Here is a 143,095-nt window from a genome sequence, read left to right on the forward strand (position 1 = left end):
TGTCTCTGCAGTGTGTGTTTGAACAGTTTTTGGAGAATTCCATCTGTTGGTTATGTCATCAATTTCTCCAGAGCTGAGAGAAGCTGTTGGGAGTCTGTTTGATGAGAAGAGCACACCTCTGTTTTGCAGTGGCTTTGTGCATGTCTTCATTGCGGTTTTATAGTGTCTGTATCACTATAGACAAAAACAATTCCAATTTTTCACATGGGTTGGCTAACATAGGATTAAGAAATTTCCAAAAAATGATGCTGTGATGCTTTATACTGCAAAAATGATTTTGTGTTTAAAAATACATTAGTTAACCATTGTCTTGTTACTTTTTGAAGCTGAAATCACATTAGAATTACTTTAAAATGTGAAAGTAATAAAATCAACTGGCTTCAATGTTGATAATGAATCATACTTTGAAGTTGCTAATTTCATCTTAATTTGGGAAATGTTCTGTCTTTAATAAAAAAAGATATTGTTTTCTGCCGGATAATTCCACAACTGATTTCAGAGTTATGCTCTAAATGAATCACAATCAAATCCTGATGACTATATAACAAAAGTTTTAAAACACTTTTTCCCACCTGCCAAAAAAGCTTCAGAATTACAGTAGATGATTCATTTTGTCAGTCTTGATTACATGACATGCCTCTTCAAGCCAGTCATTCCTATAAGCTGCAATTGAAGTGATTTTAAAATGCTTTCCAGTTATTTTGTACATTAGGTCAGGATTTCTCAGTCTCAAATTCTGTAAGGACAATCATGACAGAAAGGATGGAGAGAGATTTCCAGTAATTGAAGAGTACTGGTTTCTTTTGCAAATCAGTTATAAAATTACAGTAATACTATCTTGTACCTGCTGAAGCTTATATTGAATTCACTGGAGAAAAATAAGGAATTGGTCACCAGTTATTTGTCTTAAATGTACCTAAACCACATCACAGCAAAAACCAGTCAGTGACTGCATTCAGTGATACATTTTGATTCTCCAATACCTCGCTTCATTTTTGATTCTAGTCATCAAAATTAATTCTAATTGTATTCAGATGCTTTCTCAGATAAAAATGGGACTTTTTCAGAAAATTTCAACTATTGTCACACACAGTGAATTTTGTTCTGCCAGCCTCACACCTGCTGTAGAACTCACTGGATACCTGAGGGCTGTATTTTGGCTGGAAGGCAGCTGGGCAGGCACCTCTGATGGACCAGCAGGGACATATTAACTGGTCCATATGAAACCTGAACAGGGGTTTTAGCCAGGTGGGGCTCAGGCTCTTCTCCCAGGCAACAGGACAGGAGGACATAGTCCTAAACTGCCAGGGGAGGGTGAGGTTGGACATCAGGAGGAATTTCTTCACAGAAGGGGTAATTAGACAATGGAGTGGACTGCCAAGGTGTTGTTGCAAAATGTGGAATAGATAAAATCTGCTCAAGAAAGGATGTTCTTTGATGTTTGACTTGTATATGTTCAAGCTTAATCAAGAAGCAGGAGATTTAATCTGTGAAACAGCAGCTAGCAAGCAAGCTCTAAGTGATGCCCAGCTGTCAGAAAAACAACTTTAGAAAAACAATTGGCGGAATTGCCTTGTTAAGGTTTAGGGCTTGACACGCTGTGATGATCTGAGATGTAGAGGGAGGTTAACAAAACTTGGGGAGAAGGATGTCCATTGATAGTGGGCACAAAGAATTCAGAACTTACAGGCCACAAGGACATCTGGCAGAACTCCTAACACGAAGAAGAAACTAATAAAGCTAACTCAGCAATTGTGCTGAGTCAGCTCCAGCTGGGTAAGAGGAAATTCTGGCAGGGGGAGATTGGGACCACTGACTCACTGCCCACTGACCCAGCAAGGCCACTGTACCAGAGGAGAGGTCTAATTAGAATCATTAACCAATAGAAGAACACTGATTAATAAGAGAGCTATGTAACTTGTAGCCAATGACCACTAATTCTTTTGTTCACTAAAGTGTATAATTAGTAAAAAGTTTTGATAGTTTATGTGCTTGATTCATAGAATACCACAGAGCACACAAGCTTGCCCAATCCTGAAACAAAATAATATCTCTCTCTCTAATATTATTATTGGCTTTTCACAAAGCAGGTCATGAATCCGAGTTTTGTGGACAACACGGTGATGGAGTCACCGTCCTTGGAGGCGTTTAAGACTGGATGTGCCGCTCAGCGCCATGGTAGGGCTGACATGGTGGTGGTCAGGCACAGGCTGGACTCGATGGTCCCAGGGGTCTTCTCCAACCTGACTGGGCAGTGGCTGTGACTCCAAGGGCCATTTGGACTGAGGGCACTGTCACTCCAAGGGCCATTTGGACTGAGGGCAGTGACTGTGACTTCGAGGGCCGTTTCGGTGAGGGCAGTGACTGTCACTCCAAGGACGATTCGGACTGAGGGCACTGTCACTCCAAGGGCCATTTGGACTGAGGACACTGACTGTCACACCGAGGCCGGCCTGACCCACCCGCCGCTCCCCACACGAGCCCCGCTCCGCTCCCGCTCCCCTCACGCGCCCTCCCCGCCCCGCCCCGTCCCCCGCGCGCCGACGTGCGCGTGCGCGGAGCGGGCTCGGCGCTCGCCCCTCCCGCCGGGCCGGGCCGGGCCGCGGAGCGCGACGGGCAGCGCGGAGCGGCCGCGCCCGGGCAGGAGCCGCCGCCGGCGGGAGCGCAGCGGAGCTGGGCGGGCCGCGCCATGCGGCTGTGCGGGGCGCTGCTCAAGAACCCCATCCCCAAGCAGATCGAGTACTACTCGCGCTTCTCCCCCTCGCCCCTCTCCATCAAGCAGTTCCTCGACTTCGGTGAGTGCCGGGGCCGCGGGGTGGGGGTGTGGGGGTCGCTCCCGGGCAGCGTTGGCCGGCGCGCAGGGCCCGCTCCGCGGCCGCGGCTCCTCGGCCCGCATCGGGAGCGCGGCCGGGGCCCGGCCCCGCAGGCCCCGCGCTGCCAGCCCCGGGCCCGGGCGCGGTGGCGGCTGCCGGTGGCCGGCAAACAGCCGCTGCTCGCCTCGCCTAGGGCCGGGAGAGCCGGGCTTGCCCCTCCGCCTGCGTTATCCCTGACACCGCTGCCATTGGGATGGGGATCAAAATAAGGGCTCCTGGCCTGACGTTTTGTGAGCTTAGTGAGTGAAGGGGAGAGTAAGTTAATGGTCTTAGCGTGAAAATTGGAATCTGCCGTGCTGAGATCGGCTTAATTAAAGCTCGGGCATGAGCTCTTATCCGCACTTGTATGGGAGACCTGTTTGTGTAACATTCAGGAGCACTTCAGGAGATGTTGCTGTTCATAAATAGCATTTTTCTTTTCAGAAGCCCTGGAATGAAATCCAGGAGTGGTTTGTGTTGTTGTTAAAAAACATGCTTCCATCTAGATAACGATAAACCCGTATCTGTGTCGGAGGTTATTTGACTCTTGCTCTCTGACACGAAAGTTGTTGAGATTTTATTATCCTATAAATATTGCTGGCAGAGTCAATGTAAAGGCCGTGTGTAACATCGTGAAGCTTAACAGAGTGTTTCTTCATTCCACTCTTACAGTAAGGGTACAAAAGGACAAAAATAAGCTAGTGTTAGCCAGAAAGTGATTAAAAGTGAGTACAATTGCACAATTATGGTAATGGTATTAGTGAAAGAATGCTGTAAGTACAGGAAGCCAGTAATATATCGTCTCAGTGAAACAGGATTTTGTACCACTAAAAAAAAACCAACAAAACCCCTTGTCTCCACTTAAAGGAGAACCTGACTAGAAGCTGTGCTTTCTCACCTGAGTTTGTTCCCTCTTCCCCACCCCTTCCTGTGCTGCTGGGCTTCTTCTCTAGCATTGCTGCTTCTTATGCTGTGTTTTTCTGTACTGGCAAGAACAATCGCCTAAAGCTCTGAACATCTTTATTTCAGTCCTGGCACTAAATACGTTGTGTCACCTTAGCCTGTTTGAAAGTTGGGTTTGTGAATTTTTGCTGGAGAAGTATTGGGGGTTGTGAGCCTTTTCAGTTGTGACTACAGAGGTGTAAAGATTTCAGGATTTGCTTTTATGCCTTGAATGTTCGGACTAAACTTTGCTTTTTGGTAAGGATTTCTACAGTTTTATGTTGCCCTTTGTTATTGTTTTTGGACATCTCTTCTGTGGCAGCCTTTTCATAATATTGCATTTGTTTTGACATTGTAGTTCCTGTATTACTTTATGGTCTCGTGATTCTTTAGAAGTATTTTCATTTTACAATTTTAAGCCTGGCTTCTGTTACTGGAAGTGAGCAGAATGAGAACAGGACGTTACAGCCTGGCCAGCCTTGGTCTTTAGACGTGCTCCAGTTGTCACTGGATGTGGCATTGGCATCTTCTGTGTGTGTGGCTATGTATTTAAGGGTCTTCATGTCTTAAGACTGATGGGAAACTATCTAGTCACTGATATTTAAAACCTCTGAAGAAAAAAAAGTCCATAGTTTAGTCTTGAAAGGTCACCAGGAGTTTCTAAAATTAGTAGGCTTATGTTGTATCAACCTTGCTAAACCTATCACCTTGATCTTAATAAGTTTTATGGGCCACTTAACATCTCCGCTTACTCCTTAGTTCCTATATTTATTTGGGAAAACTCAACTAGGAAAATTACAGCAGTTTAAGCAAATAAATGGAACCCAGTGTAGTTACTTAACTTACGTGATCCTAAGTGTTTGCAGCTTTGGGTAATTTCAAGTTCAGCTGGGGTCTTCATAGGCCTGGGGGAAAAACTGACATCAAAATGTAAGTGATAGTGCAGGAGTTTTCCCACTTGAGGTGTGGAAGGCCTGGACAGCATGTACCATGTCAGGGAACTGTGTTACTTATATCTGAGTTAGCCAAAAAAGAATTTACTGGTGTTGCAGGACATGAGTATTCAAGAGAGAAAATATGCCAAGCATAAGGAGCAGAGTACTCAAGGTGCAGTTCAGTTGTGTTTGGTCATTTGTAAAGATGTTTGGTGTGAAGGAGACACTGTTTTGTGGTCAGCTTATGGAGGCTGTTTAGTGTTTCACTTCATGAGAAATGGTCTTTTTAATTGAGCTACATGAATGTAGTGCTAGTTTTACAAAAACGTGGCTGAATTTTCAACAAATGTTGAAGAAGAGTAAGGCCAAAGGAAATGTGTGAATAATCCTCTCCTGTCTTCTGATTTTGTTGTCTGATGCACATTTCTCATATGGAATTTACACTTACTCTGATTTGGATTTTTGTGAAGAAAGTTTTTTGACTTAATTTCTGACAATAGTGAAACCACAATGTGCTCTTTATGTCTTTTTTATATCGGTTGTATTGGTTTAGACTAAGTTGACTTAGAAATTTGTAAAATTCTGGTGAGCTGGGGAAGAGAAACTTTGTATTTCTTGTGAGCTGCAGAGTCTGTTCAAAGATAATTGGTGTCAATGTATATTGAGGTACAGCTTGGGCTTTTCTAAGTTACTGGCTGGCAGTGGGGGTTGTATGGAACACAGTTGTGTGCATAGTGAGGCTGTACAGTCTCTTTTTCTTTCCAGTGATATAAACGAATGACATTTATTTTAAAACTTTCTCTGCTTTATTCAGCTATTTAAACCACTCTAAGAGACAGTTTGTTTAAAGTAGCTTGCCAGTACTGAAAGCCTGTGAAGCAAGCCAGAAGGCAGCAGTTCAATCAGTGCCACTTGCTTGGTTTTTGTAGCTGAGTCCTGCTGGTGCCCATGTTCTGGTGAGCCTGCAGCTGTCTCTGTGAGTGTGTCAGAGGTTACTGTGCCGTGGGCTTGGGACCTCTGTGGCACAAAGTCTGAGTGTTCACTCTGTGCAGCATTTTCCTTTCTTTCTCTGTGTACGCTGTCTGTTTGCACACTCCTGAATTCTGCTCAGGCAGTTTGTTTTATTACAAAGTGCATTTCCCAAGGTTCTTGTACAATTTCATTCCTTTTCAAAAGAATGACCTTCTGTAAATGTGTTTCAATATAAACTAATTTTGACCTTGTTTAAAACTAGCATGTCACTCCAGATTTATCCAGGCCTCCATAATTATTCTGCTCTGGAAAAAAGTACAAAATCTACCAATTGAATTCAGCTATACTTCCAGGCTTCTGTAGTTCCTCTGGAAGTTGTTTTTTGGTAGATTTCCAAGTGCAGGCATACCTTAATGACCCAGACTAAATTAATTACTAAAATATCTTTTCTGAAATGAACTTGTAAATGGAGATTTCATCTAACATTCAGGTCCAGGATCTTTGTACATTTTGAGGGCTAGACTGTTTGAGGAAAAAAAATGCCCATTCTGGAGATTCATACTGATGGAGCATCTCAATTTAGCCTTGCTTCAGCATGTAAGGTGGGCCTTAGACAGTGACAGGTTAATCCAAAATACCCAATGCTCAATCAGCAGCCACACACATGGGTGACCAATTGGTCAATCCCTTGCCTGGGGAACTAATAACCTGTCTGAGGAAAGCAGAGTTGCTTTTCTAGGAGTGTCTTAGCATTTGGAAAACCACCCAGAGACTGAGCTGCTGCCGCCTGCCCTGCAGCCTGTCCTTGGCATGGGCCAGCCTGGGAGAGCTGCAGGGTGCTGAACCCTGCCCCAGCTGGCAGCCAGCACACAGCTGCTCCTTCTCGTGGGGTGCTGGGCTGGCAGTGAAGTCGCTGACAAGTGCTCTGTCAAGTGAATGGTTGTGCTGCAGAGGTTACGTCTAATTAGGCACAAACGAAGAGATGAGTGAGGTATAAATGGTGTAATCCTTGGATCATGCATGAAAGAGGCATTTGGAGCTGTGTTAGGGCTGTGTTGGGAGTGTGTGCCAGGATGCTGAACTCGTGTAATGCTCTCATTGCTGCTGCTCAGCTGACCGAGTGTCTGAGGCCTGAGGTGTGTTTTGTCAGAAATATCAACCAGCTGCTTTGGGGGCTTGTTTACTACTGAGCTCTCTTGGCCGGCTGTACCTAGCTATATTCTGTCCTTTTTGTTTCATGTTTCAAACAAATGCACTGGGTGATTTGTGCACCTAAGGGGTTAAACTTGGTGTTTTGTTAGCTCTTTGAACATGCCATATATTAGTGCTCACATACCACTAATGAGTTTGGATAAAAAAGCTGTGCTTGTGCTGAAGACAGAGGATAGTGAATCACAGTGAATTCTTGTGGTGGAATGTGACTTGGGAGATCCTGATTTTGCGGGTTATAATCAAAATATTTGTGGTGGCTGCTGCAGTTAGTGGCACTGAAAAATATCACAAAGGCTGTAATTTAGTAATTTTACTGTACTGAGAACAGCTGAGCAGGCAGCAGATAATCACAATGAGTGCATGGAACTGTTGTGCCCTGGGGCATATCTGGAGGAAAACATGATCAATAGATCCTTCTCATTTTTCAAATACAATTTTTGGTGTGGAATTGTTTTGTTTATGTCATAATTATTAAACTTACAGTCTTGGGGAAACATGTAGGCCTCTTCCAAAATGACATAAAGAGCAAACCAGGTATCAGCATTGCTGTTGGTTGCTGCCATTTGTAGGAGCAATATTAAATGAGGGTTTTGCAAGAGTGTTTATGCCTCATGTTGCCTTCTTGGTAGAGGCTTGGATCTGAGCTGAAAGCCTGGAAAGGTAACTTTCAGGTACAATTTGAACAACAGTGTAGAGGTAGGAAAGTAGAGATCCAAACCTGCCTCATGTCTCCAAATATGATTGCTAATCTTCTTACAGAATATGGCTGTTGGAAGATTTTTCTACACAAAAATGTATTGGAAGATTTCTATTGGTTTTTTGGAGTTTTATTTAATAGAACATTAGTGGAGAGATTGTGCATTTATAGCACTTGAAAAGTTTAGGGCTACAAGATATTAAATACCTGCTATGTATTGGTTGTGGCTGTGCTTTTTCTGCTGCTCTCTGTGCATTGTTCTTAAAACCTTACACTTGATTTAAATGCATCTTCAAGACAAAAATGTCCTCTTAGCACAAATGTTAACTGGTATGCTGGCCATTGTGTGGGATCAGGAAGATGAATGCTAGCCAGACATTACTGTCTTTATTTTCATCTCACTGGCTTCAGCTTCCATCCAGCAGTTCCATTAGAGCTTTTCTTGGTAGATGGGGATCTTTTGATGCCTGGAATATTTGTACTGTGTGGTATATGGACATTGTGATGGAGTTATCTTTCTTGATTTCATAAAGATAAATACATTAAATGAACTATTGCAGCCTTACAAAAATACCATGGAATTAACTTTTGTGGCTTTTCCAGAATTTTCAGTATTGTTCTTCAAATATGTCTTTTAGAACTTAAAATAGAATCCCTTTAGGAGTTTTGGAAAACACTGGGATAAAACTGTTTTACTGCTGTTTAGTTTTTACCTTGAAAGGCTACCAGTGACAGCTGATGTGCAAGCTGGATTGTCTGCCTGCTTTTGTTCTTGAATTCTTTTGCAGTTACCACTTTTCCATGTGAAGTCCTTCATTCCCTAGATTTGGGCATGGATGAAGTTCACATTTCAGAACATTAAAAAGGGTTTCCTGTGAATGGGCTGTAGCACAGCAAGTAAGCTGGAAGCTTTTTGATGCAACTGTTATTTATAACCTGCTCCTATTTACAACTGCCAGTTGCTGGCAGGCAGTGGTGTTCCAATACTATATATAATATTGAGGGGTTTTATAGGGCCTGCTATTGATTGTTGGAAGGTCTGGAAGAGTCATTGTGGTTAGGTAACTTTGTTCAGCAGCCACTATTGAACTGTGGTGTGATAGACATATCTGTGTGGGAGTGCTAATAATAGTGGAATACCAGATTGCAATGCATTTCATTTACAGAATTCTCTCTATCAGTCACTTTTACAGGCTGTTTATTCAGTAAAGGAGTACTTAATTTCTGTGAGTTATTGACACTTCATATATTCTGAATTCAGTATTTTAGTATGGTTACAGTACAAATTCAATAAATTGCTGTAGATGATCAAACTGGATCACCAAGGTAATTGTTTTTCCTTCCTCACAGAGCCTAAGCATTGAAAATTCTGCTTTCAGTACCTGGTTTGGCTGGCCACTCTTGCCTGTAAGACTAGTAGTGAGCAAGTGAGCATCCTTCAGCTGATGGAATTGCTTGATGTTTGTTTCCCATAGCAGCAGAACATTTCTCAGTCTGGGTTCTGTTTGTTTCTGTTTGTCCACTGATCAGAGGAGCTGTGCAATCCTCTGCCTTGGGATGCTGAGAAGGGAATGATCTTTCCCTGCACATGGATGTGTCTGCATGCTTGAGCTTTTTTGTATTCCCTGAAGATGCTGTGGTGTGTGAGCACACAGCTGAATGCCTTGGGTGAAAGAGAGAGGACAAGAACTCCCCATCTGCATGAAGCAATGAACAATGCCTGTGGGTTTGTTTATTTCTTTTTAGCAAGTAGCAGAAGCAGTGGAGAATGCTGCTTGGCAGAAATTAAGAGCTTGGGAAGCTTCTTTCTAGAGGGGCAAAAAATAGGATTTGTAGCTCCTGAAGATCTAAGAATGTTTGGGATATGTTTTTCTTCTAGCAACTCATAGAAATTGTTGAAATGCCTTCTTTAGAGTAGATGTAAACTATTAAGGAGGCACTGAAAATCTGAAATTAAATTTTGGTTGAAATGAACGTGAATTTGGTAGCATTCCTTCTCTGGAATGGAGGAACTGACAGCCAGTGTTTTAAAAATAGCATACCTTCTCCAAGCCAAGAAAACAGGCTGATGGGGTCTCTCCTAAGACAGAAGGAGGAGGATAAGATGATCTGTCAGTTTGAGAAAGAGCAATTCTGATGCAGACAAAAGATAGAAAGCAGCAGAGCAATGTTGATTAAAAAAACCCATGAAAGCTGGAAGCAAGGACATCCTGTCTTGGGTTGCAGTACAAATAACAGCCAAGGTGAAAAGTCATGGGATAGAAAAGCAGATAAAGAGATGTTGAGATAATTTAGAGTAATTGGGGAGAATGCTGAAGTGAAACATTTACTTGATGAAAGTAAGTACATAATGATAAAGACTGTTGAATTAATCTTTGCTTTGGTCTTCAGAAAAAGAAGAATTGTATCCAGAAACATAAAGGAAATCACAGCTCTCCCCTGACCCAAATTTTAGATAAGCTGAAATGTGTTTGTATCCTCCTGGCTCAGTGGGTTCCAGTGGATGTAAATCAGTTCTGTGTGTTGAGAGCAGCTGAACACTTTCTGCTGCACATGAGTGTGGCCTGGTGCAGCACAGCTCCTGCTTGTGGGCTCCCTGGAAATAATGAATGGGGATGGCCCCAGGGCTTTGGAAGTGGGAAAATACACTGCTTGTCTTTCTGAGAAAAGGAAGAGGAAATTGGAGTTAAATCAGGTTGTCTGAAGTAGCTGAAAAAGAGATGGAGCTAATAATGAGGTAATACATAGATAAGCACCAAGAAATAGTGAGGTAGTAAAGAGACAATAGATTGTGTTGACCTGGTCTAATTTCCATGTTAATTTGGTGTATGCTAAGGCAGTAGCAATAGTGCTGTACCTGGCTTTTTGTGAAGTTTGGCACAACCTTGTGTGATGTTCTTAATTAAAAACAAACAAACAAAGCTCAATGTACAAAACAATGGAATAACTACAAGGTGAGGTTGTTGTATCAGATGTTGTGTTATGGTGGGCTGACCCCATCCAGCAGCTGAGCACCCACCAGGTGCTTGCTCCCCTCCTTCCATCCCCACTGGCATGGGGAGAGAAAAGGGGGGACAAAAATGAGAGAACTTACGGGTTGAGAACAAAACAGTTTAAATAAAGCAGAGAGGAAGAGGAACAAGTGATGCACAGGCAGTCACTCAGCAGCCCCAGGAGAGCTGTGCCCAGCCAGTCACTGTGTGATGGACATCCTGGGGGACAAAGCCAAGCAGTTTGTTATTGCTGGGATGGCATCATGTCACATAGAACATCCCTTTGTCCCCATCCAGCCTGGTACCCACCCCCAGCCCTGCTTGCTGGGGTAGGGACTGAGTGCAGGAGAGACAGAAACCCCTCAGAGCTGAGCGGGTCCTGCAGGTCCCGTTCAGCCATACACACACAGCCCCTCCTGGGCACGGAGAGCACATCTGGCCCCAGCAGCTCGCACAGTGATGGTGAGAACACTGCACAAATACTCTGCATTGTGCTGGCAGTCACTGATCTTCACTGCACTGTGAAGAGGGAAAGGTATGTCTCCAGTCCCCTTAACTCAAATCAGCATAATCCATCATAAAATTAGGCATAGATTTAGCAATTGTTTTATCTAATTCCACAGTTATGATATTAGAAGTGCTTTACTTGCATTTTACTTGTTGCCAAGTATAGCATTATATATAAGCATTATATTATAAGCATTATATATATATAAGCATTATATTATGCTTAATATAATGGCCTTTTAGAAAAAACCCTTTTTCTCAAAACTGCTGAAATATTTTACAGGCTGCTACTTATCCTTTTAAAAATGTTTGGGTTTTTGTGTTTTTCTGGAGTCAGTTAAATGTAATTTTTCTTTTTGGCAATATTAGGTTAAAAGGATGAATTAGAGTGCTGAACTATGACTCTTGAGGTATAGTTCTCCTTTTTCTGATGCTTTGTGTGTTACAACAGGCTATTTTATTGGCTCTTGTTTCCTTTTAAATCTTTCTATGTACATGTGACATTCTCCCATGTTTCTTTGTTCTGTTTAAATTTTCTGTTAGTTTGTAGTCAATGTAAAATGTGACACAGTATTATAAATATTTTCACTGACCTAATTCATGAAAATAGTAAGCTTGTGCAAATAATTGGTGTTTTTCAGAATTAGGTTTAAACTGAATAGAGAGAAAGGCAAAATTTTTTTTGCTAAAAATAATTTACATTTCAACTGCTACTTGTTTGATTTAGTCCTTGTTTTGCTTTTCTGAAGGATTTTTATAGATTGCAAAAATATTTTCAAACTGATAATTAGCAATGACATAGAAGAATCCTCTAACCTTTTTTATAATGTGGTTTCTTAATGATCAAAAGTGTTTTGAAACAAGATGTTTAACAGTCTAATACATTTCACCTCAGTGAGACTGAAGGGAAACTGGAGCATGTGGGATTGGCAGTATTTTTATGTAATTGGTTTTAACTGTGTGAGTCTTTGCTCATAAGCATTAATTTTATTTATGCCAAGGATTTGGAATTGCTTTTTCTTTGGCAGGTTGTCAGGAACTAGAGGATAAAGCAGGGATTTGTATTTTTCCGGAATGGTTAGAGAGAATTATGGAAGTTTTTCATAAAGGTTAGGAAGGAAGGTGTCAAAGTTGTGAGAGCTTAGGGAGAGTGTTAAAGATTTGGAACATCTAATTATAATCTTCAATGTGATATACATTTTAACCTCTTATGGGGGAAAAAGGTGATTATAAGACCCAAGAAGCACAACCCAGTCTTTTGTGGTCAGTTTGTTGTAAGAGAAGCTCATCGGAGCATCAAAAGGGGAATAAGGTTTCTTTGGCTTGGTGCTTTAAGCCTCATTCTACATCTAAAAAAAAAAAAGTTATAAATTTTTTTTAAATTTTGCATCTCACCAGAGCAAAACAGAAGATGTGTTTCATCTGGGGTGTCCTGTTTGAAAGCCCAGAGCCCTTGGCAGGGGAGGCCAGGGCTGTGTTCCCCTCTTGGGGCTCTGGGACACCTGTGTGTCCCTGCTCAGGTCTCAGCAGGGCTGCTGCAGAGGAGATGATCCAGCCTGCAGGGCCTCGGTGTTTTGTCCTGTTTGTCTGCTTGAGAAGCCCCTTGTGCCTTGCTAGGGAAGGAGGCTGGGTTGCACAGGTTGTTCTGACATCCACAACCTGATCAGGGCCATGCTTTCTCCTGAGAACATTTTGGCTCCTTGCCTGTCGTTATTGGTGGGGAGTGCCTGTGAGGGTGGTGAGGCAGAGCCTGGCTGCTGGAATGATTCACCTGACTTGGAGCCTGCTCCCAAATTGCTCAGAGGAAATACAGCCTTGGGTCTGTGTGTCTAAAAATAGTACTGGTAACTGGTTGAGTGCCTCTGCATTAAACTTTATAGATGCTTTTGATTATTGTGTGGTCTCTTGGCAAATGCATTAAAATACTCAAAAAGTGATTTTGTTAGAACAGAGTGGTAAGCACCTAAAAATTAGTTTTAGATCAGGGAAGCCTATTTTAAAAACTCACACTTTTATTTTACTTTGGGTTGTTCTATTTGACAGTACCCAGTGTTGGTTTACAGCTTTGACAAGTGATTATCTGATGATCCATTCCTCTTGAGAGGGACAGATGTGGCTTCACTTGGGTCTTTTCTGTGACAGGAAGGCTGTGGCTGTTGGAGTTAAAATGAATGATTTTAGAGTATTGTGCACTGTTAATTCCTCCTGTTGGTCTGTTTCAGATCGGCAGTAAGTTAAGCTGCTTTCCAGCACAGTCAGTTTCATACACAGCACCATTTACTTGAAACAGGCTTACTGGAGTTGACAAGTTATATATTGTTGTTATTATTATTTATTATTAAATTAGCGTGTAGCTAATATGATAGTAAATGTAATGATTCACTCTGTGTTGAGCTGTCCTGCTGTGCTAAGGCCAGCTAGCTGGCATTTTTTCTTTACCTGTGTTTATATGAAAACATGAACTTTTTCTCAATGCCAGTGGTATTCCTTAACATGGGCATAGTAATAATACACATGAGACACAAACCAGCTCACTCTTAGGGGTTTGGAAATAAGTGGAGATAAGTATTTTTTTTCTGTATACAAATTCAAGAATAGTTGTATTTAATTTTTAACTTCTTAAATTGAAAATTCTAGACCTTGATTATGAATGGGATTTGGTCATTCAGACAACAGGATATAGGCTAATGAATTCTCCTGAGTGAATGCTGTACTGAAATTTTCCTTTGGAGCAGAAAGTGAGCATTGCAGTGGCCATGCCAGTCAAAGAGTTCTTCAATATGGTATTTGAATTGCATTAATTGGAAATGGTTTATTAAGCTCAACTGTTTCAGTACTTCAGCCCTTGTTTTATCCATATGCTGTGTCACGTGAGTGCTGGAAAATTGAACTGGAAAGCTGAATAACATGTGAGACTCCTAGCTGGGATTGCATTAGCAGTGAAATGGCTCAGAGTGCAGATCCCTGGCCATCCAGTGGTAATAACTGAGTTCTCAGCTGGGAACACAAACCAGGTAGGTTGAGCAGACTCAAGCACCCCTGTTGGTGTGCTTTCCCCTAGGCTGAAAGGGCCCCACTAGTCATGGGAGTTGGGCTGAGGAAGAGAAAAAAGCATTTGGGAAAGATTATATGCAGACTTCAGTTCCTCTGGCTTTAGGCTGGTTTTCTGGCACTAGTTGTTTGACAGAACTTAACTGACTTCACAAAATTAATATGTTTATTATAGTTTGGTTAGATATAAAAATATTTTTTGTTTCTAATTCTTCAAGTTTCATTTTTGAAACTTTGGAATTTCTCTGATTTCTGTACTGACGTAGAACCAATCTCCTAATGTGCCGGGTGAAAGCTTGCCCTTAAAACAGGACACTTGCATGAAACAATTGCAGGGCTTGGTGGAAGTAGCCTTAGAGAGCAGTAATGGAACTTGGGCTAAAGCTTAATGCTGAGGTATCTAAAAAGAGTCTGAATAGCTGAGGTAGTGAAGTTTGGATCCTTAAATTTCAGACCCTCTGTCTGCAGGCTGCCTGAGGGGGAACAGCTGTGCAGGCTGTGGTTGCTATTCTGTAGCACAGCATGGTAGGTCCAGTTTCAAAACACAGATCTCTTAGATGCAGTCTGTGGTAGGGAGTGAGGGTCAGCAGGAGTCAACATCTGCTGTTATATTCTCTGTGTTCCTTTTGCTTCATCATCTTCATTGGGTTTTACAAAGCCCTGTCTGGTAGCAAGCAAACAAACCCTCTATACTTTTTGTATTTTTAGTGCTTGGTGAGATAAATATCTAGAGACTATGCTGAAAATACAGTAATTTCAATTGGGGCATAGGAATGATTTTAAACTCAAACTTGTTTTGCTGAGTTTTGCTTTGTAGCCACATTTATTGGGACTGTGCAAGCATAGCTTGTTTATCTTTTAATAAATAGCCCATGTTCTTGAAATGGTGTGTAATCTTTGAAATTCAACTATTCTTGTAAAATTCTGTTTTCCTAGCTTCAGCAGCAAGTTATTAGTTTTAGCTTTTGCTCAGTCTCCTCTGATGCACTCATCTTTCTGCATATTCTTTTGAGGATTTATTCATCCTTCTGCTTCACTTGATTTTGTTTGCCTATACAGGAGTTTTGAAATATTCTGGAAGCTCAAGAGAAGAGAGTAGATATGGCTGATCACTCCTGCTTTGCTGTCTTCTTCCTTTATTTTGCCCTATCTAAAAGCAACTGTAGTAGTTTCTGATCTTGTTTTTATAGATTCTGATGGAGTCCCTTGTCTCTGGTATACAACAGGTGGGACTTTGCTTTTGAGTTTTAAAGTAGCACAGTGTCTGTCTCTGCTGTTAGTACATAATTAATGGAGAGAACCAGACCTCTGCCTGCAGTGCAAAGACTGTTTCTTCTTTTTCTTCTCGTTTCTTCTTTTCCTGCCTCTTCTGACACATGAGTTAATATTCAGAAACTACTGATGCTTTTATGATGTCACCTTGGCAGTCCAGTGGCAGCCTGGGGACGTGGCAATTGTATCAGGTGTTTGAACTAGGTGACTTTGACCATTGCTGTGAAGGACTGTGGAGTCTGCTCTCAAATGGGTATTCATGAATGTGGGAATCTGGCAGCTGAGCTGGGAGCTTTGGAACCAGGGCTCATGGTCTTGTTCTACATTTCTGCCCTCTTCTGCAGCAGAATGGAAATTTATGTAAGGCCTTCTGTATGGAACTAATCCTTTTGTGGTGTGCATCTTGGACAGTGCAGTATTGCTCTGGCAGTTGTAGAATTTGCCAGAATTGGATCAGGGCGTGCTGCATGTGTGTGAAAAGCCTCTGCATTGTTCGTGATTCTTGTTGCAGGAACCAGAACAAAAGTTTTGTCTAAGTGGAGCTTTGCAAGAGTTGTCAAATTTGTTTTCCATATCTCAGCGCTGTGGAGTAAAAGTGAGAAACAGAGGAGAGGAGTAAATGTTAGAGAAGAGTTGAATCCAGAGAGAAGAAAAGAGTTACAGAGAAAGCTGAGAGTACAGCTCAGTTTCCTGAGTTTCCTTTGAATGGAAGGTCCACCAGTGATAATATTGATGTGTAACCCCAAAACATTCTACTTTCAATCTTTTCCCTTCTGCTGGTATTACGTTCAGAAACTCTAATATATTCAGGAAGAATATATAACCAGGAAGAATAGGATGGGATTGCTTTGTTGCCTGCAGTAGAGCAGACCTGTAACAAAGAAGTTGCATCCTGTCTGGTTTATTTGTTCTTTTTGTAATGTGATTCTTGTTGAAAGAAACTTGTTTCAATGCCTGACTTTGGTCTGCACAATTATTCCACTTGAAGCCACAAAACTGAATTGTTGTTCAACTGCAATCAAGTACTGCTGTTTTAGAGACAGTGAGAAATGGTGATGGTGTTTGCAAAATTCTGAACCCTATATATCATGAGATGCCTTGCTTGACTTTCTTCTTGGTTTTGTGGATAGGAAGTGTTTCAATTTGAGTCTTCTAGTATTTCCATTTTCAGTTTCTTAAAAGCATACTTATAAAGAGTTTAATTTTTTTGAAATAAAGCTAAATACAGCCCTTGATGCCTAGTGCAGTGTAGTTTCCACTAGGGCATAGGATGACTTTTTTTTTTTCCATTTGAATTCACACAAAGGTAAGCAGGTCATTGTTTCATATATTTATGCTCTTAAATAACTTATTGAGGTGTAAATCAAGGAGGGATTATTCACAAACTTAACTTGCGCTTTAACCCTGAGAGAGTGATTTCAAATTCCTTTGAAACTGATAGATTCAGACTGGCTTTAGCCTGTGCTGTTTCAGACAAAAGCCTGATGCTGGCAATGTGTATTGACCCAGCTCGAGTCAGAACAAAATCAAGAAAGATTGCAGTATATGTTGAAAAATAGATGGAATGACTAGATCAAAATCAAAGGTAGACTTTGAAAAAAAAATTAAACTGACCATGGCTAAACATGCAGAAGTTTCATTGCAGCTTATTAGAATGCTGTTGCTGGAAATATCTATAGAACTTAGACTGACTTCATCATATATGCAATTACAATATAATTTATAATAAATTATAAATATAATTTATAATATAATTATATAATATAATTATAATATAATTATTATAATAATTATAATAAATTATAAATATCATTTATAATAAATTACCTTAAGAAAATACCTGACATACAGACTAAGGGATTTTCTTAGTGTGATGTCCCTTCTTTGATGGAAGTGGTTGCAGGAACAGCAGCCCGGGAGCAGTGCTAGGACACAGTTTGCTTTTGCTTTGGAAGCTGGAGGATCTCTGATTACTGCTGCTCCCAGCCATTCTCTCTGGCCATGCATGACCTGGTGCTCAGTGCTGAAGCAGCTCTGTGGAGGCTCTCAGGTAACCTGAGGGCACCTAAGGAGCTGGTACAAGGACATGTGCCCCAAACCAAGCGGAAGAACTGAACTCAGGCTGAAGTAAGCTTGTAAGCAGGGAAGTCTTAAAACCCAGAGCCTCTTTTCCTCTTCCTGCACTGAACATGCAAAGGGACCCCAAAGGGCTCTCAATGTAGGTACCTAAAAGGTCACTGTACAACAGGGCAAGGCAGCTCCTTACAAAGAGATGGCTTAGAGCTGCTGGGGTGAATAGGTTGAACAGAGATGTGCCCTTGCATGTGGGAGGAGAGGATGTGGGTCTCTTCAGCCAGCTGTGCTTGCCTGTAGCAGCTTTTGTTTGCATTGCACAAACCCATGAGCTGCGGGTTCTTGTTCATAATTTTCTAATTTTCTGCATGGGCTGTCTTTCATTAATTTTGATTTTTATCACCTAGAGAATCACTGCTCTCAGTCACTCTTGGGAAGAAGCAGTTGTTGTCTTTGTTCTGAGGGATTTTCCTGCTCAGGCTGAGCTGAGTCAGAGTTTTTCCTGCTGCCCAGCCTCCATCTTTGAAGACCTGCTGTATACAGTGACTTGTGAACAAACAAGTGTCTGTCCTCTCTTGTAGGTGTATTGGTATCTAGTTTACTTGAAAGATTGAGCTCTGAAGTCACTACTGTGCTTCACAGAAAACAATGTAATATCTTGTTTCCTTTGGCTAATTTTGACAGGGTGTGTGTATTTGTAATTGAGATGTGAAAATGGGAGCAAGTAAAATAGCTCCAAATGTTTACTGGAAGAGCTGTAAGGGAATTGGTAGCACTATCAGAATTCAATGAGCCCCAGATTGATGGTACCTATGTGAGCAAGAAAAAAAGGGAAATCCTACTCCTTCCTGCATATTCCCCAAGCTAATGTTAGGGTTTGGGAACCAATCCATCAATGCATGTTACCTATGCAAAGAAGGTGCAAACTCTGTGATTATAATGGGACTGTCTTAAAAAGTATATCTGTGATTGTGCTGGTTGCATTGTACTTGAATCTTGCAAATTGTAAATCTCAGTGATTATGTGCCTAGCAGTGCTTTAACACTTTCTGGTTTGCTTGAACATAATTTCTAGCTCTCACATTATGCCTTCACTCAGAAATTTTGCAGATGGTTGAACTGGTTATCATCACAAAAGACCTTTGCTCTCTTTCTAGATGAAAGCAGAATCCTGGCTGTTCATTACAAGTAAAGCACAGACTTTAAAAAAAAAAAAAATTACCTGGAATCTTTAGAGATTAGTTATGGTAGGACTTTCTCCACTTGTCAAAGGATGCAAAACACAAAAATCTGTGTTGAGTAAAGTCTGATTTTCCATCTTGGGCAAATGACTTAATATCTTGCTTTTAACTGTTTGCAGTATCCTTTAATCTTAAGCTAACTACTGTAGCTTAAGATTGCTCTTAGTCATATCAGTCTTTCAATTTGTATGGGATGGCTTCAGAGAATGAGTGCTGTTACCACTAGGTCTGCAGGAAGGTATTGTTATTTTGCTGGATCCATTTATTTGCTTTCTGACTGTATGGTTGGGATTTTTGTGTATGTTCTATTTTCAAAATATTAGCCTTGATAAAAATGTGTTTTAAAAGTGAAAGTTAAAGATAATCTTAGCTGAGGCCTTTCCAAATGAGAGTGCTGTGATAAGCTCTGGACTTTCCTTCCAGGTCTCTAGTGAGAATCTTACAGGGCAGTCCTAGGAGGGATGATGGCCTATGCTGGTCTCACCAGGTGCTGCTCAAATGTTAAAGTACTAAAGGCTGAAGAATTTGTGGCATGAAACATCAGCAAACTGTTGTAATTTTGTTTTGTCCTTTTGTTTGCACTCCTTACCCTCTCTTAGGTGTGCAGCATTTACTTTTTAAAGGCTCGCTTACATACTAAAGTTGTATTGATAAAAGCTAGTGTTTTGGGGTCTTATTTCCAGGTAATATCAAGTATTTGATATTTGATGAATTTTATTTATATGATGAGAGATTTTTGTTTATGGGAGAGAAAATGGGATGATGTGAATGGTGGAAGAATGTCAGACAAAAAGGGTTAAACTCTAGGAAGGTGAAAGTTTAGAATAGGTCTCATGAGTGAGAAGAAAGTGAGTACTGAAATTGCTTTAAAACTTCTTATTTTCACAAGTGGTTTTTTTTTAAAGCTCCTAACATTAGGAAGTCTAACATTTGATGTGCTACAATGTTTTTCCTTGCCTCTGCCAGGCCGTGACAATGCCTGCGAGAAGACCTCGTACATGTTCCTGCGGAAGGAGCTTCCTGTGCGACTGGCGAACACCATGAGGGAAGTCAATTTGCTGCCTGACAATTTACTCAACAGGCCTTCAGTTGGGCTGGTACAGAGCTGGTAAGTGTAAAAAACATTGGATTGGAAAGTTATTGTAAAACTAACACTGTTTGTATTGTTCTGCTTGCAACAGAGGGTCATTGAATTCTGAATCGGTCAGTTTTCTGCCTTGAATTGTTTATAGTGTGTCTTGTCAAATGAAGTTTCATTTTCTTCTAATGTTGAGTATATACCCTAATGTGGATCCTAGCTAAGGATTTGTAAGTTGGTAAAAACGTGCTGTTGTCTCCCAGGTAATTAAAATGAGTCCATAAGAGCAAGCTTTTTAAACATTCCGTACTGTATTGCACTCATGGCTTCTTGAAACAGCTGCTTTTTCTCCTTATTCTTCCTTTGCAAAAACACTGAGAGAAAGTTAAGACCTCATCTGTTTTTCTCACTGCTAAATCTTTAAAAACAACCTGGTGTTCGGTGGAAGTTATGGAATGGGTCAAAATCTGGTGTCATTCAGTAAACAACATTCTCCATTGTAATAATTAGCATGGATGTAAAGTGATTTCAAGCCCTGCCATCTTTTCCACAGTAATTAATTTCTAGCCTAATTGCATGTTTGGTGAGATTTAGAGACTGCTACCTTGGATGTATAAGCAAAAAAAAAAATCATTGTTCATGGGTTATTTATTGTTCATTTACCTGTTAATCTTTTCCAAACACTTTTTGTAAAAATATTTTTGCAGTATACAACAGAAGTCGCTTTGTGAGTAACAGCTTATTTAACAGTAAAAGCAGCTAATGTTGTAGGCTTGTGTTAAATTCAGTCATAGCCCTTGAGCCAAGAGCTTCTGTGCTGACTGTATGTTGACTGCTGGCTTGGGTCTCTTATTTATCAAGCTTCAGACTTAGAAAATATAAATTAGGATGTATGGAATTGAGTTTGTCTTTGCAAGGTAACAGTGGATGTCTTGATGACCACTTCAAGTACAGTGATGGAGTGCTTCAAGTGAGTGTAATGGTGAATGAAGGTGAATGAAGAAAAGGAAATAATTTTTCTGTAGTTACTGCAGCATAATATTTCTATTCCAAATGTCTGTGCTGCGCCTTGTCCTTCTGCCCTTCTGCCCTGCCTCTACAGAGCTAAGCAACATCTGGATCCTTCTGGCAAAGGAACTGAGTGGGTGTTCAGAGGGGAGGCCCCTTCAGAATTTTTGCTGAAGAGATTTGAGGACTTGTGATGATTTCTATGGCCACAATAGATAATTACTGATAAAAAAAAAAAGGAAAAAAAGCCCAAAACTCCAAATGAGAAAAAGCAGAATCATGTGTTATATGACAATGTGATTTGCACCATCACAGCTGCTGACCAGTATTTGTGTGTTGGACAGGCTAAAACACCAGACTGTGATGTGCTGAAGAAGTTGCAATGGACATCAAGCCCAGAGATGGAAGTTTGAAATCAAAGTGTTTTCAGTAATTTTCTTCTGATTGTGATCTATAGTTAACCAAGAGGTTTTGTGGGAAGGAGTGTCTTCATTGAGATTATGTGAGAATATTTTTATCATCTTATGTCAAAAATAATGAAAGTAATTGTAGCATTTTTCCCCTTGATTCTAGGTGTGGACTTCAAAGAGCTTAGTTCATATTTTTCTGTTCAGAGGTTTTAAATTGCTTAATTAAACATTTACCTGTAGTTTGTAAGTCCTGGTGATAACCCTTGGGAAAAATTTACTTTTAAATTTATCTTTTAAAAAGACCAAACCAAAGGTTTTATTAACTTCAGTGTGAATGACCTTGAGTGTTATGTAGCTCTGTTGATAACAGGTTTTGAAACACATTTATAGGTTCTTAACCTAAAGTTTAGAGATACTATCAGAGTGAGATTCCTGGATTTTATGTAGTAGAAGAAATAAATATAAATTTAGTTGTTCAGCTGTTTTATGAGCTTGTAAAATGAAAAAAAACTCTCTTCTTAATGCAGTTCAGAACTACTTCAAGAAAATCTTTTTTGAGGGTCAGATTTCATGATCCTTTGTTTTTGCTCTGCCATAGGTTCAGAAAGCTTGTCAGTTCATTAATAGGCAATCAAAAATCTATTGTACATTTGCCACAAGTTAGAAAAACATTTAATTCCTTACTCAATATATTTGATAATATTCAGTAATTTATCTAGTCACAAGCATGTTTGTTTCATTTTTGCTATGATTTTACACTAGAAAACCTATGTTTTTGTGTGCTTTTGGCGAGACTCCAAATTAGCTGGAGCTTTAACATTTGAGTTCCCAATCTATTCATTAATGCCAGCATGCCAAAAATTAATACAAAACGGTCCTAATCTTTAAGATGGGTTTTATTAGATTTTTAATTTAAAGTGGCGGCTCTGTAAATAGAGGAATAAGAAATCAGGCCTGCCTGCAGTGCAGCATGGATCCTTTCCCATCAATCCTCTCTGCTTCCAGCCATCAAACGTTCTGGGTTGCTCAGTTGTCTCACCCGTGAGGTTCCCTTGGGAGGCAGCCTGGTTTGCTGCTCCCTGCTGCAGGCAAGGCCTGTTCTCTCCCTCTCCCATCCATCTCCATGGCCATGCTGGAGGCACTTTGCTTCCTGTGCTTGGCTGCCAATCTGATTTTACAACTGATGGCTTGATTGCTCTTGGGAGAGGGGCTCTGTTGGTTTTTTCTCCTTCCTTTCTGGGCTCCTCAGCCTGATGTGTGCAGCACTGAGCAAGACCCCTCTCCTTCCTTTGTACTGCTCAGCTACTCTTTCCTGAATAAAGCTGGAATTACCCAGAGAGTGAACTCTGAACAAACCAAAAATAATAATTTTGCATTTCAGTAAAGGCAGAGCATCAGCTCTGTCCCAGTTTGAGGTCATAGCTTAATTTGTGTGTATCTTTTGCAAGGAGTAGGGAAGGAATAAAGTGACTCTAGACTGAAACACAGTTAATATGTTTTGGCTGTGCACTGCAGTGATTCCAAACAGCAGGCAGATCAACAATCAGCACCTTGTTTTCAGCTTCTAAAATCAATGGGCAGCTTGCTTGACCCAAAGAAGTGGGCTTGTTTTTGGCCAGCTTTGAGAGGGAACAATAGCTAAAGTGCAGGTAGGATATTGAATATAGAGCAGAATTGTTTAATTCTGGGTACGGTTACTAATGTGATGAGGGAAAATAGTTACAATAAAACCTTACAATGGATAAGGTTAGAGATTATAAAATATCAAAAGTAAGCATGAGGTTTGCAGACTATGATACTCAGTTATATGTAAAATTCTCTCCTTTTTTTAGCCCTGGACAAATTTCTCTTATTTTTTTCTAGTGCTTTTCCTTAGAAAATGCTATAAATTTCCATTCCTCTCTTGGGAAAGACCCATTAGAGAAATATATGCAGTTTAGGGATTAATAATTGGATTTTTTTCTATTTTCTACACTGAGACTATGTTAGCAAGATTGTGTTACCATGGAGATTTGTTTTATCGTTTCAGTGCTTTGGTATTAAAATGATTGTAAAGGAAAATCTTAGTGAAATACGCATCAGGAAAAAAGCAGAAGTATCTTGCATGATTTTTTTAAGAAAGGAAAACCCAGAGCTGACATTATGGGCCTTTGTAGTGCTTTCATGTATGAAATGTGCCATTCTAAAATTATTGCATTTGGCAGACTAACAAGAATTCAATCTACATAGCAGTAATTAACAGAATAACAAGGCAAAGGGGTGCTTGAAACCAAAGAGCTTGCCCAATGAATTGTAGTGGATTGTGATAAAAAATTAAACACCAGAAAGACAATATGTTTGAAGGGCATGGACTTTGATTTCTGCTTTTGATGACTCACCAAATATAGCAAAATAAACTGACATTCTCTTTTTCTCATATATGCTGAATTTTTTTTTTTAAGTTTGTATTCTCAATACTTGTATTGATATATTAATGATACAGTAATTCATGCATTATTCTGGTACTTTTTTGTTCTTTCTGGCTGGTAGTTGTATGTGAACTATGCTTAAACATCACAAGATCTTGCTTTGTTTTTTTGCTTTACAAATCCTGTAGTTACTGTCTTCATTTATCCCTCTCTGCACCTACAATTCAAATTCAAACAAAATGCAAGGAAGTAGATGGATTATATGAAAAGGGAATGACATTTTCACACACACTTTTACAGGAATGGACTGTATTGCTGGCTGCTCACCTTCCTCAGAATGTAATGGTGGTAGCGGTCATTAAGACCAGAGTTATGAATTTCCTTTTAAACATATTTTTTCTTAATTTCTAATTTTGAGCTTTTTGGGAGAGGGAGTGGGGGACTGAATTTTGTGTACAAACTGGAAGTCACACCTGTATAAAAGAAAAAGCTGTACAGCATTTGCACCTCTGAGTTTTTATTCAGAGACATAGGACATAAGGTATTACACACCCCAGACTGGGTGATGTACAGTGTGGCACTGAGCAGTGGGTTAGGGTTATTTGACAATAAATGACACTTTTCTAGCTTGGTTTAATCACGGGCTTGGAAGAAATTTGAGTGACTTGGGTTTGAAGTTCATCTTTTCTTTGAGCTAACTTGCTGGGTTCTGTGCTTTTGCTAATGAACTTGACTTCTAGAGTAGCATTTCCTTTACTTTAGAATCAGAAGGAGAGAACTATAAAGGAAAAGCATTGCCTGTTTCCCTAATTTCTCCAGTAATGGCAGGCAACCAGTCAAATCCACACAGTACAAAAATCAGGTGTCAGCTGCCTTCAGTACCAGCAGCCTTCATTGCTGTTTTATCCTTGTGTCTGCACAGGATTGCTGTGGTTTGACATTTATGGTAGGAGGTCTGTATTAAAAACAATCTTTGTGTTGCTTCCCAAGTGTGGTGAAGTTTCAGAACCAGGACTTTGATAGTATTGTACAATGACAGGTGGGGGTTGAAGAATGTGTACCTCTATGAGTGAGCATGATCATGATTTCATTGTTGCATGTGAATCAGCCAAATTCAGAGTGTGATGGTTGTGAACTGGTGACATTTCTTAGCAGCATAAAATAACATCTTTTAAAATAAGCATTACTAAAGGTGTGAGCTTCGTGCCCTTCTTGTGACAAATATTTGAGGGGTTTCTGTAATGGTTCCTGGTATTTGCAGGAGGGCACAGATGCACCGAGGGACAGGAGCTGCTGTTCCTGTGCTGACCATGGGGAAAATGTCAGTGTCCCTGAGGAATGTCACACTGACCTATGGCTGAAGCTTGAAATGGGGGTGGACCAAGTGGCATGTGGTTCTGGAGGGAGTCAGACAACAGTGCTGGCCCAAGCTTCACTGTAGCTTGAAGATGCAGGATGAAGTTTCACAGCCTTCTTAAGCTGGTCTTAACATAGAACTGCTACCAAAAGAGCTTATGCATAGGTCATTTTGTTGAGCTGACCTAATCTAGTGGGTAGCTGCTACTGAGAAGGGAAAGGCTTGGTTGTGTGTTTTGCTTTTCCCTTGTGTAGGCTCTGTGGTTACTTTTTCTCTCTTGTGTTAGCTTCAGCTGTTTAAACCTTTCAATTAGTTTTCATGTGCAAGAAAGGTTTGTTTGGTTTTTCTTCTGTCTATTTCACCTCTCCTGGGAGTTGGAGCTGTTGACACACACGTGATTACCATCTGATTAGTGTTGATGCTGTAGGTGGAGTGGCAGTGTTTACCTGTGACGGTGTTCACAGGGGTCTAGGGATGAGGGAAGAGATGACAATGTTGACTCCATGTTTCAGAAGGCTTGATTTATTATTTTATGATATATATTATATTAAAACTATATTAAAATAATAGAAGAAAGGATTTCATCAGAAGGCTAGCTAAGAACAGAATAGGAATGAATAAAAAAGGCTTGTGACAGAGACAGTCCAGACAGCTGGACTGTGATTGCCCATTAATTAGAAACAACCACATGAGACCAATCACAGATGCACCAGTTGCATTCCATAGCAGCAGATAATCAATGTTTACATTTTGTTCCTGAGGCCTCTCAGCTTCTCAGGAGAAAAAAATTCCTAAAGAAAGGATTTTTCACAAAATATGTCTGTGACACTTAACCAGGAGTGAAGGGAGGGTAATGTACAAACCCTGCCTTTTATGTGTGTGATTGATTCCTTGTGTGGTTTACTCAGGAAACAGGTCCTGGTTCTGTGGTCCCTAAAGCTCCATGTGAGCTGAATGTGTCTGAATGTGCTCCAGGGGCGGTGGCTGGTGCTGAGCACAGAGCTGTGTGTGAGTGGCACATTTGTACTGGTGGTGCCCGTGTCCTACAGAGCAGGCTGGCCACGTTCATCTTGAGGCCTTCTGCTTTGGGTCCTGTGTGGTACCTGCGGGGCTCTGAGCCTCAGTTAATCTCCTGTGAACCCAAGGTCTGAGCAGGAGAGAGCTGTGTTGGGTAAGAGGGGTTTTTGTGAAACCAAGGATTGTGTCACACAGAGGAGCAGTGGGAGTGTGTGAAGGGTGTGCTCCCCTGGAGAGCCCTGGTAAGACCAGCTTGGTGCAGTCCTGTTATTGTGCCTTTTGGGGAGTGTTCCTCTGAGCTTGCTTTTGAAAGAAAACTTGGATTGCTCTCTGAGGAATATGGGAGAAAACTAACATCAGTATAGAGTAGATGAGTGGAAAAATCAAAATACAGGGGCAAACTACCTGAAATTACACATGTACCTGTGGAGAGATTTTGCTCCTGTTAACTCCAGTTTCATTTACATAGCAATTTTCCTGAATTGCAAACTGTAAGGTCATAAGTAATACTTTTTCACTTAATATATTGTAGTTGCTTTCTTTCCCTTTGTTGCAGCATCCCACTTACTTTTAATCTTTAAAGAGAACTGTGTACTGTGCATCTGTTACTTTTACGTGACCCTGTAGTCTTAGAACTAAAGAAATTCAAAAGTATTTGATGTTTAATTATCTTTTTTATGTATTTTATGTATTTTTATGAAATTAAAAAGTATTTTATGTTTATTTCTCTTTTTATAATTTTTGCTTATTTCAGGTACATGCAGAGTATTTTATGTTTAAGTATTTTAATTCTCTTTCTATAATTTTCACTTATTTCAGGTACATGCAGAGTTTCCTTGAGCTTTTAGAATATGAAAATAAAAGTCCTGAGGATCCTCATGTTCTGGATGAGTGAGTAACTTATTTTTCCTAACAGTTCATTTTCAGATAATCTGTCTGAAATACCAAGTGGTTTTGTACTCTAGGAAAACAGTTACCTTAATTGTAAGTTAGAATGTGTATTGCAAAAGCTAAAATTGTAATCTAGAGTAGAATGTAGGTATCTTAAGTGCTTTTGAACAGTATATTTTGTAGTTATGCAGATTGGTAGTTTAAGAAATGGCATGAAATGCTTCCTTCAAGACTGTATTGAGAAAACAACATGGATAGGAGACTATACTTTCATATCAGATACTTAAGAGTAAAATGTCATTTTAGTATACATTGAGCTTAGTGCTCTATTGTAAATAAAGTATGTTAATACATGAATGGTTTGAGATTCTTTTCAGTTTGAAAGCATTCTGATGTGTCAGTCATTGTTTTTATCTAAAAGCTTTTTCAATGGACTTCAATTAGTGTTGTTCACCTACCTCACTGAGTAACATTACTTGAAAAGAAAGGAAAACTTAGCCAATTTTCTTTATCAACAAAATAACATTGAAATTGCCATTAGAATGTTTCCTTGAAGTGTGTATGCATAAAACAGAGAAGAACCCCTCATATGAGAACAGCAGGTGAAACATGCATCAGAGACTTGAAAACAAAACAACTAAAACACAAATACACACACACTCATACAGACACTTGTCCATTACTAGGGTCTGTAGTTACCCTGTACCTATAGCAGTCAGCTTTGTTTCAGGATATTACTTCTTGCAGGGGTTTTGTTCCATTAATTAACTTTCTTAGGGTAGTTTGTCTTCTGGATTTCTTTTTAAGCTCTGAAATCCTTCATGATCAAGCAGTGCTTTAAAGAGAGTTTCATCAAATGCCTTGCTCTGTTTGTGCACCATGCAGCCTGTGTTGTGCAAAAATGGTGTTTTACCTTCAGCAAACTTCATATACATACATTGTGTTGTTACACTAGGTTAAATAAGGGCTTTGGGAGGTGCTGCATTTCAAATGTTGTGCACTTTTGGTTGTGAGCATGTTACCTGAGATCTTGACACTTCAGCTTTTGTGTTTCAACCAGTACATGTAGAAGAAGCTCAGGTGCAGGAATACAAAGTTCCCTGCATGGCAGAGCTGTAGAAGGAGCTGTATGGATTAAAGACTGGCTGAATTGTAGTGCTATTGAACAAGGGGAAAGTAACCATTTACTCAGAGTGAGTACCATTTACTCATTCTGGATACTGCCTCTTAAGAAATTAAAACACTCATGGGCAGTACTGATGTGAAAGGCACAAGATTTAGAGACTTGGATAGTTCCACCTCTGAATGATGCTGAAGGCATTTGTCTAGGCTGGCAAAAACAGATACTGGAGACGCTGGAAGTCTGCATGTGCCAAGAAGTAAGGTCACTGTAATAAGGAATAATGGGTTGCTCTAAGTGAAGAACTGGAGAATTAAAAAAATGTCTGGTTTTTATTAAAGTTGAGAATGTGTGCAGGGCAAAAAGTAAAGATTGTAATATTAATGAGAACAGATTGAAGGCTGTAGAGCATCCATTTTAAAAGCTTTTATAAATAGATTAGATAGATTTAGTGACATTCTAGGTGTGCTTATTCTGTAGAGGATAAATCAAATCAGTTTTTCAACCACCTCTAGCTGTCACATTTTGTGATTCTGTATTTACATCATCAGCATGTTTGCTGATGACACAGGAATTTCTGTTTGTGACTAGTTTATCAGCAGGCTTTCCTTTATGGGGTTAAGTTACCAAAACTTAGGTGTCTGTTGCCCTTTGAGATGGCATAAGCTGTCCTAAACACCTGAGTGAGCTTGGCAAATGTAACACAGGTCCTTTTAATCCTGTCATGTCCAGGATGTGTGGGCTGAGGTTGTGGTTTTGTAACTTCTGAAACCATCTTTCAGTATTTAGGTAGCTGAATTTCAGCTTTTTATGAACTTCAGAGGTTCAAGGTAGATCACAGTATAATAAATAAAGGCTGATGAGTAGTTCTCTTGGAGATCTAGTTGAGAGTCTCATAATTAACACATCAATTATCTGATTCTACCATATGGATATGGCAGTCCTGATACTGTTTCATGGCAACTGCAAATATTGTTTGCAATGCTCTAAATGAGTATGAGAACAAATATCTCATAATGAAGCAAATATCAATATCATTCAGGATAATTCTTATAATAATCATTCAGGATTAGCTGTTTGTTAAAAGCTTTGAAATCTTGCACTTATTGTATGCTGTGTAATTAAGTACATAAAATAATATGCATGGAATTTATTGCTACCTGTTGAGGTGAAGTTCAGCTAGGGTCTTTGACAGTAAGACCTGTCTTCTGTACCACATCTGACCTTTGAAAAGACATTAAAACTGTATTATCTGATTAAAAAGCAGATTTGTTCTTTTTGGCAGTATTGGATAGACTAAGATTAGACAGTCAGATTTACTTTCCTGCTCTGGGATGTCATTTATTCCTAAGTTACTGAAGCCTATGCCATTTAATTGCATATTGAGCTGTAATTAGACTTTTAAAATATTCTTTACAAACTGTGTCTTTCAAAAATACTCTTAACTATGTCCATATTTATCTTATGATTATACAGATAAATCTAACAAATTTCTCAACTCCTGTGTCAGTATTCCATGTTGCTGCTACCTAGCCATATCCTAATTTCATGTCTTGTGGTCAGAAGCCCATCAGTATGGTCAGAAAGTATCAGGAATGCTGCTTTTCACTGGGGAAAATCCCCACATTTCTGAGTTAATTTAAGTTTGCATAGAAGTTTTCTGTTCTCTTCTGATTGCATATATCATTACATATGGAATTGGAGCCTTTATCTAGGACATTTAAGTCCTAGAAGACACTTTAAGTGTCTTTAGGGATGCATAAATAGGAATAGTTCTTTTCTTTAACCAGATTGATTGGCTTAAAGAAAAACCTGGCAGATGATAAGGTATGTCTGGTCCTTTGGACCAAAGCCCCTTTTGCAGGCAGTAGCTGTGGGGAATCTGAGTACCAAGAGCAGCCTGTGAGGGCTTGGAGCAGCTCCATCTCTTGGCTCCTTTCCACTGTCCTGTTCCTGTGTGGAACAGGCTCTAGAACAGCACATTTTACATGTTAATGTTACAGGGTATATGGCCTATAGTACAGAAGACCCAGCCTTGCATCCTTTGGTCACTGAATGCCCATCCTTGTCCAAGGATATCAGGTGATTTAGGCATTTCATGATGGCCCCCATCCCTTCTCCCTTAACTGGTGTCACAGGATGATGAGAATCTTGCCTGGGTGGAAGTGCCTTTGTTCCAGTGCCATCCCAGCAGCTTCTGTTTGGAGCTGAACATCATCCATGCCTGTCCACCTCAGACACTCAAAAACATGAAGAATAACAGGGCAGTTGATTTTTAGAAATTTAAGAGTGCCTTGTTGGACTTTCTGTCAGCTGAGGTGAACATTTCTCTTCTGGCTAATCAGGGTAACAGTAGCAGAGGAGAGAAGGGGAGCTAAACTGATCATTCAAGGAGGTTGGATATCCACAGATGTGCTCTATCAATGTTGGCAGTAGTTCTTCAATTACTGCTTTCTAAAATGGTGCAATGCTTTTATCAGTTGAACAGAAAACTGTCCCCTGATTATTTGTGGTTTTATCACTGCTTGTCTGGATAGCCTGCTGTGGTGTTCTGAGTTTGGGCTCTCTTTCTGGGGAAACCATTTTCTGTATTAATGTTGTGGTACTATAGATGTCATCCATGTACTGGCACAGCTGTGTGTGAGGCCACACAGTGAGTGAACTGGGAAATGGATGTAGTGGAAGAGTAGCCCACTGAGCTCTGTGCTCCCTAAAATGTTGGTGTGGCCAGCAAAGGCAGCAGTGCCCCTGCAGTGGAGAGGGTGAGAGGTTATAGGAGTTGGTGCAGAGACTAAACTAAAGCTGATTGTCAGAGCGGCCCAACTCCTCTCTGCTCCTAGTGTATGAATTGGGATGTAGATGGATGTGCATGAGTTTTATCTTTTTGTGAATGCTGGACAAAATCCTTTGAAGAGATTTTTTTCCATTAGCATTGTTCTAATGAAGCATTTCACAAGTGTTTCAGTTTCTCTGTTGCCTTCTGTTGGTTAGCAAACCTTATGAAGCCCCAGTGCAGCATTGCCACATTGCTGTCACTGTCAGTAGTATGGGCATTTGTAAAATGGTAGGTTACTTTTACCTTTTTGATAACACAGATATCTTTTTTAGCTGTAGAAGGGTCAGGTGGAAGTTTTTCTGCAGTCCTGCCAAACAGTGTGATAACAGGAGCCCTAAGATAAGGTGTCCACGCTTGGTGAAGAGTGCAGGCCAGCAGAAGTGTTGGGAATTTCCCAAGATGTCACTGTCCAGTAAACACACAGGTTTAAGCTGTGTTTCAAAAATTGAAGGGTTTGTAAAACACACTGTTCACATGTGCTCTCAAAGGACATTAAGTGCAGCCTCTACACCCCCGAGTTTGCTGGTTTTTCTCTTTGTGGCCCTCTCAGGGGAGGGTGTGTGGGGAGTGTCCTGGAGCTGGCAGCCACTGCGGCCCTCAGCTGCCAGCGTGTCTGAGATAACGTGCACAAGGAACTTGGTAAACAAGAACCTTCCTCTCTGCAGAGTTGCAGTTAAAATAGTGGCTCTGTAAGCAGTTTGAGCTAAGTAAATATTGGAGTACATCTGATTAAGGAGGTGCCGTTTTGTTACTTTTAGGTAAAGTGAAATGCTGCTTTAATTAGTTTTGAACTTTGGAAGTAAATAGACTTTCTAGTAGAGAAATCTTTCAGAGTGTGAACTTTTACCTCTTTCTTGTCATACTCAGCTGCCAGTTAGCACTGATTCAAAAAAGAGCAGCCACTGAGAAAAACCTCAGACCATTGCATTTGTTGCATTTAAAAGGATTTTTACTCTACTCATCACTTTTGTGTTTTTCATGTTTCAGGTAATATTATCCATAAAACACTAAAAAAATCCCTTTATTTTCATATTGACTTTCTTATGCTTGTTTTCTTGTACTGTAGTGATGGATCAAAACAGTATAATATATATAGGTTATTAGGAAGTTAATTAATGAATGCCACAACAGAAGCTATTTCTTGTATTTGCAGAATTTTTTAGCCTTCATTTAACACCTGTGGTAATGCTTTAAGTATTCTTTTGTTAAGGCAGAAACCACTGAAGCTCACTGAACTAAAGTAGCTTCTGATTAATAATTTCTCATTTGTTGAACCAACTGCATTATTTATTCTTTGTGGTTTTGAAAATACACAGATTTGTGGTCAGAAAATGTAATTGGTAAAAAAATTTCAGAGCTGTTCTGGAGTATTCCTAATTAATCCCATAAACAGTTTAAAATTCCTTGATACAGTGTCCCACAGTTTGAGTACAGTAAAAGCTTTGTGGCCTTTGGGAGTGTAGCAGGTAGAGGGACTGTAAGGAATGAGTGTTAAGGTTAAGGAGGTGTATTCTGATTTCTGCTCTGCCACTTTGAGATTTGCCTGTATTCCTCTTGTGTTTGTTCCTTTAAAAACATCTGCTTAGTAGAAACATGAGTGAACTCATTTATCTTGGAAGATGGACCAGGAACTCTCATATCAGTGCAATAATCAGGCATTCCTTTTTTATATATTTTGTTTTATGCTGACTAAGCTTCAGCTATGATTTTGCTGGTCTGCAGCAGATAAACCTAAGCCCTTTGCCCTTTGGCATGCTCTGTGCATTGAAGCACTTTTGTAGTGGGATATCAGCGAACAATTTGCCCTCTTGGCATCAGGTATATATTTTGGATAGTGGAGGTATTTAAAAACAAATAGCAGAGCAAACAACAGTCAGGAGAGAGTGTTGTCAGTTGTGTTTCAGATGTGACTGTAAACATTGCTTCCAGCTCTGCTCTTTGCTAGGGCCTTGTTGCTCAGAAACAGAGCAGCAGCACAAGTACAGCAGGCACCAGGCTCTGACATCCCCTCTCAGAGGTAACACATCCCACAGAGCCAGGACTCAATAAACACATAAAGTCTATAAACCTTTTAAGCATTCAATGTTCTAAACTGCCCAGTCAGCAAGACTGGTAAGTAAGAGAACAGTCATTCTGTACTGTGATAGTATTTGGAATGGAGATTTAGGCAGATAAAACTTCCTCTTTTTTATGCAACAGAGTAGTGTTGAAAGAGTGCTGAACTGTTTGTTAACACACAGGCAAAAATTGCTTGCTAGACTTAGGATCAGGAAAAAACTAGTAAAAAGGGATCCTACATTCCTTTGCAGGTGGCAGTGTAGGGTGGGAGAAATTATTTTAAAAGTGTATCACTTGTTAAAAATGGTATAAAAAATTACTGTCTTGACTAAGTGGTGCTGAAAAGGAAGAAAAGATCTTACATGTGGTGACCAATAACTGGTCCTTTTTACTTTTTGTGGTCTTTGTTCTTTCCCTTGCTCATTTGCAGGGGGATTGGACTAGATGACCTTTCAATGATTTCTGTTATTCTTTCATTAGCAGGTGTATAGTCTACTTTTGATAAAAATAAAATACATTTATTTTCAGTATTTGTTATAAATCTACAAAGAATGTTCTATTGATTTTTTTTTTTTTTTTTGAAAGCTGTACTCTCTGTAGAGTTGCAGATGCAGGCATAGTTTAAGAAGCGTTCCAGCTCTGCTTTCTTTGGAAAGCTGCATTTCACCGTTTGTACTTTCTATAACAGCATTATATAAACACTGTGGTGTTAACATTAATTTAGTATTGGAGAATGCAGCAGAATTAAGTAGTACTGCTTTTCCATGTTTCCTCTTTAGAAAGCTCTTAATAACTGATATTTCCTGTATGTATGGGTTTGCATGTGGGGGCAAAAAGGATGAGCACATTGAAGATCACAGGTGTTGAGCAGCCTTGGCAGGAGAAGCAGAAATCCTGCGAGCTGTTTCAAAGGAGATGCTTGTTAAAAGCAATGGGAGTGTTCTCTAAAAGCTGCCGGGCTCCGGACGAGAGCTCCGTTGTATTCGCTCTGCCATCCAGTGGTGGCAGAGGAAACTGAACAGGACTCACACAATTACCTGTCCTGAGATTCTAACTTAGCCCAGGAGATGCCAGGTGAAGGAAATGCATTCAGAATTCACTGCATGGGTTGAGGCGTTGGGAAGAAAACACACATTTTTCTAAGGAAATAATAAAGGGTGGTCAGGTTTTTTTTTTCCCTGAGTTTCCTTTCCAGTCTCTCAGCTACTGTTAGGAGTTGCAGGGCATGAGAGTTATGGTAGTGCATATGATTGTGATGAAGGAGAATCTTTTGCTATCCATCAATGTTGAAGAGAGATTAAATTAATTTCAATGAATATTTGTGGGAGAAATAACTTATTTGGGGCTCTAAATGCTTCACAGTCTTGTGAGTGAGAGGGTGAGCAAATACTTCTTTTTAAATAGGCTTGTTTAGGTACTATATTTTTGTATTTTCCCTCTCATATTTGTTACTAACTGGGAGGCATAGTAAACAGATAATATGGTTATGCTGTTGTTGAGTTTAATTATATTTCTAACAATCTATTTCTAATTTTGTTTCCTCCAGCTTTTTAGATGTTTTAATTAAAGTCAGGAACAGACACAATGACGTGGTTCCAACCATGGCACAAGGGGTGATTGAGTACAAGGAAAAGTATGGCTTTGATCCATTTGTTAGCAGTAACATCCAGTATTTCCTAGATAGATTCTACACCAACCGCATCTCTTTCCGTATGCTTATTAACCAGCACAGTAAGTAATTGCTTTTCTCTTCCTTGGAAACTCAGTTATTGCTTGTAAACCTGAAGATGAAGCTTTGTTTTGTATTTTTTTTTTCCTTACTCATGACTATTTTGTGCTAATTGTGGCAAAAGAGATACTGGCAGCTGGTTACTGGCAGTTTGGTACTTTGCAATGATCAGAAATGAATCCAAAACACCAGTGTGCTTTCTTTTAGAGCTGTCAGTCTTTGTTAGTGTGGCTGTTGCTTTTTAGTCTCACTGGCTGAGATGGCTTGTGAAGTGATCCATAAAGTATTTTTAGGGAGTAGTAGAGTAGCTGTATCTTCCTGCTCACAAAGCTTTCAACATAGTTTGTAGAGCTCATTTATTTCATAATAAAATGCAAAGATGCCATACATTTTTAATAGGTTAAGTACTATACATCCTGTTTTTTCCAGCAAGTTATCTAGACTTTCTTGCCTTCTAAAGAGGGTTGAGTATTTCTAACTGAAGTGTTAAATTATATCTTGTCTTCCCTTACTTCCTATTTCTTATTTATGGATAAATACTGGAATTAGCCATCCTTTGTCAACAGATTCTGTTTCATTTGTTGTTACTAATAAACTCACTTTTTTTATATTCATATTACAGAGTGAAGGGAGTTACTTGCACAGCTCCTATTAACCAGCATGTGCAACCATGCAGAAAGTGATCTGTGTAAAGTTAAGGACAGTCTTCTGATCTGCTTTAGTGTGTCTTGTGCCTTTTAGCTCTAGAGCTTCATTCTCTGCTCAGTGTTTTGCTTTTCTGAGCTCTTAGAAATTGTTGTATGCTGCAGACAATGCAGATGCTGGAGTATGAGGTGTTTTACTATAAGTTGTGTGTCTTTCCAGTAACCTTTCATGTGACTAACAAATGCCTTGCTGTGTGTGTAGAGATAACTTGGATGTGGCAAAGCATAGAAAATGAGATAAATGTACAGCTTTTTCTTTGCTTGCACCTGGGCAGAGGAGTGACAGACATAAAACCAAGTAAAAAGGTTTTCAAAGAAGAATCCTAGCAATAGAGTACAAACATTGTCTTAATATAATTCTTGGTCTGAGTGCTACTGTATTTTGCAGTAATCCCAAAATATTAAATTTGATTCATTGAACTGAACTAGCTTTTCCTACGGATCCTCCTCTTTAACTGGTTGGAGCTTAAAACTGCTTGTAGATGCTTGAAGTTTAGTTAACCTTGTATAATGTCTGTGTGTTAGCAGTGTTAGTGCTCTGTCTGTGATGGCAAATACTCATCTTGAAGCACTGAAGAAAAAGATAATTGGAAAGCAGAATGCAAATCCAGGTTTTTGCATGGTTTGCATTTCTGTTCCCAAATTCCTGGCAGACTGTTTGTTTCCTGCAGAACTGTTCTGCAGGACACAGAGCCTGGGTGTGAGCTTGCTGTGCCCAGGGTAGAAAAGCTTTCAGAGCTAGACTTCTGCTCACCTCATGCTGCACCTGCTTCACGTCAGACCTCACCAACTTGCTAAAATGGCAGAACATCACTCCTGAAATAAAGTACAAAACCTTTCTACTTCTTTGGGAGTTGTCTTTAAACTCTTGGTGAAGGGTCTGGTGAGTAGCAGACCCTTGTACAGAGAGGGAGTGGGGATCATACTGCCGAGATCCAGGGAGTGGAGTGAGGGAGACCTCTGTGCCAGCTGTGAGCTTGCAGCTTAGGTGGGTGTAAAAGGCTTCTGATTGATGCCTTACAGTTCCACAGCCCTTTGTACTGTAATGTTTTCATTGTTGTGAGTGCTTCTGTTCTGACATACCAGTATGGATGGAGTGTTTTACATTTTAATTTTATCTAATTTTTTATAATCTGCTTTGAAATGCAGGTTTTCACCTTAACCCTCCCACATCATGAATTCTGTTTTAACTAGTCTTGACTGTAAAAACTGAAAATAAAAAAAAAGGGAGGGAAGATGAGAAATTAGACCAGTTGTCTTCTTAAGCGAGGATTCTGGCAATTTGCTGGAGTATCTTTTTACAAAATGATGCAATATCCAGTAAATCTCAGATGCCATCAGATTCCAACTTTCTGGCCTGCATCAAGGGTAATAAATAATTTACTACCATTTCTTTTTTGTTTTAGCACTTCTGTTTGGTGGAGATATTAATCCTGCTCATCCCAAGCATATTGGAAGTATTGATCCTAATTGTGATGTGGCAGAGGTGGTTAAAGGTAAGATGAAGTTAAGATTAATTAGATTAAAAAAGATGAAGATAATCCCCTAATTTAAAATATTCAGAAATATTTTGTTGAGATAAAAGAAACTGAAGGTGATTTAAATCCATTTCTTCTTTTCTTATTTTATTAAATGAAAGTTCTCCTCCCAATAAACCTCTGGGCTTATTGAGACTTTCTAATGTCTTCGTTATTGAGAGGAGAGAAGCTTTTGGTTTATTAACAGAACTAAGAACACTATTTGATTTTTAATAGCTTTAATCTGTGCTTTGAAATATCAGATGAAGTGTCTAAATGTTTTGTTAAACTTTAGATGTTTTCTTCCTGAAATACTTTGAAGCAGGTTCCCAGGTACTGCTCTTGTATCACGTTCTGGTATTACAGAAAGCTAAGAGTAAGTGAAATTTCAATTTTGCTTAGTTAGGCCTTTTAGTAAAATGTCCTCAGGTGTGCAGATATCCCAGTGAAACTCCACATTGCTCTGTCACCTGGTCACACAGAGCCTGTTCTGTCTCCTGCAGAGGACATGGATGTGATGGCTGTACCTGACTGAGCTGGCACAGTCACACTGCAGCTCCTGTTTGCTCTGGGTTGTGAATGTTTACCTGCTCTCAGAATGTTAGCAGGGAGGCATGAGGCAATGCCTCCTGCTTCAGGAACATCTCCATGGAGGGTTCACACTCTGGGTGTGTCTGTTTGCAAATGCAGGTCCTGCTGTAGGAGAGAATTCCAGGGTCTGTCCTTTGCTGCTGTTTGTGCAGCTGCAAAGGGGGGCAGAATGTGTTTTTCCTCTTCACTTTCTCTCAGCCTTTGGTGAAGTGAGAGGGAAACCTTTCTTATCTCAAAGTCTGACCTGCATGATAGTTCACTTTGTAATGCTTTTTACAGCTCTTACAGCTTTTTTCTACCCCTTCTTAGCTCCTAAGATGGCCTTTTTCATCAGTTTTTTTCTTTTGATTGACCTTATTGTACTTTGGCCTCAGCACTTTATATGTTACAGCCATGTTGTTTATTTAGCTTTGCCTTCTAATAGCAATATTTGAATCAATTTTGATCATCAGATTCACAGTTGCTGCCTTTGACAGGGGAGTGCACAGTGTCAGAAGGTGCTAAGTCCAGTTTTCAAACAAGTAGCTGAAATAGATCATCCACAACACTGACCAGTGTCCAGTGTTGCCTTTCAGAGAAACCAAATGGCCTTAAAGACAGGGGCTGTATAGTCCTGTCAAGGTGATTGAGGCCTTTTCTGTGTAGAATTGGTGGAAGGATTAATTTATGCTCTGTATGCTGTGCTAGTTCCCAAATGTCCTGGTTCACAGGCAGCATTCTGAGCAGTATATCAGTTAAAATGTTGCTTTTGGTACTGTGTGTTGCAGTTACAAGCCCTGTATGCCTTTCACACAATGTAGAAATGATTTAAACAGTCACATCTTGCTTCAAGCAGCTGCACCAAGTGCTGTGTCTGTGCTGCCTGAGGTGGCTCTGTCTTGCTGACTGTCCTGCAGTGAGACTTTTGAGCTGACAGTGAATTTAGAGCTTTTTCTGGAGCCACTCACAGGAATTTAGATTTAGATCTCTCACTGCTATTGCTACTTAATCTCCACCCACATCATGAAGCATGCTTTGAACTTCACAGTCTCTTCAGTCATAGGACTCTGCCAGAGAGCTGGCTTTTAGAGGAAGATGAAATGTTAGACTGCACTTAAGTGTTTGACCCAGATTTGCTAAGAAAAGAATGAGAAATCTTTAAAATACAGAATTACAGAATGGGTCAGGTTGGAAGGGAGCACAGCAAATCCTGTGGTCCAACCTCCCTCCCTGCTCAAGCAGGGCCATCCCAGAGCACAAGGCACAGGATTGTACCCAGGTGGTTCTTGAACATCTCCAGTGAAGGAGATTCCAAACTCTCTCTGGGCAATCTGTGCCAGTGCTTGTTCCCTGCAGAAGGAGGAAATTCTTCCTCATGTTCAGGTGGAACTTCCTGTGCATCAATTTCTGCCTCTGGTCCTATTGCTCAGCATCACAGAAAAGAGCCTCCAAAAGGCTCCATCCTCTTGGCAGCTCCCCTGCAGATACTTTTAAACAGTGATGGGCTTCCCTCAGTTGTCTCTTCTCAAGGCTGAGCAGGCCCAGCTCCCTCAGACTTTCCTCATAAAAGAGATGTTCCAGTCTCTTCATCCTTGTTTCCCTTCACTGGACCTGCTCCAGAAATCTCTGTCTTGTGCTGAGGAGCCCAGAGCTGGACCCAGCCCTGCAGACAGGCCTCACTGGGCTGGGTGGAGGGGCAGGATCACCTCCCTGCCCTGCTGTCCCTAATGCACCCCAGGATCCCCTTGGCCCTCTCGGCCCCAGGGCACTGCTGGCTCATGGACAGCTCATTGTCCATGGGACCCCAGGCCCTTCTCTGCAGAGCTGCTTTCCAGCAGGGCACCCCCAGCCTGTGCTGCTGCCTGGGCTGGTCCTTCCCCAGTGCAGGGCCCTGCATTTGCCTTGTCTGAATCCCAGACCATTCCTCTGCCTCTCTCTCCAGCCTGTCAGGCCCTTCTGAAGGGCTGCCCAGCTCTGGGGGTATTGGCCACTCCTGCCAGCTCTGGGTCTGCAGGGAGCTCACTGAGGAGGCCTCTGCCCCTTCCTGCAAGACACTGATGGATAAGTTAAACAATATTGCCTGCTATTGAACCTTAGGGGGCACCTCTAGTGACAAAGGGTAATTTACACTTTCTGCCTGTGTTTCAACAATACATAAAGCCTGACTTGGCTTTGGGGGTGTCATTTTTGGTTCAGTGGGAAGAAATGAAGAATCTTCTCCAACTTTTCTCCAAGAGACCTTGAAAATTAAGTACTGTAAATAGTATTTTGTTTGGAGAATCTGAATTTGTGGCTGTAATGTCATCCTTTTTTATTTTAGATGGAAAGAACAAGTATTAAACTGTGATTAGGAAATAAAAAATAAGTAGATTTTATGGTCAGCCTAAGATTGCATCCTTCTGGTTTTAAAGCCCTGAACAAAGAAGAAAAATGGCTTCTCTCCAGTACTGTGCTTTTCTTTGTAGAGCTTTAGATAGAGTTTTCCCTTTCCTGACAACTGGGCTATGAGTGTAGAGAGAAAAAGGGATTAGATTTCAGCTTCATCCTTGCAAACTGGTGCTCAAAGTGAGTGTTCTGTTTGTGGTCCTTCACAGGGAGGGTGGACACTGCTGGTCACTAGATTTTGATAAATCAGTGTTTGTTCTGTTGTTTTGTAGATGCTTATGAAACAGCTAAGATGTTATGTGAACAGTACTATACAGTGGCACCTGATCTGGAAGTTGAAGAATTCAATGGTAATTATGAAATTAATTTAACTGATGTGTGTAAGAAAATGCATTTCTGGTATCTGTGATTCTTAGTTTTGTTATTTAATTGTAAGTTATAATTTGAGCTATGCAGTTACTTTTGTTCTAATGTGTCTATGTGGGCACCTGTACTGTAGTTTATCATCATGATGTGCACTTCTTTGTGCTGAAAGCAGAGCTTTATCTGCTAAATTCACTACCACTTTAAAGAAAATAAACCAAGACTCCTCATAACTGAGAAGTAAACATGCCTGCCTTCTCATCTTCTAGCAGAGCTGAAACTTGTTTTATTCTGAAATGTGCTTATAAACCCATGAATTCCACTGGCACTCTCAACACAGTAGTGAGCCTTTCTGTGTAAGATGGCAAAATTGGGAATTTTATTAGGTAGTCTGTGCTTCAAATCCTATCATAAACCTCTCACATGGAAATCTGTTTCAAGTTGATTGCAGAAATGATAATTGGATGACACCAAACTGATGAGACAGGCTGGGTCAGCATATTGGCTGCTTTTTGTTCATTATTTTATTGACAAAAGGTTTTTTTTTTTTATTTAAAAAAATTTCCTGACTGATCCTCTCCCAGATTTTGGACAGCAGCCAAACATAAGACTGAGATGGTTCCAAACTTCAGCAGAAGAATTACAAAAGTCTCAGAAATAGGTAACACTCAGTGGGAGAGTGTGATACTTGGAATGTGTGTTGCTCACAGTACCACTGAGCAGTGTAGAAATATTTCCCTACACAGTGTCAGCAGTGATGCATTGCCACCCATCTCTCCCAAAAACAAAGGACCCAACCTTCCCCTTTTAAACTGAGTGATTCTACAGATAAAAGTACTGAGTGTTGCAGCAGAGGAATCAATCAATGCAAAATTCATCTGAAGGCATAAGTAAAAAGATCCAGCAGTAGAGAAAGCAAGCTGCTGGAGCTAAAAAAAAAAAAAGTGAATAAAGAATTACGTGTTTCCTTTAAATCAGCTTCTTATCAATATGAGGAAAGCAGCTTTGCAAATTACCTTGCAAGAGCAACAATGACTCATTTTCTATCTCTGTGCCTCAGACAAGTGTGAGTCAGTTTGCCTTGGTTTCAGTGAAGCATAAGGGAATGGGAGTATGGACAGACAAAAATAACAATAAAATATCAAGTTGCCTTGCAGAGTATTGTTTTGGTCTTCTCCTTTTCCTAGGAGTTTTCATTACCATGTTTCTTAAAATAATGGCTGGGATTGTTACCAGCCCTCAGTGCCAAAAGGAATGAAGTTGACTCCAGTCATGTTCTTTGTGCATATTTAAATCTTCCTGGAATTTATGAAGCAGACAGTTTGAGACTTCCCTTCAGTCTGAACTGCTGCTCAGTCTGACTCTCTGTAACTGCATAATTTAATGCCAGTAGATACTTGAATGTTCAGGGATGACTTCATCTTCAGCCCCAAAAGTGGAATGTATTAAATGCAGCTGTATTATTTCTTGCCCAGTCAATCAATGAGCACTCTGGCATTCAGACCTGTGCCAAGCCATACCCCTCTGTTGGAACACTCACAGTGGGACAGCAGTGGACAGACAGTTCAGGGATGGTTTGGAATATGGAAACTGAGATATTGTTTGAAGTATAATTGAAAATTTTTGTGAATACTTTTATTTTGTGTGTTTTAATGAAGGGAAAACATGTAGTTGATTTTAAAATATTCAAACAGTGGGTTTTTCTTTACGAATCTTTCTGTGCAGCAAATATTGTGCTTAAATAGTATGTGAGCATGTGAAAGTTTCCTACTTAAGTAGGAATGTTTTCTTGGTTAGTGTACATTGTTGTAGGAAACCAACTATTGCTTAGTGAAGTTTTGTATATAAACAAGGTCTGCTGACTGGATGGATTTGAAGATCATAATAATAATGTGTTCTTTCAGGTGATAGCAGTGACTAAAATTTATGGTTTTACTTCATGGAACTAATTTTGCCCTGGGAAAAGTAGAACATGCTTACATACTTGTCTGTGCCTACATGTTTGTGTTATTCTGGTAAACAGCAATGCTACAAAATACTGTTCTGAAGAAACATTATTTGATGTTTTTATTTCTCTTTTTTTTTAGCTAAAGCTCCAAACAAGCCTATTCAAGTAGTCTATGTACCTTCTCATTTGTTTCATATGTTATTTGAATTATTCAAGGTAGGTTGCACTTGCTAATATTTGGGGGGGGGGGGTTGTGACCCTGTTACTGTTGAAATTGTGATTCCTTTCAGTTACAGCTCTTAAGTATTATTTCAGTTTTCCTTTTTTAAACTTATTCTTAAGTTTCAAACACTGTTCAGTTGTTTAAAAGCCAGACTTAAACCTCTCTCTTATGACCCTGTGTACTTAAAAACTGCCTGGTTTCCCACTTCTCCTGTTGTGCTTTTGTAGCTTTTTTGATTAACTTAGAACACTCATGACAGTCTGGGTTTGCAGTGATGGAATATTCATAACATTGCAATTTTTATGAGCTTGCTTCTTTATTGCATATTTGAGGACTAGGATCAGTGATCCCAACCTATTTGAGGTTAGGATCACTGTCTTTATTGTGAAAACAGGCCCTGTATCTTTATATAGTGTAGGTGACATGCTTTGTTCTGGTTTTATGTTTTCTGAATAATTGGAACAAGAGTGCAAATGGAACATGTGAGAGCTGCTATATCATTTGAAAGAAGAGAGGAGGTCTCTAGGTGGTGCAGCTGAGCACCAGAAATCGAGAGGAAAACTTGTATTTGGCCAGAAACTTCTTCCAAGTACTGTTTTTTGGGGTTTGATTTCTGAAATTTGTAAACTCTGTTCATTGAAGTCTTCTCCCATTTTGTCATTTGTAACATTAGTTTTGGAGCACAACAGATGAGAATTTGTACAGTACACGTGAGTATGTTTTTGGTCCAAGTTGTGAAACAGGCTGAAGCCAGTAAGTTGTAGCTGTAAGAACTGAGACTGGCACTGGAAACTCTTAACATGAAGTCAGATTGACAGATGGTAATTTGCACATGACCCAGGCTGAGAAAATCAAAACTAGCCTTCTGTGGTGAATGTCACTGTTGGTGTGGTGATGATGGAGGTGAGGATGTTCTCATCCTGTGGATATATTTACTTGATTTCACACAGGACCAAAAAAAAAAAAAAAGTCTTGCTTTCTTTTTTCTGACTTTATCAAATAAATAAAAGGTATGTATAATAAGTTGTAATGTAAAAATTTAACTGGGCAATTCATTGAATTTGTGTTAAATACAGGCTTTTCTATCTTCTACACAACTGTAGGACAGAGTAGATGCTACTAAATAAGTTCAAGTTCTAACCTGTCAGAAAAACCTTATATGTTAAAGTTGGAATCAAAGAGACTGTGTTTTCTTTTATCTTCAGAATTCAATGAGAGCCACAGTGGAATTGCATGAAGGTAAGAAAGAAGCCTATCCATCGATCAAAACCTTAGTCACTTTGGGGAAAGAAGATCTGTCTATTAAGGTAAATGCCTATAAACAATACACATTGCAAACCTGCTAGGTTTAGAGTAGAATGACTTTTAATTTGAAAAAGCAAATTCATTATTGTATCATCTGCTTCATATTCATGAGAACAGAATGTTTTCAGTTGGGAGGGACCTACAAGGAGCATCTTGTCCAACTGCCTGACCACTTCAGGGCTCACCAGTAGCCAAAGCACATTTCTTAGGGGCAGTGTCAAGTGCATCGTGGTCACTGACAGACCTGGGCCATTGGCCATCTCTCCAGGAAATCTGTTCTGCTTTTTCACTGCCTTTCCCAAACAGAAATGCTTCCTGATGTCCACTCTAAACCGCCCCTGATTGCAGCTTTGAACTGTTCCCACATGTCCCATCACTGGATCCAGGGAGATGGGATCAGCACCTCCCTGCCAGTTCCCCTCCTCAGGAAGCTGTAGACAATGGCAAGGTCACTCCCAGCCTGCTTTTCTCCAAACCAGACAGCCCCAAAGTTCCTAACTGCTCCTCTAGTTAATTTCTAAAGTAATTTAGATAATGCTTTCTTGATGTTTTGTGGATTTTTTTCAGAACCTAATGTTTAAAACTCTTCAATTTTCATTCCTCAGATAAGTGACAAAGGTGGAGGTGTACCTCTAAGAAAAATAGACAGATTGTTTAACTACATGTACTCAACAGCACCCAGGCCCAGTCTGGAGCCCTCGAGGGCTGTGCCTTTGGTAAGCAATTGCAATATGTATTTAAATGTCCCTTTGCAATACTCTGATTTTACAGTACAGCAATATGTATTTAAATGTCCCTTTACAATACTCTGATTGGCCTTTGCTGCAGTCTGCTGGATCAGGTTTTCCATTGAGGAAGGAAATGCTTTATCATTAGCAAATCTTTCCAGGTAGAACAGGAGAAAATGAATTCTGTTATCATCACTTAGTCTATGGAATAGAAAATTACTTTGCTTTGTCTTGATATTACATTCTTGGAAACAAGCATTAAAAATCTGCACAAGCACAGTGTTTTCACAGGTTAATGGGCAGGATCATTAGTGCTATATTACTGAGCAGGTGAATGACCTAATGACTTCCTCTTTGATGTATAAATTACTCTTAATCTAAGTTCCCTATCATAAATTGATTAAAAAGCTGGGCCACACTGCTCAGCACTTGAGAAGCACCTTCTGGCAATGCACAAGCTTATACTGAAGCTTGAAGATCATTTTTGTTGAAGTTATGGACTTAAACACATAAAAAAAATTCCAAATCCTGCATATGGTATATGAACATATTTGGTATATTCCTATTTAATTGGAAATATCTTCTGTGATACTCCTTTCTCATATGCACCAAGGCCATATTTCAAATGTAAAAATACTTCCCCATAGTTTCTTTTAGGCAGGGAAATGATTTCAGTGGTGAGTGTGTAGATCCTTCTAGCAAGCATGATTTAAAAAATATTAAAATACTATTTCTAAATTGTTTTATTAAATTGCATGTTGGCTCATTGTGATAAAAATTGTAAAGCTGCTGTTCCACTTGACTGGTTTCAGTAAGTGGATTAATAGAGGTACTGTATTTTGCCTCTTCTCATGTCTGTGGCTGCTGATGCAATCCTTTCTCTCCAAGCCTGTTGAGGAGTTGATTCTCTAAGAAATTTCCTTTCCTTGCTTAGGAGCATTCTCATCTAGCATGTTCCTAATTAGTTGGGTTTTTTCTCCCCTGCTGATTTTTCTGTGCTTCAAGTGCCTTCAGATGGATAATGGGGCAGGGTATGGAATCATTAAGAATGATTATTAAGATCATTAAGAATGGAAGTGACCTCTCAGGATCGAGTCCAACCTTTGACCAGGCACCACCATGTGAATTTAGCCACAGCACCAAGTGCCATGTCCAGTTGTTTCCTAATACTTCCAGGGATGGTGACTGACTCCAGTACCTCCCTTGCCAGCCAGTTTCAATTCTTGACAATCCCTTCAGTGAAGAAATTCTTCCTGATGTCCAACCTGAACATCCCTGGCACAGCTTGGGGCTGTTCCCTCTTGTCCACGGGACTATTTTGGACATAAAATATTTAACAGTAAACTGAGGGCAAAATCAGTTCAGAGTGACTCAGAGGTAATAAAGTTCCTCTGAGCTTATGAGCAGAAGGTGTTTATGGTGCTGCCTTGGCCACAGTGGGTACCCATTGTGGCATGGCAGTGCACTGCACTGGGTTTGCCCCTTTGCACTGTGGGAGGTGTGAAACCCAGTCCTGTGTCTGCACTGACTTGGTACTGATCCTTCACAGCTCCTACCTCTGCAGCACATCTCAGTCTCAGGTTTCAAACTTCTGCTTTTTCATAGAAAATCTTCTTAAATGTGGTGAGAGGCAACAGGCCTTAATTCAAATATTAGCTTTTTTCTTTGTCACAAATGGTAGAATCTCTCTTGATGCATAATCTGCCTTTGTTCTGTCTCACTTTTGATCAGCAATTTACCCTATCAGTCTGCAAGGATTTCCTGAAACTCATTCTCAGGATAAACTTACACCTTGATTACCAGTTGTATTCACTATTAAATTGTCTCTTCCTTTGTAGCTCTGATTGTAAAATGTGTTCATCTTATACCTGACACAATTCTTTTTTCTTTTTTTCAGTGCATCTTTAGCAATGCATTGCTATATTTACTTCCTCATCTTCAAAACTGCTTACTTTGATTCTGTGGCATTTATCTTTGGTATTCTTCTGTATCCCATTTTCAGGTTTTATTTTCCTTTCCCAGTCTGTGCCACTGTAGTCAAACCTACAGAGGATCCCCCTCTCTTGTGAGTCTGGCAGCTTTTGCCTGTGAGTCTGACCAATGCCTGCACAAGACTGAGAGTTGAGAAAAGCTGTTCAGCTCTGTTATTTATATGTATGTGCAGAAAGAAACATGTCATAAACTCTGGGTCTGTGCCAATTCTTGCCACTGACAGGAACAAGGACTTAGCAGTGAAGTTTGACATGTTATGTGTTATTGCCCAGATCCAGTTATAAAAACAACTATGCAGTGCTTTGTATGTCAGTCTGGAAATAAAAATCCTTCCGCAGAAAGGTTCCACATAAATCCTCTTTGATGTCCATGCAGAAGGAGTCTCTTTAGTGACAAAGACCAAACCACTAAAGAATTATAGTGCTGCAGAAGGCTGGAAATGTGTCATCTTTGACTTAGGTAATACTCTAAGCTAAGCTGGGGTGAAGTGTAAGCAGACATATTTTTCTGTTCTAACATTTCTCCTGTTATATGATCCCCTGTCTAGTTTATGAAACATTCATGGAATTGGGCAGTGGAAGAGAGGTATCCTTCTTTTGATTGGGGAAAATTTTTTGCTCCCTGTCATTGCAAATGTTGTTTAAATCCTGCTGAGAAACGTTGTTACCATGGCAGCCTTCAGATTCTAGCGGGTTTGAGGTTCATCTGCACTGCACAGAGTACAGATTAAACACATGGTCATGTTTAATGATAGTGAGTTTTCTTAGGGAATTTAATGGTTCTCTCTCTGACAGCATTTGTTTATAGTAGGAGAAATGTGGCTTAAATTAGTTTTAATTAAAATCTGTCAATGCTAGTAACACAGAAATGTAATAACTTGCTTTTTGTTTAATGCATACCATAACATTTAATGATAAATTTGCTCTAAGGAGTTTTCCTTTCCCAAGGCAGGTGTGCCTTCACAGACTGTTCTGTCCCCTAGGTCAAGCACAGATCTATGTAGTAAACGCCTCTTGTTAATTCTCTTGCAAAGTAGACCCTTGGCAAGGCCAGGATTTAACAAGGTACCCATCTGGGGTCTCTTATCTCAAATTCTTGAAGTTACCTGGTTTGGACAGCACCCTGAAGGCAGTGCACAGAGAGCTGACAGGAAATGTTTGAGAGGGCTGTGTGAAATAGTGATGTGGGCTAGCACAGGGCATAAAGGAACAGGAGACAAACAGAATGGGCTTTTAAGGAGGGGAAGTTCTGGAGTGAGGCAAGTATAAAATGTTTTCAGTATTGTTTGATGCTGCCCTTTACTTGAGCTGATCTTTGGGGTATGGACTGTCCACAAGTTGCCTTTTGGCTGCTGTGCTTTATAATTTCTGTAATATATTTATTGTCCAGTCTCCAGAGGACGAATCAGCTTTTATTTTTTTTAGTTCTTTCTAAGGCAGCCAAATAAATTTTTTAGAGGTTAAGAAAGAAATCTCTGAAATTTCAAGGCCAGCTGTTTGAAAGTGATGCATGTGTCTCTAGTGGGAGATGAAATTTCTCTTTGGGAAACTTAAAACATGGTGTTGGGAAAAGTGCAGCTAAACAACTGTTTCAACTGTGTTAAGGGACACTAATAGCTATGACAGGCAGTGGGAAAAGGGCATATTTGGCATTTCAGTGTCTCATTTTGTCCAGAAGAATTAAGTGAGCAACTGTAAACCAATTTAATATTAAATTTAGAATTCTGTAAAAACAAGGGGAAAATGACCTAAAGATATTGTAGTAGATGACAGCAAGAGAATTTGTGATGGACACTGTAGTACAAGTTCTTTAATGTTCACTTTTCCCTCAAGGGATTTCCTATAAAGTGATACACATATTAGCTGTACATAATGCTTGCAAATCCTTCTCCTTAGCATTCTCTTTTTGGTATAATTTTAGGCCTTTGTTTATAAAATTCAGAGCATGTTTGTCACTTTCTATCAGGTTGCTTTTGTAGAAATATTATTGTGGAATGAATTTTCTGGTTTTCTGAAAGCTTCAAGTATTTATTTTTTCTCATAGTCCACCCATACTACCTTGCCTTTTATATGTTGGGGGATTTTTTCCCAAATGCTTGGAATAGTTTCTTTATTGCACTGGATAGTCCTGAAAAATTCGGATGAGATTTGGGTGCATAACCAGCCACTGTGGTTCTCAGCACACAGCAAAATCTTACTCCCTGGCTCCAGTGAGAGAGACTTGGAGGGTTTTCTTAGAGCTTTTCTGACAAGGGAGGGTTGGAAGAGGTGCCATGTGATTGATCTTGTTGCAGGCATGGTTATGAATATTGGTTTTGTCAATTTAAAATCTAAACTTTTGACCCATCAAGTCCATTATGCTTTGAAAATTGTGTGGACTGTACTGCATCTCAGTCCTGAGGAGACCACTCAGTGCTGTGGAATCCTGATCTTTGTTAAACAGAGAGGATAATTTGCCTTCTGTCAGTCTGTGTGTTCCTCTGCAGGACTCTGCTGATCTCTGGGGCATCAGCAGTCACTTAATAGTGTGACAACAGGAGTTGTCTCTGGCTTTCTTGTGTGTTCTCCTAAGTCTGGAGACATTTGAGAGAACAATTGCAGGCTTGGGGGAGAAAAAAATCTATGTCAGAACTCTGATTTTTTTCCAAAGGAAGAATACAATACTACAGCAGTGGTCCTCACAGTGAGGAAGCTGTGCAGAGCATTGGCTTGCTTTGCTGGTTGCTGGCAGCATGTCTGGTACCTGCCTGCCTCTGAGAAAGTGCAAATGGACAAGGGGCTTCTAGCAAAGGACTCAGCCCTTTTTGCACCAAAAATTAATGCACAGGAGAGAGAGTTTGCTCAAAAGGCTGAATATGGACTTAAAATATGAGCTGAGAAATAAAGGAAAGCTTCAAAAAGAGTTTGATACAAATCTAATATTTAGATATCCTCTCTTTTGTAAATTATTGCAGAGATATTTTGCATTTTTTTGAACTTTTCATCATGTTTTGAATTTGTTCTCTTGTTTTTGCAGGCTGGGTTTGGCTATGGATTGCCAATTTCCCGTCTGTATGCGAGGTACTTTCAAGGTGACCTTAAACTCTACTCAATGGAGGGCGTGGGTACAGATGCTGTTATTTATTTGAAGGTATGAATTTCACCGTTTTTTAAACTAGTAATGCAGTGCAGATTGTTTGTAGCAGGTTCTCTTCACTCTTCAGCTTGTTTTCAAATTTCTTTTTGCTATCTTTGACACTTTTACCTGAGTCAGTTACATAAAATCCTAAACCCCAAGATTATATATAGAAACCTGGCACTAACACTAGATAGTTTGCTTTTTTTCAGTCCCTGTGTTGGATTGTTGCATTTTGTTAATCTGTCATAAGTAGTGAATCTTCCAAGAACTTTGATAAGAGATCATTTTAGTTAATGCTTTTTGATCCTAAGTTTTGTCACAATAGAAATGACAAGGCTATTGGCCAGCTCCTGAGTAGTAAATATGTTCTTTTCCATGCAGTTCTTGATGCAATAGACTGTATTGATCCTGTTGGCATTTTTTGAGACAGCCCAGGCTGCTCAGGGACTAAAGGTTGACACTGCTTGAATTCCATCAGGGAGTTTAAAAGAACAGAGTGTATAGGTGTGTAGGTTGTTGGCTTTGCACTGTCACTGTGCCCTGCTGAATATAGCAAGTGAGTTGTGGACTCCTCTGCTTCTGATGGGTTTGATCCTCTGCATGTGTGTGTGTAGGAAAACTGTCTGGCCTTTCTCAGAGGAAAAAGGTGGCCCAGGGCACTGAGCAGGTCAGTGTGCTGGCAGAGGGGAAGTGTTGGAGTGGCTCTCTGCTTTATGGCAGTGACAAATCTCACTAAAATGTTTCTGACCAAAAATCTATTTCTTGCCATCTCTGTAGACGCCACTCCCTGGAAAGAAGGGAAGTATTTTTCAATGCTATTATTTTCTTTTAACTTTGACTGGGACTTTGAGTATAGCTAGAGCTGATAGTCACAGCTCAAGTATTTTCCAAGTCATGCTGTGACGTGTAACACTGTGACACTTGCTGGGTGCAGAAGTTGTAACTGTAGAACTCCCAGAGTACCACCTTGCTGTGTATCTCCAGGGATGCCTAACCTTGCTTTTGTTTTTCCACAGGCCCTTTCAAGTGAATCATTTGAAAGACTTCCTGTTTTTAATAAGTCAGCATGGCGGCACTACAAGACCACCCCTGAAGCAGATGACTGGAGCAATCCCAGCAGTGAACCAAGGGATGCTTCTAAATACAAAGCCAATCGATAATTTGCCACCTTTTGTCTCTGTTGGAGATGACCTCTGCATTCAGTATAAAGTCTCTGCTTTGTTCCAAAATCCTTCAAACCACAGTAGCTAATTACTTCCAAACAAAGACCTGATCAGGGCATTGAAAAATACTAAGAACAAAGTGATGGTTGGGACTTGCAGGAAGGCACTGAGCACGTTTGGTATGTGAATCCTGTGTACTTCACCAGAATATGCTTGGTTGCTTCAGTCGTGCATTGACAAAAGGGATTGCACTGTGATTGCACTTAGGAACACAATGTTGTAACAAAAAGATACTATTTGAAGTGGCCAATTCTTATTCCAATGTAAGGATTGGCAAGGTGTGCAGAACCCCTGAGTGGTGAATAGTATCTTGCACAGCAATATGGTGTAAGAGAAAAATTCTGACATAGTTCAACGTGTGCTTCATGCAGCATTTGTATTGCACAGTGTCACCCCTAAGAGAAAATCCCTTTGAGCTCTTCAGATCTTATCTCTAGTGAGTTTATAAATGCATAGTTCTAAAAAGGGTTGTGCAGCTTTAAACTGATGCTTTCTCCAAATTCCCAAAGCCATTTGTCATGTGCATACAAAAGTTGTGTTGTTATAAGACGGTAGGACTTCCACTCCTTGGTATGCAGCTTAATGATTTTCTTGACACAGAAATGCATTTCTATGCATTTTTCCTTGTTTTGAGGAAAGCTCCTAAGTAGTTAGATCATCTCTTCATACAAGAAATTCTGTCAATACAGGGGCAGGGGGTAATTCAAGTTCCTATTTGCTTATCATTTTAGGGGAATTGGGGAGGGGAGAGAAATGCTGAGAGGCCAGACAGCCAGTCATACAAATGAATTTGCCTTAAGAGTGTTGGTTGTTTGAAACCTGATTAGTTTAAAACCTGTAAATAGTTTGCAAAGTTATTTATACATTCAATGTCTGACTGCAGTCTGGTAATCTGAATTTGTAGTGTATATAAAGATGTTGTACACCAGCCTTTGGAACATGTTATTGGCCTAAGTACATGAAACTGGAAATACAGTAGAAATGGGAGGGACAAAATGTGGCCAGTACCTGATTTAAGTTGAAAAATATCAAAGATTAAAAAAATCCAAGTATTTTTCCCTTAAATTTATCATAAGGGTCATTCCTTACTATTAGAAAACTGTTCTTCACAAAGTCTTTGCCAAATGCTGTTTCTGATACTATGGCCTTTCAGAAAAACCTGTGAAATTTAGAAGCTCTGGTGATACATTAGCTGTGGCAATAAAGAAGATGAGTTGTAAGCTGCTCTGATGCACCCTCAATTTCTCTTAAGTGTTTTGATATTTTTTGGAAAGATAATAGAGATTTTAGCATGGAAAAATGAAATTTGTTTACTAAAATTGTGGGGGAACTGTCCCTTTTGTCCTCCCAGTATTTATTTTTATAAAGAACTGATTTATTAGGGAAATGCTGAGAAATTCCTAGGTATTTTAAAAAAAGAAAAAGAATCTTAGTTTGACTTTACAATAGTACTTTGCACTTCATAGCACATCTCATTGAAGGATTATAAAGTGCTTTGAGCAATAAACTCCATAGAGCCCCACTTGTGAGCAGTTGAAGTTCTTGCCTTGCCTGTTGCAGTGAGTTCCAGACCTGTGTGCCAGGGCTGAGCTCCCAGGGCTGTTCCTCACACAGGGGTGGGATCAGGCCCTGGGGCAGTGGCTCCTGCTGTCCATGGGCTGCTGCCCTTCCCTCGGATCAGGGGCAGCTGTGAAGGCTCTCCCCGTGCTCAGCTGGGCAGTGCTGCCCCCAGAGCCCCCCAGAGCCCCCTCTGCCAGGGGCAGCAGGAGGAGGGGGCTGATGGGGCTCTCCTGATCCCACACTGGGCTTGCTGGGGCCTGGCCAGAGGATCCTGGCAGGGCATGGTGAGAGTGTGACACCTGTGGCCTCCAGAGCAGCACCTTGCAGGCACTGCTGCAGAGAAGGCAGCTGCTTATTCAAGCAATACAGCTGTGGTGAAACCAGGGCAATGGTTTGACTGAAACTCTGGTTGCAAGTCACATCTACTAAAATTCAGTCATTTATCTTCTGCCCCCACCTGTAACTTCACACTCTTTTTTAAATTATTTCAAGTTGTGTCTGTTTCATAGTAATTGCAGAGGAGATTTTACTTAAAGATAGAAACCTGTGATGAAACTAATATTTCCTCAGTTGCATGTGGTCATTTTCTTATAGAGCATTACCCAAAACATTCCAAGGAATGAGGTAGTCTACATAAGAAACTTGAGTTTCAGCTTTTCTTAGAAATTGCATTTTGAAGTATAAATCCTGACCTGGTACTTGTTTTTGGCTGTCTCCTTTTACGTGATGAGGAGAGGGAGCAGAAAGCAAAGGAAGGATGCTGACACACTGGACTTGTTTCCATGGTGGCCATGGGATGTAAACCATGGAAACTGAAGAAAAGCTGAAGTTACTGTGGAGGGTGTTGTGCTGTGTGAGTGATGTCACTTGATCACAAGAACAGCTGGCTGCTTGCAGGACTGGAGTGCTCCAGTACCTGAAAACTGAACTCCCCTGAAATGGCACCCATTTCCAAGAACCCTGAGCTTGTACAAATACCTCAAAACAGCTGGAGCACAAGGAATTCATTTTCTTTCCATTTCCCAAGGTCTTTATGGGGGCATTACAATGAATACAAGAGAACTTTTCTGCTCTCCAGCCCTGCCCAGGCAGCCTGTGCTTTAGTGGCAATCCAGGTGTGCCATCAGTTGTTCCCCACTCACTGTCCTTAGGCCGTGTTTCTACAAAGGGGTTTTAGTCTGAAAACTGTTTTAGGAAGCAGCAACAGCAGACCTTCAATTAAGGGAGGGTTTTTCAATAGCTGTGCCTGAAAAATGAGCATGGCTAGGTTCTTAAAATGGCTGGTTTAACTACAGATACTGATTTTTTTTTCCAGTTACTTACACCTTTGATTGGAATCTCTTATAATAACTATGTTTTAATATCTTGGGGCTGTTAATTCCAAACTTTCTGATGATACACAATTTTTATGAATTTCAGAGTAATGGCCTGCTGATGTCATTGCAACCTGCTCGTCTTGACTTACAGGACACAGAAATACAAAAAAGTTTTCAGTGAAATTGTTCCTTACCTGTTGTGTTTATGATTAACAAACTAAACGAGAGATGTTTGCTCCTCGATTCTTCCTGAGAATTTACAAACAACTTCTGTATGTCATAGTGTAACAAACAGTTTACTTTTTGTCCGTTGTGCATTTTTCTGGTGTATGTGTCTTGAATGTAATTTTATTAATCCTCTGCCTAGTTTAATATCAATAGAAGTGTCTCCAAGTAATGTACGTATGCTCCCTGCTTTTCTAGGCTTTGTTTCAAGGCAACAAGGGGTCTTTCAGAGAAAAATTCAGAAGATACCAAACTGCTTCTTTTGCAACTCAGGTGCAGTCTTTGCCTGTGTAATTGACTATGATGACCTAGGAGAGCACAGAGAAATCTTTGTCCTGCTGCAGTCTGTGCTACCTCTTGGGCAGTGTTCAAAGCAGGTCCATTGGCACATGCTTAAAGAACATGGATATTAATAACAGTGTTCTTGGAAAACTCAGGCTACTTTTTGGCCATGAAAGGCTGCATTTACTGCTACAACTGGGTAGTATTGGTTTTTTTTGTCCTCAGAAGCATTTGCTTTGAAAGAGCTGCTCCCTTTCTCCAAGAAGTGAGCAAGAGTGATCTTTAGTGCAATCTCCTGCTCACCTCCACCCAGACATCGTATTTAAGGTGATACCCTGACCTCACTGACATGGAAGAGGTTTCCTCCTTCCTCACCTTATTAATGGGTACCTCTGGATCCTTGTGTGTGAGGTGCTGCAAACATGGTCAAGATTCATGGAAATAATTCTGTAGAAAACAGCCTCAGTGTTCAGTGTTAGTATTTATCTTGAGGATAACATCCCCATTGTACAGTGGTCCCTTTCCTTGCTTGGTTCCAGGTTGCTGTGCTTTCTCTTCCTTGCTTCTTCCTGGCTTCACACCTGTCTATGGATTCACATATGTAAATGTGTTTTTGCTGAAGTTGAGAGAATATGGTGGCACATGACAGAACAATGTGTTACTGACTTCAGAGGTTGAGTTTGTTCACAAATGAGGAATGTAGCTATAAATTGTGCAGTGACTTTAGGGCTGAGTCTTGCAAATACTTGCACAAGTCAACAGTGTATGAGAGGGATGCCACTCGAATGTTCTCAGGATCAGGACTCAGGTTGTTGATATCAATTTGAAACAATGAAGATTTGTGTAATTGAAGTGACTTTCTAATTAAAAATAAATAAGAAAATTTAAAGTTCATGTGCTTTAATTGAAGCATTATGTTGCCTTAAAAGTCCTCAGAAATCAGCATAGTGAACTTGTTTGCTTCTTAAATCTGGAGGGGTTTTCATGTGGTACTAGAAGGATTGATGAGTGTGTGATAGTTCTGACATTGTCCTTCTGGTGTTAATTGCTTCATTGAACTTTTCCTTTGAAATGAAACTGCCAAGAGGTGTTGGACACAATCCTTTGAAATCCCCACCCTGTGCAGGTGACATCAGGCAGAGCAGGCTCCAGGCAGTGCCCTGGGTGCTGTGGGCAGGGATTGTCCTCATGAGGGTGGCAGTTAAATCCCTTTGTCCCCAGGGTCAGGTACAGGACAGCTCTTCTGGTGAGCTGCTCTGTGCTGCACCTGGCAGGCATGAGGGAAAGGGGTCCTGTGGTGCCTTTGCTCTGAAGTGGCATCATTTTAATCTACTAAACCTGTAATGGAGGGGTGAGAAGGTATTTTTTTCATGAGATTACTTGGTGATATTTTAAATTTATTTTTGGATCTTATGATACTTGTCTTGTTTCTAGTCTGTTATCTGTGTATTTGACTTGTGTATACTCTTATTTTCCTTTTTTCTTTCCATGGTTGACAAATAAAATTACATAAAAACTACATGTTGACATTTTTAAGGGCCTGGTTTGGTTTCACACAATAAGGAGCTCAGTTTGTGATTGGGCAGTTTCTCACATGCCTACAGAGGAGCACCTTCAGACAGCTCACTCACTTGGGAGCTCAAGGGGAATTTTAGCATATGAGCAGCTTTGGGGTTTGGGTGTTTTTCTGCTATATAAACCTCCCAAAAGCTAATTCTCAGATTGTTCTTCACAGCCAAAATAGCTGTTAGAAACATATATAACACCCAAAGCTTCTACCTTGAAAATTCTTCAGCATTCCATGACGTTTTATATGCATTCATAAGTTACTCAAGAAAATGAAAAAACCCAAAGTTTGTTACCAAGCAGTTCCAGAGCAGGAAAATGCTTGGGGACCCATCTTACTTGGCTTGTTAGCTTTCTTATTAAGTAATAAATGAGGCTCCAGATGGCCAGGATTTTGCTAGAACTGAGATAATTTTCTTTCAGATTAAGAATTTATTTTAAAACTTCAGCTGAGAAGAAATCTGTGTGTTGTACTTTCTCACTGCTTACCATTTGCCATGACAGAGTATTCACAGGAGCTGAGTAGTTAATTAAGTAGCTCAAAATTGCAAATCTGTCAGCATGTACTGCATATTTGACAGTTGCTGCCTGTAGAAGATAAAGCAAACAGTTGCAGCAGCAATATAATGAAGATTTATGGCTTTAGGACACAGGCATATGTGGGAGAACAATTTGTAATAAGGGATCTGTTTCTTGTACAATTCATGCCTTTTTTAGATGGCTGTAGACTTACTAAGTACTTTAATTTGTTGTTTTCAGTGGAAAGAAGTCTTGCAGTAGACAGTTTTTAAAAGAAGTGAGACATACAAAACATGTCAGGCGTGCTTGACAGGAAAAAATAAACGTTTTTAAAATGTCAGATCAGTTTATATTCATGATCTAACTCAGAGGCTGTTTTTACTTGAAGCTTTTGTGCTGTCTTCTCTGGGAGTTACAAGGAGTGTAGTAAATAATGCCTGCTATGTGTTGTCTAGGAGCAGCAGCCTTTAGAAATGGTGCCACAGCAATCCCAAAGTCCTTTTCTGTCCTAGTGCCTTGCTTAATTTTTGTGTTTCTTTGGCCCAAGCTGCTCCCCTCATGTGTCTCCTAGTCCAAAGGCAGTGCAGCTGGAGCCAGCACTTGAACATTGTAAACTCATTTTCCATTTTGATCTGCCACTAAGGATTCTTTTCCTGAAATTAATAAATGTGCAGATACCTGCAATACACTGATTTAAAAGATCATTTTCAGAAGAAAGCTTCAGTTCTTCCCATTTTCAAGGTCCCATGGTGACTGTTTTGATATTTCAGAGGAGATCATTGAACTGCTTGTGGTTGTGGGAGCTGATGCTGAACGTTGTGCCATGAGCTGTCCTGGCAGACCCAGGCCTGTGGGTGTGCATGGCTGCCCCTGAGCACCTCCCTTGCCTCATCCAGGTGGTCAATAAATTATTATTTGGTTAATAAATCTCTTTGTGGGCTGGAATGCTTGAAATGGGATGCTTGGGGTGGTGGAGGCTCAGCACTCGAGGCACGGTCAGGTTTGCACTGAGGTAAAGGAAGGTGGCTCTGTGTGAGTCACAGCTGTGGGGTGATTTCTCTCTGTTGTTGCACTAAAGGTTAAGTTTTCCTCCCAGGGAAGCAAATCTTCCTTCTTGGTTTTCAGAACTGGGTGTCCTTCAGTGAATGGGTGTCAGGGTCAGTGTGAGGCAGCACTTGAGAGCTGCCTGTGTAAAACCCCTGGGTCCTGCAGGTTATAATGGACAAGGCTGCCACTCACAAATGGCCATTTGGGATGGGTGAAGAGGCTGGACTTATGCTTTATTCTGCTCTTTTGAAATGCATTTTGTCTTGCTGTTAGTGCTAAAACACATAATGCATCTCAGCTTTGGGTTCTTGGTAAACAGTTGAGTAAAACATGCAAGAAGATGACTTGGGTAGTTCTCTGTGGGTACAATTTCATCCAGGTCAGAATGGCCAGAGTCAGTTCTGCTGATGGCATGGTACCACCACCACTCATTACATAATGGCTGGGTTTTAGTTAGCTCCTGTGTCGTTTAGCTCTACATTCTTAAGGACAAATTGATTTGACTTCCCCAGGTGGAAGTTTAAAGGTGTCAGAATAGAGGTGTTTGACCTCATAGCAATATTTCTTTCCCCTTTTCTTTAAAATATACAGACTGTGAGATTGTGGGTTTTCTAACATGTTCTCTCTGTTGCTGTGGTACCAGGTTTGTGCTGTGTTTGAAGAAAAGGTTATCTTGAGGAGGAGAAAGGAAATTATAACAAGCCACCCAAGATTTGTGATACTGTTTGAATTATATTTAATTTGGAACCAGCTGTTCTGGGGGCATTTTGTTAATTCTTACACAGGATATGGCTTTATGCAGTTTTGTTTGCATGTGAACAATATGAATATTTAAAATGTTAGGTTGGTTCTTTTCTAGAATAAATGTACTCATTTGTGAGAGGCCTTTTAGATAACCAAGGGGGGATGAGTGGCACAAATGAAAATTTCCTCCTAGGGATAGTTTCCCATTTTGTTTTGGCATTTGGCTTTTAATGACATACCATAGAAGTGCAAACTCAGGACACTGGTAAAAATGAAGCTCATTAACTGTTGAACTGATGATGATATAAACTGTCTTAAGTATGGCCAAGTAGCAGAGTAACTGGATCCCTACTGGTTAATGTGTTGGTTTTGAAATGAAAAAGCTGGAGCCCAAAATGGTGTGCAGAACATTAAAATATCCCCTGCTGGTAATCAGAACTGGTCACTCGTGAAGAGCAGGTTATAATTAATCTGCTCTCACTGCACAGATGATGCCTTTACAGTTCACCGTCACTTTATTTTATGGAAAACCAGTGCTTGTAGAGAAATATGATTAGAGAATCACAGGAATACGGTAAAAAAAATACCACAAAATGTGCTGAAGAGGACATAATTTATTCTATCAAAGCTGTTTCTAGAATGTGAAATACGTGTGAGACTGGATGTGCACATGCAGCCTGGTTGGTGCCACCAGGGAGGATTTTCCCTTTCAGTGTTCCTGCTGTCACGTGCTTAGGCACAGGAATAATTGTTTTGAGATAATGGAACATTTTTGTCTTCATTAATCCTGTTAAACATTAAAAAAATTAAATTGTGTTTATGTAAAAGGCAAAACTGCTTCACCTGGCCCAGAACTTCCCATTCCTTGTTGAAGCAGAGATTGATGCTGTTGAAGAGAGCATCTAAAAGGAGATGGAGATACCAGGTGTGAAAGAGCTGTTTGACCTGGCCATGAATCCCCGCTGGGGCAGGGGAGCTCAGGTGCCACATGTGAGGAATTGTGTAACACAGGAACCTGCTGCATTCCGCTGGGAGGATGTGTTAGTTTTGAAATGAAAATGCTCGTCCTGGGGAGCACCTCAGGGTCTGCTGGAGTCTCAGTCCCACATTCCCCACTTGGCACAGTGGAAGTGCCTGTCCAAAGGCTTTCAGTTGTTTTTATTTCAGTCTGTGTCTGTCCCTTCTCCCCTCAGGAAGAGCCATGAGGCAGTGGCCTTGATTTCCATTTGGATTAGAAATGTTAATGCTGCCCTTCCTTATACCAGGAAAAGGCCTTCCCTTTGGAAAGAAAAGGGCAGAGAACACCTGTGTGTGTGTGTGCTTGTGGAATACACATTGTGTTGTGAGAGGAAAGTGAGCTCTTGTCAAAATCCAGTCAGAAGAGGAGTTCTTAAGATGGTTTGATACTTGAAAGGGTCTCCATGCAAGAGGCAAAGCCCTGGCTCCATTTTCTGCCTCACTTTCAGCTCTGTTTTACAAAGAAGGTCAGGGAGACTTTCCATGGTGTTTTGGTACCCTTTTACAAGCAAATGTAGCATCAAACCTTCCTTCCTCCTGGGCTGACAGGCCTGGTGTTGGTTCAGGGACTGCCTTGCTCCTGAAGGATTTGCCATGAACCAGAACAAGGCTCCCCCTGGGCTGGGCTGCACACTGTAAGCTCGATCCCAAGGATGTTCTTACACATCTCCCAAGTGCTACCAAGGCACTGCTGGAAACAGACCCAAATCCATCTCAGGTGATACAGGGAGCTTTGGATTATGTGGGAGCTTTTTGGTGTAGACTCTGTGCCATTAAATAGCTTCTCTCCTATGCTCAATGACTTTGAAATTTGCTTATTCTGTAATTAAAAACGTCTTGGCCAGGAAGTCCTGAGCCTCCATTTGCTGTTTCAGCTTCTCCCTGCCTGAGGCAGGACTGTTGAATAAATAATCTTTAGAGCTGCTGCAGGTACTGACTTCTCACAGAAAGGACAAATGGGAGAGAGCAAAGCAGGAATATCTGTACACCAGACTGACTTGGTTCAGGGAAGAGAAAGTCCAAAAGCCAGTGTCAGGATTTGAGGATTTGTCCCTGTGGCTCATATTTGCTGCTGCCATTTTCCATTTGGCACAGCCATACATCATCTTGGCACCCATGAGAGCAACTCTTGCTGCTGGGGATGGTTTTCAGCAGTGGAACCAGAATGGCTGCAAAAGCACCATTTCTTGCTTCCACTTTGAAGTAAGAAATAAAATACTGACTCCTGATTCCACTGTGCTGGGGCAGGGTAAAGAAGGTATCAGACTGCTGCTGTCTAATGCTGCACTTTCCCAGCTGGGGCAAGCACTTCCTCACCTTCCCCCACACTTTTCTGGCTGCAAGGTAAAGGCAAGGAGAGGTGATCCTGTTAGTGCAGAGAGCAGCAGAACAAGCAGCAGCCTTTTGGACATGTTGGCAGAGCTGCTCTCGTGGCTTTATGGGGGCCTAAAGCCCTGGGCTACCAAGGATGGGGATGACAGTCACTGTGCCACCACTGGGGTTTCCTCTGCAGGTTGTGTTCAGCTGTCCAAAGATGCTGTAAAATGAAGGGGAGAGGCAGCTGTGTCTGTCATACACTTTATTGTTCATGTGGAGCTTGCCTGATAAATAGGACTAAATGAAAGTAATACTTGTGAAAAGGAAAACCCAACCATGACTCAGAAGTGCAAAATTGTCTTCCACGTGTCCAGACACCATGAGGGTCTGGTTTGCAGGAGACAGCACATGAATGTACCAGCAGGGCAAAGGCTTCAGCTTAGTGATATCCTAAATGCAAACAAGACACCTGGTACAGAATATGGCTTTGTTGCTGGGTAGCCACCTGTGACCCTGAGAAACATTCTGTTAAGAACAGGTCACTGGTGAGTTTTTCTCTACTTCCCATGTGCAAGTCGTGGTGCTGTCTCCACTTAACCCACTGAGCAAGGGCTGCTGAACAGGAACTGCTAGGAAATTAAAATGAACAAGAAACAATGGGAAAAGCCAAGAACAACAAATCCTTGCCCACCTCCATTGCATGTGGATATGGCTCGTCTATCAACAGCACCAGTAAGAGCAGACAGTTCCTGTGGCGGAGGAGTCGTTTGTGATGGGAAGACTTAAGACTTGCAAAGGATCAGAAAAACTGATAAGTGCATCCCAGGTATGAAATTACAGTAACAGGTTGCCTAAGGCTGAGAAAGGTCTTAATTGCATCGTCCCATCAGGCACACAGCTGGTGGCAGCTGAAATATCTGTGGCTGTCCCTTTGCACATTCCACCCTATTTCCTGCTCACCTGTTTTTGCAGCTGTGAAGGAACTAACTTGACTCCAGAGGACAAAGTGCATGAGATGTTGTACTTGGTCTTGTGGTGGTCTGAGAAGTGTCTGGCAAAACGCTGCCAAAGAAAAATCACTCACCTCGTAGTGGAGGAGGGATGAAAGCTGTAGGGAGTGAGCAGAGTGCGGGGCTAATTTGGTGCCTGGTACCAAGGTCTGTAATTTACTTGCCCAGGAGAGTATCTGGAAAGGTGCCTACCTACCGAGCAGGTCACCCAGGGAGGTAAGGACAGCAGCCAGGGGTGCTGCTGCCAGCAAGCACAGCCACCTCACGTGCTTGGGCATCTCGGTCCCTCAGCTTTTTCCCAAGAGAGCCCTCCTTCCTCCAGCATTTCCTGTGCTGCCTGTGCAGGGATCCAGCAAATGCTGACTGCTGCTGCCCCCAGCAGCCAGCGTGTCCTGCAGGAGTGCTGCTGTGGCTGCAGCCCCCTACCCAGGTGGGAGCTGTCACCTGCTGGCCTGGCACCAAAGCTGCTGCTGGGCTGGGGAGCCTCCAACGTGCCTGTGCGCTGAGGCAGCTGTGCCAGGCAAGCTGGGGAGCCAAGTGGCCTCGGTGGCACAGCCCCATCAGTGGCACAGTGCTGGGGGTTTCCTGCAGCTGTGGGGCAGCCCCAGGGCTCAGGAATCCTGCCAGCTCCTGCAGCCACCCCAGCAGGTGTCAGCTGAGGGACTGAACCTGGAACCAGGTGTCAGGCAGGACTGGCTTTGCCAGCTAGGAAGATCAGCACTGAGAGCTTCACCTGTGTTTCTGCTTGAGGCTGTACACCTGTCATGGACAGAGAAAGAAAACAGTTGTGCCTAATCCTGTTCAAAAAGTTTCTTTGTTCTTTTTTTTTTCATTTTTTTTCTCCATATTAGTGTAGAGGAATAACCTTGGGATCCTCTGCAGGGGCAGTGTGTCTGTGAACACATCTTGTTTGGAATTTGATGAGAAGTTTGTACTGGCTGAATGCCATGTGACAACAGCACTGTTTGCTTGTCATTTGCTGATACATAGATGGGAGCAGCAGGTTTTCCTAGGAGGCCACGTCCAAAGGCCTTGGGGTATTTTGTAATTCATCAGTAAAAACCATCAGCATCTTCAAACTGTCTTATTTCCTACACCACCACATTCCAGCTATGGCTGTCTTTTCATTTACTTTCTTGCCTTCAAAGTGCAAAGCCAGGGAGCAAACCAGAAGTGATTAGGCAGCTGTTCAGGCACTAGGAACATGGAGAGTGATCTGATAAAGCAAAAAGCCCAACTCCTTACACCCCACACAGAGGCTTGGTCAACAAGCAGCACTGAATATGTTAAATGGATTTCCACCAACTCGCCTGGAGATCTCTTCATTTCAGTGCATGATTTGGGCTCTGGGGTAGATGTTATTCAAAAAGAAAAAAAAAAACCAACTTTATTCCCAGTTTCTCAACGTATTTGCTGCAGCAATGCCATTCCTTCATGTGCCAGAAGAGCTCAAGGTCAGCAGAGTACAACTGCATCTTCTCTCTCTGCAGGCTGCAGCCAGCACTTCCCTGTGTGCTGGGTCTGGATCAGGAGCCAGCTGGGCTGCTCCTGCCAGCCCCCCTCGGTGCCTGGAGCAGCAGCTGGAAAGCAGCAGGACAGGGGCAGGAATTGCACATGGGTGTGGTTTTCTGCCAGTCCCTGGGGCTGTGCCTGGCAAGTGCTGCTGGCTGGGCCTCCAGCACCGTGAGGGAGTGGGGATGGGATAAGCTCTTCCTGAGATCTCCCTTGCTGTGCTCCAGTTCATTTTTGACATCTCCCAGAGCACGATCCCTGCTGCCAGAGATACCCCTGGTGTTCCTCACGCTTCTCCCCATCCGGTGGTTGAGTTCATAGCTTGTTCTTCTGTCTCATGGTTAAAAAAATATATATTTTATTTTTCATCCTCATCTCCCTCGCTCATGCTGCTGAGGGAGGCAGAGGCAGCTTTTGGAGAAGAGGGAGGGGAGGTCTTATTGATGACCCAGGGTGGAGATGGCGAGCGGGACGGTGAGCGGCCTCGCGTAGGACTGCTGTTGGGGCTCTGCCGGGGAGAAAAAGCCTGGAGCATTCGGCCACTTCGTTCCTGGAACATCTGCTTCTGCAAAAGCAAAGTGAGAAGATGCTCTGTGAGTACTGCACAGAGGGGAGGCTGGGGCAGGCAGGGGCTGCACTGTGCCTCTCACCGGGGAGCGAGCAGGGAGCCAGAGCCCCGGAGCGTGGCTGGTTTGCTCTGCTGTGCTCATGATAACCTGGTCCTGGCATGCAAGCTTTTACCTCAGCTGGGCCACCCCCAGTGTGGGAACACCGTGTGTACTGGCCTGAGCCACACACGGGGCACTCTCTTTGTGGGTTTTGCACGTATTGGTCACACTCTCATCTCCAAAGGTCACTTTTCTGCCTGAACACCCAATATTCCAGTTCCCACATCCTTTTCCTTCTAGAATGTTGGGAAGGACCAGCCCTCTCCTCCTGAGCTTCTTGGCTTTCCCAGCCTTTGTTCCTCCGTCCCTTCTTAAGGGAGACAGCCTGGTGCCTGCCAGGTGCTGGCAGCCACTTCCCCAGCTGCCCGGAGCAGGCACGACCCAAACCCATAAACTGAGGTTGGGAATGTCACAATTTGGGTGTCTGTTGAAAAGAGAAAACACTTGCAGGCTCTATGTTTTGCTTGGAGCTTTATTGTCACTTTTGCTTTGGAAAGCTGAGTGGAGGCCTGCCAGAGTTGGTGGGGTGGAAGAGCCACCTCTGCAGTCAAGCAATCTGCTACACTAAGGCAAGTGCCTCTACTCTTTAGCAGCAATGTGGCCTTGCGTCACGCTGGGTTATGGAAGACGTGGTGTGTGCTGTGCAGCTGCTGCAGGCTTCACATGGGGAGTGCCAAATCCGAGTGCCCTGCTGCTCCTCCTGGGCATGGGGGGTAAGAGGCCTCAACCTTGGCTGCAGGACCGGCAGTTGAGTCACAGGCGATGCTCGGCTGAAAGGAAGATCCAGCCCCGACAAAGTTAAGTTACCACTCAGGTCTGAGAGGAAAATTCTTGTGCAGAATGTGTGGCTTTGCCTGTTTTAGCTGAGATCCAGCTTGCAGTTGCCCAATTTTCATCCTGTTCCTATTCCCCTTCCCTCTGCAGTGACTCTGCCCTGTGCTGACAGTATCTGGGTGCTCATCTTGCTCTTTCTCCTCCTCTTTGCAACTCAGTATTCCCTGCCAGCAGAGAGGCAGATGCTGGTTTACCCCTCAGGTTTCTGGGTGTTTGCTAAATCCCAGGGCTTAAAAATCAAGCACAAATACTGAACTTAGCTGTTCCTCTGTGAGCTCCCTCTCCTAAATTTACATCTTCATCACATTAGCCTTTATTGACTTAGAGCCTGGATTTCACTGCAGTGCAGAGTGGCAGAACAGATCCTGCCTGGAGCTACTTCTCAAGGCTCTTGAGCAAAAACCCCATGGTGTGTTACCTACCCTGCACTACTGCTAGGTCCAAATTAGTCAAGACTTCTAAAATCTCAATAATTAGCAGATGGAGGTTGCTCCTGATAAATGATGCCAGGAAGCATTTGGATGGGGGAGGATTTCTGCAGCTGAGAGCAGCAAGGATGTCACCAGAGCTGGCAAAGCCCCAGAGCCTGTTTATAATTCAGTGGTAGGGGTCCAAAATTTCTCTTGAGATCACAGAAATGTGAGGTTCTGTTGGCTTGTTTCACCCTCTCACTGAAGAAAATTCCCAACAAATAAAGAACCCCATGTTTGATATGAAATATATTTTTCCTGGCCACTCAAAATACTTTGATCACCTTCTGTTGTCAAACAGTTGTTCTTCTAATGACTCAGTGGCACAGCAGCGCTTTGTGGTGATGTGGTGGCAGTGCTGGAGGACATCCAAGTGCCCCAGGCTGGCTTGGCCTGCACCATCCCATGTGGAGTACTTGACTGTGCCTTAGTGACAGAGGCCAGGTCTGGAAAGGAGAATCCCACCTTCCTGCTAAGTTCCTCAGCCCAGGCTGTAGGACACCTGCTTCCCAGGCCTTCAGTGAAGAGTTTGTTGCTGAACAAACTGATGCACTCACACCTTGAGCAGGGCAAGGCCCAGCCCCTCCACGTTGCCTCCTGCATTAGAGCTGGAACTGGCAGGCTGCTGGCTAAAAGTACAGCTCTGCAGGAGGAGGAGGTGGTGTCACTCACCTGCCTCAGAACACCTTTCTCTCCAGCTGTGCCCTAGCAGGGTCAGTAAGCCATGCCCTTTGCAGGCAAGGAGCTCCTTGGGCCATTGGGTGCTGAAGAAGTAGAACAAGTGTTAATGGCTTCCTAGGAGTGCTGGAGGGTGAGACAAGGCTGGATGCACTGTGGTCCTTTACCAATTCAGGTAGGTAGGATTTCCAGATAGGGAAATGATTTCAAAGCCTTGACTCAAGCAAGTTCAGGTACACCCAATCAGTTCAGGGTTTGTTTTTGGCAAACTCGCTACTGGGAATAAATATTTTGCCTGTTTCTGAATTTTACTGCCTGGATGTTGATATCCCTTTGCTTTACAAAGCAAGTGCCAGCTGGGTGTCCCCTTTTGAGCTGCTGATTGTTCCAAGGCCACTTTAGGTCCAAGCTGCAGACAGGTGGTGTGGCCTAAACACCATCCCCAGGTTCCAGCTGCAACCTGTCTTACCTGAGCCCCTGATGATGTCTGAGGTGTGTCAGCTGTTTGGAAGGTAACCTTCCCCAAGCATCCCTGTGTGCTGAGCAGGGGGAAGCCAGCCCCTTGAAGGGACACTTATGAATGTCTGAAGGGACATTTGCGAATGTCTGGCACAGAAACCCTGCCCTGTGAGCTGTGCTTTCTCTCCTCTGCCCTCAGCTGTAGGTGCCTGTTGTACATGTCTGAGAGCAGCTGGAATGGATTCCTGCACCCTGGAGTGGTGTCTCTGCCATCAGGCCCTGTGTGCCAGACTGTGTGGTGGTCCTGTCTCACATCACAGACAAGTTTCATGCCACACTAATCATTGTTTCTGACCTCTCTGACTCTCTTGCAGAAAACATATGCACAGGGGGATTGCACAGGTGGGCAAAATTGCCAATGAATTACAGACATCCAGACATCTGAAAACTGACATCTTGACCTCTTTCACGAGCAGGCATTTTTCTGTGGGTTACATAGCCCTTACTTTTAGAAAATTGATGCTAGCATAAAGTATATTATAATAATTATTTGTGAAATAATAATAGCATATTAATGGCATGCAAATTACTGATCTAGGAATCCAGCATGCCCATAACGATTCCTGTACTTTTAATGTCAACATTAAAAGCAACTGCTAACTAACAGTGATAAGGCAAATTAGCATTAATAACAGTTTTGACACTAATAGTAAGTTATCATTTTTTTAAAGTCTTTCCTGTTGCCAAGGCTCAAACTGATTTTAAAAAAGCTACACCACCTCTCAGCTTGCTGTCACTGATGCTTTTCCTACAACACTGTGAAGAGATTTCACTCCTCTTGTTCTTAGCAAAGGTCCCTGTGATTGTGCCAGACTTCCTACTCTGCGGTCAAACACTTGCTCAGGAAACAAGAGTTTCTAATTTTAAAAGACATATGCAGAGCACCTTTTCCTTAATTCAATTTGGTAAAATGTTTTATCAGCAAAGGTTTTTAAAAATGCCATTAGCATGCACTGTTGAGTGGGCAGAGCCAGGAAATAGGATCAATGCTTTTGAACTCCTTCCCTGTCTCTGCACAGCTAAACTCATCTCACCTCCTGTGAATTCCACATACTCTGTTAGCATCAGCTTTGGTTATCCAGCACATACGGCCAAAGGCCCATCTCACATGGGGAACACACACCAAGCTCTATGGGCAACAACTCTCAGAGGAATCTTCATGTGGATGTGGACAATGCAGGTAAACCTGGGCCTTTCATCAGAAGAGCTGCCTTCTTGCCCTCCCCCAGGAACATGCCAGTGCCAATGAACAATCTGTTCTAAGCTCACTGCTGGTGTGGCTGGGGCCTGTGTTGGTCAGTGATCACTGCCTTTGGGTAACAGAAGTACCTGTATGATGACAGTCTCTGTCCTGAAGCCTTCACAGCCTAATTTTGGCTTTTTCTCAACTGAGTGGTAATCAACATGGCAAGTCAGTGCAAAGATGAGAACTCCAGTAGGAGGCAGGCAGTAGGAGGCAGGCACTGCTTGACTTGGTAGCACTGAGGGGTGACACAGCACTGATGGGAGCTACTTAATTCACAAAAGCTTTGTGACTCTTCTATGTGTTTGTTTACAAACAAAATCCCTGCTGAGTTCCTTCCAGCAGAAGGTCCCTTTTTCACTCAGAGTTTGCAACCAGAGCAGTGTCTGAGATGGTGCCTGCACTGGAGGGTCTGGGCTTTCATCCCAACACAGACAAACTCTACATTCAATTTCAGCTTTGTTACTGCTTTCAATGCAGCAAAGAAAAGTCATACAAGCAAACAAAGCTTCTTGAGGTTTGGCAAGCTATCAGAACTGACAGATGGGGGCCAGGACTCTTTTGGGGCTCTGAAGTGTCACCAGCTCACCACTCAGTGCATGAGTTTGATCTGAGCAGGTTTCTCTCCTGAAAGATGCTGTTGCAAATTCTGAACTGCCTTTCCAAGGCACTTACAGCTTTAGTACATGGCTCTCTGAAGGCAGCCATTTGAATACATACCAACATACCAAGAAGAGCTTTGGAAGTGCTACAGTCCCACCTGAACCTTCCCTGCTGTCAGTTAGATGAGCCTGAACTCGACAAGTAAAATAACTTCTTGGAATTTTTATCAGTAGTTTTTGAAGTTAGAAAATTATAATCTACTGCTGCATACAGACCAGGAAGAGAACTACTGAAAACCTTTCCAATGGTCCTGTTTTTCCTCACTACCTCCACTGAAGATCCCTGATGTAGGAGTGGTTCCATTTAATGCTAACAGGGCCAACAGACTGTATTGGCCTGTTTGCTTGTGTGGTGCTGTGATGCAGCTCTGCTGAATGCAGTATTAAATTCATCATCACACCTTCACAAAATACAGATATCCCAAACAAGCAACAGCCAGAAGCAGCAAATCCTGCTTCATGGCTTCAGCAGCCAGGTTTGCCATTACCCTGCTGTGCTGCCTTTTGAGACAAAGCCTGCAGCAAAAGTATCTGCTCTTCACCTGTGTTAGAGAGGAGAAATAAAAACACTCAGACTTCCTGGGATGGCAGAATACCTACCCAAGCTCCATCAGGTCCAAACAGCTCTAAAAAGTTGCCAATAAATTCCCTGGACTTTTCTTCCCATTTCTGAATGAGGTCATGGCTCTTCTCTTCCACCTTGTAAACGAATTCTTTTGACTTTTCCTCCACATTCTTGACTTTTTCTTTCATTTTGTCCACTTGGTTTTGAAAGCGATATTTCTTCTCCTGTTTTAAAAGTGTCAAAGATTAATGAAAAACTCAGAAATAATTAGCCACACACAGCTGAGAAGAAGAAAAAAAATGCATTAATGCATCCTAATACATATGGCCTTGGTTAGCTATTCCCACTTTATTTTTATAAATGCAAGTTTAACATTTGTGGAATGAAATGCAGAAGGTACATATTGAAAAGGTTTCTTGTGTGATTACTGTGTTTAATCCACTACATGAATCTTTCTGTATTTTCAAACTGAATGTACTTTGAAATTGATAAGAATCTTGTGAAGGATATGAGTGGGAAATTAACAGCTCAAACTTAGGAGTAGGCAAAAGGTAAATCTCCCTATGTTTCCTAGCAAATGCTGCTGACTTGCCAGCCTGGATGTCTACTTGGACTAAAATGTCTCCTTGGGTGGATTTCTGCAGAGCTGAAGGAAAACTCATAAATTCTGAGCCTGGCTAATACAGGAGCTTCTGGCTGCAACAGAGATGTGTGTAGGCCAATGGCTTGTGGCCAGCAAACTTCACAGAAAGGAGAGAACTCCTAATTGCTAAGTCACACAGAAAAAAAGAGAGAAAGAAGATAATATTAGGGAGCTCCTGGAAAAAGCTCCTGAAATACTTCAGGAATAAAGAGCTTTTGTCTTGAAATGCTTGTGTGCTCCACAAATTTTTCATACAAGCAAATAAGCAAGGCTGTGCTCTTGAAGGTGTGGTGGTCTATGTAGAAGCACAGATCACTATTGGCTTTTAATTTTCTGTTAACTCCATTAAATGGCCACTTGGATTTATTTAAAAAAAAACAAGCACTGAAGTGGGGTTTATTCTAGCTCACAAATCACCAGAGGAACTGTCTTTGCAAGCCACAAGCACAAACAAAATCCCCAAGGTCCAAAGAAACCTCACTTCCTCTGTACCTAAAGGGTGATCAGCCCTTTAATGAGGAAACCAGTGCCCTTCTGCAAACAAGACCAGTGCTCTTGTGAAATCCTGGGGGTTTCATTTTGAGATGAACAGTCTCCAGTACAAATCAGTACTTCTGCATTTAAATTACTGCAAACTAAACAATCATGCTAGGAGATTATTTAGGAGACATCAGTGTCTGAGATGGGGGCAAGCATGACTTATACAACAGTATCTTAACCTCACAGCTGCTCAAGGATAAATTTAGGATAAATTTGAGAATCTTCAAGGCATCCAACATGCCTTATTTGAATGGATATTTGCAACAGTGATCCTTCTGAGTGGAGTACTTACAAGCAAGATTTTTTAAAGGTGTAGAAGACTTTCAAAAAAAGCACAGTGAAATAAATATTTATGCCCTGTGATCTGGGGTTTATCTTCAGACTTCAAAATAAGAAAGAGATAAACTCTAATGAAATGACACAATTCAGTCGTTCACAAGGGGGTTTCCAGGCGCCAGGGAGGGAGGTGGGAAGTCCTGCTGTGAGCCATCTCAGAGATCACAACAGAGTTTTCAGTTATGTAGTTATGTGGGTTATCTTGAGGTCTTAAGTCAAGACTTGAAACAGAAAATGAAGGAAGGTAAAGTCTAATTTCCATAAAGTGTTTACTTCTCAGGTCTGTATGTGGAAGATGAATAATCTGAGCCACCACATGGCTCTCCTGCCATTGTGGTTTCTGAGCTCTACAGCAGCATCATTTATGTACTAGCTTCTTAGCATATTTCCTTGTCTTTTGAAAACCATTTTAGCTTTCCCTAGTAATTTAGGCATTTTTGTTGTGTTTTTTTTTAATTTGTTTTGATTTTTTTAATCCTATCACATTGTAGAGAAACTTTGGATCTCAAAATCCATGCTCTCTGTGCTGCCTTCTTGGAATAGGAATATAGAAAGAAATCATGTCTTGGGTGATTGGTTGAGCAGCTTCTGGTGGGAGGGTGGGCTCCTTCCTAGTGTGTCATTGTCACCTACAGCTCAAGGAAGAAAAGGGAGCAGCAGCTTTGTTAAAAGTGTAAGATGAAAACTAAGCTGCTAATTAATAGGAGCAATTAAAACTACCCTCAGCTTACCAGTGTCTTTTAAATTCTTTCCAGCTCTTTTAAAAGCAGCATGAGGAAGATGTAATTTCTTAACCTTTCCTTTGCATTGAGGGTGCTAGCAGAGTGTTTGAGGAGCAGAGGTGATGAGGCACTCACATTGATGAAGCTGACGTTGAGCTCCTTGGCGGTGTAGCCTCGCTGCAGGTTGCGCCGCGCGTACACGTCGTAGTCGCGCACGATGCGCGTGATGATGTCCGACGTGGAGATGCCTTCGGTTCTCTGCGTAGGTACAAACATTCCTGAGCAAAGTGGGAAAAGAGAGCCTGCTGATAAAGCTTGGCAGGACCAGCCACTGTGGCAGATAGCTGAGGAGGAGCATCAAAATGCCTGACAAAGGTAAGAGGTTTGCAATTCTGCCTCATTCTGAGTTCTCTCCTGTTGTTTATGTGTGAGTTTGGGGAAGACAAGGTTGCTATACTACTCATTTTTCTCTCAAGTCTTTAGAAAGACTAAAAATTGCCCTCTGTACACTGTCAGCTGTGATGTGGAAGTTATTAGACTGGCAGGGGCTCCTGAGCCAGGAAGGCCAAAATTCACAGCTGGGGCCAATTCACTGAGCAGTTCTTTCCACAAGCACAGCCCTTATTTAATGTTATATAAAGGAGCAGGGAAGTTTGCTCTTTTCCTTTATTTCCACTTCTGTGCTGCATCACCTGACAGTCTCTGTTCTGCTGAGTAGAACAGACTAGCCTCTGGCCTTGACAAAAGCCAGGAAAAAGATGTATTACAGTAACTGGAAAACACCCTGGAGGTGCCAGTGGTTTGTATCAGAAAGATGAAGTGTCATGTGTGTGAAGTGTAGGGTTCCATGCCCATCCAGCCATGCCAGTGGCTGCATAACCATCCTCCCTGCTCTGACAAATCAGTCCCTAAGAAAACTGGCCATTTATCAATACTGCTCATGTTTTCCTCAACACAACTGAGATATATGTGGCTTTCTAACAGCTCCCCACCAAAGCAGCAGCACCTAAACTGTTAATGCAATTCACAAATGCAATAGTAGCACAGTTCAGGCACACCTTGGTTTAGGAGTTATTTAGAGCTACAAAAAAAATTACTACTCTCACTTATACGTAATTGCAACGTGAAGCTGCTGATGAAAGAGAGGGAGAAGACTGGCAATGGTTTGGGAAAAGAAAGCAGTGCTTTGTCTTAAAATGGTGTTATAGCTCCTGGCAAATTAATCCTCACATGTTCACTTAAAGTAAGCAGGCATTGGTACTTAATTTTACAGGGCTGGAAAAAGAATCAGAGAAAGAATCAAGAAGCTTAGCAGCCTCTTGTGACTAAATGCTATGTGATATTTTTTCCTTCTGATCTCTAATTAATACTCTGCTAAAAAAACAGATTACTTTAATCATGAGCAGACATGTTTCCCTGACTGTTGCTTTTCAGGCTTCCACCAGTCACTCAGGAAACTATTTTTGGAAGCAATGAAACCCACTTTGAGCCAGAAACCTTTATAGATTAGAGTTACATGAATACATGGACAAAATTCAAACCTCACCTTTGTTAAGCTGAAAGTGGAACTGTAGGTGGACATTACCCTTAGTCACTGACTTTGCTTTCATCTGCTCCATGTGTTGGACTGATCCATGTTTTCCAAGCTAATTGCTCACAGATGTGCACAACTTCAGTCATTGCACTGTCATGAGCTGACCACTGCCCATATGCCCTCCCATCCACTGAAGGTAGTGGGGAATTGGGAGCCCACCACTGAAGGTAGTGGGGAATTGGGAGCCCATGAGAATCTACCCAAGGAGCTCCCTGGTTCTCATCCACTTTTCTGCTCTCCAACAACCTGATGTGGGAAAATGGGAGTACTGGAACTACAGAAAAATGTGCAAATGGTCTATTTCAAACAAAACCTCTGGGAGAAAGGGGAAAATCATTATTGTAATAATGCTGCTCTGGAGCATTAGGGACTATTACAGCACTAGGTCTCAAAACTCATCACAAGTAAGTTAACATTATTCCCAAGATGCTCCTCTGGTATCTTGTGGTGACAGACACATTGGACCATAGCTCCCTGAAGCTGCAAGCCTGCACTCTCTTCTGCCAGCTTTGAGTTTCTCATGGGGTTGTGTGTGCACTGTGCCTGTGCTCAGTGACAGCAGAGAAGGGAGTGCCAGGTTTGGGCACTCTCACACCAAGTCTGGTAATGATCCAGTGACACCAAGAGTTCCTGTTGTGCTGTCCTGTGCACTCAGCACCTTACAGAAGAAAAGTAAAATAGCTGCCTGTCCAGCACATGTGCAGTATGTCCTCTTGGTGACCCATTCTTACCAGAGGGGCCTTTTTTCACTGCCTACTGAAGGAAGCTGGTGTTGGCTCTGAAACTATAGAACAGCCATTCCCAAAGGAGGGCTGTGAGTCTGATACCACAGGGAGGTTCACAAGTGGAAAAAGATCAAGAAGTGCTGCTATAAAAAGCTTATTCCCTCAGCTCAGGTCAATAGCTACTCTATAGCTGTCATAGTAAAGTTTGAGGTCACTTTGCATGGCATAATACCATCAGGCAGATTGCTCTGGAATTTTTTCAAGCCTCCAATATACATGTCTATGCAGAACAGAGAGGCTGGATTTGCCAGGGCTCAAAGCAGCATCTCCAGGGAGCAGCAGAAGAAGGATGTGGTTTGCTCCTCCTCCTTCCACTGTTAGGTGGATACACTGATAGGTACTACTGGCAAGCAGTGGCTTAATGTTATCTCCTCAAATTTAATTCATCTTCCTTGAACTGAAAAGACACAAATTCCTAATGAGTTCAGCATCTTCATTTTCAGTATAATATGGCAGTCAACCAAACTGCTAAATGGTAATGGAAATTAATAACTCTGATACTGATTTAAACCCTCAGCCAGTGTAATGAAAAGAACCCTCAGTGCAAGTGGATCCTAATGGCTCTGAAGGTTGCCTGTGCTTGCCCATATTCAGGACTGGGATATATCAAGGAGGTGTCAGTTTGTGGTTATCAAGAACTGACTAAAGTTGGCTGGGCTGCTGTGGGAACCGAACTCATTTTCATCCATTCAAAATTCTTAGTGAAGCACTATAAAACTGTTTTAAAAATGCAGATGGGTCTGTTTTGTGCTAGATCTGAATGGTTTCCTTGAGGTTATGGCAGGAATTCAGCCAAGGATATCCTCTGAGGTTTTCTTTCTGCTCAACTCAGCAGTACCTGCCATTAGGGTGAGGGTGTAAGACAATGTGATATTACCTCTACTGCTTCTTTCCCAGAAGTTCTGGTTAAAAGGCAGTATAAGAATTTCAGCTGAGGCTAAAAAGGAAGGTGCTAAAAATGTGAAGTTGCCCTTACCTGCCTCCTTGATGTGTTTGTATACGTCATCCGATCCAGCGGAAGAGTAGGGGATGTCATCGTGTGCTACGAAGTCAATCTGCCAGGGAACAGAAGAATTACATCACCATCACCAAATTTTGTTCACTGGGGGATTGTTATCTTTTTCTTGACTTCAGCTAACTTGCTTTTGACATTCTCATCCTAAAGCCATCACCTAGTGTATTGTACTAGATTTGGGCCAGCAACTGCTGTGTTGTATGATCAATTATAAAAAACCAGAAATCTTCTCTCCAAAAGCACTGCCACTACCACATCACTCTGATTGACTCAGTGTGATGTGCAGTACAAAACCCAAGACACAGGCTCCTGCTTTTATTCATAGTGCAAAAGCAAGTGGTGAAGCCTTGGCTTTCAAAACCACGGAGGCCGGATAATTGATTCTGGGTCCTTAGAGCTGTGCATATATACATGTACACCTAGTACTGTCATGCTGTCCTTCTGTCACCCAGTGATGTACACACTAAAATACATCCTACTTAATTATGCTTTTATTAAGATTCATATGTGTTGCAAGGCAATCAATAGCATGTAAAACACTCTATCCTGCCTTTTAGAGGGCACATGGTATTTTTACATATTGCACCTGTTGCCATTAATAAGAAACACGCCTTTAATTTAGGACTTCAGTCACTAAGTAACAACTTTCCTGGTATACCCTCTCCTTTTCTGAAAGCCAATTTATCAGTAATTTTTTCAGTGTTATTTTATCTTTCAAAAATCCCAGTAGAAAAATCATCTCAGCATATTGAGAAAAAAAGGCAAAATAAACATCATGTTTTCTGACAGAGACGGAGGCAAGGAATGCTAGGTACCTAATTTCAGTGACTGGAATTAACTGAATAAAATAATTTGCTCCCCCTAGTAGGATTTCAGACTTGCTCATTCTCAACTGTCAGTCTACAAAGGGGAAGGGAGAGATAAGGAACAAATGTACCTTATGTTTTTCAAGGAACTCAGGTGTCAGTGTCCAGGGTGCATCTCTGATGACCTCATCCACGTAACGACAGTGTCTGAGGGCTTCGTATCGCTCCGTTTCATTCATCACAGTGAAGCCTTTGAATTTATGAGTTAAATCATCACTGCAAACTAAAATATACAAGTATGAGCAAAATGGCTCCACATTCAGTAAAATTAGCATGATCAGGAGTGACTATACTAGGTAAATCCATTAAGCACTTAGTTATTAGCTTAGCAATTTTTGGGGTGTTCTAATGCATCTAAGAGTTCTGCTTGGAGCTGGCAGATACAACTGTGTAACAATGAGACAACTTTCTCTTTTTGGAGCTGCAGCCAGAGGCCAAGTATGGTATTTTAAGACACTTCAGGTGGGATCCTTTACTTGCTAAGGTAAACCAATCCCACTCTTAAGTGGAGATTTCAAGGGCTGTGATATTACAGGGGTGATGGACAATGCTTTGAAAGCAATCAAAGAACAGCATGCTTTGTGAGCACAATCACAGAGTGCTCACTATCTTCAGGTATCACAAAATGGTCGAGGCAGGAAAACCACTTGATATCACCTAATCCAAACCCCCTCCTCCCAACACAGTCAACTGCAGGTTGCTCAGGGCCATCTCCAGTTGGATTTCCAAAGATGGAGACCCCTCAGCCTCTCTGGGCCTCCACTTCCTGCTTTTTTAATGTAAACAACACTCTAAAAGGTAAATTTGCCAACAAAGCTCAAAATCACAGTGGGACCGTTTCTCATTAAATAAATCCTGATGGAAAACAAGTCATAGAAAACTTTGTAGGAATCTGTGTCTGAGTTTAGCTTTGAGTTCAGCAGGCTTCACAGGAAGAAAAGTGAAGCTTGTGCCATGTTCAAATGTAAACTGCTGAAGGAAGCCCCAAGGAAAGGACTGGGAGAAGCCATATGCTCTAGTGAAATGAGCAAAGTTAAAGGTCCAGAAATCCTGCATCTTTAACTTTGGATGCACAAATACTTTGTCACTGCTTTTAAAATGAGGGGCAGCAAGACCCACATTACCAGAGGACTGTAAAAGTTAGGTATTATCTTTCTACCCACATAACATTGTGTAAAAACCAGTGACCTTCTCCACAACCACCTCTTTCCAACATTACAGCTACAACAGTCATTTGACACCCCACATGGAATAATGTGATACCCATTTATAGCTGGGTTGCCAGTGGTTGTCCTTCACCACAGGTCAAACCTGTGCCTTTGGATCTTTGTCTGTAAATGTACTTGACAAATGATAAATGTAACATTACCAGTGCTGCAGTGAAGTGTGAGAGCAACCCTACAGTTGCTGTTTCTTTCTAATTTGAAAACATCAACCTATCAGGCAAGGTACTGGCAAAGATGCAGTCTTTTCTGAGATCTGAAATGGATGTTCTTGCTGTGATGGTCATTAAGGACTTTCAAAGTAGGAAAAATGTAGAAAGGCTGAGATAGCCCTCAAGCTTGTGCAAAATTCAAAGCCACATAATAACATATGTATGAATTTCAGCAAGCAAAATGCTACTCTGTCCCATTATGTCAGTTTTGATGCCTGCTGACAAGAAATTTAATGGTGATCAAAGCATTTTCAGAAGAAAGATCCCTTCAGAGACTGTATTTGTATTTATTTACAGCCTTTATGACATCCTTAGGCTACCCTCTCCTGGAAGAAAAAGTCTACCAAAATTATTGGGAAATAGTAATTTTTGCTCAAATTCTGAAGAAAGGTTTGATTTTATTTTCTGATTACTATTTGTTCATGAACAATGCAGACTCAGTATCTTTCTTTGTACTTCTTTTGAATCTGTCATCCTGCTCTAATAACTGATTTGGGAAGGTATAAATGTCCATTTTAAAAAGAAAAGTTATCTTAGGTCCAAATAATTGTCTTCACAAGAAAAATAGGAGGGGTTTGTTGTGATGCCCACAAAGACATATGACACTGGTGCTTTTGCAGCACAAATTGTATGTGGGTGTGGGAAGGTGTCCATTTTTTAAACATGCTAACACACAGTGCCTTGCTGGGAGAAGGTGCTGATGAGTGCTGGCTGCTTTGTCCTTCACACCAAAAATAGGGGCAAAGTGAAGCTATGCCATGAATTTCAAAGGAGTCAGGCATTTGCCCCAAAGCTCCTTCCCTTATCTGGGGCAACCCCATATCCTTTGAAAACAACAACAAAATGTACATAACTTCCTTTTTTTTAAACCTCATAGTCTTGCACTTCCACTTGCTGCTTCTGCAAGTTGTCTGGCTCAGCTGGAAACCAGACTCCTTAATGTTTCCTTCCTAACAAAGGGACTTGTCCTTTACCTCACAGGAAGTTCCATGGGAATTGCCACATTTCATAAACTTGAATAAAACTAAAATATGTGTTTATAAAGAGATTTTGGTTTTCCTCTGTGTTGGGTCTTCCCCCTCCACCTCCCACCCCTGCAATTGTTTGGGACAAATATGCAAAACAATGCACCTTATAGTACCTGAAGGTTGCACTCATGTTCACTGTAAAGCATTTGAGCAGCTGAATGAAGGTTGCTGAGAAGGTTGCTGTGAAAGGAAAATGGAACCAAACTGCACATTTCTGAGGCTTCATGAGAGCAGGGCTTGCACAGCCAGCTAGGTAGGAAAGAGCCACCCTCCAGTGACTCCTCTGGCACAGGCCAACTGCTGAACAGCTGGTAGCCAGGCACACACCAAGAAAAGATTTTCTTAGCCAAAAAAAAAAAAAAAGATTAAGAAAGTAACCTGCCTGGGGACACCTGTGAACTGAAATGACATTCCACTCATGACCTACATTTGGGCCTTCAATGACAATGGGCCAGACTTAGCTTCTGTGATGATGCTGAAGGCTGGGTCTGGACCTGACAGGCAGAGGTCATGGTCTGTGCCTGGCTGGCAAAGGGACCAATGAGCCAGAAATAAATAATGGTTGCTCTCATTCACTCATCTCCAACTTTGAACAATTTTGAGGAAATAACTGAAAAAGGTAAATTATTCATATGGAGCTATTTTAAGCTCAGAGCCATGCAGGCACCTGCTTTAACTAGAATGGGAATTGTGCCTGTGCTGCTGAGGGCAGAATTTGACTTTTACTTTAATTGATGCAATTGTAAGATGTAATTTAAGGCAAATCACCTATAGAAAGCCCCTGAGAGAAAGCAGCATTGAAGTCATAGTGTATAAACAGCTGGGGGTGGGAGCACAGCAATAACTTTCTGATAGTGAAGCACAGAAGCAAAAATTCAGTGCAATAAATAACTCTGATCTTACCTCCTACTAATAAGTAGCTATTTGGGAATAGAGTTTTGGCTTGCATAAGAGCTCTAGCATGGCCAGCGTGGAAGAGGTCAAATATTCCATCTGCATACACTCTAACAGGTCTGTCAACTGTGGAAAAAGAAACACAACAGTGATTTTTCAGATCCCAAACAAGTTGCACTTAATTCTGCTGGATGGCATTTTGTTCCCAGATCAGATGATTGCACAGATTTACCCCAGTTCTGATATTCAAAAGCCCCACAGGTAAACCTGCAGTTTTTGATACTGCACTTGTTCTTTGTACTCTCTGCTGTTTTCTCTCAGACTTACCCTATTTATTATCATCCATCATCCCCATATTCTAATTTAGCAAAAAACTCATCTTTCTGCCTCATTCAGAGTTCCACCATATGTCTTGTTCTTTTCTCTCTGCCTTTCTAATCAGATATGCCTTATGGATTTTTTTCCCATCATTTCCCTTTCCTTCCCTCTTGCCTTGACTTTTTCCACACCTTACTGCTGTAAAAATCAATTGCTTACCTCCTCTATGCAAACCTTTTACTTCACTTTTTCCAGACTTTCCCCAGGTTCTTCTCTCTAATGAGCCTGTAACTTTTCTTTCTCATGCTACCACCCTTATAACTCTTTCAGTACAGGCACCTTCAGCAGCAGCCTCCAGACTGAAAAAGGACTTCCTTTCTCAAATGACATGCTTTGCCACCTCCAAGCAAAAGCACAGTGGAAATGGAATCAACAGAGCTCAAACCTCCATGGACTGTGCTTCAGTGACAGCAGAGAGAGGTCTCTGCAGTCAGGACATCCAAGGGTCTGTGGGAGAGAGAGCACTGATCCTTGCACAGCTGACTGGAAAGCTGCAGCTTGCTCCTATAATGTGGACATACTTTAAAAGCTTATTTTAAATAAGTAAAGTAACTCAACAGAGCCTTCTAAAAAATAATCTCTTCAAATATGGGGCAGGGGCTGAAGGATACATTTGGGACTTCATAGGAAATCATCCTGGTTCCCCAGTCCAATCACAGATGCCCAGACAAAGAAACTGGCAAGTAACCTTTAAGGCCACTGAAGGTCTGATGCGATCATCAGGAACATCAGTGAAAGAAGAGTTTTCCAGAGATGAGAATCCAGAAGGTAGCTACTACGTAACACAATTTTCAGGCTGGCTGGAGTGGGCTGGCATGCCTTCCTTCCAACCAACATCCACAAATACATAAAACTCTAACTTGAAATGTTTTCTCTTGTTATTTCTCTAGAGAACATCATGGCTCTGTAGTTGCTGGTTTCTTCTCATAACCTGACAGCACTGAACATTAGGCTTTTGCTTTTGAGTAGAAGGCACAAATAAGCATTAATAGATGTTTGTATGGAAGATGCAGTGCTTTGGGAGTGCCCATGATCCTGTGGGTGTAGCTCTCTCCACATACCTGGTGTTCCCCGGCGCGCCTGTGCAATGGTCAGCTTCTCATGGGGTGCTTGGCACTGACAGCTTGTTTCATCAGCGAATGGAGCAGGTGCCGTCAGAGTCTGGAAGGAGGAAAAAGCACAAAGAAAGTCAATTTAATTTCACCACCAAGTAGTTATAAAAGAACCATTTAATTGTGGCAGAATGCTGTAACCAGACTTCATGCCAGTTTGTTCTCGGGGGATTTTTGCCTTTTGGTCACCCCTGAGCACACACAAGTCACACAAGGTAGGATGGTGAGGAAAATAAAGATTTCTAAACACGTCATGTGACTGAATTCTTTGTCCCTTGTTAGAGAAGCTTGGTCATCTTTGAGGTGGGTGAAGGCACACAATTTTTTTGTTTGCAGAACAAAGTCAGGTTGGATGGTGTGAGCAGCTTAACACTTCTCAGTGACTCTGAAGGCCCAAGGAAAAATGTATTCTGTTACCTGTAAGTAACAGCTGGAAAAAATACTTGGGACTTAGAAAGCTGCAAATGAGCCACCTCTTAACAAGCATCCTTTCCTGCCACTGGCATCAGTACAAATAATTGGGAGTAGAGGTTATTTTGCTGTGGCTTTAGTCAGAATCTCCTATAATTTTGAGGAGCCATTCAAAATAAAGGCAAGGATGCAACCTTAAGTCCCATTTAACAAGAGCTGACTGAGCTGCAACTCCTTCCTGGTCTGACATTCTGTAAAAATACTAAAACACTCTAACTGTGATCAGAGCACCACAAGGGTACTTGCTCTGAGGAGCTTAGAACCTAAAGATACATGAGACAGTGTGAGGATGTGTGAAGACTGACATGGCATTATCTGTCAGGAAACTTGATTACTGAATTTGTGTTTTCTGCCCATGTCTGTGTAGGAAGTTATCAGCCATCAGACCCTCAGGTATTTATTATCTGCCATATAGTCTGATAGGAAAAACAGCTTCTACAGCTTCTGCCTTGAAATCTTTACAAAAATATAGCTGAGTTTTGGTTTGCTTTGTTTTTGAGATGAAGTAGTGGTTGAGAAAAGCTGAAGGAAATCTGTCACTGTGCCTCCTCCATGATTTAACTGGGGGTTCATGGCTGTGCAGCTGTGGCTTGGCTGGGTTTTGACAGTGACCATCCAATGTACAGTTGTCACACCAGCTTGAGTACCCATGGATGATCATGACAGCAACCATTTCTGCCTTTACACAGTTTTTCAGATTTTTGATGCTGAATGATTTATCACTGAGCATTTAGCATTCTTTAGCATCCCTGAGACACCTTAGAGCATGTCATGCCTAATTGCTGGCTGATCTCTGGGCTCACTGGTTTGTTGCATGGAAAGCTCAGAGGACAACAAAAACAACAACAAAGACTTAAAGATTCAGATCCAGTTCTTTCTGCTGATTTGCTATTCATTTTGTTTACTACAAGTAATGTAATTTTATGTAGGTTTCCTACTTTTCCTTTCCATTTTTCTTTCCTTATTTTTTCCCATACTCTCAAATGTTAAAGGAAATCATCATCATTAGCATCTTCATGATGAAAATCACAGCACCTCTGCACAGACAAGGTTAAAAATGGAGAAACTATTACCAAGCCCAAGTTTCTGTCTGGGTTTCATGGAGGGGAACTGTTCATCAGGCCACCCACGCTGCACAGTGTAGAACATTACACATAATCATACAGTGCCAGATCTTTCCTTTATTTTCTAAATACTGTCTTTTTGCTTCTGGCTTTGCCATTGCTGGGTGCTAATCTGTCTTTTTATCTCCAAGGAAGGTCAAGTTACACAGCAGCCCATACAGCCTGGCTCCTGCTGAGATAAAGAGGAAGGCAGAAATGTTAAAACAATAATGGCTATGGTCTGAGCCCTGCAACTGGTAATCAGCTCCTAGCTTGGCAGAGGTTGTTTCCTTGAAGGTTATTTGAAGAAAATAGACCTGGTTTGCAGGAAGATATCTCTTTTTCCCCCCAGGCAAACACAGTGGTGCGTTTCATCCATGTAACCACCTTTGCAACACTGAGATTTTTCTTTCAGTCTCTGCTCAATGGAGAACGACCTCTATCAGATTCCCATTGGTCCAGCTTTTATGAATGTTTGTCATTAAAGCTCACTTTACAGATCAGGGCTTAGAACCAGACCTGTCAATATTCCCTTTACTCTCTGATCTCACAGTTACTAGATATGAAAATACATCAAATGCAATACATTAAAATCAGCCATATTCTGTCAAAACCCAACAGAGAAAAGCATAAACACCATGTGCTCACAGATGAAAGCTATAGCAATAGCTTCCAAATGACTACTCACTACTATTTTATTTTATCTGTCCTAGAAAAATTATTGCTAAGCTTAACAAAAACATCTTATGAGTAAAATGAGACCATTTGGTTTGCATAAAAGCCCATAAGAGAAAATATTTCAAGAAATTATTAAAACTCAGAAATAATTTGTGAAATCTTTTCAGTTTGTATATATAATTACTTGCATTCTTTCCAATTTCTCGATGGTAATAATTAGAATTGTGAGAAAACAGCAAGTAATTTATATAGCAGCTTTTCATTTTGGTTAATCCATTAAAGTTCTTTTGGAAGCTTGCTATAGTTTTGCCAATAATCATATGGTTAGACAAAGACTTTGTACTTCTGTCTTTCTCTGACAGATTTTCCCTTCATCTCTGCCTTCCTTATATTCTAGGCATTTACATTTTGCAATTACTCAAGCAAGTGAAATTTGCTTTCTATTTTGGACCAAGGTAAGCTCCTGAGAGCTGCACCATCCTGCAGTAATATGTGAGAGAAAGCTTATCACGTTACAAATGGAGAAGTCATTGTAACACTAGGACTTATTAATGATATTTACTTCAGAAGATGATAAAAAGCTCTTGCAATAAGAGTCCTGTTTCCTGGAAATTAAGACAGCATTCAGTAAAATGAGGGTACAGGAAATCATCATATTTAGTAACCTTTGCATATTAGAAGCTGTTCATTCTATGAGAAGTTTAAACAGTGTCTTACTTGCTTTCTAGGAAATTTGCAAAAGAACTGAATGATGCTCAATAAACATCAGGGCATTAAAAGATGGAAGGTGGATAATGGAGGCTTTCCCAGCAAGCACCTCACAGCTCCACAAGCACCAGCAATGTCTCTGTAACCCACAGCTCTATTTGGTGAGACAGCAGCCCAGAGAGGAGCACAGTGTGCTTGGCATCCCTGAGCTGGCTCTGGGGCCAGGACACTTCCCTGAAGGAACCCTACATGACAGCTAGAAGCACCTTATTTTCAGGTGTATCTTGACACTGCCTTTTTATTGTCTCTCTTCACAGTCTCTTACGCTACTGGAGCCATTTAGCTCAGCTCCTAGGAATAAGGTAAACACTTATACTTGTGTCTCTAACAATTAAAAGGAAAGTTGATGGTGATTTGTAGAGGAAGAGGAGCCCTGAAATAACAGGTCAAGGACACAAGCACCTCCACACCCTCTCTTTTGATTACAGCCCTTTGTGTTATTGCTTGCTTGCTTCTCTGTGTTTGGTAGCTGGGCTGGGTTTTTTACACAGAAGCAAGGAAGACAGAAACATTCTTGTAAGTAGGTAAATGCAGACCCATCCAAGCCATAATGCACCTGCCTTTATACCCCTGCCTGCAGGGTGACTGCAGGAAATACATCTAATGGAAGGAGCTACTGCCTTTTTTTTTAATTCATGCAACTACAATACATTCTCTCCTCCTCTTATATTGAAGTTGTAGCTAAGATTTTGCCATCAACAAAGATCAATGAAATTTCAGATCATGAACCAGTACAGCTAAAGAGGCAACACTTGATAAAGCAGGCTGGGGCTGTGCTTATGAACGAATGAAACTGGCAGGGAAATTCCGTGGGAGGTCTGATGCTGTAACCACCCTTTGTCTCAGAGGCAGTATTTAAAACAGGTAAGTGATTTCACTGGAACAAATCACGTGGGTAAGGTCTGCTCATATGAGGAACAATTATTTTGGGAACCTGCTCCTGATGTTGGGAAACAGTAATTACAGAGCAGGAAACAATGACATCAGTTCAAGGAATATTTAACAAAAAGCCCAATCAAAACTGTTGAAAAATAAGTATGTGCCAAGTTTCTGAGGTATGAACACTATTTGTAAGTGGAAAGGCCACGTTAAGGACTACCAAGGTCTTCTCTTAGAGGTTCAGGGAGCAAACACTGTCAAAAAGGAAAACCATGTTGCCTCCTACCTGTTTGGGTCAGTAACCTAAATTTATGAGCATTGAAGTTGTAATTGAATGTTACTGGTGGTTGTCTCCTGGAAAACTTTTTACAAACTGTTCTACTCCAAATGCCAGTATAGAAAAAAGTCTATCCTCTTAGAGTTTTGCTGACTCAGGAAGGTGGATACAAACTAAAATATGGCAAACTAACCTCATAAGAACAGTAACTTCAGCATTCTGTTTGCAAGCATTTCAAATTAACTTTGTTGCTCTTTCTGGGCTTAATCTTCAATCAAATATACTTCGCTCATCATTTGTATTAAGTAATTATTAAGTGCAAGATGTAATTACAAATTGAAGATACTGCAGAAGAAAAGAAACTTCCACTGCCTTTTCAAGAAGCATAATGGTGTATATATGTAGAGATTCATAGATTATGAAACTGGAACAACTATTATGTAATCTAGTGTAATATTTGCAAAAGGCCAAAGAATTTTGTGACAAGATTCCTGCATGACAGCCATGACTTCTGACTGAACTGGAACACGTTATTTAGAAAACAAAATCATCCCTAGAGGTGGGATGGGCCCCAAGTTAAGCAGAGTTCAAGTGAAAGAGCTGCCAACGAAGCACCTCAGCCTCCATGAACACCAGCTAGAAGTGAAACGTGACCCTTGGGAACTCATCCACCTGAGCTTGCTCCCCTGGCACAGCCAGAAGGAGATGGGAGGAGCTCTGCACGCCAGTGATCCAGGCAGGACTCACTGCAAGGGCAAACTGCAGCAAGGGCACTGTGCAGCCCCTGAGCCTGGATGTTCTCCTGTCCTGATGGCTGCAGACAGGAAAGCTGTCAGACATCCCAGCACCAAGGAGGGATACAGCATTCCAGGATAAAGAAGCTTTTGGCTCCTTCAAAGGAGCACCAGTTGCCAAGCATCAGCCTGCAGACACCATTGGCAAGAACCACACTGGCTGTGGAGCATGTGCAACTCAATGCCCAGTGGCAGCTGCCTGCTGGCCCAGGAGTAGTGCTGAAGGTTGACCATAGTCAATAGACCAAAACTAATGCCACTCTGTGTTTTACTGATCAATCCAGGGCAGATAACATCAGCTCCTCTGTTTTGAATGTCTATTATACATTTCTTTTTACTTGTACATTTTGTGTATAGAATTACAGAATCATGAAGGTTGGAAAAGAGCTTTAGGATCATCCACTCCAACCCAGCACTACCACTATAACCCCTAAGACACCAAAACACATCACCCAGTGCCAGATCCAGATGCCTCATGAGCACCTCCAGGGATGGTGACTCTGCACATCCCTGGGCAACCTATTCCAATGTCTGACCACTCTAACACTGAAAAAAATTTTCTAATATCTAATCTGCATCTCCTCTGTCTCAGCTTAAGGCCATTTCCTCTGGTGCACTCACTGTAGGCACAGCAGAGGGGACCAGCTCCCACCTCACCTCAGCCTCCTTTCAGGCAGTTCTAGGGAGCAATGAGCTTCCCCTGAACCTCCTCAAGAGTGCACAAACCCAGCTCCCTCAGCCATTCCTCACAGGACACGTTCCAGACCCTTCACAACCCTCGCTGCCCTTCTCTGGACACACTCCAGCACCTCAGTATCTCTTCTGGAGTGAGGGGCCAAGAACTGGACTCAGTACTCAAGGTGTGGCCTCACCATTGTTGAGTAAAGGTGACAATCCCTGCCCTGGTCCTGTGGCCACACTCTTGCTGACACAGGCCAGGTGCCATTGGGCACAGCTGGCTCATTGTCAGCTGGCTGGTGACCAGCAAGCCCAGGAGCCTTTCTGCTGGGCAGCTCCCAAGCCACTCCTCCCCCAGCCTGTAATGCTGCAGGGGGCTGTTGTGACCCAAGTGCAGGACAGGGCACTTCCCCTTACTGAGCTCCTGCAACTATCCCCAGCCCATTAATGAGCCTGCCCAGGTCCCTCTGGAAATCCTTCCTACCCTCAAACAGACCAACACTCCTACCCCACATAGTGTCATGTGCAAATTCACCTGATATATGGCTAAAAGAACCCAACTCTGCTTTAACATAGGCAAGGGCCAATTTTCTGAAAGCAACTCAGTTATACAGCTAAACTATTGGGTGAACTTGGCCAAATAATCAATCTCTACTTGTGCTTCTCTACGGAGATACTTTACATTTATCAATTATTCAATGTCAGACGTACAACAGCATTGTGTACAAACCATTGCTCAGAGACAGAGCTATGAAGAAGCAAAAAAAACCCAAACATTTTTTCCTCCTGCACAGGAGACACATACTCTGCAGTTCTCAGCTGTCAGCAGAAAAACTCTGGGAAAATCTATTTTCCCATAGAGAGGGTGATGGGCTTCTTTACAAGATCCCTGATTCATCCAGTGCCTTTCAAGAGGTTTTCAACTTATACCATCTGTATGTGTGTAAAACAGGGAAGCAGATTACATGGAAACAAAGGACACACTGGGACAGACAGCTATGGCTGAATGTCTGTGCATGATTGTGGATGTGTGAGTACACACTACACATATTCTTTCCTGTGTAGTCAGAATCTGCCTCCTAATTCTGTATTTCTTCTGCTCCGTATCCACGCATGTGCTGAGTTCTTTTTACACTTTATACATATGTTATATTATAATGTTGTCTATGCTCCTGAGGAGGGAGAAATATTGTAAATAGAGAGAATCTATTTACAATATTTTTCCACTCCTTTTTAAAGGTATGATACAAACCTTTGTCGTAATGGCAATAGCACAGTTTAAGAAGTTGGCAATATTCTCCTAATAAAACCTGTTTCTAAAATATCATTGCATTTCAAGCACAGAATACAAAATATAGAATGTAGTGCTTTCTCCCTGTGTTTATGGGTTATTTCTGATTCCTGAAAAGGTATCTGTGGTTCTCTGTACCTGAAAAATACGTACTGCAACATTTTTTTGCAGAAACTGTAGCATTTCAGAAGGTATATAAACTGCATGTCCTCTGATGTAATAGGGGGAAATCTAAGCAGATTTTTCATGTCTATGAGCAATTTAGGTTTTTCTAAGTGCAGAAAAAATTGCTACATGTCCTCAAGCACAAACTTCACTTGGCACATTTTTATGTGTTTGTGGTTTTATATACTGGCCAACATTTATGAAAATGAAAATGAATCCAGAGCAAAAGCCAAACTTCTAAAGGACCAAATAAATATTTAATCAAATAAAGCAATTTTGGGTTCCTTAAATGTAAAGCTATTTACATAATTATTTATGCTTAATTCCACACTGAAGTAAACAGATGGCAGACCCCCTGTCATATCATCACGTGAGAGAAACAGATGCATGGGACACTTTTTAACCACAATAAACTTCCCCTGCATTAATCATTGGCTCCTCTGATTAAAATTGCCTTCCAGCGATATAGGAAAGATGAATATGAAGATCTATGAAAGCTCATGGAAATAAAATACTGAAATGATTCTAGGGATTGCATCAGAACCTCTTAAAACATTCTTTGTAAATATGAAGGGATGAAAATACAGGAATCTGAGGCATGCACACTTTCCTTGCAATTATTTCAGATTCTGTGTTTGAGTTCATTGCTTAACAGCAGCAACAAAAAATTGTCTAAAGTAGAGTGACTCCTTGAACCATTATACAGCTCCAGTGTGTGTAAACACTAAAATGTTCTCCTCTTCTCTTCAAGAAAATAAAAAATAAGTGTTTTCCAAATGCACTTGAATAATTGGAAAAAAATAGAATTAATGTACTCATTTTTTCAAAAAAAATCAAGAAAATCAACAAAATGGCTGAAGCAGCTGATACCTAAAATTATGTGAGATCTGTCACATTCAGTTGTACTTGAGTCTCATTCTCCAAGTAGATTCAGTGGCCCCAAGAAGTATCTTTTAATTAATACCCAACTCCTACTGACCTGTAAAAGCCTGTAGCCTCTGAATCTCACAACACTCCAGAAGTAAATGTGGGCTTTGGAGCAGTGCTGGGACTGCAAGGGTGAACCAAACGGGGCTGTGACACTTGCAGTGCCTTGGCAGAACAGGTTTGATCTGCCATATGGACAGATGGAGTGTCCAGCTAGTCTGTCCTTGCAATGATGATGGAAAAAAGCCCCCAATAAACTTTTTGGGTACTTCCACACAGGCCCCAGTGCCACCTCCTGTACAAGAAATGAGAGCTGGCCACAGCTTCAGCTGTCTGAGAACAGACACCCAAGGGTAGTGTGGATGTCACACCCTTGAACAGCCCAGTATTTTGGGGATAGCACTGCCTAGGGCAGAGCAGACAGAACAAAAAGCAATTACCTGTGTTTTACATCATCTTAAAGATAGATTCACTTTAAATTAATGAAACTGCTGCTTAATTCCTCCTGCCTCGCCCTCTACCCACTGATGTGCCTGTGAGCACAGGCCAAACCAACCACATTCCCACCTATCTACTCCTCTCCTCCCCTGTAATTCACCCCAGCTAACTCAGGTGGGTTTCTGCTTATCTGGTTTCTTAAATTAAGTACTGTGATGGAAATGTATGTTAGAATGCCCTGCATTGCCTCAACTTATCTAACCCTCAGTTAGGCTCTGATAAGTTTTCAAAAGAAGACACTGGTTCCCTGGTCCTACGAGTACTTTATCACGTTTCGACTGCTGCCTGTGTTGGAAGACAGAGACATGAAATACAAGGAAAAGAAGCTCTCAGTATGTTCAAGGGAAATATGAGACCAAGCAGTACATTCTGAAGTTTGTTTTCAAGTAAGTTTCAATGTGTATTTGGGTTTGCCTTATCTGCAGCACTGTCCTTATAAATTGCCATTATTTTCTTTTATGAAATATATCACATGGAACTGTCTTCCTGAACAAAGTGTGCTGAAATGTTTGTTTCTTTCATGTGAAGATTGGTAATTTTCAAAGGACACACCAATCCTTCAAGGAGCTACACACACGTGGGACCAAAGTGAAACTCTCAATCCCAAGTGAGATAAATAAATTATAAAAAAATGAGCACATAATTTCACAGGGTTTTGTATTTCCTCCTTGGTATTTCCTGCTGTGGTATCTCTCAGTTAGACTAAGAGCTTTCCTTTCTAGTACTGATGCACATGGGCAAACCCTAAGGGCAGGAATCCCAGGCTGAGATGCACAGCCCAGCAGAACTCTGCAGCCCACTGAAAGTTATCCAGGGACAGCTACCATGCCATCAATGTGTGCATGACATGACTGGGGTCATGTTTGTCCCACTGACAACAGTGAAGGCCCCATGACCACGGGTATTCTGAGGATTAAAAGTATGAATGGGACTGCAGCAGATGAGAACAAACCAGCATTGGAGAAATGCTATTTGTGAGGGGTTTTTTCTTGACCAAAGAACTCCTAAAATCACCACTACAGGTAAAACCTGTGACTCTGGGTTTGTTCCTCTGTTTGCATGGAGACCAAGAGCTGTGGGGTCTCTCAGAGAGACATTTTTCTGACATTAAGATATATGGAAGTTGAGAACATAAAGAAGGCAAAGATTAAGTCAGAGACGGAGCAGAGGAATTGATTGAAGCAACACAAACGCTCATTAATGCTCCAGCTGGTTAAGAAAATGCACAGAGTGTCTTGGGAAAAAATTAATGGCAATTTAGAATGACAACAGTACCAGGCACTGGAAAACATCAGGTTTCAATACACATTGAAACTTACCCTAGAATTGCCTTCAATGTCCCCTGATTTTCTGATCTTTGAAGGACACAGGTTGTTTGGTGCTAATGTGACAGCTCCTGACAAGCTAGCAGACTTCATAGCCCAAAATCAGAGCTCTAATGGCACATATCCATTAAAAATGTTCACATTTTACAGCTTTAAAGAAATAATTCCTGTTTCAAATGAAAAGGACAACAAGAGTTTCAGAAAAGAACCAGCCCCTTTTCACCTTCTAAAATTTGAAGTGATTTCTCAAGAAAAACTGCTTCCTTCAACTTAGCCTAGATATAACCTGAAAGCCCAGATAATTAATTTTAGAGATGTGTGAGAACCAACGAACAGCATTAAGAAGTCACCTGTAAATATCACAGAGCTGCCACCAGCTGTATAACTCTAAAGTACCAGAGCCATCCCTGAGGTATCATCCTGAGGTCCAAACAATACTAAAATGTTACCTGAGACACCCTTTTTCCTTGACACTAATAATCTAGGTGACAAGGTTACTGCCCCACCACTGCACATGCTGCCTGCAAAGGATGAGATCAGATCAGGTACTGGAGATCTTAAAAAAGTTCTCAGAGGAACTCGATGTCCATGTTATTAGATTGCCTGTCAAGGGGTGATTCACTTTAACTCTTAATTTTTCTCACTTCAGACACTGCTTGACTACACTTGTTGGCCTCACTCCCTATGCTCTGAGTTCAGTGTACTGCACGATACTTCACCAGGCAAGCTTTTTTTTAGCCTGAAGATAACACATCTGATGATTGATGGGGTATCACTTCATAAGGAAACACCTTCCACAAATATTTATTGAAAATGCCTCCATTGTCCATTATTGGTACTCAGGAAGATCTAAAACATCATAATGAATTTCTGTTTCATTCATGTACATGAATTCATGTACATTCATGTACAATTTCCACAGAAATTATACCAGAATGCATGATACTGAAAATACTAGTATCATATTGTCACTTCTTTCTTTAAAATCTTTTAAAATGTCAGACTGCACAGAGTAATATATTCAAACAGGTTGTTATATCGGAGCTTTTGACAGAGAAATCTCAGACAGCCTATATGAACACAGTGCAGTAACTACATCTGAACTAACTTTCCCTATTAAAACAGCTCCAAAAGCTTTCCATGAACAAATTAACAGTCTTCTTTAAAGATGAATCTAATTATAACATGAGCAAGAAGAAAACATTAATTTAGGTCAGCTCCATTGACTGTTGCTATTTCTTGTCAAATCAGAACAATGTCTCAACTATAGTATTAAATTTAATTACTGAAGTTTGATGTTTAAATATGTTTTAATTAGCCCTGCGACTGAATTCTGGTGTTAAAGTGATCTAATTTCTAGTACTAAACTGTTGCATACATCATGCATTCTCACATCTTGACACTGCCTCCACAATTCTGTGACTGCATTTATGTATTGCTGTTATTAACTTTCTATCACCTTACCAATGGTGCATACCATGCTGAAGTAAGGAGAGATCTTTCTTGGTGGGAATAATAACAGATTTAAATAAGAAGGAAACATTCCAAATTTTAAACGAGCACATGAAAAGAAGGACAGCTCTCAGAACCCGAACTCTTGGGGTACAGCATCCTTGTGAAGTTGCCTACACGGTCTGAGGGAGTCTTTAAGCAATGAACATCAGAGGAGTTATTTTAAGTATCACTCTCCCGGCCCTCCCTCATTCTCCTGTCCCCTCAAAACCCGCAGCTCTCCGAGACTCTTCTTTCTTACACATCCTGAATCGAACCGGCAACTCCTCACCGGACTGCTGAAGTTGAGAAAAGCGGGATTTGCCGTTCTGAGCGCAGTAACCCGTGCGGGACCCGCCCGCAGGGCAGCGCGGGGCGCTCACCGAGGAGCCCGCGGGCGCTGCCAGTGCCGGCGGGAGCGGGAGCGGCACCGGAGCGGCCGGGACCGGCCATCGGCCCCCGCCGCGGCTCCTCTGCATCCACCACTGGAAACTGGCAGCTTTTGCGATCGCAGCACGGCTCGGCCCTCACACGCCTCCCGCCGCCGCTCCCGCCACCCGCACACATGTGGCAGCCGCGCCGGTGCCCGGGCGCGCCCGGACCCGCGGGGAGCGCGGGGGATCCGGGTTTCTAACGGGCGGAGCAGGGATCCTGCCTGGCTGTCACCGCACTGCCTCGAGTTCCTGCACGGCACGGCACAGCCCACCTCGGACAGCCTTCGCTGGCCCTGTCCCTGGCGGGGCACAAAGGGACCCGCCGTGAGGCGGCACCGGCCGCCCGCGGGCTCGCTCCCTCGCCCCCGGCCCAGCGGCCCCGCAGCGCCCGGCGCGGCTCGAGCGGGCGGGCCGCGGCCGGGCCCGACTCACCAGGCGCGGCTGTGGGCAGGTGTGTTCCAGCTCCTCCATGGTCTCGGACCGGGATTTGGGGATGCCTCTTCCTGACTCAGCACCGGCCGCACGCACTGGCATGGCCGCCGCCCGGGCCCGCCCGGCGCGGGGGGTCTCCCCGGGAGCCGCCCGGGGGCTCGGCCGCTCGCGTCGCCACGGCAACCGGCGGGCCCCGCCCCGCTCTGCGCGCGCGGGGGCGGGGCCGGCTTATTTGCATGCGGGCTCCTGGTTGGCTGCCGCCCCGCCGCGCCACCGCGCGCTGCCCACGGCGGCTCCGCGGGCGGGCCCCGCCCCCGCGGGTCTCAGGGGGCCGGATGGGCCCGGCCGGAGGGGAGCGCGGGCAGCGGCTCCGGACCCCGGCTCGGGCAGGGCCGTGGCACAGCACATGGCACCAGGAGGTTCTTGAACATCTCCAGTGAGGGAGACTGCACAACTTCTCTGGGCAAGCTGTTTCACTGACCGGTCACCTGCACAGTGAAGTTCTTCCTCATGGTCAGGTCGAACTTCCTGTGCATCAGTTTCTCCTTGCTGCCTCTTGTCCTAAGCTTGGCAAGCCCGAGAGGAGCCTCCAAAAGGCTCCGTCCTCTTGGCGTCCCCCCTTTGAATATTTATACACATTAATGAGGTTCCCTCTCAGTCGTCTCATGTAGACATTGAACAGGCCCGACTTCCTCATCTTTTCCTTGTTAGAGAGGTGCTCCAGTCCCTTAACCATATTTGTCCCCATTCACTGGACCCACTCTAGGTCTCTTGTGCTGAGGAGCCCAAAAATGGACCCAGCCCTCCAGACACATTCATCTCTCTGGGGCTGGGTGGAGGGGCAGGATCATCTCCCTGCCCTGCTGGCACTGCTGTCCCTAATGCACCCCAGGATCCCACTGACCCTCTCGGCCCCAGGGCACTGCTGGCTCCCGCCCGAGCCGCGTTCCGAGCACGGCCGGCGCTCTCAGTGCCGGAGCTTTGGGCGGGCAGCGCCGCACTCCGAGCCGGCACCGCCGTGTCCGCCCCGAGCCCGGGCCGGGCTGCACAGCCGGGCAGGGCAGGGCAGGGCGGCCTCGGTCACCCCTCAGAGCCACCCGCGGTGAGGTTCGGCCGGTTCAGAAGCAGCGGAGGCGAGGCGGTGCTGACCGGACAGCTCCCGCCTGCCCGCTCCGCTCCCAGGAGGAGCACGGGGCAGCGAGTACCAAATTCTTGGTGCTGAAAAAATTAATTGCCTTTTAGTAAAAGCTATTATAACAGTTTTGGCAAAAGAGTCGTTCTGTTCTGCCGAGAGATGGATAAAGAACATGGCTGTAATGGTAGCAGCTCTCTCTGAATGCAGCAAAATGCTTCTAATCATGGGCAAATTCAGAGTTCCCAGGCCCTTCACATGGAACCTGGCTGACACCTGCCCAGGAACCACGACTACATCTTTGGTTCTGCTGTACAGCTGCTTCAACACACAACCGTAGCTTCTACACTGCTGAAGTGAAATTACCATCTTTCTTACTCTTAAATAGCATGAGAATATGACCAGGATAATATAAAGCCAAAACTTTTTAGAACAGAGAGGCTCCATTGGCTATTGTTAACCTTGATAGAATCAAAAATAGATTTCAGTAATACTTAGCTTCAGTGGGCACTGTCAGTGTTGTTTTTAAAAATCAGACTTCATCAGAGGACACGAGCATCTAAGGCCATCCAGACGGTGAGGAGTTACAAGAGAATTGTGCCTCAGGGTCTTTCCCCTTGAGACCTGAATTTCAAATGTATTTATCTTCTGCACATCTTCAAAGAAAACCAAGTGTAATACAAAAATTTATGAACTAGGTGAAAGGGAAAGGGGTAGATAAGTAAATAAGAGGAGATGAGAAAGAAAGTAGAAAGAAAAGAGAATGTAAAAAGAAAGAATGAGACAGCTGTCAAGAAAAAGGGAAAATATGTGTCAAAATAGGTGGCTAAACAAGAAAAACAGGTAGCCAAACTAAGCGAATCTCACAGCTGAATCTTTTCCCTATTAACTAAGTTCCTTTATCAGTGATTCTGCAAGAACTACTCACACATTATGGAAAGCATACTCAAGGGAAATGATTAAACCATGATTAATGCAGCACTCGGCCTGAAATTTGTGGCTCATTTTCTTAGGAGAAATATTTGCAGGAGTGTTATGCTGTTAGAAGTATATTTGGACAGCACAGATGAGCAGTGCTAGGACTGGAGCAGCCAGAGGTAGCAGGCAGCCCTTTTATAAACCCAACCACATATGCCAGCTCCTCAGGGACTGGTGCTGGTGTCCTGAAGGTGTAGCAGCAGGTATGGACACATCCAGGTGAGTGCCCAGCCCTCCCTGATCAGGCAGCAATGGGAATAGAGATAAAAGGAAAGCAGACGTTCTTCAAGTTGGAGGATTGCCAATGTACTGGAAATGTAAATTTCCTTGCCTTCTATTTCTTTTGAGTATGAAAGGATGAATTTCATCTTTGCTTTCATGCTGAGAGTGTGCTATTGACTCCAGATGCATTTTGATTTATCTTCTCTACAGATAGGTTTTCCATATACATGTAACATTACAGAATGATAGTTTTTTTCCATATACATGTGATGTCTCTCTTGCAGTAGTGTTATTACCTATCTAAGCTGGGCCAGAATTTCAAAGTGGAAGTGGAATACTTTTCATGCTGCTTATTTAATTTCTATCTCTGGTAAATGCTTCATGTATTCTGTCCTTCTGTTTGAAGAGCATGAAAAGAAATATTGTGCACCTCATTACAAGAGAGAGAGGAAGTTGAAATAATCGCAGAGAGAAGGATGTAGGGTCTGTCATGTCTGTCCAAATGGAATTTGTCTAAAAATCTTAGTCAACATATTGGATATCTTGAGTAACATATCCTAAACTGCATCTTCTAGCTGTTGGGGCTAAATGAGCTTTCAAAAGGCTTGAATGTGTCTTCTCTACTCTCTAAGATAAATAAATACAAATTAGGTTGGATTGGAAAAGCTCAACAGATGGTCTTCTGTGAATCCTTACAAGTCAGCCAGCTTTTAAAAGAACAGTGGAGCAAGAGGCATGGGTGGGGAGGTTCATGCATCTAATTTCTTTTCTGTAACCAATATTCTGTGCCAGGCTGATCATGGTCTCCTGGGCAGCCTCCTGCCACTTCTTCACAAGGCACAGGGACATATCACCATAGGCTTTAATCACTGAGCCCTTTGCAACAGCTGCTTGGGTTTAACAGACATCTGATGCATAAAAATCTTGTCCCAGGGTGTGCAAATTACAGGCAAACAAGCCAGGAGACCATGATCCCAATCCTCCTACCACGAAATTCAAGGTCTGAAATAAACAGGCACCAAACAGGGAAAAACTTCAGTTGTTAGGAGGGTTCCACCTGATACATAGTGGTTTGGGGTTTTTTAATACAGAACTTCAGTTCTCAAACTGCAACAATTAATTATAAAAGAGTAAAAAAATCTGTTTAAATAATATATTTAAATCCTCTCATTTCTCAAAGGGAAACTGTGATCCCTCTCTGAGCTTCATGGATCTCAAGCACCAGTTAGCACAGCAGAAGTTGCATTTAAAATGGTCTTTGCCTGAGAGAGGCTGCAAAAGTCTTCTGACTTATAACTGAGTCAAAATGAAGACAAGCAGACCCTCACATAATTTCTGTTCAAAAGTCATCAGGAAACTGAAAAAACCTGTGTGGTTAAATAGTGTTTGACTTCAAAAACAAGCATCTAAAGGAAAACAGAATAAATTACTGAATATTTAACTGATAAGCTTTAATAAATTTTGCTTCAATGGAAATATTTTGGATACTGAAGGTTTTAACTGAAAGACTTCATAAGGTCAACTGCAAGACTTTGTAAGATGAAGGAATGGTTTATGTCTGGAGCAGATTTATTAAAATACTGTGTTTCTATGTATGTGTATGTGTATGCATGAATCCCTGCATTTATATATCTATATATCCATCAATGTCATGCTAATTCTAGACCTGCTAGAATTAATAGCCAAAAATAGCAGAAAAAAGATACCTTATTGCTGAGATGATCAATTAGTTAAATCACCTATTTTTAGACTGAGATCAAAACCCCACAATGGTTGATATTTTTTTTCCTCCTGTGTAGGTGGGAAAAAAAGGTAGAGAATGAAAGGTATAAATTAAACTACACCCTATAGGATTTCATCGCCTTGGCTGCTTCCATATAATGTTGGCTGATACTGTAGCTTTAATTGATTTTTAAAAGCAGTTCATCATTCCAGTGGAATTCACAATGCTTATAAACTATACTCTTTTTGTCAGAATAAATAAAAAATTTTTACTATTTATGAAATAGTCTTATAAGATGTATGCAGATTAAATCCTCCAAATTTTTCTATATGCAATGACAGTCCATAAATTATGAAAAGTAAAAACATAGTATTTGTTTTTACATACAGTGTGATTTTATACCTGGTTCTTTCCTCAATTCTTTAGTGAAGGTAGGATAAAATCTATATTCTTAGGATGCTTGTATAGAATCAAATTAGTCAGTCTTATATAAGACTTTAACTAAAAATATCATATTAATTCTGATATGGTTTACATGTAAATCATCTGAAATACACAAATTCTTGAAAATAGTGGCCTTTGGTGATGCTGTTCATCTGTGCTTTGTAGCACTGCTTGGAATAAGTAGAGTTACTCACTTTGGGAGATGTTCTTTGTGTTCTTGCTCTTTCATGAACTACTTTTATAAGCACTTCTGAAGCTAATTTGGAGAAATCATGGTTGGGTTTTGGCCAAGAGGGTGTCTGTCTTCATTTCACTCTTCCTCAGTCAGAGAGATGGTCACTTACTGTGGGAAATGTTAAGTCAGTCTGTCCTGATGTTAGATTGTCCTTGATAATTTTAATAATCAAGCTTTTACTTATTGAGGAAATGTTGTTAGGGGAGGTTGAGGGATTCTCAGCAGTGACACTTTACTGATGGATGCTCAGAGGTTAGAAAGCAATTGGATTAGCTAACCTCTGTTGGTCCTTCCCTTCCCAGAACCCAAATTATCTATTTAATCCACTCAACACTGTTCACTCTTACCAGAAAGTTTTTCTGAATGTCTAATCTGAACCTCCATTGCTGCAAACTACTGCCACTGCTTGCTTTTGCTACTGGACACATTTTTAGGAGAACAGATTTCTTCTCCTCGGCTTTTGTATGACTACTGTGGTTAAGATTTTGAAACAATAGTTTGAGGATTTGGAGTAGAGAGCTGATATTCAGCAGGCAGGCTGGTACTTTAGTTACAGGTCTCTTGACTTTTCTAGGTTAAACTGTCCCAGCTGCAGTAATTTCTCATAGGTCACATGTTATAATCTTTGCATTATCCTCCCTGCTCTGTTTTGGGTTCTCTGTAGATTTCTTACAGAGTGGTGCAAGCACAGGACTACAGCTGCAACTTTACTGCTAGGAATACAAGAAATACAATGCTGAATGCTACAGATCTCTCTACTTTATACATTTCAGTATAAACTTTGAATGATTCATATTCTCTGCCCTCCTTCTTATTGTTATAGATAAAATATAATTTAAGAGAAATCTCTTTACTATTTACATTTAAAGTGCATTGTTATCCCTTCTATCCCTTTTTTTCTTCTCCTGGCTTTCCAGATAAGCACTCCAATCTCCTTAAATCCACACAAAGCTAAGACTGCCTTTCTTGAACATATTTGTATTGCACTCACTTCTATCCATTTTCAATCTCTCTGGTGCCTTCCTTTACCACCAGCTCAATTTCAAACTTCTTGGACTGATCATCAGTATTCTGTCATGCTATCTTTTCCAGGATAGCAAAGTCTCCAATACTTTTTTTTTCCTCTCCACTGTTCCTGTCAACCTTTATCTTTCCATTTGTCGATGTTTCATGTAAGGGCCTTCACAGCTTTTTGCCCATACTCTTCCAAATGCAAACGTGCCAAGTGAAACATGAGAAATCATACTGTAAACTGCATTTGAGTGATTGTTAGGGATTCACATTAATATTTTGGGTACCAAAAACTTAATAACTGGACAGTTTCATAATCTGGGTAAAGACACACACTTTATTTAAAGCAAAACCCCTACTTTATGCACTGTAAAATGACCATCTGGGAGCTAGTATAGCTTTTACTAGTTATTATCTGAATGCCTCTTCCTGTAACAGCTTCTTCCATTTTGCCTGAACTAAGGTAGACCAAGTACCAAACCTAACTGGAAATACCTTTTCTCTCAGGTTCACAGTTTCTTTCCTGCTAGTGTCCACAGGAAGAATCAAAAGCTGGACTTTAATTAAAAATTTGTGACTTGCTAGTGTTGGAAAGCAAGAGCAAATGCACTGGAACAGTGACCCACAAGGAGACACCACCACTAGGCCTGACCTAACTTGTGTTTGTACCTTGCCTGCAGTGATGAGGCAGGTCCAAAATCTTCTATGATGATCTGGACTCTTGGCTGGGCCTGAAGCTCACCCTGCCTGGGTCTGTGGGAATCACCCCCGTGTCAAGTTGCCCACCCCTACCAGCCCTATCATGTCATTGTCTCCTTGTCCTCATGAGCAGCTGCTCCTTGCTACACCCTGACAGCTGGATCAGGCGTTCCTAAGTCCTGAGTTGAGCACAGTGGGGCCTGGCCCACGGCTGTGTGGGATCTTCTGCAACTCCTCCTGTGCCATCAGCCAGGCTGGCTTTGGTGACCTCATTGTACTGGCCCCCTGTCCAGCCCAAGTTCCTGAGTGAATCTGCTCTCAGAACCCACCTGGCAGCTCCTTAAGGCTGGCCTATAGGGTTTCTGACACCCTCTAGGTCTGTCTGCTGTGGCCCCTTTCCAGGCATTGTCCCTGCCCTGGCTGAGTGTCCATAAAGTTATCCCCTGACAACCTGCACCAGCTAAATCCCTTTTCCTGTTCTGAGCCCTCAGGTGTGAGGACACACCTTGTTTGTGGGGAATGGAGTTGCTGTCAAGGCTGTGAGGGCACTGACAGTCCTGACCAAGCCTCACTTGGGTCCCTTGTCCTCTGCTCGTGGGCCCTGAGTTCTGGCCTGTGCTCTTGGTCCTTGCTGGAGCTGAGCTGTAGGAGTGCTGCTCTCCATCCAGCTCAGCCACAGCCACGTCCCTGCCCCCCCAGCCTCACCTGGAACCTGCCTTGTCTAATGGACTTGTTTGGTGAGTCCACAGTGGAAGTGTTCAAGGCCAGACTGAATTGGGCTTTGAGCAATCTGCTCCAGTGGAAGGTGTCCCTGCCTGTGACACAAGGGTGGGAACTAGATCACCTTTAAGGTTCCTTCAAACCCAGATCATTCTACAACTTGCCTGGTGATCGCTGGGCTGCATCTGACCCAGGCTGCCATCACTGCACCTGCCCCTGCGTTGTATTTTCGGTTTGTTTTGAGACCAGTGTCATCACCGTGGACTTGTCCCAGCTGATCCTGACTCCTATCTCCAGGCTGCCCTGCTCACAGCCCTCAGCATCTCCAGGCTGCCCTGCTCATAGTCCTCAGGCTGGGGAAAAGGCCCCAGATTCCTGCCAGGCTCCCCTGCTGCAGGGAGCATTCTTGGCCCTTGCTGCTTCCCCCCAGTGTGAGCACAGCCTTCCCCAGCCCCAGAGCTGTCAGGGTTACAACAAGACTCTGCAGCATCTCATGATGCTGTCCTCCCTTCTGCCTAAGGGATCTGAAATAGTGAATGCTGAGAGTATTCACCCATGGAAGCACATTTGATCTTCAGCCAGGTCTTGAAATGTAACAGCCTCTCTGCAATAATGTTCTGCTTATATATTAATTGTTCATTTCTGTGCAATTGTAAAGAGAGAGTGCTGAAAGTGGTTACAACAGAGACCTTCATGCTGTGGCAATAACTGTGCGCTCTTGAATACCATTGGTATCAGACTTAATTCTTAGACATTATAATTATGTGAGGGCTCATTTGCTGTGAGTTTGCTCTCACTTGTCTTCCCTATTTAATATACATTATAATATTTTGTACTTTTCTTCTACGCTTGAATAGGAATATTGTATTAAGCAAGCAGGTGATGAGATTCTGTTCTCTGTTCCAGTTAGCATACTTTCACCAATTCTGGTCCAGTTACTAGGATCTGCTGTAATTTAACTGCAATCAGAATTGAATTGTGTTTGTTTAAAAATGAAAAAAAGTGTCTCTGAATGTTCATTCCATAGACTTTTTCTGTTGTAATGGAGATTAGTGTGTGTACTTTTTTCTATTTCACATTTTTATTTCAGAGCCTTAACATCCTAATAACAACTTTATTCTCTTCATCCTGTTGTTAGCAAGTAACTCAGGTAGGAAATTAAAAAGAGCTGTGCAGTGAACAAAAGGCATTTAGAGGCCCATTAAGCAAGGAATTTACCCTTTTAACATTAATGTCTGCATTATCATTATTGATAAACATAAGGAGAAGCATCTATTCTTTCATACTTCTGTCAATTAACTATATGTGTAGAGTTTTGAAGGAAAGATGCTTATAAGTTAGTAATTTGAGATTTCTTTTCATTTCAATTTATAAAACTAGTTTTAATAACTTCTTTAGGAGTTTAATACTCCGAACAGTTAAATAATTCTTGTTGAAATGTCACATGCATAGGACAGTTGAGTAAGCAGCTGCAGAAGTGGTCAGAGCTGGATGAAATTAGAAGGAAAAACTTTAATTTAATTTAGTGATAATGTGCTGTAATTCAGATCAATGTAAAGATTAAAAGTAAGATAATTAAATACTCCATGTTTGTAGGAAACACACACATAGAACATATACACTCATATCTTGAGTAGCATGCACACACACACAATTCTCCACAAAGACAGTCTGTACTTAACTAAGTAATATAATAGCATTTAAGCATTTTGAGGTAGACATAGTACAAGTGAATTTGCTATTTTGCTGTCATTCACGATTGACTGGCATTGTTTTTATACCACCACTCTTAGTTTTAACAGATTTTTTTTCATCATCAAAAGCATTGCCTACCATAAGCTTAATTTGTAACGTCTAAATGTGAGAGTTTTAACTTTTTGTCCTACTGTTTTTGCAGCAGATCAAGCATACTCTAGTCATTAAAAGGAAGAAAAAAAATCTTCAATACAGTAATTATTTTGTCCTTTTAACTTAGTTTTGATACTATAATCCATTTGTACTTTCCTATGCTAATATAAACTATTGTTTATATTATCTTGGAATGCTTGCAATGAGTTTACAGTATTTACTATTAATAACTTACATATTTAAATTACAGCTCTGAGAAAACAAAATAAAAAATACATCTTTGTCACCTTTTGTTGAAATCTTGGAGTTTCCTGGGGTTCTTCTTCTGTACTGTGTTTTTTGCTGCCCACCATCTTCGTTACTATGCTTGTCTTGCACTTTCCTCTGTAGCTATCACACTTTCCTTGAGGGAATCTTGTCGGCTCTGGACCACCAGAATTCCCACTTCTTGTTCTTAAAAGACAACTGAGCAAAGGTTATGCCAAGTTGTTCTTGTATGGTTGTCCAAAGGGAGGGGAAAGCTCAGCTCAAAGCAATCTGCTGTGATAAAGCCTGTAGCAGAGGAAGTCCCAAATCTTGCTGGGTTATTTTTCCTTCCCAAAGCAAAGCCTATCCCTTGCTCCCCCCACCTTTTATTTTTTTCTCCCTGCAGCATTTAAATATGCTTGTTATGCTGTGCTGTGGGAAACAGATGCATTCTTGTTATGGCCAGAGCTGAATGTCAGGATTGAAGGAGCATCCATGAAAAACTCTTTTGTTTGGTCTGTGCTGTCCCACAGTGGAGCTATGGTAACAACTTCCGTTGGGGAAATTAACTGTGTCACTGTGTTCAAAGCACAGCACCACCTGAATGACAAACATGCCACTGCTCACATGACAGCTGACAAAGGGTATTGTTTAGTTGTAATCAAAAGCAATAAAGTTCAGCCAATTCAAAAATCCAAAGCATCTGAAGGCTAGGTATATGTAGAATGCACTGGCATTCCATTTTTATTCAAACTGAAGAATTTAGAGATATTGTTATTTCATAAATGTTTATGTATTGTGGTTTAAAAATTGAGTAACTTCTGGTTTCGAGCCCCACACCACTCTTGGTGATTGTGCACATGTTTAAAAAAAGGAGTAAAGCAAATAGTGCCACGCTCCTCTGAGGAGAGGGTTTGTGTAGGTGTTGTTGGTTTAACCTGGCAGGCAGCTAAACAGCACACAGCCACTCACTCACTCTCCCACCCACCCTCTGAGTGGGATGTGGGAGAGAACTGGGGCAAAACCCAAAGTATAAGGATTGAGACAAAAACAGTTTTATAGGAGAAAAAAGGAGAAAAAAGAAGAACAGTAGTTAGAATTTACAGAGTGAGTGATGCACAGTGCAATTGCTCACCACTCACTGACTGAAGCTCAGACAGTTTTGAGCAGGGGTCTCTGGCCAGGTTCCCCCCCAGTCTATACACTGGGCACAACATCTTATGGTATGGAATATCACCTGGGGTCAGCTGTCCTGGCTGTGCCCCCTCCCAGCTCCTTGTGCCCTGCAGCCTCCTTGCTGCCAGGGTGGAGTGAGAAGCTGAAAAACCTTTGGCTTAGTGTAAACACTGCCCAGCAACAACCAAAACATCGGTGTGCTATCAGCATTGGTATTCCCAGAATGCAAAACACAGCCCTGTACCAGTTACTAGGAAGAAAATTAACTCAGTTGTGGTGGAAACCAGGGCAGCAGATCAGAGGGACATTCTTCCTGTGGATGTCAGTTTCCGGGGATGCACATTTGCCACAGCTAAGCCTGTTTAACTAGGTACAGCTGAGAGGGATCGCTGTCCCTGCAATGGCACTCTGGCTGTCAGTGTCCAGCCTCTTTTGACACCAGGGAGCTGCCACAGGTGGCTGGGGTCATTCTTCTGCTTCCACCTAGACTAGGTCCAGCAGTGGGATAATGTTGTACTAGCACCTGGGTATGTAAGTTTGGAGGATTGGGAGGGTTTTTATTTATCTTACTAATGCAAAGGAGCCCTGGTAGAGAAGGAAGGAAAGTAATTTTCATTTTCAGAACCTTATAAATTATTACCACATAGTTGAAAATAATCAGTATATTCAGACCAAATAATATTGGTTCACATTTCTGCAACAGGATATCAGCCCTAAGGAGAGAGCCCTGTGGTGCCACCTGCCTTTGCAAGAAGCTGGAGTCACTGCCTGCAAATTTTCACAAGCTTCTGCACAAAATTCTACAAGTGATGGTAGTAGGTTTTTTGAGTAATGACTGGCCAGCACTGATGTTTCTGGACAAAATATTGAGGTTAATCTATGGTGAAACAGCACGAACCCCATCAGTTGCCCTGGGTGAATGCACACACACACAGATGTGAACACTTCTAGAAGAGAGGACTTGTAACACTTCAGTTGTTTTAATTGAAGCTTCTAAAACCTTTTCCCATCTTTGCTTGAAACCGAAATATGTAATTTTCTGGACACAGTCCTTGATCCTCAGCTGAAGGCTGTTGTGTAAGTACTCTTGACACAGTTGAGTGAAGATATCTCTGTATCATCAAAATGAAGAGAACATACCTCACCTTCCCGCCCTGACCAAGTCAGGGGTATGCAAGAACAAAAGTCTGGTGGGTCCTTTCTCAGAGCCTTACACACACTCGGCCCTTGAGTCTAGTCTGAATCTACTTTTTTTCCTCTTTCCATTTGTAGTGAAGAAGAAAATAAAAAGGAAAAGGGTTTGGAAAATAGAAGGGCATCCAATATTATTTTATATATATATAACATATTAAAAATAGATATATTTATATATGTAAACTATATGTGCATGTAAAATTTACACACACACACACAAATATATATATAATTAATATATATAAAAATATATATAAACATATTTTGTCACTAAGCTGACCAGCCTCTGAAAGACTCTAGTCATTTACTGAAGAAGTTCCTGAAACTTGTGATAGAGCATCATACATAAATATGCAAAAAGAAGACCACGGCTCCCACCTAAGTTAATATTGTCATGATCACTATTCGCCCTTCAAGGGTTACAGGTCGATGGAAGTCGTGTGTGAAATCCCCGTTTTTAACGTTGTTGCAGGTGATCCCTCACGCTCCAGCCTGGCTCCAACTGGCATCGGCCACCGCCTTCTCCCAGCTCAGGAGATGCATTTTATACGCGACATTCAGACACGATACATTTATGACAAAGCATTTAAACATGGCTTTGCCCCAGCTCCGGCACCGGACCCGTCCGGGCAATGGGCCCTGCAGCAGATGGAGCCCTGCTCAGACGGTTCAGACTCGCGGGATACCGCGGGCCCTTGCGCCAAAAGAACGCCGGCCAAGCCGGGGCCGCAGCAGCGCAGGCCAGGCCCGGCGGTGCAGGCCTCCCGCAGGAAGCGGCACCGCCCGGCGCCGAGCGCCGCTCCCACTGCGGGCCCCGCTGCCGGGCCGGGCCCTTCCGCGGGCCGCGCTCCCTCCGCGCCCGGGGCGGCCCCGCCCCCGCGCCCGCTGATTGGCTGCGGCCCCGGCGGCGGCGCGCGGGGCTCCCGTCTCGCGCCACTTTCGGGAGCCTTTGGCGCGAGCGCCATGGCCGAGAGCGGCGCTCGGGGCCCGGACGGTGAGACCCGGGGACGGCGGGGCGGCCGGGGCCCCTGTCCTTGTCCTCCTGTCCTTGTCCCTGTCCCTCGTAGGCGCTGGCGTTTCGCTGTCAGGCGGGGGGCGACCGGGCAGCAGCGCTGGCGGCGGCGGCGAGCGCGCGCGTACCGGGCGCGGGAGCGCGCGTGCGCGGCGGTCGGTCCGTCGGCCGTGGTGGGGGCGGACAGCGGCGCGCGAGGGTCTCGCGTCCCTCTGGGAGGCTCGGCGGGGCCGCGCCCCCGCTGCCCCAGCGGCGGGACCCGCTCCGGGCGGGCGCGGAACGGGGAGATCCGCCCGGGGACGGGCTCGGGCCGCACGGCCCCGCGCCGGCGGTGCAGCCCCGCGGGCTGGGGCGGCTCTGCCCGCTCGCGTCTCAGCTCAGGGGGCAGTGGCGGGCGCGGGTGGCCCCGGCTGGGGCTGGAGCACGCGTGTCCCAGAGGAGCGCATTGCCTGAGGCGTGCAGTAAAGGCGGAGCACTGACACAGATACACGCGGCCGGAGCGGTCTGTGCTGCTCTCCCCCACAGGGCAGCAGGCAGTGCAGATGTCCCTTTTAGCAATGCCGATCCGGCCTTCTCTCATGCGCGCTGCCGGGGTGCAGCTCCGGTCACAGAGTGATGATGTCCTGCTGCCCTCAGGGGGGAGTGCCCGGCTCCTGTGCCGGCACCGGGTGTGGAGCTCCTCACACCGAGCCCGCAGCCTCGTCCCTGGGCTGTGTGCGTGCTGCTAGGACTTGGGTTGGGCCCGTTTGTTCCCTCTGGTCAGATAAGTGTTCCTTCCCCTCTGCAGAAGAAGAAAGCATCTTTCTTTCTTCTCTGGAGAAGTACAAAGCATCTTCTTGCTGGGGAGAGCATTTGGGAGGGAAGGAAGTGGAAGAGGAAATGGGGTGACAGCTGTCAACAGATTTCTAGTTTGTCTCAATCTGGTCACACTCAAACGTTGTGGAAACCTCCTAAAAACATCGCCTAAAATCATCTCTGCTTTGTAGCAGTGTAGGCCCTCTCCAAGTCTGGTGTTCCTGAGTTGTCATGGAGACATGCAAAATAAAAGGAGCTGGAAATTCCCAAGGAAAGGGTGGTGGGGGGATCTCTTACAGGGAAAGGCTGATGGGATTTGAGAGGTGCTTTGGAAATGAGGTGGTAGCTTCATGCTGAATGTGAGCTGGCATGGGAGGGCTGTTTGAGCTCCCTGTCAGGCCATGCCCTCAGCATCATTCCAGAACTGGCTTAGGAAGAGCCATCTGTGACTGAGCTTTTAGCCAAGTAGGTTTTGGTTTTAAGCAAAACTGCAATCGTCTATTAATGCATCACTGACACTTAAGTACCAAAACTAAGACCTCGTTGTTAAACTAATTTATCTTGTTTTTAATTAATTACAGCTATGAGTGAGTCTGGAAGTTTTGCAGCATCACGTTCTAGACGTGAGAGGAAGAATAGAAGAGGCCAGCAAGAAGCACTTGAACGTCTGAAAAAAGCCAAAGCTGGGGAAAAATTAAAATATGAGGTGAAAATTCGTCATCTTCTTAATTAAAAGTGCATGTGAGCTGAGAAGATATGTAAAAGTTAGAGGAACCAAAATAAGCCTTTCAGATCAGCTTTTGTGTTTTTAATCATGTATATTTTTATGAGTGTAGCTGTAGTTTTCTGCTTTCTAATATAATTTATTTGTTTCTTTCTGTTTTCAAAACTAACCCATTTTTGTTAACTGCCATTGCTTGAGAACTATGCTGTAGGGAAGGACCAGCTTTTAAAATTGCATAATTAATGTTATGATAGGAAGTACCTTTCTTTAAAATCTCAAATTATATGAAACTTTAATTTCAGAACTTTATATGACTGAAATCCATTAATATTGATATGCTGTGTTTCCACAAATAGACCTCAATTTAAGTGGTGTAAGTAAAATCTGTCAGTGTAACATTGATACTGTAACATTGTCCAGTCTGGTGCCAACAGGAAGTGACTTCCTCATTGAGGTGAATAAATGTAAAGAAACCAGAAGTCCTTAAATCATTAACATGCAAATTTTCTGTGAACACTCTGCTTGGGTACATCAAATCTCTTTCCTTTTCATTCAGCTCATATTGGTGTTTGAGACTAGAGCCAAGGGCACAAGTTTTCACTGCTAGGTTTTTTATTTTTTAAATTTTTAGTTTGTAATGAAATGAGCAATAAAGCAAGTAGCTTTCAAATGAAATCTCTGCCAGTGCTTCAGTAGATTTTGAGTTTCAGTATACTGTGATAGTTTTAAGAATTGATAACTTGTCTTTTATGACTGCCAAAAGTTGTGAACAGTGTAGCAGTGTAGGAACCCTACAGGCCTTCTTCGGGATTTTTGCATTCTGCCTGACGATCTGCAGTATTGATGGTCTGGAAACTGTTAATCCTCATATGCCTTAACTGTAGGTTGAGGAGTTCACGGGTGTTTATGATGAAATAGATGAGGATGAATACTCCAAGATGGTCAGAGACCGTCAGGATGATGACTGGATTGTTGATGATGGTAAGTTAATTTGGAGAGTTATTTTGGTTCTAGTGTTATAATTCAATTAGGCTTCATAATGTTCATGCTTTGAGGTAAGTTATTGTTAGTACATTCTTAAAATTTGTTTTAGGAGACAAGACAAAGGCATTCTTTTAATGGAAATTAATCTTGGATTGTTCTCATAGTAGTCTGTTGGGATGGTAATGAAAATATTTTTCCATGAATACCTGTTGTTGAAATTTTATTTCCAGTTACCTGTGTTACAATTTTACAAAAAAAGTACTGGTTTTGATAGTTTCTAATTAAACATGTAAGAATATAGTTAGTCTAATAGAAGATACAGCTGAGAGTGCTGTAGTTTTTAATACTTACTTTTGTAACTTTTGCTCTGTATTAAAGGGGGAAAAATGTTTAAATATGTAAAAAATTCAGGAATATCAGAAGACAGAATTTAAACCACAGTTTTTAAACATTTTTTCTACAGATGGGATAGGTTATGTAGAAGATGGAAGGGAAATCTTTGATGAAGATCTGGATGATGATGCTCTTATTTCCAATAAGAAAGGTAACTTGCATGTGACCACTGGAGACTGTCTGCCAGGGTCTTTTAAAAGGTGCCCAAAATGGGCAACCTCCTGCCATCAGTAAATGTGATAAATATGGCCAAATGACAGATTACTTCGTGTTCTTACGAAGCTCTGTCATCTGGTGCCTGTGGATTTTATTCAGCCCCAGTGATGCAGAGGATGGAGGCTCACAAATTGAGCTCACATCACTGTTTGCTGCTTCAGCACAACTGGGGCACTGCTGCTCAGTCTGCTGTGGAATGGGGATTCACTTCTAGGAAAAATGCAACTGGGAGGACTCTTGGTTTTCAAAGCCAGTGCCTAAAAGATGTGTGGTTTCTCTTGACCACTGAAGTACTTGCATGCTTGTAGGACTCTTGGATCATATGATTTTCCCATTTTTTAATGTAATCTGGTGTCAAACTGAGAAACTGAATCTGATGTTGAGAATCCTAGCCTAGTGCCAAACTCCTGGACACTCATTTTTTATTCCCTGGAAATCCATGTGAAGTATCTTTGTCCTTTTTCTGGAGTATGCAAAAGGCATCTCTGACATGATTAAGAAAGAGAGGGTGATGAGACGATTTTTCATTTTTTGTGTGTGCATGACAGCTGCTACAAAGCTGAAAGATGACTAGGCTTCTTTTCAGCCAGAAGTGCAAAGGTAGAAGAGGCAGACTACCTTGGCTATCTGTCCCTTTTAATAACTGGACCTGTAAACATTGATTTTTTTTAACGTGAAATTCACATTTTAAATTTTTTTGTTTTGGTAGGAAAAGGTGGCAGAACATCTACAATTGATAAAAAGAATGTGAAAAAATCCGTGGTGTCAAAGCCAAACACAATTAAGTCTATGTTTATGGCCAGTGCTGGGAAGAAAAACACAGATGTAAGTTTTTACATTTTTTAATTTAAGTATTTCTGACTTGTTCACAGTTTTAGTGAGAATGGAGTAAAGTCTCACTTTAGTTTCTTGTGTCTAGTGAGACAAACTTCTATTATGATCTCTTGTGTATGGAGCACTTCTGAAAGTGTTGTGTGTGTTTTGTGGAAATCCTCTAGTCATTTACTGCTGTTCTCCTTGATTGGGTTTGCACATGTAACTGAGACCTGTTTGGCTACTCTTACATTACAGAAAACTGTGGACCTGTCCAAGGATGATTTACTGGGGGATATTCTTCAAGATATTAGTGCTGAAGTAAGTATGTTAATAAAATCTCTTGGAAGCAACCTTAATCCATTAACTTGTCATAGAACACACTAAGAAAATAGATTTTTTTTTTGGCGAAACTAGACAATCTAGGACTGATTTCATCCACAGCGCATCTCATTGATATATTCCACATGTGTGTGCTGTTGTCTCTACTCTGCAGATGTTGCATGACTGCATTGCTTGGTAAGGCAATTCCTCTGTCACCTGATTGCAGATTGTTTATATCAAGGTGATGTGGAGCCTGTGCTAATGCAGTCTTCAGGGTTTGAGTCACAGGAGTGAAAGAAGACTTGGCTGCCTCTGAGTTGTGTGCTGTGTATCTGTCACCACTCCTCAGCTTAGGACATCTCCATGTGAGCTGTATGGGAGGAGCTGAGGGAGCAGTGTTTCAGCAGGTGATGTAACCTGAACCTCTGTCTGCCTCCTGCTTCCCGTGGTTTCCTACAGGGAACCAGGTTGTCCTGGTTTACGACAAATTAGGGGAAATCTCCAAAAGGGAGCCCCCCAAAACAAAACAAACCTCCAACCACCCCTCCCCCAATACCGGGTTCGGGAAGGAATTTCTCGGAGGAGCAAAGTGGAAAACAAAACCTATTTATTTACAAGTAACAAAAGAACACTCCCCAACACAAGAAAAGAAAAGAAAACCGACTGTGTTGTGAGGGCGTCAAGCTTCTGTTGCAAGCTTCGGGTGTCCTGGAGCTCTCAGGTCAGGTCCGGAGCCGGTCCAGTATCTTCAGGGAAGGGTAAGAAAGAGGGAGCAAAAGAAAAGGAAAAAAAAACAGCGCAAAAAGCAGAAAGCAAGCAAGCAAAGCGGCTAGCCAAGCCAAGCAGCCAAAAAGCCCAAAAGCAAAAAGGCCTGGTCAAACACTCCCCCCTCTCTTCCCCGCCCCGTCGCAGCAAGACGGCCGGGGGGGGGGGAAGAGGGAAAAGGCACAGCTGCCAGACACAACACACGATATTGGGATAAAGGCTGTCAACCCACGACACAGGTTAACACTCCCTTGGAGGCAGGAGTGCAGGGTTGGACTGTCTCAAATATGTGATGCCCTTTGAGCAAGATTTCTTAAAACCAAAAGGATTGCTCACAAGTAAATGTTGAAACTGCTGTAGTGGTGAGATACTGAGGTGGAATGTGTTGAACCATAATAAGCTGAATGTGTTTTTTCAGCCCAGTAAAGGGTATAGGATGTCCCAATGTAAAGTTATTCTCTTAGTTTTGTGCTCTTATTATTTTACTCCTCTTCATGACATCTGATTGAGGCTATAAAACCCCCCATGACTAACGCTACCCCTGCCCCCTGGTATCATTAAAGAAATGCAATTTAATGCTGTCAAATTTGTGGAACATTGATTAGGGAAAATAATTGCGCTATGGCTTCTATTTACTTAAATATTACTTAGCTACTATTTTTTTTTTTGTTTTGTTATTTGTTTTGTAAAATTTCTGTTGTTACTAGCTGTCAGTAAGGTCAAGTATAAAATATCTGTAAATAAGTTCAAATGTGTTTTCCTCTAGCGGAACAGTACTGAAAGAGCACTTCAGCCTTTCATGAGACATGTATCTTCAGCAGATATGAAAAACAGCACAAATTATTCTGATACTTGTGCAATAAAGGCACAGTTAGCTATTGAAATTCTCACTGTTTGAAAACTGTTTCACTTATTGATGGCAGTTTTCCTCAGATCGTTTCCTCTCCCAAAACATCTAGTGTGCGTCTTCATGGGCTCATTGCTCAGGTAACATAATTTTATGGGGCTGAGTTTCATATCAGGAGGTGTTTTCTTCATCAGCCAAAAATATTGGTGTCTCTCTTTCTTTTGGATGGAAAATGTTACTAACCAAGGCAAAAGAAAATACTAAACAACTTTTACTTTTGTCACTTTCTCTGTTCTTTCAATATTCAGACAGTTCAGCTAAGTCCACCACCAGTTATAGTGCTGAAAAGGAAAAGATCTGCTGGAGTACCACTCAATCCTTTCTCTGTACAGTCCCAAACTCCTAAGGTAAAGGGGGAAAAAAATGTTTTTATTGCTAATAAGCGCTAATCTGTGTTTTTGTTGATTTGAATACTGTTGACTTTTGTTTCTCCTCCTGGAAATTAACTTTCTCCTAAGCTTCCATAGCAGTATTACAGTGTCACTTTGTGCTTTTTTTCTGCATTGCCTTTCATGTGAACACATAAACAGTACAATTAGTTTGTGTCTGTGGTCTAGTAGGAGTCTGTAGCTGGTACATTTGACAGGTGAAACTGTTGTTACAATGTTCAGTGCATCATATGAGGGTGAGTTTCTGCTCTGTCTCTTTTCCAAAGAGTAGAAAAGTTCCTTGTGGCAAGGAGAGGAGGATGGGAGGTGAAATAAGCAGCAGTGTGGAAAAGGATAAGAAACCAATCATTTGCAGAAATGGAAAACAAATGGAAAATTGTTGCTATGGGTAGAAATTTGCCCTAGTGGAAAATTTTGGAGTGAGAGGAGGATGGGCTGCTGAGGATGGAAGGCTAGCATTTTATTAGGATTTCTGGTAAATGGAAAGGACTTTATAGCTAGAAATATGAAGAGATAGTTGGTAATGGTCTGTAGAAGGAAAATGAAGTAGTGTAGATACGTCTCATTGGTGAAACCTTCTGTGACATCAGCTCTTATGTTGAAAAGAATCACCAGTGCTGCTCATCTTAGCAGTTGTCATCAAAACTAGAAGCAATTGCAAAAAATGGGGAGATGTAGTAAGAAAGGATCATGGTGCAAAATATGTGTAACTTTTCTTCTACCCCTGGTTACTAGATCTGCAAATAGCAAGTCGAAGGTTTTGTTTATTTTTTTCTTTGCTCTTACAAGATTATTTTTAACTCATGGTGGAAATGTTTTTCAGGCAATCACCCCTATATCAAAGAAAGCACCTGCTCATGTCAGAAAGGAAACTCCTCCTCCAGCTTCATTTCATCTTAAGCACCCCAATAATACAGCAAAATCTGTCAGAGTCTCTGAAAATGAGGACACCAAGCATATACAAAAACCTATAGAAAATGAGAGAATGGTGAAGGCAGTAGGAGAGAAAGCTACTAAAGGTATCAAAAGTAAATGAAAACCCAATTCTGGAAACTCTTTAAATAGTGTCTAGTAGTTTTAAAACACTTGTTAAATTGTACTAGTTTAGATAGAACAAAGTATCATATTTAAGCTATCAATACTGTATATTATGGTGATGCTTATAGTGTGCTATCTCTGCATACTGCTATGGTATGCAGTGTGTCATTTTGATGATTCAAGCCTTTAGTTCTACCTGCAGCACTTCCAGATGATGATCAGGGAATGATGGATTTTGATGAGGAGGACTTTGATGAACCTATGGAAGCAGAGCATGTGGAAACTATATCTGAGACAGTTGAAAGCTTGAAAAGAGACAATGAAATTGAGAAGAAAGAGACAGAGCAGCTGGAATCAGAGAAGAAAGAGACTTCTGCCTTGTAAGAATCTTTTTTGCTTCTTTTTATTCTTCCACTAAGAAGGCTCTCAGTTTCCATTCACCTTAGATTTAGCTTCATATTTGTCTTTGCCACAGGGATAATTGTGATATAGACAGAATGATAATAATGCTATGCAATGCTTTTTTCTTCATAGTTACATTAAGAATAGTAACATGCTGATAGTTACTTAATTGAAAAATATTTGATGTTTTTGGGTTCTAGCATGTGACAACATGTATTTCACACACTGACGTGACTCAATGTAAGTGTTGAATAGTGAATTTTGATGTCAGTAAGCAAAACCAAGGAATTTCTAGCAATACTTACTCTAAATCTGAAAGTATTTTGTAACAGATGTAGGTAAAAGTTTTGTTGCTAAAAGTAATGGTGAACAGCTATGTCTTTGGAAATAGGAAAAAAGGTGGGCTTTTCCCTGTTTTTGGATTTTTTTAATTGTTTGGAAAATCTTGAATCATGTTTCCATAACAAAATATTCAAACTGTAAAATAGTTGAATGATGAAAAAGACCTAAACATCTAATGGCAGAAAAGGTAGTTTTGTTGAAATAATCCTTTGTTCCCACTAAGCAACTTGTATGGATGGATATATGGATATGGATGGTATATTTGATATGTGAAGAATTGAATTGACCTAGGCTGAAATAGCAGGTGACTGATTTTTCAAAGCCTGTGTGTGGTGTCTCAAGGCCCATACTTAAATGTGGGTTTCTGTCTTTGTCACTCCATCCCTCTTTGCAGAAGAAACCTGAGGTAACCCAGCTGTTGGGAATGTTGCTTGGTAGTGGAAAGAGAAACAAAAGGTGTGAGAATATAGGCCTGGAAAAAAGCAAAATGGTAATTACAGCAAAGGCACAATTTTAATTGTTTTTCTGTTCTTCTGCAAAACCTGCAGAAGTTGTTCTCTCCCAGGTCTCTCATGTTGGGACAGAATTGATGAGGATGAAGCTGATCTAGTAGCAGCAGAAGTTCAACTGGACCCCAATCTCCTTCCACTGGTGAATGGGGAAAGTGATGATCAAGTCTTCAGATTTTATTGGCTGGATGCTTATGAAGATCAGTTCAGTCAGCCAGGTAACTGTTCAGCTAAAGGCAGAAAAATGCTAATCTGATTCCTTTTGTTCAGATTTTTTTTTGAAAATTGGGGTTTTCAGACTTGACTGAATTTCATCCAGTTGCTCTGTGTGTCTACGATGTTCTAAGATCTCTTGTATTTCTGTACCTCTGTACAGAAGAGGCAGAGCAGTGCACTGTGGGGTCAGAGGGTCATCTCTTGGCTTAGGATAGGGGTAGGGAAGTAAAAGGGATCTACTAGCACTGTTCAGTGTTGGTGACCCATTGTCTTTCTTAAAATTTTATACACTCCAGGAGCAAGCTGAAGTTGTTAATTTCTTGCTCAGTGATGCAACAACTGAGCATGCTTTCTTGTTTTTGGAAAAGTAGCTCAAAATTCACGTGGATGAATAAAAAGCCTGTACTGTAGCAGTTGCATGATTTTATGCAAAGGAAAGGTATGTGTGTCAAGGAAGGAAGGTGGTCTGAAAAATACAAGGTCTGTCTTGTATTGCTTATCCCCTAATTCAAACTATCTAAATCTTGAAGGTTATCTTCAAATTAAGATTGCTGGCTCTCATAGTCTTCAAATTGCATCATTCTGATCTCAGCTCTGGCAAAACAGTTTGTGTTCACGTGTTCTGAGCACTTCCCATCCATCCCCTCATTTCATCAGCACCTTTAGGGTATTGGGTTTCTAGTTTGTGCTTCATGTGTGTTTGCCAGAAGGTTCTTTCATGTGTTGGTGGAGGTTTTTTTTCAGTTGAAGCTGTAAGCATTGAGTGAGATACATTTCTTTGTTAACACCTTTTATTGTGAGTTGGGATGCCAAACTTAAATATGAGACTCTGCTGGGCTGAACAGCTTGGTGATGGGAGTGGTAATAATCATAGATATCTTGATGAAATCAATGGCTCTAATATAAAATTGCTACTTGTAAAGAACCCGCTATTGTTATTTTTCCTTTTTTTTTGTCTTTTAAGTCAGTGATTGCTGAATGGAACATAATTATGAAAGGATTTCTGTTCCTCGCATGCAAGGAGTGTTCTTTTCTCATTATGACTTTTTCAGGATTGAATAATAAAGACTGCACCTGTTTTCAATTAGTAATGTAGAAGAGAAAATTTTGATATTGCTTTTTGTTTAACATGTTCATGATCTTTGTTTGTGCCTCATTTGCTGTGATGTCAAATGCATTGCCTGAAGAGTAAATACTATAGCATAATCATAAGACTCTTTCAAACTTAATGATTTTTTGGAGGCTTACTTTTCATAATTCCCTTTATGATCTTAGGCAGAGAACTCGAGAATTGTGATCCTATTAACATTTTAAAGAAATAACAAATAAAACCTGCCCTTATTTTTTTTCCCCTCTGCAAGACATTTTCCCTGTGTCTTGACTTTGCTTACCTTTTGGTTCATTTAGTAGCATGATCTTTCTTTTCACAGGCTTTGATTTTTAAGCTTTATTTGTATTTTTTCTTGCTTTATTCTTTCCATAGTCTTGCAGGGGATAGGGCCTGATATATCTCAGTTGATTTTTGGGTTTTTTTTTTTTTGTTTTGCATGAAATGTCTCTGAAAACTGTTTGAAGTTAGTTCTGCTTTTACTGTCTGTGGGGGTGATGCTGTGTGCCAGTGTTCAACTGGATGATCTCAAAAGGTTCCTTCCATTCTAAATTAATCTAATTCTGTGAAGTCTGGTTATTAAGACCACTTATTTCTCTGTGCTAGAGTTGATAGAAGTTTGTAATCCAGGCAGCTTTTTACCCTATCTTTGACTGGCTCATGTATCCTTCTTTCTACTCCCCTGCTTATATGTACTCCTCTGACAGATTAACTACTCCATGCTCTTAATATTTCCGGCTGTTCAAGCAGTCAGTTACTGTTTTGTGGTCTCTCTCAGTTTCATCTTTCCATATGATACAAACCTATCTAAGGAGGGTTTTTTTTATCCCTTAACAAAAAAGTAAAAGATTGCTGGGGACAAGAACTTCATCTTCCCTGTCACTTAGATCTGCAATTGGAGCTCTTTCTCGATACTTCTATTCAAACTGTCTAAATCTTCAAGATTGCCTCTGTATTAAAATTTCTTAAGATACTTTGTGCAGCTGGAACTTGTATCCTTGCTCTCATCATCTTCAAAACCACAGCATTCTCTGTCCTTGACAAAAGTAGTCTTGTGCACATCTATTCCAAGCACTCAGAAAATGATTTTTCATAGCCTGTCACGGTGACTCTGTCATCCATCTTAGTGCATCTTCACTGATTTATCTTTGATCTAATGGAGCAAGAAAGGTGCCTTTATGTCTGATAGATCTGCTGGCAAAGATAAGCTATAACTCTTAACCAAGGACTTGTTTGTGCATTGCCAGGCCAAGGAGAAATGCAGATTCTATGCATGAAACCCTGTTTCTGAGGCAGTCTCAGCCATGGATATTTCTGTTTTCATCAATAGTAGTATGCTGTAGGAAGAGTGTCTTCCATATAATCAAATGCCAAATTATTTGGAGCTTGAAGGGAACCTGGTAAAGCCAGGTTTCTGAGTTGTACTTGGATGTTTTTTGTACTTGTAATTTGCAAACTGTTTGTGACAGTTGAGTGGCTTGGTACTGTGTTATTTTTAAGTTTGACATAATTTTATTAGCAGTTTGCAGCATTTTGTTCTATTGCCAAGATCTCTGGTCTCAGAGGTGTGCATGTACTGTAAAGACATTGTCCACAGTGAAGTCAATTGCCTTTAGTCCTGCTCTGTATAACCTTTCTGAGTGTCTCCCTTGCTTACACTGCTGTCTTGGCACCCAGGATTCCTAGGAATGTCATGCATCTTTTGGTCTCCTCATTTGTTAAAAATACTCACTTGAAAGCTGATCAGCTTCTATTGTTGTCTTCAGAATGTTTTTCTACAGGTTTTATTGGTAATTGAGTCTTGATCTCAGGGTACTGAAGTGTAGGGAAAAGGAGTCAATTGTACTGGTCTAGGTGAGGAGTGGAAAACTGGGGATAACACATGTGAGAGGATTGATTGACAGCATAGGCATTCTCATAATCTTCAGCTTTCACTGACATCTCTCTCCTTCCTCCCTCTCTCCAGGGATTATCAAACTAATACAGGCAGCAATGGAATATCAGAACAGAATTTTGAGACTGGCTGTGAAATGCCATTTTGAATTTTACATACCAGGTGTTACTATAGCAATGGAGGTAGAGACAGGAAGAATGATACAGGTGTCTGTTTGTAAAGCTGGTGTTTAAAACAATTTAGAATGTGCTGATGCATTGGAAAGGTTTGTTGTTCAAGGCCCTAACACAGCAATGGTTGTGTTTCAGTGTAAGAACACCTTATGAGCTGCTTCAAGCAAGATTAGAAATGATTAATTGTAAAACTGCATATTGAATTCTATGCCCTTCTTCCTTAGGTGTGGTATTTTTGTTTGGCAAAGTTTGGATTGAATCTGCAAACACCTATGTCAGCTGTTGTGTGACAGTGAAAAATATTGAGAGAACTGTTTATCTGCTGCCACGTGAAACAGTAAGTGTGACTTTTAAACACGTCAAACATAAGTGCCTTTCATCCTGCTTATGGCAGGTTGGGAGTTTAGCAGTGTTTATGGAAGTTGTTGGAAGCCAGTGTTGTCTGATGTAGGTGATAAAGTCAAAAACAATGTGTGCATCACATGTGAGCTGCAAAGTAGAGCCCTGTGACTTCCCCTGACCCTAACTAACAAAGTCACACAATATTTTACCCTTTGCTGCTTTGCAAATAAAGTGGTCGTGAAGTCTGGAGAACTTTGTGCTTTTTAACCCTCTGTTTCAAGTAATATTTTCTAAATTTGGGATTTCTTGGCTGGTTGCATTTTAGTTCTTCCTAAAAGAAGAGATACATGATTCATAATAGTAAAGTAAAATTCAACTTATTGTCATGTCTGCTGACATTTTTGTTAATTTGTAAAACCTCACTTCTGTTTTTGAGGAAATCGACCTATCTTCTGGTAAAGAGACAGAGACTCCAGTAACTATAATGAGTGTTTTCAAGGAATTTAATGACACCATTTCACCAAAGTACAAGATCATGAAGTTCAAATCCAAGGTTTGTTTTCAAGCATCCTATTTGGTCATTTTCTGTTGTTCTGGTTTGTAAGGTGGGAAGGCTGTTGAAACATTGTCCAGGGAAGGAGGTTGTGCCAAATTGCAAATATATAACTCCTGACATGTGTAAATTTACCTGCTTGTAAAAATCATCCAAAATACCTATATTCCTTTAAGAATGGTAAATCTGCAACATGTTTTTTCCACGAGAAGTTTAAACAATGTTTTTGTAAATAGTCACTCATTAACTTCTCTAAAACTGAGCTGAGTGTCAGACTGGCTTGCTGAGCTGTTTTTGAGGATGCAGAACAGATAGAAGTTCTGATACCTAAAGCTTTAGTAACAGCTCATGTTGTCAGAATTTAAAATGAAAGATTGTGTTGTCCAGCAGATAAATCAGTACTCTGGGATTACACTGTCTTTGCATTTGACCAGACATTGAACTTTATCTCTTGGCATGCCTCATCCTTCTTCTCACCTTCACAGATTTACCTTTCAGAGTGCATGCTGCTCAGAGTGTGGATTGTCATAGTGTGGCTGTGCAGGAGGTAACAAGTGAGGACTCTCATTCAGTCTTGAAAGCTGTTCTGTGCTTAGAGTGAGGGGCAACAGTCTTAAAGGTGTTATTTTGCTGTGCTCTGTTTGCTCAACAAATCTTTAAAATGACATTGGAAAAACAAAATGTTGCTATGATGGAAACTTTGCACATTAATATAATACTTGTCAGGAGTCTGCAGGAAAAGAGCTGATACTGCTGAGAATGTTGCAGATTTGGATTGAATTAGTTTGCTAGTGTCAGAGCTTTATTGTCCACTTACATAGAGCATTTGTCTTTTACAGGGGAGGGCAGAGGTGGGAAGCTTGGGTGGAGAAATGTGGCAAACATTCAGCTTAGGGGAAAAATCTGTTCTGACTGAAGTACTCAGAAAAGTTTATATTTCTTGAAGTAATATGTCATTAGTCTGGCAAAGCTGATTTTCATTAGATGTAACTTTACCCATCCTGGCAATCTTGTGATTTTACAGGATTCATTCCTGAATAGTTAATCAGCAAGTGAGATGACAAGTAAAAATGCAGGAAGAATGGAATTTAACAATATGTAAATGAAGGAAAATAAAAACAGTTTGTGTGGTAATTCAGGTTGGAAAGGTTCTCAGGAGGTCATCTCATCCCAAGCTAGCTAGACTCATTCTGAAAGTTTCAGTTGTTAAAGTGAAAACGTGAGCAAGGTTTCTCAAATACTGAAATCATGCAAGACAGGACATCTTTTCAGCAACTTGTAGCTTAGTGTGTTATTGAACTGAGTTCAGGGAAAATGGATGTGACATCAGTACTTTGTGAAGCCTTTTTTTTCCTCTAGCATATTTTTTCTCTCAAAACTGATGTAAATGTAGATTTTTCAGTTTTCTGTTTTTATCTTGTATACTTGATTATAACATAACTACATGTGGAATCAGGAGTAAATTTATTCTGAAAGGAGTAAATTTAACAATAGATAAAAAAACAAGTTGCTGATAGCTCACTGTTCAAAAATCCTTTCAGGAATGAGGGAGAGAGCTCAAAGAAAATTTTTCATTAAAAGAAAGGAGTACACTTGTATTCTAGAAAGGAAAGAGGGAGAAAGATCTCAAAAGATGAAGTTCTGCTTACAGAATTTTGGGAAACCTTCATCTTTTCCATGGTGTGCCAAGTGAGAATAATGTGAATGAGGTAATAGAGTAATGTAGTTGAACATTCAAAGATGACTCTTAAAAATCAAGGTAAAACCTGTCAAATTTTTACTGAGCTTACACAGAACTCAGGGCAAAAGACCCAACAGTTTTGGGTCTTTTGCAGCTGCAGCACATGTGAGGTCCTTGGATGTAACACAGGAGTGGGGAAGTGGGAGCACTAAGACACTGTTGAGATTTTCCCTTAAATATTGTAACACTTGATCACCATCATTAAAGGGTGAAAGGAAAGAGGAAAGATTAACTCAAGTGACTACTGGTACAAAAAATGGCAATTAGAAGGATGAGACAAAAGGACAGTTATACCAGAGATGACTGTGAAAGAGCTTTAATTTTTTTTTAGCTGGTAAAGTGAAGAATAATGATCAGACCTGTTTGCTCTCTAGAAACATTAAAAGGGGATGAACAGCCAGAGAGCTATTTAAAGGAGAGTTTTAGCAAAAGAGTGAACTTGTAATTTTTAATTCATGAATAAATTAGGCAGCATAGCTGGTGCAGGGAAGCTCTGAAATAACTTACCAGAATTGTTTCTGAAGAGTAAGATTTCAAATTATTTTGAATTCTTAAGTAAACTGGGTTTTATTAAAAGGATAAAAGCTATCCAGCTTTATTTTTCTTGTGTAATATTCTGCTAATTCTGATAGTTACTGCATTCTGGTAGGGTTTAATAAGAACTGGAGATAGTAGGAAGGTATGGCAGTAGTAATATGGGAGGTAAGAGAAAGGACAGGATAGTAGAGCAGGGCTGTTAGTGGGGTCCTAGGAGGAGTACTCAAAGATAATATTGCAGTGACTCAGATATTCCAGATTACACAAAATTGAACAAGTGGCACCAAATCTGGCCAGGTTTATGCCTCTGCAGCAGGGAGGCTTTGTGCTTTCTGCAAGATAATTGTAGAAGTAATGGGGTTGTCCCATTACTGTGCCCTCCTTTTTTTCTCTTCTTCCCTTAGATACCTGAATTTACCTGACTTTGTTTTTCACAAGGAGCCATCAACCTCCTTTTCATTGTACTCATACCACCAGAGACAAGGTGTTGTTACATAGCCCTTGCATCTGTGTGTCCATAGGGGTGTGCAGGGCTCTGAATTGAAATGGTTTGTGGCATTCACCTAAAGGAATGCCCCAAAGACGTGATCTTCACCCAGTTGTGACTCTGTGTAGTAAAGGGCTACTGTGCTTTAGAAGATCTCCCCTGCTCTGTGATGTGCAGCCAGTGGTTCAGTGCTGTGCTGTTAAGGGTTGTTGTTTTGAAAGACTTCAAACAAATGGCTGTGCTGCTCAGGTGAGACTTGTGAGCAATGCAGAGTAAGGTGAAGTCTCAGTGTTTGCATAGCTCTGTGAAACTGATAACCACTCTTCTTCCATCATTAGCTGGAAATCAGGAGGGTTACTGACATCCCTGACAGAGTTCTTTTACTGACAGAGTTCTTTCATTCAGAATATCCCTCTTTGTGATGATGTGGAGACATTGAGGCAGGTTGTTCTCTTGGCCTTGCCAGCACCCAACTTTGTCCCTTTGAACACACTTAAGCTGTATAATTTCCTGCTGCACCTGCTGCTAATTGTAGCTTCAATGGGTTGCACTGCTGCCAAGTTAGCAAGTCTTCACAAATCAATTTGAAAGCAGCCTTACTCCACTTAGGAACTTAGCAGCTAATCACTGCTGCTCATTTCTGCTCTCTGAAGGGCCACTTGAAGGGCAGATTATTCTGCAGCAAGCATTCATTCACTGAGTTATGACCAGACTGGTGTAATTGAGCTGAGCTCTGTGCAATAACACAGATGAAACACTACAGCTGACTATTTTTATACTATGTTCATCCTAGTTTGCAACAAGAACTTGTTTAAAGCCTGAGAGGTTTTTATTAAAATTAAAAAAGAGGCAGGGGAGCAGCAGCGATATGTGCTAAAAGCAGTGTATCTATTGCTTTTTTCTTTCTATTGCCTTCTATTATGTTACTGCTCTGATCTGCTCCTGTTAGGTGCTGCTGTGGCTCAGCAGTTCAGATCTACATTTGCATGGTTAATTTGCAATGCTGATCTGTTCATAGTGGTGCTCTTCTGTCAAGTTATGTTACACTTGTGTTTCCATGAAACTGTTGATGCCATAGTATTTTCTGGATTTGTCTGCCTCCTATTTATAGCAGAGGTCCCTCGCCTCTCCTGCCTGGGCTTTGCAGCTACCTGCAGTAGCAAATGAAGTAACAAGCTTCCAACAGCACCTCTTGTAGCACCCTGAGGAGCTATTGCTGATGCTGTTAATTCAAGGAAAAAAACCCCAGCCTTTCAACCCCCAAACCAAATAACTTCAAGTTTGCCTAACTGTGTTAATTTGTTAATTTAAAAATTTAATTTCCATTTATGGTAATTTTGCTTTTTCTTATTGAACTTTCTCCAGTGGCATATTATGCTGAGTCTGGTGTAGAAAGTGGTGAACACAGTGCATTGTCCAGTGAAAAATGTGATTTTTAATTTAAGGTGCCTCTAGGAATTCCTGTAGGAAAGTAATGTGCTAGCATAGTTATAATATAATAACAGTATGTAACATGGTGCAGATGGTTTGTAAAGTACTACAGGGCAGAACACAGATATGACATGGTAGAGCATGGCATTTCAGCAGGTGCCAGAGCACAGGATATTGTAATATTTTGGAAAATGAAAGTAGTTATTCTTAGAAACTGACAAGCTGTGTTATAGAAAATTGTTACTGTTCTTGAGGAAAGCAGAAGTGATACTTAACTTCAGACTTCTTTGCTGTCTTAGTTAGAGACACATAAACAAACTGGACTACTTTCTAGTGAAACCTAAGTCACTTAAATGAAAAATAAATTAGTGTCACAGAAATGATCTGCTGTGAGCATGTGATAAAAGCTGGCAGATGGTTGGGAAATCATCTCTCTTGGGTTCCTCTCTGAAGTGCTGGTACACAAAAGCTGCAGTGTAAAGGGAGGGGTTGTGTGCAGTTACAGGGATAAGTCTGGCTGGGATCACAGCCATGGTGGGGTAGGATGTGGTTAAGGCAGGCTGGGATAGCAAGGAGGGGGAAGCCCTTTTGTGGATCAGGGCAGTGGGAATGCATGGAGCCTGCCTGAAGGTGGGCACAGAGCTGGTCAGGATTAGAGGCTGGGCTTTTGGAAGGGACATCATGGTGGAGACAGGAAAGGCAAATCCCACCTGGAGCTGGGTCTGGTGGGAGAGACATAGACCAGTAGGAAAGGCTGCTGTAGGTACAGGCAGACTAGGAGAAAAGTGCTGCTGACAGGGACAGGACATGTGGTGACAGAGGTCATGGAATAAGCTGTGATACTGCATGTCTTCACCTTGGTCTTCACTGCTTAGTCCAACTTTTAGCAGTCTCTGATGGCCAAGAGACCAGAAGGAAAGCCTGAAGTAAAGAAGACTTGTCCTCAGAGGAGGAGGATCAGGTTAGGGCACATTTGAACAAATTGGACAGATAAAGGCAAGTGGGATCTGATGGGATGCACCCCTGTGTGCAGAAGGAGCTTGCCAATGTCAGAAGGTGTTTGGGAGTGTTTGGTGCAGATTCACAGAGGGAAAAAGATGCTTCACCAAGCTGGAGCCTTCTGGGAAGACATGGACTGCTTTGGTGGACAGGAGGAGAGCAGTTACTGTTGTTTGTCTTGACTCCAGTAAGGCTGTCAATGCTGCCTGCCATGGCATCCTCACAGACAAATGATGGGGTGGGGGCCAGTGAAGTGGGCACAGGGGTGGGCTGAAAACCAGCTGCCCTACTGGGCTCAAAGCTGTGATCACTGGCACAAAATCCAGGTGGAGGCCAGTCCCTAGAGGTGCACCCCAAGGGCTGATTCTGGATCCAGTCCTGCTGAGCATCCTGTTAATGATTTGGGTGGTTGCATGGAGCACACACAGAGCAAGTCTGCAGGCAGTACAAAACCAGGAGGGGCTGATATACCAGATGGATGTGCTGTCACAGGAATTTAGACAGGCTGGATATATCTTATGACCTACAGGAATCCCATCAAATACAAAACAAAAGGAAATGGTCCTGTATGAAGACTGGAATAGCCTCAGGCACTAGTAGGTGATGGTGACTGACTGGCTGAAAGCAGCCTTGCAGGAAAGGACCTGCTCATCTTGGTACACACGAGGTTGGACAGGAGCCAACCCTGTAGCCTTGGGGACAAGGCTGCCATGGGCATTACCAGCAGTGTCAAGAGCTGGTCCTTTCCCCTCTGCAGCCCTGGTGAGCACCTGCTGTGTTCAGCTGAGCTCCTCTGTGTGAGGAATGATGTGTGCTACTGGAACAAATCCACAATAGCACCACCAAGATAGTTACAGGGCCTGGAACATCTGTCGTGTGAGGAGAGGCTGAGAAACCTGGGACTGTTCAGCCTGCGGAAGAGGAAGTTCAGGGCAAGGGATTGACAGTGCAGATCTTTTAATTGTTTATCAATCTTTGATGAGCATTAGTAAAGATGACTGGCATACTTCTTGCTGGTGCCCAATGGAGGACAAGAGCAACAGATAACAGATAATTTGAAACAGGTGAAATTTATCAGAACCTGAAACACTGCTTTACTGTAAGGGAGATGAAACACTAGCACAGGTTGCCCTAGAGAGGCTATGGAGTCTCCATCCTTGGGAATATTCATATCTGGTTGAAAAGAGCCCTGAGCAACCCACTGTGATTGACCCAGCTCTGAGCAGGCAGCTGGACTAGACAATGCCTGGAGTTCCCTTTCCATCTCAGCCATTTTGGGATTTTGCAATGATCTGCAGGCACCAGTTCTCATGAGTATGTCTGAAAGCTGTGAATTTAAAGAATATTTCTGAGTTTGCCTAACTGCTAGGTGGTTTTTTTTGGTAGTAGTTAGTATATTTGCAAGTCAATTCTGTAGAAACTCTTGATGCTAAGAAAACATTTAGAGATTAAAAACAGGCACTAAAATATTCTTACTGTCTTCAGCTGGTTGTAATGAATTGCAGAATTGGTAATATATGATGAAGCCCATGATATTTGAAATGTGTGTTTTGCCTGGCCTTTTTTTCTTTAGCTTTCTTATTGGACAGAATGAATATTCAGTTGGGAGATAATGAAAATATAATACTTTTGTTTTGTATAGAAAGTGGAAAAACACTACGCTTTTGAGATTCCAGATGTACCAGCAAAATCTGAATACCTAGAAGTTAAATATTCAGTGAGTATAATTAATCTGATAAAATATCATACCTTCCTTTTTTATCTAATTAAGTTTACAATGTGAGCAGTTTCTGTATTAAAATGGTCACTGATCATTGTAGTCTTGGCTGATGTGTCCAGTGTGGATGAAGAACTTAAACTTCAGTGTGTTTTTACATTACTGGCCTGATTTTTTAAGTGGAGCTTATAGTGTGATTTCCTCAATTACTGCAGGGTATTATGGGTTAGGGCTTTGCTTGTGGGGGATGAGGGTGATTTCAGTACTGAAGGTGCTGTCTGAATGTGGTTTTTCAACCTTGAAGACTTCAGTGGGGTGAAATGACTCCCTGCTCTGTTACTTGTTAGGCTGAATGCCCTCGGCTTCCCCAAGACCTGAAGGGACAAACATTCTCACATGTCTTTGGAACCAACACCTCTAGCCTGGAACTTCTCTTGATGAATCAGAAGATCAAAGGACCCTGCTGGCTGGAAATAAAGAATCCACGTATGGTGGTTTGCATGTGAAATACCTGGTTACCAGGAAACACATACAGTTATAGATTGGAGGGTAGTAGGGGGAATTTAAATTGTACAGATGAATTACAATTTTGCACATTAACCTTGCAACTTACTGCTTTAATTTTCATTATCTATAACCTTGCAATTTACTGCTTAATTTTCATTATCTGGTACAAATTTTAAGTTATTCTTCCTTTTTCGGAGTGACAAATATCTGTATAAAGTTGTGTACTGTACAGATGAGACTATAATTTTCAGTGCCTATGAGAAGGGACTGTGCAGTGCCTAGCAGCTCTGTTTGATGCCATGTATATGGAGCTAAACTTACGTGATTTGGAAATGTCTCATCTTTCTGCTCTTGATAACTTAAGATTTGGGTTTTTTTCTCCAAATATGTATTTTTTAGAACAAATGGCTGCTAGATGTTTTTTTTTCTTTGTGAATTAGATTTTTATTTATTTTTTCCTGACACTTGGAAAAGTTTGTGGTATGGAGCTGTTAATTTTAAATCTGCCTCATGATTGGCATGTAGCACTTAGAGGTGGTTGTGCTGCTTTATTTTGGTTTGGTAAGAACCCTTTATTCAATGTGTGCTGCATATTCCCATGATCATAGGGATGTTGATCGTACTGGACAAAAGCTGCATCTGTTGCTGCTGTATCCTTGGGGCACAGTGCAGAACTGACTGTACGAATGCTGACACCAGAGGATTCTCCTCTCAGCAGCTCGCTTAGTCACTGACAGAACTGATACCAGTACAGATGACTCTGTAGAAAGCTTCCTGAAGTATTTTTTGGGTTATGCAGACCTTGATCCAAACCTTTTCTTTTTTATTTGGTGTTGAAGAGCTCCTGCTGACTAGGAAGTCAGGTCCAGGGAGTTACCAAAAATTGGGCAGGATTAGTGTGTGTCTTGGACTGTCCCACCAGGACAAAACATTTGAAGGGTGTGCTCTGTGCAGCAACGCCATCAGAAAAGCCTTGTCTGTGGTTCCCAGAAGAATGGAGGTGGTTTGTGTTGTTTCCTCAGAGCCTTCAAATCAGCCACTCAGCTGGTGTAAAGTGGAGGCTGTGGCCATGAAGCCTGGCTTGGTGAACGTGGTTAAAGAGCTTTCTCCTCCTCCTCCCCTGGTGGTCATGTCCTTCAGCATGAAGACCATCCAGAACCCAAAGACTCACCAGAATGAGGTAAGTAATCTGCTCTCATTTTGGTTTGGTTTTGTTCTTTGGCATATACAAAGAGTCTCCTAAGGCTTGGAAGACCCTCATAAAACATGTTTTAAATATATTTACTCTTGAAAAGTTTCTCTGCTCTGGGCTTTTCAAAGAAATTTTTACTGGGATTTCACTCTGGCCTAGGGGTCCTGCTTGGTGAGAATGTTTACTGTGACAGTGGACCCATGTATGTTTTCAAGCCTTCTGTTTTCTCTGTTGTGCCTCATAGTTATAAATGAGACTGCTCCAGCACAGTTGTTAATGGATTAGTATTAATTAATTAACTAAGCTAGAGCTAATCATAGGTTATAGATAAAATGACCAGGCTTTTCTGCTAATAAAACTCATTTTAAAATGAGGATTTGGTCTTGATCTTAGAGCACCTGCTATTCTGCTGTAAGGTCTTTCCTGAGAAAGGAAGAGAGATGTAGGGGCCACTCTCACTTGTAGACTGCAGACCGCAATGTGCACTAGGCAGGTTTTTTTTAACATAACTCTCATTAATGGGAGAAGAGATTTGGTATTCACAAATAGGATAGGACAGTTGTTTCTGGCTAATTGAATTGAAGACTAATATGTTGGCTAATTTTTCAAGCAGAATTATTCCTCGTAGTGAATTAAATTTTTTTTGGTGGAAGTATGGAAAATAAGGGGTTTCTGACCAAAGTAACAGGACATACACATGGTACCAACAGGACTTAGCTTGCCAAGATGCTTTAAAGCCTTTCTGCTTTATTTTCTGTTGGGTTTTCCTGATCAGTGTCTGAGAAGCCAGGCCAAGCAGTCAGAAGCATCATTAAAGCTTCTGGCTTCCAAACACTAAACCTCTTGGCTTCTTGGCAGTGTTGACTGCTTGCTTAGGGGCAGCCCTTCATGAGGCAAGGATTCTCTACCCTGCTCACATCTCCCCTGCACTCCATGGGGAATCTTTTACATTGTGGGGTCTGATCAGATTCAGAACAAAAACTGATAAAAGTAGAAGTTTTTCAAAGTGAATTATTTTTTCTCTCAAATTTATAATGATTTATGAGCAAGTACTATTTTGTTTCCTTGAAATCAATTGATAACTTCTTTTCAACTACTTGAAGTTGGAATTAAAATAAGAAAGATCTGTTGGAGAAACAAGAGAAAAGAGATGAGAAACTTAAAAAAAAAAGGATGGAAGAAATTAGTATGGATAGTAGTCATGCTTATTTGTTCTTATGAAGTTGTGTGTTCTATATCTCCTTGGTATAGGTTGTGGCTCTTGCAGCTCTGGTTCATCAGAAATTTCCTTTGGATAAGGCTCCACCTCAGCCTCCTTTTCAAACACACTTCTGTGGTATGTACTTGGAACAGTTTGAATAGAAAAATTATTAATTCCATGATTTTTCTTTTTTTGTTCTGTTTTGGTTTTTTGGTTGTGGGTGGGGTTATATTAATTAATTTATTTAAATTTTTATTTCTTTCTGTCACTACAGCAATAATGGCCTAAAATAGACAACTGACAAAATTTCAACTCTCAAACAGGCTTTTCTCCCCATTTTTAACTTCACTGGTTACTGACTTTTTATTGAAAACTTAATTTAAAAAAATCTTAATTTGAGATTATAACCCTGCTCTATACAGATGCATGTAATTTTTATTGGTTGTATTCCATCTTTTTCTGCCCATCAGTTTAGACCATTTATTTACTGTCACTTTGATTATTTTTCTGTTCAGCTCTTCTGAATGGAATTGTTTATAAACAAATTTTCTTAGGGTAAAAAATCTTGCAGTAGTGTCATTGCAGTAATATCAGCTAAACCTTGAGATTCAGACACTGCCTGAAAGTGAAGAAGTGTTGAATGCTTGTGAGAGGAAGCTCTCTGAGGAACTGTGCCCATAGTTTTAATGTCCAATAATAACCTCAAATATGACTTGATTCAGATTTGTTAATGCTTTAGTAATTTGGAATTTTAGTAATTACTTGGTTAATTTAATTACTAATTTAGTAATTACTTGGTTATCTTAAAGACAGTATTCACCTAAAGCTGCTGTTTGAGAATCAGAGGTCAGTTTTCTCAGCTCACTTTGTTGTGAACGGGTGCTTATGGGGAGGGAACAGTTAGGAACTTGGATGTAAGTACAAATATCACTTTTTGCAGCTGTTTCCAAACCGAGTGATTGCATTTTTCCTTATGACTTCAAAGAAGCCATTAAAAAGAAGGTAATTTCATTTTGTTACCCTTCTGATTGCAGTACCTTATAGAATATGAACTTTATGGTGCTTTTGATAAGTGGTGAAGAGAAATAGTTGAAGGAATGGAATTATTAGTTAGTTAGTTTTCCACTCTGCAAACTTAAATCCAGGTATTTATTCTGTGTTCTGTGTTGTTTGTAAAAAAGTGGTGTGTGCTCTGTGTGTTTCAGTATTGCTGCTAATTGTGTTCTTAAAATAGAGTAGTGTTAGGCAGGAGACTTGGCAAGATTTTGCAAAAAGGCCTAAAATTGTGGTTAATTTTCATTATACCTGATGGTACTCATAGTAAACTGTGAGAATTTGCTTCTTCTTTTATTGGGGAGTAAAGATTTAAAATTTTTTTCAAAATTTAGAAGATGTCCTTTCTGAGGGGAGGTGGGAGAGCTGGCAGAAAAATAAAGTAACTTATTTTTGTTTTTCCTCTATTTCTGTGTGATCTTAAAGTCTGTGATTGAAAGATGCATATGGAACATTTTCCTGGTGTGCTTGATTCTTATGAGGCTCTTAAAATATCACACCTGCATTCAAAAGCAGAAAGGAAAAAAGCCTCTGAGAAAAGCTTTCCAATGTCTATGGGAGTGAGGAAAAAATCCTTGAATTACAGAAGGGAAAGCAGAACTCTGTGGTGCTTTGTTATTGTCTTGTAACTGGTAGGGGAGAGGAGATGCTTCCATTTTAAACTTATTGGGTCATTGAAATCAGGTGCTCTCTTGCTCCTTTTAGAATGCTAAAATAGAGATTGCTGCAACAGAGAGAACACTGCTGGGATTTTTCCTTGCGAAGATTCACAAAATTGACCCAGATGTTGTTGTGGTGAGTAGTTCTGAGACTCTGAGAGTTAAATTCAAGCACATTGTCAGCTGGTCAGCTTTGTTCTTTTTCTTTTGTCCCCTTAGAGGCTTTTTAATGCTTGCCTTAGACTGCCTTATGAATTGAGTTTGCTTATGAGACAGCAGGTATATTTTGATACAAAGATGATACAGAATTTTCCCTGACAGCATTTTATACATACTATTATTTCCTATAATAGCTAAAATAGGCAGTATTTTCACAATACCTGAAACAAGTTTGAGGTTTTTTCTTTCCTCAGAAAGACAAAACACAACAAAACTCTGGTTTTGTAGAAAAATGGGAACTCTTGGTATACTTAAGATCCTGTTGCAATTCAGATGCTGATATAATTTGTGTTTATGCTGTAAATCAAAATAACCATCTATACAAATACATGAGATCTGAGAAAAATTTTGCAATAAGCATACTTATGTTTTCTACTGTTTTAGCAGCTGAGGGTTTATTATAATTACTTATTTTCCTTTTTTTTAATGTTTAATTAATGTGCAGTACTAACTTTCACATAACAAAATTCTGAAGACAATTTGAAGTTGGTTTTAAATCTGAGGTTGATTACATACAACTTGTTAGTTTTATGTATTTACCTAACTTCTGCAGGTAGATACAAATAATTAAGTGATGAGAATGTGATGAAATGAGCAGTCAATGCCTGATGTTTTCAGCTCACTGCAACTGGTATCCAGTGTTTGCCCTGTGACCTAAGCTTCCTGGTGCCTATGGCAGGGAATCAGAAGAAGCACTGCAGCCAGTGGCTTAAAATTGAAGATACCAAGAGCAGGGGTGTGAGAGCTCCTATCCTGAAAACAGCAGAGCTGCGTTAGTGCAGTTTAATTTGCACCTGGTTTAATTAGTACTGTTGAAATGCTGCTCCCATCTTAAGTCTTGCACTGCACAGAGGTACCTGTTGGAGTGGAGCTGCAGTTCCTGGTGGCTGGCTCATGTTCCTCAGGGCAGCATTTTGCTTTCAGCTGAGGCTACAGACCAGTGTCATCAGTGTATTTAGCACTGTTTAAAATATTGCTGGAGTGCTTTGATATGTAAATATTGCTTGCAAGGTGTTCCTATCCAGATTTAACAGCTGTTCCTGTTGTGCTATGACAGGAAAAAAGCTACAGTATTTTGATGCCACTATTGTGACTTTCACAGGTGGAGAAGAAAGGAATTACTCTTAGCTTAAGTTTATATGCTCTGTGAAGAATGTTGTGGAATTTTTCTGGAAAGCTTTAAATCCTAATCTCTGGTATCAAAGCATGAAGCTGTATTGTGTGTGCAATGAGCCAGTTACAGAGCTGATTTTGGTATTCTACTGAACAGCATTGTTAGTGTTAAGACTAATGAGTTCTGTTGATGAACATTCTCTTAGAAAGTGCTTTCTACAAGAGAGATAATGCCATCAATTAGTTGGAAAAAATCACAAAGGGCAAAGGAATACTGAGTGTGTGAAAGTAAGTCTTTCAATTTGCATTTGTTGTAACCTTTTTTGTTATTTTTTCTGCTTCAAGGGTCATAATATTTATGGATTTGATCTGGAAGTGCTGCTTCAAAGAATTAATTTGTGCAAAGTCCCTCATTGGTCCAAGATAGGTCGACTGAGGAGGTCTAATATGCCAAAGCTTGGGGTAATAAGATTGCTTAAGTCTTTTAAGCCCCTTTATGTTGCATGTGATTAAAAATGAATTAGTTTTTCTGAGGAATTGTAAATGTGACACTGATGTATTTTGACTGTTGGTCATGCTGAATTTCATGGGTCCCAGATCAGAAATTATGAGTGTTTATATGACTTTTATTACAGTAATAGGATAAACTGATTTTCAAGTTAGGCTAATTTAGTTTACTTATCTCAACTAGATGATAGTAATGACAGATTAATTGCAATAGTCTTTACTGTAACTGTCTTTGTCTGCTGTAACTGTAAAATGAGAAAAGGCAATTTGGATTGATGGGTGAATCATCCCATAGAGAGCTGCTAAGCTAATAATTCTGTAGCTCCTATTACATATTTATTTAGAGGACAGTGTCTGAAGCTTGAAGTGCTGAACATGGCTGTGCTCTTGCTTGTTCCTGTTCTTCCTGGAGGCCAAGTTGGGTATTTCTGTATGGTTCTGTGACTTTTTTATCCTGCTGTTATTACAAAAAGTGTCCATGGAAGAAAGACAGAATCCACACCCAGGTTCTTGTTGGGGCTATTCTAATGATTGAAGGGAAGAAAAAGCACGATAGTTTAAGAGTTAAGATATAACCAGTAGTGAAAATTAAGTCTCTATTTTTAATATCTACATACAGTGAAAGGTACCATGGATTCCTTTAGGGCATAATTATAAGTCCTTATATTAGTGATATTTAATAGAATATTCAAGTACTTAGTGACCATCTGGCTTGACTGAGTCTTATAAGCATACATTGTGGGTAGATGTTTTTTGTTAGTATTTGTATGTTTAATTTTATTTGTGTTTTCTCTCTCTGTGTAATACATGAAGGGCCGAGGAGGGTTTGCTGAAAGGAATGCTGCCTGTGGTCGCATGATTTGTGATGTGGAAATTTCTGCTAAAGAACTAATTCGCTGCAAAAGTTACCATTTGTCTGAGCTGGTCCATCAGATTTTGAAAACAGAGAAGGTAACAATTCTACCAGAGGAAATTCCAAATATGTACAGGTATGTTGCTGATTGGGAGTTTTAATCCTTCTCTGATTCCCTGACATAAAATTTTACATTTGCTTACTTGATTTATTGTGGGGATGCTGACTTAGCATACTGGGATTTGCAAAGTTAAACATTGTCTTAACATGATGAAATAATGTTTCAAGCTATTCGTGGTGGCTTATTGTGTATGAGGGAAATTGATTTGTGGGAGCATTGGTGTAGGTGCACTAACAGGAGATGCAAGCCAGAGTTTTGGGCTGGTTTTTCAATTAGAAGAGATTGCTATAAAATTCATCAGTCATGTGCTACAGATACCATGTGTTGCATATAGCACATAGGTCTAAAGCCTACAGAGTACAAGGGAGATTGATTTTACTGTACAAGGCTGTGCCCCTTCTTTCCCCAGTGATTCTCCTCGCTTACTGTTCATGCTGGAAAACACCTGGACAGATGCCAAGTTCATTCTCCAGATCATGTGTGAGCTGAATGTTCTGCCACTGGCTCTTCAGATAACAAACATCTCTGGGAATGTCATGGTACATTTTTATTACTTTCCACCCCTCTCCACTGTCCCCTCCAAACAGTTCCATGTTTTCTGTGTTTGATTTGCTGGGTTTAATTTCTAAACACTAATTTAGGATACACAATGCTGTTAAATTTTTTTGCTCTCATGAGGAGAGTTCAATGTTCTAATCAAGTAATAATGTAAAACTTCCTTAAAAGTGTCACATTTGAGTTTTGCTGTCCGTGTTCTCTGTGCTTTGCTCTGAGTTCTCTTCTCACCCCCTCTTTAGTCCAGGACGATGATGGGTGGACGATCTGAACGTAACGAGTTCCTGCTGCTTCACGCCTTTCACGAGAAGGATTACATTGTGCCAGACAAACAGGTTTTCAAAAAGCCTCCACAGAAGCTGGTGGGTCCAGTTTTTCTCTTCCTAAAAATTTTTATTAAAAAAAAGGAAAAAGAAAAAATTCTTCCATCTTCTGCATGTTGCTGTTCTGTGGAAAACAAAGAACCCCAAGTATTACTCAGATATAACTTAAGGGTACAGCATATGCTTAATTAAAACATTGGTTTTGTGTGGAATCCATAATGAGAGTGGGACAGTGTAACAGCTTTTCCATTGCAGCACAGATCTATAAAAACTCAGTTCTTCTGTTAGTTTAAAATTAAAATAAGCTAAGTACTTGTCTGTGTGGGGAAACGGTAAAGAAGAAAATCTGTGTTGTTTAATATTTGCATTTAGTTATTTTGATGAACAGTATTTCAAGAAAAAATTGTTATATCTATGAAATATGCAAAGGTATTAAAAAAATTCCTTTGTCTAATACCATTGTAAATAATAATTATAGAAATATCTAGATGTTTGTTAGTGAACAAATTAAAATTTGACAAAGTATTTGTATTTCACTATATATTGCTTTTTAGTTTTAAATAAGTTCAACACAAACTTGAAAGCAATGATTTCTGTTGATTGTATTGTTGCATCAAAGTAGCACTGGAATTCTAAATGATTCAGAATAGAATTGAACAATTGGGAGAAAAATTCTTGTTATAACAAATAACAGAATATTCTTTAGGTCAGTAGTAATGTTTTTATTTGTTTTATTCAAGCCCAGCCATTCTGTTTGCAAAACCAACATTTTAATTGGGCAGTCATACCACTTCTGGGTCATGAGTTAATTTTTTCGTAGTGTGGACTTCTACAGCCAGTTGTAAAAGGCATTCTGGTGCCATGTTGAACAATGACAATACTTTAAGGTCTTTGTAATCTCTTGTTAGCAGGTTTTTCCCTGTCAGAGTTGGTTTGAATGCTGTTTTGACATGTAGAGAGCTTTAGTAAGGATCATGATGAAAATGCCATATTTTGCATATATTTTAAAAGGAATTCTGCACTGGCTCCCAAATTTATATTTGACTTGCCAAAAATAACTCCTCTAACATTACAGAAATCTTAGAGACTACATAATGACTTTTTTAAATGCCATATGTAGGTGGATGAAGATGAAGATTTTGAAGATCAGAATAAATCAAAGATAGGGAAAAAGAAAGCAGCTTATGCTGGGGGCTTAGTCTTGGAACCCAAAGTCGGTAAGATGTGGCAATTTTCTTTCTTCAATGAAGTTAGAGACAGGTAGGTTACATTAATACAGAGAGATTGCAGTGGGGACTCTGTGGATGTGGGAGTTTGGTGTTGTGGTTGTGAGGGGAATCTTGTTGCATAAACAAAATTCCCAACATTGATTGTGGAATTGCTTCTTTTGAGGGATTAGGACTGTACATTTATGTATAATTGTCTGATGGACACGTAAGTTTTCTTTCAGTTTCTCCTCTATGTGGGGAAAACTGTACAAGTGTCCTATAGTAACACAGAAGGTATCTGTTCAACTCTGGTGAGTTAATGGGGTTGGATCGTTCCACTTCTGACAGCTTCTGTAAAGGGCAGTGCTGCATCTCAGCAGCTGCTTCAAGGGATTTAGATCATGGAAATCTGGTACAATGTATTACTGTCACTTAAATATTAATTGTGGAGTTGTATGAAGTCCTCTGGGAGACTTGATTAATTATGACTTCTGTTTTAAACTCTGTTTTAGGTTTTTATGACAAGTTTATTTTGCTTCTCGACTTCAACAGCTTGTACCCATCAATTATTCAGGAGTTCAACATCTGCTTCACCACTGTGCAGAGACTGTCATCAGAAGCACAGAAAAGGGCAGAGGTTTGAGTCCTTTAACTTGTGGCTTAAATTACACTGTCTTAACTTCAGAGTGCTCTCTGTGAATCAGCTCCTTAAGAAACTGTTCTTTTTCACTGGGTTTTTTTCCTTTCACACATAAAAAGTGATTATTATTTAAAGATGTATATGTTAATTTGTGCGTTGGGACTTTTTACTTTTTTAATATTTTGTGTCTGTCACCTTCCTTTCTGTAATACTCTTAGAGAATCTTTATAAGTTCTCTTCCGTCTGTTCTTGGTATCCTCATGAAACAAGATTTTTACTGAGGCTCTGTGACCCTTTTCAGCCTCACATCCACCCTAGCAATTTCTGAGCCCTTCTACTGGTTTCATCCTAGCTTGACAGAGGCTTCCTGAAGTTAAGTTGCTATTTGTATATTTATGCAGATATACCTGATGGAGGTAGGCAAAAGTCTCATGCTTTCTACAGGAAAGAATATGATTATGAGCTCAAGCCTTATTAGACATCAGGAAAATCAAATGTGTGACTTGGGAGGGTGATGTGACTGTGTGAGCTGTGGCACCAGCTTCACAAAAGCTCTTGGTGTTTAAGCTGTGTTAAACACAACAAAAACCTCCTGAAGGTACAGTTGGATGTGCTGTTTTATAAACAGTTGTGTTGGCTCTGGCTTATCCATGGCTGGAGATTCTCATTTCCTCAGCTGTGCTGAAACACTTGTTGGTGGAGCTGTGTTGTAAACTGAAGCATTGAGCTGGTCAGGTCTAAAGGTTAAAGCAGAGGCTTTTATTTTTAACTGGTATCAGCTCACAGGTTGGAATTAGTTAGTCCTGTAGCAACTGAAATATGAACACAGTAGCAGAAATGAGGAGGCAAGTATGTGGAGTTCTGGCAGTAAGTTCCTTCAAGTTGTCTTTGGATTTTCCCTGCTTTCTGAAGTGTGCTTCAACCTGAAGCAGCTAATTTTGATTTCTCTCACTGTATGATGTTTAATCAGGCTTTGATGTAATTTCTTGTTACAGTTCTCCTCAGACTGCTTTACTAAACCTGCCCTCACCATGTCTGTACTGCCCTTTCTTTGCACATTTCTGTCACTTTCATTATGCTTGAAATACCTTTCCATTTTTGCTGTTTCTTCAGTCATGCTAAGAAGGTGTGTCCTTTCTGCTATGTTGTTTTGCTGTAATCAAGAGTTGCTTGGGGTGGAGTTTTTGTTCTACTTTTGTCAGTTGTATCATTCAAAGTATCAATTCCACAGAGCACGTGCTCCTTTTGACAGGTCTGAACACCAAAAATACTTACATGATGATAAAAAATGGATGGATTTTTCAGCACAGAAATAATTGCTGCATGTGTACTTTTCTTTATATTTTTGTATTTATCTATATATACCTAAGAGTGAGAATGTGTGTGTGTTACTTATTTATCTGTATTTATATATATGTGTGTATATCTATATGTATGTATATATATATGTATGTATGTATATAAATATATAACACACACTCTGATAAAAACCAAAAACCTTCCTGCTACTGGTCCATGCCTTCTTTGTGTTTCTCCAAGAGTGAAACAGACTTAAGCCCTGTCCCCCAGCAGGGGCAAAGTAGTACTGTTAAATACTGCAAAAAACCCTCTCATGCTTGCTCTAAACTGTGCTTTGGGTGCTCTGCAGGAATTGGCTCAAGCTGTAGAGTTTTGGGGTTTTTTTCCCACCAAGCTTTTCACTTAATGCATTAAAATCTAATCTCCAAGCAGTAAAATGATAAGCAGCAGTGATCATTTCACAGGTTGAAGAAGAAGAAGAAATTCCAGAGCTTCCAGACCCATCTCTGGAAATGGGAATTTTGCCTAAAGAAATCAGGAAACTGGTGGAGAGAAGACGCCAAGTTAAGCAGTTAATGAAACAGCCAGATTTAAATCCTGACCTCTATTTACAGGTGTGTTTTCTAGGACTCCGTTGATTTTTCCCCCTCTCCCCTTAAGTGCCCTGATCAGCCTTGTAGAATAGAGATGATTAGTAGTGAGCAGTGATTGTAATGTGCTTTATTTGTAGCCCATCACTGCTGCAGACTGTATAAAAAAGCTGTGAATGTAATTGTGAGCATTAAGTTCTGTTCCCTGATGGCTGTGGTTGGATCATTTTTCTGGTTGTGTTTCTTTTCAGTATGATATCAGACAGAAAGCTTTGAAACTCACTGCTAACAGCATGTATGGCTGCCTGGGATTTTCCTACAGCAGATTCTATGCCAAGCCTTTGGCTGCTTTGGTGACACATAAAGGGAGAGAGGTAAGTCATTAAACAGGTTGTACACACATGTAAAAAGGCTGAATTTAAGCCACCTGCTTTTTTTTCATTGAATACAAGAACAGTTTTGTTCTTGAACCTGCTTTTGATTTCAGTACTCTTAAGTTTATCTTTCTTATGAAACTGTTTGGTTTCAATGGGCCAGATTGTGGTGACAACAACAACAAAAAATCAAGGCTGCTTTCATTTTCAATTTCATGAATGAAATTCACTTAATTTTCCATGAATTTGTAGTTCTGTTTAATGGGCTAGTCTTTGATTTGGTGATATGCTTCAGCTTTGGATGAGCTTGCTTGTAGCCAGACTCTCCTGTGGCCTGATATGACTTCCTGAAACCCTAAAGTTTGTGATAGGCAAATTAATAATGGAGCCAATGGATTATGTATCAGGGCTTATTTTTGGAGACTCTTTGTTCCTTGAAGTTTCTCATTAGCCTCATATTTTATTGTAAGAGTTGCACTTGACTTTATAGGCCAGACTACTTTTGCTGTTGGTTAGGATGGTGGCTCAATACAGACCACATCAGTTTTGTCCCTGTGAGAAAAATAAGCTTTAATGATCCAAAACATACCACTGAGATACGTTCATTGTCTTAAAACATAATGATGTTTTGGTATTAGTTTCTTATAAAAGAGATTACTAAGCAGGAGTCTGCAAAGGTGCCAGGAACAGTTGTGTCAGGATGGCTGGTCAGCCTTTTGTTGATCAGGGAGGTGGGTGAAGTCTCATCCCTGCTGACAGGCTCATCCTCTCTGTGATGTGAGGGCACACCCACTTCACAGTTCCCAGCTCAATTGCATTGGGGTGTTTTATTTCTGGTAACACATCTTTGTTTTTAATTATCTTCCTATCTAAACAGTTCTCTAGAGAGAACTGCACATTTGTTGTCTTCCCAATTTATGTAAGCAGTTATGTTTAACCTTACACATCTGTTTAACTCAGAAGTAATTTCCCAGTTTGGTAACTGCAAATGTGCCATGCAGCCATGTGAATTCAGAAGTTAGTATTTCCTTTAATAAACTATTCTGCTTGTTGAAGTAAGATTCAACCTCATGTTGTCTATGAGGTTGGCATGCAAAGCAGCTTTTAAAAGTGACAAATTCTACTTTTTTCTTTGAATTTTTTGGTAATGATCTCCATGTGTGATATGGACCACCTGCCACAAACCTGCTATTCTATGGATACTTAAGCTTTTGGCCTCTGTTTAGATCCTTGTTGTTTGCACAGGGACACAGGGAGTTTATTCAGATTTGTCTGTAATGTATCAGCCATGAGATAACTGTGTGAAATTCTGGTGTTCCTGCTTTATGTTCCAGAGTAATGGTGAAATGGGGAAATCTTAAACAGGTGCTACAGAATGTGCTAGGAAGTAATTAGAGATGGTTTCTCTTACATAGTTGATCTTTGGTTGAAAAAGATTTCTTATCTCTTAAACTCTGGTGGTGCTGGACCCATGCTGGCTTCTGCCAAGCCTTTGCACACATTTGAGTTTTTGCGACAGGAGATGACATGAGGACCCCTTAGTTTTCTGGTTTTAATGTGTTTTTTTTGTTTGTTTGTTTGTTTGTTTGTTTGTTTGAAGTTGAAATATCTGATCTGGAAAAGCATTACTGTAAATTTTTATATTAGTCTTTCTATTCATAGGTTTCCTCTTACCACTCAGTTCTAATATAAAAGAAGTAAATGTTAAGTATCTGGAGGTTTGGGTTCTCTGTGAGAAAAGGTTAATTAAAAAGTAACTGTTATGGAAAATTCATGGTCTAAATTTAAATAGCCTTTTCTGATCTGCAATTAATACCTTTTTTTATACTGTTGTCAAGGGCACCTGAGTAAATGCAGGTAGGCTTGTAGAAGTCTAAGTGGGAAAAATATTGTGTGGGATGAAAACTGAACTTAATATTTGCACTAACACAATTACAGTTCAATCATGAGTCTTAGCAGAATAATTGAAAGTGGGAAATATGTATTTCATGTTGAAGTTGTTAAAGCTCATCCTAGCATCAAGTTTTAATGTAGGTGAGAATGAGTTTTGATGAGTCCTGTAAATGGATGCTTTTCAGCTGTGTGACTGACAACCTTTCCACTGAAGCTGTGGGAAGATTCAAGCACTTGATGCCAAGTGCTGAGTACCACCTCTCCTGGACTCTTGACTTTTCTTGGTGGTTTGGAGATGCTGGTGCAGTAAAAGCAGTGGAGCTGCCATGGGGTTCCTTATGGTGACTAAAAATACTTGTAATTGCACATTGCTGTTATAAAAACTTGTGTGACTATATTAGTGAACTTCTGAACTATATTAGTAGAACTTGGCATGTTCACTTAATTTTGATGGTAGAAGTATTAAATAGGGTGTGGAAAAGTAATTTTTAAAAAGCCAGATCATAGAAGTAGATGATCCTTGGGGTCCCTTCCAACCCTAACCATTCTATGATTCTGTGACAGTGTAATCCATAAAAGCTCAGTTCTCTTCGGTCAGCTGTAGAGAGATACGGGCCAGTGCTTGATTTTTATTTTCCTTCAGGGAGGGAATAGAAATGTAACAAAGCCTTGCATCCCCGGCCAGGGGCAGGCTGGGTCCCGCCGAGTTTGTCCTGGCTGTGTCCAGGGAGCGCCTTGGAGGGACGGTGCGATAGCGGCGGGCGGGGTTCGCTAGATGGCGATAGAGACCTGGAGATCCTTCAGCAATTAACGCTCATTTTTGTCAGTGTTCAAACCTTGATTATCGGCTTTTCCGAGCGGCTCTTCCTTGTTTTTCATTTGTGGGTAATCTTTAACAGGGACATATCAGTGTGAGCTTGTCAGAATTTAGGTGTCACAGGCAGACTGCTAAGTTCTGGCGTGTTTTGGAAGAAAAAAACTGCAAAAATTTGCAGTGGAAGTGAGTTAAAACTGTAGCTCAGATCTGTTTGACTGTTTTGGCAAATGTAACTATTTTTCTTTTTTGACTGTGAGAAATGCCTCAGCATTTCTCAGTTCAGCAAAATTAAAAAAAATTAAAATTCTACATTTGCAAGCCTTTGATCAGGAATTAGTTAGAGGGATTCCTGGACTTTCCCCTCCACCTCCCATGTTACTAAACCTTTGCCTGGACATTACTCTTGTTGTAACTATAGCAGTTGCTCGCATGGAAAAGTAATAGGAAAATATTTCATATATTTTTAGCTGTCCTTTAATGTAATTTAACAACTGGAAACAAGATGAGTCGGAGCTGTGCAGGCAGCCAGCTCTGCACCAGAGGCACTGTGGGGTCATGCCGTTCCAGCCTCTCTAAAGGACAAGCCTTTTGATGAAGTGTCAGTTGTCTGGTTTCCTAAATGCAGGATGCCGTTTGCTGCAGGGTTCTACAGAACAGCAAAGTTGTTGAGAGAATTTCACTGTAGACAGCTTGCTTGCTAATGGCTTTCACTCAGTGCTGAGGCCTTTTCCAGGTACTTGCTTTTTTTTCTGTGTTGTTTTTTGCTGTTGCATATTTTTGCCCAAGCAGACTTGCCTTTGGAAGGAAAACAACACATTTGCTGTTTTCAGCAGTGCTGACAGGTAGACCTGGTGTTCAAATATGCGAAATAAAAGGGGGAAAGAGGCAATTGGGTTAATTCCAACTTTCTCATTCAGATCCTTTAGATACATTCTCAATTAATAATTAGTTTAAGGCCCTGGCAGTCAAAAGGAAAGAATAAAAGCATGTTATTGCTGCAGTCTGGGAGAAGAATGGATGAGGGAGGAGAAAAATGAAGTGGAGAAAGATGAGCTCATTTAAAAAAAATTAAGGGTAGGTAAGCAGGTTAATGGCCGTCTACTGTAATTATGATCTGTAAAGAAATCCAGGCATTTCTTTTTTTTCTCAAGTCTTGTTCATCCAGGGAAAATGATCATCAGCTGCTTTCTCTTGATTGCACCTAAAGCATTGGTTATACAGTCTGCAAGGGTTGTCATGTGAATGGGCAATTGACAGACTCCTGGTTTCTTCCATGTTGTACTGTGGGAGAAGGAGAATTGCTAAAAGAGGGAAAGGAGCCTCCTCTTGTCTTGTTCTAAGCATGCCATCCATATTTAAACAGGGAATGCAACATCGACGTAACAATTTTGGATGACATGGAACTTGATGGCAAAAGGCGAGGCAAAGAGTTTCTAATTGCTTTTAAATAGGAGAATGGCAACCCAAAATCTTGGGAGGAATAATGCTAAATTGCTGCATTGTCCCAAAATGGGAACTGTTGGGGTTAAATAATTTGCCACTGTTGTTAAATTTATCACTGTGTGTGCAACTGTGAGCCTGTGAAAAAGCTATGTTTGTTACTCTGCATGCTGATACCCAAAACGAGTTAGAGTAGACAAGGAGAGGCTGCATACAGTCTGGAACTGTGAATTGGGTACCAAGGAGTAGAAAAATTATGGATAATCTTTACATTTGTTGAAATATTATTGGCAGTGAAGTGCAGGAGATGACATCTGGTCTAATACAGAATTTAGCATCTCAAAGGAGAGGAAACGAAACATTTCAATTAAGAAGAATGGCCAGAATATTTTGGGTGAGGAGGCAGTTAGTGAGAAGGGAAAAAATATATGTATTTCTTATTTTATTTTGGATGGCATGTTGGTATTTTTTTCCCCTTTGGACAGAAAGGTTTTATTTAATGGGTATTACCAAGAAATGTTTAGGAAGATTGATCAGATTCAGATTGATTGTACAGTAAGTCAGATGAATAGAGAGACCTTTTTTCTTTTTTTACTGCTTATTTTAAGATTGTGCTATTGCAAGAGGTGTGGTGCCTCTCACTTCCTGACTGCTGATTCCTGTGAATGGGTTAGAGCAATTGCATGGCCCCATGGTGAGTTGGATCAGCCTGGTGATCCGAGTTGAAAACTAACTCCAGAGGAAAACCAAATTGATTTCAGTTGGATCAATGGCTCAGTGACTCACTGTGTGCTCTGAGAGCTGGAGGAAAGGAGGAGGCTGGGAAGTGGGGGCAGGCTCAGTGTGAGATGTAAGGGGTCAGGCATGACCAGCCATTTTTCAGCTCATATCTGACTGTGAAACTGTGGGCTTACAGTTAAAATGATCACACGTGGAGGCTTTCTTTAGTTGTTGTTGTCTTTCTTTTGTACTTTTGATTTTTTTTCTTATGGTTTCCTATCTTGTATTTTTTTTCCATCCTGCCAAAAGACACAGATTTTTCCATGTGTCATATCTGAACCTGGCTGACCAGGTAACAAGAAGATTTCCTCACACAGAACTGTGGTAAAACTGAGCACCAGAGGGAAGAACAAGGTCTCTAGAACATTCTCTGGATCTGAGCTGTAACAGAATGTCCCCTTTTAGAAGCTGCATGTGTTGGGTAGAGAGCTGGCACCTCAAGATTAGGGGAGGTAGGAATTTCTTACCTTATCCAGTGGTAACAGGAAAGACTCTCAGGTGTTCAGTAAAGTATTGGGGAATGCACTTGAATCCTGCACCCTCCAGAGTCTGCCATGCTTCAGAATTACTAAAGAAATTCTTTCAACTTGTCTAGAATATTGTGGGGATTAACAGAGATCCTTCATGGCTCTCTTGTAGAGATGCCTTACTAAAAGGGAGACACAGGAGCACAGGTGCTTCACCATGAAGGTTGAGAGCTTGAGCAGCATCACACCACCGCTGCTAAACTGCCTTGGGTCTGTCTTCAAACACATTTGTTTTCCAAACCCCCCTGTTAAGGTCAGAAGAATAAAAATGCTAACTGATGTTTTTCTCCAGCCTGTATATTTGATAGCACCACACGTCTGCATTATGCATTTTCTTAGTTCACGAGTAGCTTGCCCAAAAATCCTTGGGGTTTTGAGACTTCTGCAGAAGTTGTTCTTTAGCATCTTATTACCTCACTTATTTGCATCATGCATTTATCTTAAATTGAATGTTGGCTTGTTCTAGAAACCCTGTGCTTGGAGATCTAGGTGGCAATGAAGTTTTCAAAATAAAAGATACTTCAAACATGAGTTAAAAATAATTTTCATTTTCAAGCACTATTCCTAAGAGGATAAAAAAACAGTCTAACTGAAGTGTCTGTCTCCCACAAGACTTAAATAAATATTCATACTGTCCTTCAAAGATATGACATCTTGATCTCATTACCAAAAATGTTCATATATATATTTCCTGGGAATCTTGCCCACTGTGGAATAGCTGACTTTTTTCACCACAAAT

The 143,095-nt window shown here is 41.2% G+C and overlaps 3 protein-coding genes and 1 non-coding gene across 7 annotated transcripts in view; 3 read left to right on the plus strand and 1 right to left on the minus strand.

Annotated features, from left to right (window-relative positions):
- Positions 1–2,590: 2,590 nt before the first annotated feature.
- Positions 2,591–55,635, plus strand: PDK3 (pyruvate dehydrogenase kinase 3). Its single transcript, XM_059465891.1, has 11 exons — positions 2,591–2,795; positions 19,713–19,854; positions 26,844–26,915; positions 34,476–34,660; positions 36,769–36,858; positions 40,107–40,184; positions 42,285–42,361; positions 43,574–43,675; positions 44,279–44,389; positions 49,409–49,522; positions 50,527–55,635. The coding sequence occupies exons 1-11, from the start codon at positions 2,690–2,692 to the stop codon at positions 50,668–50,670; spliced, it is 1,221 nt and encodes a 406-aa protein (XP_059321874.1). The 5' UTR covers positions 2,591–2,689; the 3' UTR covers positions 50,671–55,635.
- Positions 55,636–57,964: 2,329 nt separating this feature from the next.
- PCYT1B (phosphate cytidylyltransferase 1B, choline) lies at positions 57,965–101,426 on the minus strand. Of its 4 annotated transcripts, none has more exons than XM_059466850.1 (8): positions 101,346–101,426; positions 79,785–79,884; positions 78,355–78,471; positions 75,060–75,211; positions 74,084–74,162; positions 70,864–71,006; positions 68,523–68,711; positions 57,965–63,413 (listed from the first exon to the last, which is right to left on the minus strand). In XM_059466850.1, the coding sequence occupies exons 1-8, from the start codon at positions 101,409–101,411 to the stop codon at positions 63,207–63,209; spliced, it is 1,053 nt and encodes a 350-aa protein (XP_059322833.1). In that variant the 5' UTR covers positions 101,412–101,426; the 3' UTR covers positions 57,965–63,206. The 4 variants fall into 4 exon arrangements, with proteins under 4 accessions (XP_059322833.1, XP_059322830.1, XP_059322831.1 ...); XM_059466847.1 differs by lacking the exon at positions 101,346–101,426 and adding an exon at positions 92,047–92,213; XM_059466848.1 differs by lacking the exon at positions 101,346–101,426 and adding an exon at positions 89,684–89,842.
- A 3,176-nt stretch (positions 101,427–104,602) lies between these two features.
- POLA1 (DNA polymerase alpha 1, catalytic subunit) overlaps positions 104,603–143,095 on the plus strand; it is a 184,613-nt gene continuing 146,120 nt past the window's right edge. The window contains 26 exon segments of the mRNA XM_059466626.1: positions 104,603–104,668; positions 106,063–106,187; positions 107,090–107,186; positions 107,653–107,733; positions 108,508–108,623; positions 108,870–108,932; positions 110,856–110,954; positions 111,820–112,015; positions 112,237–112,414; positions 113,327–113,505; positions 116,903–117,015; positions 117,457–117,573; positions 124,411–124,485; positions 124,833–124,971; positions 126,015–126,172; positions 127,436–127,520; positions 128,326–128,387; positions 129,144–129,233; positions 130,775–130,891; positions 131,750–131,925; positions 132,320–132,449; positions 132,708–132,827; positions 133,909–134,005; positions 134,509–134,633; positions 136,400–136,549; positions 136,777–136,899. Of these exon segments, the coding sequence (XP_059322609.1) occupies positions 104,638–104,668; positions 106,063–106,187; positions 107,090–107,186; positions 107,653–107,733; positions 108,508–108,623; positions 108,870–108,932; positions 110,856–110,954; positions 111,820–112,015; positions 112,237–112,414; positions 113,327–113,505; positions 116,903–117,015; positions 117,457–117,573; positions 124,411–124,485; positions 124,833–124,971; positions 126,015–126,172; positions 127,436–127,520; positions 128,326–128,387; positions 129,144–129,233; positions 130,775–130,891; positions 131,750–131,925; positions 132,320–132,449; positions 132,708–132,827; positions 133,909–134,005; positions 134,509–134,633; positions 136,400–136,549; positions 136,777–136,899 (3,042 nt within the window). The 5' untranslated portion in view covers positions 104,603–104,637.
- LOC132070426 (small Cajal body-specific RNA 24) lies at positions 134,216–134,346 on the plus strand. Its single transcript, XR_009417990.1, has one exon. It is a non-coding gene; the product is annotated as a small Cajal body-specific RNA 24 (non-coding RNA).

This window comes from Ammospiza nelsoni, chromosome 2 (genome assembly GCF_027579445.1).
Source record: "Ammospiza nelsoni isolate bAmmNel1 chromosome 2, bAmmNel1.pri, whole genome shotgun sequence".
Taxonomy (NCBI): domain Eukaryota; kingdom Metazoa; phylum Chordata; class Aves; order Passeriformes; family Passerellidae; genus Ammospiza; species Ammospiza nelsoni.

Excerpts from the sequence above, each read along its gene's own strand:
- PDK3 (XM_059465891.1), top strand. The coding sequence starts at position 2,690 with ATGCGGCTGTGCGGGGCGCTGCTCAAGAACCCCATCCCCAAGCAGATC. Across the intron at positions 19,855-26,843 it reads GTTGGGCTGGTACAGAGCTG|GTACATGCAGAGTTTCCTTG; the intron begins GTAAGTGTAAAA and ends CACTTATTTCAG. Across the intron at positions 44,390-49,408 it reads CCTCGAGGGCTGTGCCTTTG|GCTGGGTTTGGCTATGGATT; the intron begins GTAAGCAATTGC and ends TTGTTTTTGCAG.
- PCYT1B (XM_059466847.1), bottom strand. The coding sequence starts at position 92,148 with ATGCCAGTGCGTGCGGCCGGTGCTGAGTCAGGAAGAGGCATCCCCAAA. Across the intron at positions 78,472-79,784 it reads GGCGCGCCGGGGAACACCAG|TTGACAGACCTGTTAGAGTG; the intron begins GTATGTGGAGAG and ends CTTTTTCCACAG. Across the intron at positions 63,414-68,522 it reads TTGGACCTGATGGAGCTTGG|AAGCAGATGTTCCAGGAACG; the intron begins GTAGGTATTCTG and ends TTGCTTTTGCAG.